The sequence below is a fragment of the Mytilus edulis genome, chromosome 1, assembly GCF_963676685.1.
Source record: "Mytilus edulis chromosome 1, xbMytEdul2.2, whole genome shotgun sequence".
Classification (NCBI taxonomy): Eukaryota; Metazoa; Mollusca; class Bivalvia; order Mytilida; family Mytilidae; genus Mytilus; species Mytilus edulis.
In genome coordinates this window covers 35392362-35514020 of record NC_092344.1, presented here as the reverse complement: position 1 = coordinate 35514020, position 121659 = coordinate 35392362, and the positions used below count along the sequence as shown (strand labels likewise).

General features: G+C 31.3%; 3 protein-coding genes and 1 long non-coding RNA gene across 6 annotated transcripts; 2 read left to right on the top strand and 2 right to left on the bottom strand.

The window, feature by feature from the left end:
* Positions 1–3528: 3528 nt before the first annotated feature.
* LOC139511791 (nucleoporin NDC1-like) lies at positions 3529–28324 on the bottom strand. Of its 2 annotated transcripts, none has more exons than XM_071298856.1 (16): positions 28189–28324; positions 25720–25840; positions 16938–17039; positions 16431–16599; positions 15389–15512; positions 14836–14944; positions 14343–14388; positions 13837–13969; positions 13292–13384; positions 11381–11462; positions 9585–9731; positions 8502–8599; positions 7973–8087; positions 7409–7509; positions 6599–6750; positions 3529–3779 (listed from the first exon to the last, which is right to left on the bottom strand). In XM_071298856.1, the coding sequence occupies exons 1-16, from the start codon at positions 28219–28221 to the stop codon at positions 3716–3718; spliced, it is 1689 nt and encodes a 562-aa protein (XP_071154957.1). In that variant the 5' UTR covers positions 28222–28324; the 3' UTR covers positions 3529–3715. The 2 variants fall into 2 exon arrangements, with proteins under 2 accessions (XP_071154957.1, XP_071154968.1); XM_071298867.1 differs by having other exon boundaries at positions 14836–14941; positions 28189–28303.
* A 186-nt stretch (positions 28325–28510) lies between these two features.
* LOC139481880 (tax1-binding protein 3 homolog) lies at positions 28511–50826 on the top strand. The gene is made up of 4 exons (XM_071265401.1): positions 28511–28604; positions 35527–35679; positions 43732–43809; positions 44493–50826. Exons 1-4 carry the CDS (start codon positions 28563–28565, stop codon positions 44670–44672), a joined length of 453 nt encoding a protein of 150 aa, XP_071121502.1. The 5' UTR covers positions 28511–28562; the 3' UTR covers positions 44673–50826.
* A 4332-nt stretch (positions 50827–55158) lies between these two features.
* LOC139511772 (zinc finger protein GLIS3-like) lies at positions 55159–99253 on the bottom strand. Of its 2 annotated transcripts, none has more exons than XM_071298827.1 (10): positions 99102–99253; positions 83500–83795; positions 77497–78986; positions 73318–73479; positions 68715–68825; positions 64640–64796; positions 61450–61558; positions 60208–60377; positions 59668–59757; positions 55159–59019 (listed from the first exon to the last, which is right to left on the bottom strand). In XM_071298827.1, exons 2-10 carry the CDS (start codon positions 83789–83791, stop codon positions 58865–58867), a joined length of 2736 nt encoding a protein of 911 aa, XP_071154928.1. In that variant the 5' UTR covers positions 83792–83795; positions 99102–99253; the 3' UTR covers positions 55159–58864. The 2 variants fall into 2 exon arrangements, with proteins under 2 accessions (XP_071154928.1, XP_071154937.1); XM_071298836.1 differs by lacking the exon at positions 99102–99253 and adding an exon at positions 98525–98835.
* LOC139511785 (uncharacterized) lies at positions 99236–102395 on the top strand. Its single transcript, XR_011662093.1, has 2 exons — positions 99236–99427; positions 100392–102395. It is a non-coding gene; the product is annotated as an uncharacterized lncRNA (long non-coding RNA).
* The last annotated feature ends 19264 nt before the right edge of the window (positions 102396–121659 follow it).

Below are 121659 nucleotides of genomic sequence, written 5' to 3'. Positions count from 1 at the left end.
TAAATTGACTTATTTGTTGCTAAGGCAGCAGTAACCATTTCTGATGAAGGGCATTGATTATTTCATGACGTGTTTGAACTGGGGTGTCCTTCCGTGCACTTTACGCCCAATAGTGTCCCATATATGCTCAATATGGTTCAAATCCTGGCTACGATCGGGCCAAGAAAGATGAACCGAATTCCATTGGAACAATTGATCTTCCTCCACGATGCTAATTTCCAATTTTGGCGAGCTCCGCACTACATTGGATACGGGCAACTGTATGTCTGTTTGTAAGCAATGGTCCCCGAAATGGTCTGATCGCACGATAACCAGTAGCGATGAGTCGATCTCTAACAGTTCTTGTTAAAAGGCTCATGTATGCCCACCAGTCTCTTTTTAGGATTGTATTGTGTGCAATGGGTTTCCTTCTGACCAACCTTCATAATGCTTGATTTTCCCAAGCAGATGGTATAGGAGGTCTTCTTGATCTAGGAAGGTCTTTAACATCGTTTATTGCCTGAATTTTATTCTCAAAACGACTTACAGTGGGATGGTGATGACCAACAATACGTGCCGTTGTCACAGCGACATTCCTGCTTCTCTCATACTGATTATCTGCCATATTGCTGCAGTTAAGACTTGTGGAGTACCCATTACAAGGTGTTAATCACATAACTTTATAAAGTTGGTTATTTAAAGTGTTGAAAACAATGAAGATAAAAACATCTGTTTTGCTGTTTACGGGTACAGTAGCTGCATGTGCAGATAAGAATATTTATTGATTAAACTAAGGTGATATTTAAATAATGTTTAAATAGTTTTATTTTAACAAATTATATCACAAAAAAATAAAGAGTGTTTTTTTAATTTCAATTTCAATTTGGTGTTGCAATACTTTTTTCCATGTGTATAGTTGACCCATTATTTATACATGTAGAATCTAAGATACAAACTTAACCATGAAAACTTAACATTGACCAAAAGAACCATGAAAATAAGGTAAAGGTCAGATGCTAACTGCTAGACAAACATATACACCTTACAATTCTTCCATACACAAATATAGTTTACCTATTGCTTATACTGTTGTTCAAGAAAAACAGACCAAAACACAAAAACTTAAAAGCGGAGCAATGAACTGTGAAAATGAGGTCAACAGGTTGGGAACAAACCCCCTGGATGGTGATTATACCTGTATAGAGGGATAAACCTTCTATAGAGGGATAAAATTATCCCTCTATAGAGGGGTATTTTTGTTTAGACTGGATTTAAATCAAAATAGGGCAGAATGGCATTCTCTACTTATTATGGCAGTAACCTGCAACAGTTGATGCACCAATTGATGTACTTAGATTAATATGCACATGCCTAGTTTGCTGCTTATCTGACTAAATATAAAATCTATTGTTCACCATGATTGAAAGCTGTGATGATCAGGTAAATTCTACTCACTTATGCCTCACTGAATAGAATTTCTATTGTTAGATTTAACATGAAATTTAAAGGTCAACTATTCCTTTTGATGTTGATTAGGTGTTCAGATAGGTATACAATAGATTTCAAGTTTTGTCACTTTAGCAGAAAACGGGTTATCCCAATTTATAGTAAAGTGCATATGTTGATGCACATACTGCTAGAGATTATAGCCAATATAATTAGAAAATGCCATTCTGTCCTAATTTGCTTTAAATCCAGTGCAAACACAAATACCCCTCTATAGAGGGATAAAATTATCCCTCTAAAGAAGGTTTATCCCTCTATACAGGTATAATCACCATCCAGGGGGTTTGTTCCCAACCTGGTCAAGGTAGTGAATATGGTAGTGTCACTAACCATTATCAAGTAATGTCCCTTTATAAATTGAAAAAATGCTTACTTTTAGTTTTTGTTCTGTAACTTAAGTTTGCCCCAACCAAACATTATGAAACCTACACACATCTATGTCCATGGGGACACATTCTCTTTTTTTCTCACATGCAATGCATTACAATAACTCGCCTGTGTATTGCATTACATTACACATTACTTTTTTCAATATAAAAACTAAAAACATTTCAAAAACAGATTTTTATAAGAAATTGCCCGGGGTATATGTACATATAATATAAGCACGGTTAGTGACATAGTCTTCAAATACTGGTTAATTAACATGTCCATTGCACTTTATCATGAAATATTTTTTTTAAAAAGATTTTTCATGGACTATCAAACCCCAAAATATTCCCAATATCATTTTATACAAAAATCAGAAACCAAGATCAAGACTTGATAAGTTTTATATTTCTTACCTTAATGAGTGTTTTAAAGTTTGATGCAAATTTCAAAACTTTTGGATATCAAGGCTGGACAATGTCTTCATTTTGCCTTAAATGTTCTATCAGTGTCTGGTGGTAAATCAAATTGGTCCAAATTCCAATATATTATTTTCAATGTTGTCCTTGCACAATCTCATTCAACAATGACAAGACAATTCAAATTAAGAATTTAATTCTTACTAACAACTGCTCACTTTTTTTCATTTGCTGGATTAAAGTTTAGTTGGCCTAGGGGATTTAGTTTCATGGATCCTTGAAGAAAAGTTTTAAGGGCAAAGTATCTATAATAATTCAATACAGCAATTAACTGTGACAATATTGAATAATTTTATTCAATACTTTCTTTTGTTTATATTTTATCTTTATTTTACTAAATTCTTCAATTTTATGTATTTTACCAATTTGTAATGAAAAGTAATGTACAGTAATGGAGGCATTACATTGATTTTTAACTAAAGTAATCATTACATTACATGTAATTGTAAAGCAGAAAATGTGCATTACAAATTACTTTGCATTACATACAAAAACAAGAATGTGTCCCCAGTACACGAATGCCCCACTCGCACTATCATTTTCCATGTTCAGTGGACCGTGACATTGGGGTAAAAACTCTAATTTGGCATTAAAATTAGAAAGATCATATCATAGGGAACATGTGTATCAACTTCATCAAAAACTACCTTGACCAAAAACTTTAACCTGAAGCGGAACAGACGGACGGACGGACGAACAGACGAACGGACACACAGACCAGAAAACATAATGCCCCCCTACTATCGTAGGTGGGGCATAAAAATGTAATATCACAATACATAACAATTACAAATTACAACTACCTCAGGCCTAGGTAAAAGTAGTTTACCTACTGTATCACTAGCCTGTCAACACTAAGGTTGTGAGTTGTTACCTTGAACATGGCAGGTGTGTTAGATTCTAATCTTAATTTACTAAGATTGCCAGTTTTACTATGAAAGGTTGTGGTTCTAATCCAGCTTCCTCCAGCAATAAAAACTGAGCACCACAAAATAGACAGTTGTGATGAAAGTGGCATTAAACACAAATAATCAAACAATCAATCATCAAGGGTAGGCAAACTTATCTATCCATATTTTATGATAGGGTTTAGAAATAATGTGGATACCAAGGTGCTAACCATGCTTATTTTCTACCAGAAGTATGCAGTAAGTCAACTCAAACTTTTTGGTAATTGTTTTGAAATGACTACAAGTCAATTGCAATTCCATTTAATTCATTTAAACAACATTGTAAAAAACTAGCACTTTTCAGTCATTCATTAGCATTTATTCCTTTGAAAACCTGATTTATACAGAAACATTTGCCCCTCATACTTCTTCAATCTCATAGTCTTTAATTAATTTTATCTGTCTTTTTTAGCCTAAGCAATTCCAGTGAAACTATTCCTTATATTCTATAAACTGCTTCAACTTTCTAGTTGCATCTGGCTGCAATTTTAAACTCCTGAAAAAATAATTGTAAAAATAATTGTAATAAATAGTTAAATATGAAATAGTAAATTGCATTTAAAAGACAAAACTACAAAATGATCAATACATATGTGAGAGTTAATGAAACAACTCTGTGTGATGATTTTAATCAGAATTCCCTCCCATAACTGGCTATGTTGTTAAACAGGGCTGTCAAATTAGTGAAAAACTTACTATATCAGGCAATAACAACAACATGAAAAGCTCCAATGAAATCAACTCATTATTGGCAGTTGTAAAGATGTCCCTGAAACCATATCTTTCATTTATGTGGGGATATACATGTATAGGTATTAATTGAGCTCTGTTGTTTGTGTGAAGGATATTTCAAACTTCAAAAATTTATAACAAAATAGTCTCAATAATGATTATAAAGCATTATCTAAAATGTATACTTGTCTCTCTCCAAAGGGATACAAAAAGCAACCAAATACAAACTGTCAGCCTACTTAATTTTTAGAAAAGTGTCACAAAAATGGTTCCTTTTTTGTGTCATTCTGATTTTTGTAACAAGAGTGCACACACTGAAATGTCTCGCCTTCTTTACTAATCATTGATATTATGTTTATACTTCTAAATATAAAGCTTTATTACGACTGTCACATAAACTTAACATTAACCATGAAAATGAGGTCAAGGTCAGTTGAACCATATGCCAGGCAGACATGTACAGCTAACAATGCTTCCATACAACAAATATAGTTGACCTATTGCTTATAATTTAAGAAAATAGACCAAAACACAAAAACTTAATACTGAGCAATGAACTGTGAAAACCAGGTCAAGGTCAAATAAAACCTGCACAACTGACATATAGATCATAAAATATTTCCATACACCAAATATAGTTGACCTATGACATATAGTATTAGATAAAAAGACCAAAACTCAAAAACTTAACTTTGACCACTGAACTATGAAAATGAGGTCAAGGTCAGATGACATCTGCCCGCTAGACATATACACCTTACAATAATTCCGTACAAAAAATATAGTAAACCTATTGCATAAAGTATGAGAAAAACAGACCAAAACACAAAAACTTAACTACCGTAGCTACTCGCTTATAAGTCGATCCGACTATAAGTCGGATGCCCTTTTCAGCTCCAAATTCTGAGGATTTAGTCTTGACCCTCGTATAAGTCGGACAAAATTTGGACATTTTTGTTTGCAGCTGACAGTTACTGAACGCCGGTAAAACCAATGCAAATCCAGGAATTATATTCATTTTCTGCATGAATGTTTGTTTGGTTTGAATTTAGTTGATGTTGATTATGATAATTTATATAGCTGTTTAATAATAAAGATGTATTTATTCCTGTTGTTGATTACAGATTAGCCATGTGTTGTTTACGTAATGCATCAATGATTTTGTAGGGTATGACTAACAACCTATTGTTTGAGAAAAGCGAACATAAACCAATATGAACCTGAAAAAATTTAAAGTCAATCAATATTTTCACAGCACACATAACTCAGTGTTAAAGGAGCATGTACACTTCATAATTCTCATTATATTGTGATGATTTATAAAGGATTAAAAAAATTAAGTGAAGCTAATCAACTTTATATTAAAATAACTCCCAACTCATTAGTGTCATCTGTTCACCTATCACTGATGTTTTTCACACCTTTAGTGAATACAACTCTTTGTCTCTTAATTAGGGGTTATCAATGGATTATATTGGCTTGCCAATCAATTTTGTAATCTTTGTGTTTACCTGAGACATTTTAATGAATAATATTTTGATCTTGGGAATGAATCTTAAAATTATTTTTGATTATTGTATGATTTATAAGTATTGAATTGATATCATGATATCACAATAATGACACAATAACTCCGCTGAATACATCCTTTTACATAGTTGGTACATTGTTATCTCGTTTTCATTTTTGGTTCTTGGCTTTTTCTTTTGGGTTTATGCACAAACCATTTGACCATGAAAATCAATACACAGACCGGAAGCAGTCGGAAATTCAAAACAAATTGACAGAAAAATGTTAACAGAGAACAAATAAAACACAAAGACAGTATTGTAGTCATTTATTTTCAACAAAAACTTTTAATTTAGGGATTTATGTAGGTTTGGCAATCACCGACGTAGTTTTGACCAGGAAATTCACTCTTGACCACTTCTCTCAGCTTGGATTTTTCCTCTGGTCGCTTGATCTCGCTTATAAGTCGGTACCCCTCTCTGGATTCTGAATTTTACTCCCAAACTTCCGACTTATAAGCGAGTATCTACGGTATAACCACTGAACCATGAAAATGAGGTTAAGGTCAGATGACATCTGCCCGCTAGACATGTACACCTTACAGTCCTTCCATACACCGAATATACTAGACCTATTGCTTATAGTATCTGAGATATGGACTTGACCACCAAAACTTAACCTTGTTCACTGATCCATGAAATAAGGTCGAGGTCAAGTGAAAACTGTCTGACGGGCATGAGGACCTTGCAAGGTACGCACATACTAAATATAGTTATCCTATTACTTACAGTAAGAGAGAATATAACATTACAAAAAATCTGAACTTTTTTTTCAAGTGGTCACTGAACCATGAAAATGAGGTCAAGGACAATGGTCATGTGACTGACGGAAACTTCGTAACATGAGGCATCTATATACAAAATATGAAGCATCCAGGTCTTCCACCTTCTAAAATATATAGCTTTTAAGAAGTGAGCTTACACCGCCGCCGGATCACTATCCCTATGTCGAGCTTTCTGCAACAAAAGTTGCAGGCTCGACAAAAATTAGATTCAAACAATAAATTAGTCTTACATTAAATGTTTTCCAAATGTGTTAACAATTTTATACAGTGAACTTTTCAATGTTGTCTGTAGTAAATATTTCAATCCAGCATCCTTTGTGATAGAATCTTTGGTTTGACGTCTGCTTGAAGTTACTGCTAGTTTGAAATACTTCTCAACATTCTGGAAATATATATGAAACAAACTTTAAACTAAATAATCTAGACTATGGATTCATTATATTCATGGGTTATCAATTTTCGTTGTTTTAATGTGTATGGGTGAATCACAAATTAATGTGTCAAAAAAGGAAAAAATTCTTTTATGTGTACATGAAGACCAAGGCAAAAACACCGAATCCAGTATCCATGAAAAAAATAATTTCTTTAATCTAAGAAAACTTGTACACACAATAGATAATTTCTTTTTGCTATTAGTCAACATTATTGCTATATTTATGGAGGGCATGGTTTTTATTATGGTCCCAGTAATAAATCATGAAAAAATCAATATCATACAAAAGATTGATTGGTATTTAACGCCACCTTCAGCATCACAGGATATTTCATAGAAGTCAGTATTTATTGGTGGAGAAAGCTGGAGTACCCAAAAGAGAACTAAAAAAGCTTTACAGGGTAATTTTATAAGATCAAGCACTAAGCACAAGTGATGAAATTTGAGTACTATTGATTCATTTATGTGATAGATTTTTTTGAGTGAAGCATATCTTTAAAATCCAAAATATTGCCAACATCTATTTCAAAATAATCAAAGTTTTACAAAATAATGTATTTTTCAAATAAGCACTAAGCTTGAGTGGTGAAATGTGACCCATACATACCTCCTGTAAATTAAGCAGGGATGTCAAAGTAGATGGAAGTGACCGCTGTACTACTCCAAACTTATCTTCTGTATAAGAGGCTGTTGCAAAGTTAGATAATGCTGTAACAGAAAGTAAGACATGAAAAAGGTTCTGTAAGACACATACTGTTAAATAAAGGGAGAATGCGTCAGAGGCACACAGACAATGATCCAGCTTGCATATTATGTTACAAAGGAGCATAACGCGAGAACGGTAAAAGTGCACCAACTTGATCTGTGTTTTGTAGTAACAAGCATTGTGTTTAAGTTTCATAACATTTGGTTGAGGCAAATTAATAAATATACCATTTTTAAAGAGCCACTCTCAAATTAACATATTTAATTATCAAATGTAAACGTAAAATCAAAATTAAATGGATAGGATCAATGAAAAAAATATTTGAAAGTTTGTGAAGATTTGGTTTATAACAATTTTTTTTTCTTCAACACGGTTACTGGGATAAAACATATGGTGTCCTTGTTCAAATTAACAAATAAGGGCTCTTGTGGATCATACAAAAACTTAGTATGTAACTTATATTACCTTCTATTGCCCATATTTGTAATTGTGCTCCTTGAAAGAGTTGTCTACTCTTTGCATCAGGTGAATCCATTAAGAAATAACTGAACAATGGTTTCTTCTTTAAATATGACAGAATCTGTAAATAAAATGTGATTTAAAGTAAAAACTTTGTTTCAAATTTGTCTGTGAAGAAAATGACACATATTTGTTATAAAACACTTCCTGTTATTCAAGTGACTTGTTTCTATACTTCATGGCAATGATCCTAAAATGTCTTAGTTTTAGAATTTTTAGAATTTCCAATTTCAAAACATGACTAATAATCAAATGAATATGTGCTACCTTACCGGCAAAATTTTATTAAGTATGTGATATGTTTTGCAATCAACTTTTTATTTCAAACACTCACACAAACTATTTTTTTAATTGATATGGTTAGATTATTCATTAGATTCTGATGTATGAAATTCTTGTTTGATTCCATATTTCAAATTTGTGATTTTTTTCAATTTTAGAGAAATTACAGATTAATAAGTTCTATGATAATTACCCCTTCTTTAGGTGTAGTTGCTGGGTTAGCCTGAGAATCTCCTGTACCATTAACTGTATTCTCTGATGTAGTTCTATGGGACAATGTAGTAGTATCACCTAAAATTTAACATCTTAAAATTTAAAATGCTTTCTTGTTATTTAAGGTAATCAAACAAAATATTCAACACGCCAGAAATTGTTTTACTACAAGTTATGTGGTCTTACATCATAAAATTTAGAGATCATTTCCTATATAGACAGTCAGGGGCAATACTTAAAACACCATCTGATTCTTGGCAATGGTTTGATTTCCTTTATAAATTTTTTTTTTCTTTTCTTTTATTTATGGAATGCATATGCATTGCAATCCGATACATATCATATAAATGAACATATGAACTGTGCTAATTTTTTACATTAATAACAAAACATCTTCTTATTCCATGTCAGCATCATGTGTTTAATGTTTGATCAATCTAGTTGAAGCTTCTCAGCCCCAAACAAGAATGTGTCCAAAGTACACGGATGCCCCACTCGCATTATCATTTTCCATGTTCAATGGACCGTGAAATTGGGTAAAAAATCTAATTTGGCCTTAAAAGTAAAAAGATCAACCAAAAGGGAACATGTGTACTAAGTTTCAAGTTGATTGGACTTCAGCTTCATCAAAAACTACCTTGACCAAAAACTTTAACCTGAAACTCGCAATTTTAATTTCTATGTTCAGTGGACCATGAAAATGGGGTCAAAAGTTTAATTTTGTTTTAAAATAAGAAAGATAATATTATAAGGAACATGCGTACTAAGTTTCAAATTGATTGGACTTCAGCTTCATCAAAAACTACCTTGACCAAAAACTTTAACCTGAAGTGGGACGAACGAATGGATGGACACACAGACGGACGCACAGACGAACAGAGGCACAGACCAGAAAACATAATGCCCCTCTACTATCGTAGGTGGGGCATAAAAACTAAGAACTAATAATCTGGGTTAAATAAAGTTTTGTTCATCTTGTCTTCACGGTTAATCTAAAATAAATTTTGCCAATTGTAAATAGTGAAGTTTTACCGTCAGTCAGACAGGAACTTCAAAAACTTACCAACAGTAACTGGTGTAGGTTTTTCTGTCTGTCGGACAGGAACATTTACAAATACTTTCCAGTTTTCTTCCTGTACTTTCTGATTGAGAGCATCTATTTCAGTCAAACAGGCTGTACTTAGTTTATTCCAATTGTGAGGATGTCCTCCTATTAAAGCAAAAAATATATGTTACAAGAACTATTTATAACTGACAATACTGTAGGTCAAAGGAAGCATTTTTCCTAAACATCATGTCTTGAACGCATAAATATATCTCAATTAATTATAATTATAAATCATAATAAAGCAAGAGAACATTACAATCAAACATACCTCCACATCGCAGGGAAAAGCTAAGTGACCTGAAGACACAATTTTTTTCATATATATCTAAGCAAGGTTGCAATACATAATGAAGTTTTTCATTTGGCCCCTAGAAACCATTTTCTGCACAAAATCTAGTATAATTTTGGTAACTATGATGTGAACCCTGGACATAGTGACCACAAAATCAAAATCTTTCTATAATTATATGTGAAAATATTAACAATTTAGGTTGCAATCTCATAGTGTTTGGTGTATAGAAATCCCTTCTCCTCCCCTTAACAAGAGTGCACATGCTGAAATGTCTCGCCTTCTTTACTAATCATTGATATTATGTTGATAGTCCTAAGTATAAAGCTTAATTAAAAACTGTCACATAAACTTAACATTAACCAAGATAACTAAACAAAGACCAATGAACCATGAAAATGAGGTCAAGGTCAGATGAACCATGCCAGGCAGACATGTACAGCTAACAATGCTTCCGTATAACAAATATAGTTGACCTACTACTTATAGTTTAAGAAAAATAGACCAAAACACAAAAACTTTACACTGAGCAATGAACCGTGAAAATGAGGTCGAGGTCAAATAAAACCTGTGCGACTGAAATGTAGATCATAAAATATTTCCATACACTAAATATAGTTGACCTATGGCATATAGTATTAGATAAAAAGACCAAAACTCAAAAACTTAACTTTGACCACTCAACCATGAAAATAAGGTCAAGGTCAGATGACATCTGCCCGCTAGACATGTACACCTTTCAATCATTCCATACAACAAATATAGTAGACCTATTGCATAAAGTATGAGAAAAACAGACCAAAACATAAAAACTTAACTATAACCACTGAACCATGAAAATGAGGTCAAGGTCAGATGACACCTGCCAGTTGGACTTGACCACCAAAACTTAACCTTGTTCACATGAAATGAGGTCGAGGTCAAGTGAAAACTGTCTGACAGGCATGAGGACCTTGCAAGGTACACACATACCCAATAAAATTATCCTATTACTTATAATAAGAGAGAATTCAACATTACAAAAAATATGAACTTTTTTTTCAAGTGGTCACTGAACCATGAAAATGAGGTCAAGGACATTTGACATGTGACTGACGGAAACTTCGTAACATGAGGCATCTATATACAAAGTATGAAGCATCCAGGTCTTCCAACTTCTAAAATATAAAGCTTTAAAAAAGTTAGCTAACGCAGCCGCTGCCGGATCACTATCCCTATGTCGAGCTTTCTGCAACAAAAGTTGCAGGCTCGACAATAAAATAGACACACTTAGCCTTTACGTACTATTAACATACTCCTAATATTTCACTGGAATAAAATAACTTATTTTAAAGAAGTTCAAAGTATATACATTGTGGTGAGTTTTAAATTTGGGCATTGCAAATGGCAACTGCAATGTTCTTTCCACAGCACCTAGAAAACTTCAATAAACTTCTGTAATCATTCAACATTTTATAATTACCTGGCTGACTGAGACTGAATACTTGAGCTCTTCTTTCTATTGAATTTTTTGAAAGCCAACTCAGATCTAAGAATCCAAGATACTACAAAAGATATAACCTCTATTATTAAATATTACAAATGGTCTCTATACAGTTAGAACTTTGCAGTTTACAAGATAACATATAGTAGGATTCATTTTCTTGTGGGTGTCAACTATATGATTTGGGAAAGCATTCTTGTTTGTTGGTGAGAATTTTGATTTCATGGTTTTAAGATTAACATTTTTTGACTCAATGGAGATATACATTTTGTAAGGAACTTAGTTTTAAGGTCAGAGGGACTTTGAAATCTGAGTTAATTGGTACCCCAATATCAATAATACTTTCAAAGTAATCAAGCTTGCAATGGATTTCAAGTAAAATTTACATTTCCTGGAATCTCTTTGATGTCAGAGCAATATTTTTCTTCCATCATATATCAAGTTTTCACATAGTTAATAGAGTACATCAAACCATTTCTAGCTATCTGTACATGGTAATTAACTTCTGTCCAAATTTCGATGTAATCCTTGAAGTATGTCCAATGCACGATGTTTTGTCGATATTGTTAACATGTCAACTTTCTTGTGTCATTATTGTGTTTACATCGTATCATATCTATATGTTCTATACCTTCGTGTTTACACTGTTTACATCGTACATAACATGATGTTGACAATATCGTTTCAACATCTTGTTTATGTTGTATATATAGTCTATACCTTTCTGTTTACATCGTAATGTTGACTATGTCGTGTCAACAACGTGTTTATATTGTATACAGTCTACAACTTTCTGTTTACAACGTTCACCTTGTATACATCGCAATGTTAACAATATAGTGCCAACATCGTTGTTTATGTTGTATATCCACTCTCTACCTTTCTGTTTACATCGTTAACATGGTATACATCAGGATGTTGACAATATAGTGTCTACATCGTTAACATCGTGAACACCGTATAAATGTTGTGAACCAAGTCTTTACATTTGTGTTTACATCGTTCACATCGTATACATCGTAATGTTGACAACATCGTAATGTTGACAACATCGTAATGTTGACAACATCGTTTAAATCGAGCCCACCATAAAAATGTTGTAAACCAAGGATTTACCTTTACTTTCGTGTCATTATTTTAGATACCAATTTTCCATCTTCACAAACAAATTTTTTGTTCATTAATATTATTCGATAAAGTCAGTTGATTACATGTATACAGTTTGCATTTTTTTTGTTGACAAAAATCTGTGAAAAAAATGTGATGTTATAACTCTAACATTGTTAATATGTCAATGCAATCAATGTAAACACGATATCTTTTCAACATTGTTTACATCACGATGTTAATGATGTCAACGATGTTAACAATATATAAGAATTCAAACAATGTAAACGATAATGACACAACATCGTTTTAACATTGTGAACATCGCGATGTAAACGATGCAACCACGATATCTTTTCAACATGGTATACATTGCGATGATAAGGATGTCAACGATGATAACAATATATAAGGCTTCAAACAATGTAAACAATGATGACACGATATCATGGTTAACATTGTAGATATGGCGATGTCGACAATATTGAATAAACATTGTGCACTGGACATGAATGTTATCCTTGTGAGCCTTTCTTTGTGTTTATTTTCTCTTGAATTATTCACCAGCTATAGTTAATATTTTGACCTCATTTGGTGGACTAAGAGATTAGAACCATATAACTTCCTTGTATTGCATTACAGTTAAAACTTTTGTTTGTTTCAAAAACCCAAAACTTTTTAAATTTTCTTTTAAAATTGTTAATAAATTGGAGTAAACCTGACATTGACAAGGTTATTTTTAAACAGATTTTAAATAAGACTAAGAAATTTTGTGTGTCTGACCTTGACAAGGTCATCTTTTTGGCAGGTCATAGCATCTATCAAACATCTGTTTGCAGTATTGTCAAAAGCACTTTCTATAGGAAATGTAAGATGCTGAAAATAATCAAATAAAAATCTATTAGTTCATTATAATACGAGAACATTTTCCAAAGAAGAAATGGTAATAATTTACATGCACATGGTGATACACAGACACCAAAAATTCTTGTAAATTAATGAAAACATAAACACTTCAACAACAAATTATCAAAAGCTTTTACATAGAGGCTCTTATCATGTAACCAACATGTAGCCAAAAGACTCAACAGTTTGGTAGCTGTAAATCCCCTCACCTAGACTTCATAGGTTGTTCAAAAACTTTAATCAACAAATTCTCAACAGACAAGAAAATTAAGTTTATACTTAAAATGTACCATACAGCAATCAGTAGTTGTTAACAGTTTGGTCTTTTGCAGTCATGCCATCTCTTTTTATTGTTATAGCACTAGGAAAAATATACATGAATATTGCTCATAATGATATCTGATATAAATTATTTATTATACCTCTGTGGAATACACCCTATACAACAATGCACTGTAACTCCACATAAAATGTAAGAATATTCCTAGTAATACTGTCTGATAACACAGTCCTATATCAAGTAATCCATAAACTGTGTCTACCGATTGTTCAGACCTGTAAAATAGAAAAACAAACATTTCATTTTTACCATCTTTTCTTCAAAATACTAAATCTATACACAATTTCATTATTAATTTCTTCAACTATGAATTAAAATGCAAACATTTGTACATTTATATTTATGTTACAAAAGTATTAAGTAAAAAAACAATTGAAAATCTATGTCCACAATAACACGTTGGATTTTTGAGTCATCCCCATGCAATTATATTTCTTCAAAAAACTTCAATCTTACATGTTTAAAATGCTCTGAAAGCCTTGGGTTTCAATCTTGAAAATTTAACTGTATCAAGTGGATGCAATGGCAGAAGTTCTATTTCATCAGCTGATGTACAAATTAACTGACACGAAAACCTTTTATCATTACCTTAGAAGTGACAAATTGTGGACTATCCAATCCTTTGGAACCTGTCCTGAAAAAGAAAAAAAAACATTTATTTTCAAATAAACAAGTAACAAGCATTATGAGGGTATATGCACAACAATCTCATGTTTTAGCAGGAACACTGGATGAATCCATAAGAATATGGATTGCTGTCTTCAAGACAAAATGTGGAAGGCTATACAAAAATGCAAAAGTCTTTAGGAAAAGTAAAAGTACAATTATCATAAAGCAAAAACTAAGATGTTAGTTGGAATAAAAAGTGTCATATATCAAAAAGATAATAGAAAACTAACCAGAATACATGTTAATTGAATTAAATTAGCAATTGTTCTGCCTCCATAAGTATTCATGTTTCATTGCATTTTCCTTCTAGTAAAATTAGGATATCTTCCTTATTCCTTATTATAATACATGTGTATATATACCATGTTTGTCTAAAGTTAGATAATGCATTAAAATAATCTCTGATCCTTACCCAGTAACCAGAATCCTGGATAAAAATAAACTGTTTGCCATAATGTACATTGTATTGATGTCAAAAGTACATCCACTACTTGTCCTCTGACCTGGAAAAATTTACTCTGCTGAAAAACAAGATCAATAAATAGAATAGGATTTATAATTCCTATAAAAGTAACAAACATATATATATGTACTAACAAGTTTTGGAGATTCTGTGTTACTTGCTTGTACACTATGTTAAAATTTGAAGGTAGAAAAGTCCCTGACAATTTATTCTGACTCAAATCCAATCAGTCTTTGCTATTATTTGTAAGCGCTGCATAGTAAGCAAAGAAGCAGCAGATACCAGTATTATTAAATAAGATTTAATCTATATTAAAAGACCACTTTTATGCTCTCACTTAGTTGGTCTCTAAAAACATGTTTCACTATATATAAATTTATTACAGAGGGACCTAAGTTTATAGGTCTTTTATCACAGGTTTTTTCTCATGCAGGTAGTCTCTTAAGCAAGTTGACTGTACCATGAAAGTATTACAGTTTTTGAAGTGATAAATTTACCATACCTGTAAAATACTAAACTGTAGGTAGTTGTTAAAATGTACATAATGAAAAATCAGGTACATAAAACCACTGTAGATTCCATACAAAACCAGGAATAAATGGTACTCATTCAACATGTAACTCTTACTGTAAATGCAGAAAACAAATAATATATATGTTTTAAAACATAGTCTATGGTGTTTGCAATCAGTTTCAATTACATTAAATATGGTAGCTTTTCCTTTCTCAACACTTTTAACAAACCAAAAAATGTCACTATTCATTTTTTAACATATGTTTTAAAAACAAAAATAAACTAGTTTCTTTTCCACAACATCTCAAAGCCTGAGAGATGAGAACCTTTTAAATAAAGAAATAATAATAGTTTAGAAGTTTAAGTGTACAATTTCTATGCTCATTTACATATCAATTTATGGTACAATGTCATTTGTTCTGATTGAAAATTAAGGTATTAGGTAATATAGTCATATCCTCATAAGGTATATATTCGGCTCTAAAATTGAGGCCGATATTGAGACAGATAAAGCTTGCAAGTGTAAGTACAATTTAATGTTTAGGCATTTAGATGAGTTACTTAGGTGAGTGACTATTTTTGTATGTTTTTTTCATACTGATCATTGAGTTAAGCCATTTGCACCTTATTTTGACAGTTGTTCTTAATTGTGCTGTAACACTGTTTCCCAGGTAAGAGGGAAGTTTGAGAGCTCAAATCATGTTAACCCACCCCAATTCTTTATGTGGATGTTCCCAAGTCAGAAGCCTTTAATTCATTAGTGTCATTAGTTAATGTCTATCATACTTCTTTTCGGTAAATTGTATTGTCTAAATTATGATGCTAGTTTTCCCGAATGAACTGTTACAGATTTTTATATCAGGGCCTTTTGAAGCTGGATATATGGTTTGGGTTTTTCTCATTGTTGAAAATCATAATATGGTAAATTACCTTGCTTTTAATTTTGTCATTTTAACTCTGTCATGGATACCACATCTCCTTATTTTTCTATTTATAAGGTTAATTTTACTTTTAACTATTGAAAAATTTACCTGCTGGCAATTTGGACAGAAAGGTGTGAATATCTTCCCCCTAAAACATTGCAACAAATCCAAGTACAGATGGCACCACTGATCACATATACAATACCATGTACAGGTCGTGGTGGGGTCAATAGCTGGACTAAACTATGAAGACGTGTCTCAGGAACTTCTGGAATCACTAAAAGACAGTATGCTACTCATTAACTATAATAATACATGTACTTTATTCCCAAAACAAATATAGCTTATAGGATACAGACATACACAGACACAATACAAGTAGATCTAAAAATAGACCACACATTACAGCTCATCATTGGTGAGCTGTTGACAAAATATAACACATTCTATTTAATAGAGCTTAAGATAACTGTGAATAAAATTTGAAGTTCATTCATTTAATAACTCATACAGACCAGGTGAGTAATTTTTTTTACTGACAGTGAAAAATGACAACAAATAATGGAAACTATTTGTTTATTGTTCCTCAATTACCTAAGATTAGACCATTCTTACCTGTGTATGATGATATAGAAAAGACACACACCACTACTATCACCAGGATCAACAGCAACAATAACAAAACAAAGGAGGCGGAGAATACTGTACTAATGGATCCTGAAAAATAATTAATAACATATAAAAATAAATTGATTAAATAACTGATTGTTGTTTAACTAAACTTTCAACACTACTGTTCTATTTCATGGCAGTTAGTTTGTATTGGTGGAGAAAGCCAGAGTGCTAGAACAAAACCACCAACCTCTGGTTGGCAAACTGAAAATCCTATTCATTTAAGATTGGAGTCCCAAAACACCTGCCAGGATTAGAAATTCACAGCCTTAGAGTTGACAGGCTAGAGATACAGTAGTTTGACTATACAAATTAAAGAACCTTAGTGAGCACGCTCACATACCCCACGTCCCCACATTGTCATTGGAGAAATTAAATAAGTATAAGAAAAAAAAATTGTATAAGAAAAAATATTGAATAATAATTTCCTGTCAATATACATAGTATGTCCTTATTATCTATAAAATTTCATGAAATTCTGTTGTGTGTTTTCAGAGGAGTTGAGATGACAAACTGTTGCAGAAGTACATTGAAGCAAATAAGTTCAAAGGGGCATAACTCCTAGAAAAAAAATTGAACCGTAATTTCCTGTTGATATGCACATCTACATAGTATGTCCTTATTATCTACAAAGTTTCATGAAATTCTGTTGTGTGGTTTGAGAGGAGTTGCGATGACAAACTGTTGCAGTAGTACATTAAAGTAAATAAGTTCAAAGGGGCGTAACTCCTAGAAAAAAAATTGAATCGCAATTTCCCGTCGATATGCACAACTACATAGTATGTCCTTATTATCTGAAAAGGTTTCGTGAAATTCTGTTGTGTGGTTTGAGAGGAGTTGTGATGACAAACTGTTGCAGTAGTACATTAAAGTAAATAAGTTCAAAGGGGGGTAACTCCTAGAAAAAAAATTGAATCGCAATTTCCCGTCGATATGCACAACTACATAGTATGTCCTTATTATCTGAAAAGGTTTCGTGAAATTCTGTTGTGTGGTTTGAGAGGAGTTGCGATGACAAACTGTTGCAGTAGTACATTAAAGTAAATAAGTTCAAAGGGGCGTAACTCCTAGAAAAAAAATTGAATCGCAATTTCCCGTCGATATGCACAACTACATAGTATGTCCTTATTATCTGAAAAGGTTTCGTGAAATTCTGTTGTGTGGTTTGAGAGGAGTTGCGATGACAAACTGTTGCAGTAGTACATTAAAGTAAATAAGTTCAAAGGGGCGTAACTCCTAGAAAAAAAATTGAAACGCAATTTCCCATCGATATGCACAACTACATAGTATGTCCTTATTATCTGAAAAGGTTTCGTGAAATTCTGTTGTGTGGTTTGAGAGGAGTTGCGATGACAAACTGTTGCAGTAGTACATTAAAGTAAATAAGTTCAAAGGGGCGTAACTCCTAGAAAAAAAATTGAAACGCAATTTCCCGTCGATATGCACAACTACATAGTATGTCCTTATTATCTATAAAATTTCATGAAATTCTGTTGTGTGTTTTCAGAGGAGTTGAGATGACAAACTGTTGCAGAAGTACATTGAAGCAAATAAGTTCAAAGGGGCATAACTCCTAGAAAAAAAATTGAACCGTAATTTCCTGTTGATATGCACATCTACATAGTATGTCCTTATTATCTACAAAGTTTCATGAAATTCTGTTGTGTGGTTTGAGAGGAGTTGCGATGACAAACTGTTGCAGTAGTACATTAAAGTAAATAAGTTCAAAGGGGCGTAACTCCTAGAAAAAAAATTGAATCGCAATTTCCCGTCGATATGCACAACTACATAGTATGTCCTTATTATCTGAAAAGGTTTCGTGAAATTCTGTTGTGTGGTTTGAGAGGAGTTGTGATGACAAACTGTTGCAGTAGTACATTAAAGTAAATAAGTTCAAAGGGGGGTAACTCCTAGAAAAAAATTGAATCGCAATTTCCCGTCGATATGCACAACTACATAGTATGTCCTTATTATCTGAAAAGGTTTCGTGAAATTCTGTTGTGTGGTTTGAGAGGAGTTGCGATGACAAACTGTTGCAGTAGTACATTAAAGTAAATAAGTTCAAAGGGGCGTAACTCCTAGAAAAAAAATTGAATCGCAATTTCCCGTCGATATGCACAACTACATAGTATGTCCTTATTATCTGAAAAGGTTTCGTGAAATTCTGTTGTGTGGTTTGAGAGGAGTTGCGATGACAAACTGTTGCAGTAGTACATTAAAGTAAATAAGTTCAAAGGGGCGTAACTCCTAGAAAAAAAATTGAAACGCAATTTCCCATCGATATGCACAACTACATAGTATGTCCTTATTATCTGAAAAGGTTTCGTGAAATTCTGTTGTGTGGTTTGAGAGGAGTTGCGATGACAAACTGTTGCAGTAGTACATTAAAGTAAATAAGTTCAAAGGGGCGTAACTCCTAGAAAAAAAATTGAAACGCAATTTCCCGTCGATATGCACAACTACATAGTATGTCCTTATTATCTGAAAAGGTTTCGTGAAATTCTGTTGTGTGGTTTGAGAGGAGTTGCGATGACAAACTGTTGCAGTAGTACATTAAAGTAAATAAGTTCAAAGGGGCGTAACTCCTAGAAAAAAAATTGAAACGCAATTTCCCGTCGATATGCACAACTACATAGTATGTCCTTATTATCTGAAAAGGTTTCGTGAAATTCTGTTGTGTGGTTTGAGAGGAGTTGCGATGACAAACTGTTGCAGTAGTACATTAAAGTAAATAAGTTCAAAGGGGCGTAACTCCTAGAAAAAAAATTGAAACGCAATTTCCCGTCGATATGCACAACTACATAGTATGTCCTTATTATCTGAAAAGGTTTCGTGAAATTCTGTTGTGTGGTTTGAGAGGAGTTGCGATGACAAGAAACAGGACTGACGGACGGACGGACGGACGGACTGACGGACGGACGGACGGGTCAAAAACATTATACCCTCCGCAACTTCGTTGCGTGGGGTATAATAATAGATATCATCACCTTCAAGTATTCAGTTTCAATTCCATAACATTAAAGGGAAAATTCACGATTTTTTACTTATGGTTTAAATATGTTCATTATGACATAATATATATATTCACAAAGTTTTATCGCTATATGTGCAGTAATAAGGGAGAATTCAATAATTAATGAAAAAATATTAACAACTTCCTGTAGGTCGTGACGTTTTCTCCTGGTTTTTGCATGCCGGGATTTAAAATACAATCATTAAAAGTCTTGGTTTTTAATCATATTTTAACGTAATCGTAAGCGCGCCGATGACTTATGCTTTATCTAATAACCAGCCGATAATAAGAAGATAAAACGCACAGACGTGCAATTGTACACATTCATGAGATAAATTTTTTATGTTAAACGTATATATTCGAATAATTTTTTTAGACAACACAAAAGTTATAAATTCATTTTTAATTAATGCATTTTGGACTGATAAGGTGAACAAATTAAAGTACAATAATCTGTAAAGACAATATGTTGGTGTACTCTTATTGACCTTTTACTGTCTCTGCTATGACTAGGTTTATATGATGTGTGTATTCACGGTTTTGTGGCAATACTCGTAGATGGCTTGTTGAAAGGTAAATTGTTATTTGCACTTCGGTATTTAACCACGCCTCTAGGACACACCTTGACAGGTGTGACTGTCTATTCGGATCAGTGGATTATAAAACAAGGGAGCATTTAATACACACATTTAAAATACATATTCAAGTTGGTGACAAATGAAAATAGATCGCCGTGGAATTATTCAATTATATTTGGTGCTATTATTTATTTGAATTCAAATAAATTAATTTACTAAGAAATAAACAATTTTCGGTTAAAGACGGGAAACTTAATTCGTGTGTTAGAATGAAATGATATACACCTCTTGTCCTTGATTTATGTCTCATAAAAAAGGGAAACTTAGAAATTAGAAATAGATTTACCAAAGCATTTTGATTGTCTTTATTAAGCAAAACAAATGTACGAGAACACTTACATTTGAAACCCATGTATTAATTAATATCTGAAGATAACTCTACCGAAGCGGAATATAATATGTACGAATAAAGAAAAAATACTTTTGTTTTTAAATCTTTGCACATTTATGATTAATTATTGTTATCTATTGTTCATTTAATTACTTAATAAGAACCTAAAATATGTCTACCGCTTGGCATCAAATCTTGGTGTGATAGGAAACGATTATTACAAGACAAGACAAGACAAGACAAATACTTTATTAGAGTCTCACCTCAAAATTGACATACATTTATACATTAATAAAACTAGAGGCTCTAAAGAGCCTGTGTCGCTCACCTTGGTCTATGTGCATATTAAACAAAGGACACAAATGGATTCATGACAAAATTGTATTTTGGTGATGGTGATGTGTTTGAAGTTCTTACTTTACTGAACGATTTTGCTTCTTACAATTATATCTATAATGAACTTTGCCCATTAGTAACAGAGAACTATATTTGGTAAAAATTTACATAAATTTACCAAATTAATGAAAATTGTTAAAAATTGACTATAAAGGGCAATAACTCCTTAAGGGGTCAATTGACCATTTAGGTCATGTTGACTTATTTGTAGATCTTACTTTGCTGAACATTATTGCTGTTTACAGTTTATCGCTATCTATAATAGTATTCAAGATAACCAAAAACGGCAAAATTTCTTTAAAAATTACCAATTGGAGGGCAGCAACCCAACAACCAGTTGTCCAATTCATCTGAAAAATTCAGGGCAGATAGATATTGACTTGATTAACAATTTAACTTCTTGTCAGATTTGCTCTAGATGCTTTGGTTTCATAGTTATAAGCCAAAAACTGCATTTTACCCCTATGTTCTATTTTTAGCCGTGGCGGCCATCTTGGTTGAATGGCCAGGTCATCGGACACATTTTTCAAACTAGATACCCCAAAGATGATTGTGGCCTAGTAGTTTCAGTGGAGATTTTGTAAAAGATTACTTAGATTTATGAAAAATGGTTAAAGATTGACTATAAAGGGCAATAACTCCTAAAGGGGTCAACTGACCATTTTGGTCATGTTGACTTATTTGTAGATCTTACTTTGCTGAACATTATTGCTGTTTACAGTTTATCTCTATCTATAATAATATTCAAGATAATAACCAAAAACAGCAAAATTTCCTCAAAATTACCAATTCAGGGGCAGCAACCCAACAACCGATTGACCGATTCATCTGAAAATTTCAGGGCAGATAGATCTTGACCTGATAAACATTTTTATCCCATGTCAGATTTCCTCAAAATGCTTTGGTTTTTGAGTTATAAGCCAAAAACTGCATTTTACCCCTTTGTTCTATTTTTAGCCGTGGCGGCCATCTTGGTTGGTTGACCAGGTCACGCCACACATTTTTTAAACTAGATACCCTAAAGATGATTGTGGCCAAGTTTGGATTAATTTGGCCCAGTAGTTTCAGAGGAGAAGATTTTTGTAAAAGATTACTTTAATTAACGAAAAATGGTTAAAAATTGACTATAAAGGGCAATAACTCCTAAACGGGTCAACTGACCATTTTGGTCATGTTGACTTATTTGTAGATCTTACTTTGCTGAACATTATTGCTGTTTACAATTTATCTCTATCTATAATAATATTCAAGATAATAACCAAAAACAGCAAAATTTCCTCAAAATTACCAATTCAGGGGCAGCAACCCAACAACCGATTGACCGATTCATCTGAAAATTTCAGGGCAGATAGATCTTGACCTGATAAACATTTTTACTCCTGTCAGATTTGCTCTAAATGCTTTGGTTTTTGAGTTATAAGCCAAAAACTGCATTTTACCCCTATGTTCTATTTTTAGCCGTGGCGGCCATCTTGGTTGGTTGACCGGGTCACGCCACACATTTTTTAAACTAGATACCCCAATGATGATTGTGGCCAAGTTTGGTTTGATTTGGCCCAGTAGTTTCAGAGGAGAAGATTTTTGTAAAAGTTAACGACGACGGACGACGACGGACGACGACGGAGACGGACGCCGGACGCCAAGTGATGAGAAAAGCTCACTTGGCCCTTCGGGCCAGGTGAGCTAATAACAATAATATTTAAAACAACATGAGCCACTCTAAAAAAAGTTATGAGAGACTATAAAAAAAAACATTTCTACAAAACACATTATTATCTACAATTATATAAAATACCTTTTCTTTTTAATAATACATCATAGCAGATTTTGGCTAAAAAGTAACACACATTTTCATCAGTGAATAAAAATTTGAATTTATCATCATCAGACAAATTAACAAAATCACAATTAAAAGAGCTAGCATGTCTAAATAAAATAGCTCGTAAATCTGCATATACTGGGCAGTTAATTAACACATGTTTCTCATCTTCAATAATGTTATTTTTCTTACATTGCTCATTAAAACATAATCTATTGTCAACCACAATGCCTTCATATCGACCAGTTTCTATTCTCAGAGGTGCAACACCACATTATTACATATAGATTATATTATTTGGATGAGGATTTGAGCTAGCCTATAAAAACACATTAATTAGTTAACATACATTCGAGACCAAAGGATATTAACTTTGATAATTCAATTAACTTTTACTCACATATTTTTCTCTTATGATTTGTGCGAGCTTGTTTCTATAGGACAGTGTATATATGGTCCAAAAATTAATCATAAAATCATAACTAAAAATGTCTTGTTCGGAGAATGATAGTACAGTGGTTCCAGTCCGTCAAGAGAGGCAGATTTGACGAGTATGGTCAATTTGGGTACGCACTAGAGCCAGAGTATACAGAAGAAGAGCTCCATGAAATGTAAGCTGCAGAAAGTTCTTTGTTGCCACGAATTTACTCTCTGTGATGGTAATATTGAATTGGGTGAATGCATTAGTGACAATATCGATTTCACAGTTTGTCTGAACCCGGTTTGTTGGGTCAGAAAAGGGCAACCACTTGGCAAGAGAAACAGAGTGACTATTCCATCTTGTGTTGTTAACATTATTAGTGAAGCATTTCCGTCACAAGATAAACATGTTAAATGAATGAACAAATATTAAACATATCTTTTTATTGTTTTCCGCCCATGTCTGCTCATCGCCAGAAATAAAGTTTCTCGCACGCAAAAACGGTATTAATTCCAGAGTCAAAATTTAAAGAACTTATTTTCCATGTTTTCTGGTATTGTACGAAAGAGAATTGACCTAACAAAATAATTGCTATCTTAGGCTATTAGTAACACATGTAGAGCAGTGGGTCGTTGACGTTGTTGGACATATAAATCTAGAAAGTGTTATGTTCAATGTATACAATTTGTCCTTTACTATTGACAAAGAGTATATATTACATTTTCCCAAATTAACCCTTGGAAAAATATGTAAATAGATTTTTATTTCTAGAAATCTTTTTTTTTTGGGGGTATTATTTATATTTTTATAAATAATATTGTTTACACCAGAAATGTTATTTTTAAACAAGCGTATGAGTTAAGTAATGACTACTTTCAGACACGCAAGACAGAGATGTATATTATACACCTGATAGTTCAAAATGGAAAGTTATAAGTTATCGGCCGTGTACACTGATCAATACCTACAGAAGTGAAACGATGCATGAACTTGCATGCCCGACAGGAAATCGCTTGAATACCTGGACGTGTCACCTCACACCCCTCACAATACCTTTGGGAGTAATACCTTTAGCCATGCTGGTGATCAGATGAGGGAAGATCCGAATTTATATGAATAAAGTTTATTACTTTAAAGAATTATGAACGAATTAGATTTTTGAAAACAATTTTCACGGAACACTTATTTAAGATTTGAACTTTGACTTTTAAAAACTAATTCCAATATTAACAGTTTAAAAATAACAGACTATGATTATTTAAAAAAAAAATAAGAACATTTTCCGTATCAAGTTAGTTAGTCAGATAAAACAACCGTACGATTGACAAGATATCAACATGCAATTACGACTACATCGGTTACTGTAGTTTTGGTCCTTTGTGGTTTATAGACATATCATGATTTTTAATCGTAGAAGATGACAAAATGGCGGAACACAGAGAATTGATACTCAAAATTTAAAATCGATGGTGATCTCTTATCTAGCGGAATAAAACTTTAATATCTATAAATTTGAGAATTTTTATACAGAATGGACATAATATCAATTTTTGATTTTTTTGCGAAGTTTCCCTTTAAAGATAACAAACTGAATGCATGGACGGGGATTTCGAGCAAAACATGTTGCTCATAATTGGTAAATAAGATACATAAAAACGCAAAAAAAATCTGTTCATAATACTGATAATCAAAATAAAACGGACACAGGCACAGTTTATATCAAATATCACAGCTTCATTTTCAGGGATAGAGTTCATAATCATTTTAGTTGTGACAAAATATTACGGAATATAAACATTTTTGCAATTATTTATTTATACATACATTGAATACTTGGTATCTGTTCATGTGTGTTTCTCTCTTAAGATAATCAATAAAGAAAATTAGAATTTTTTTTATTAACATTCAAAATTCAACCTTCTTTCATATACAATGATATATGAAGAAACATTCTCTGCTATAATCTAAAATTTTAAAGATGTAGGTAATGAAAAATTCAAAATGGTGATTGACATTCAGGGCTGGTGCTAGACATTTCTAGTAAGGAGGACCACTACTCTTAAATAACCTGTTGTGATCCATAAGTATTATGTTAATATATGTTTACCTGAAATCCATGTGAAAGGATAGAAGATGTAGAAATGTGATAAAATAGTATAAACTGTAAACAAAACAGGAAGAGAAATCACTGTCCAACAAATACTAGCTCCAGTTCTCCAACTCTGCACCTGAAAATGGAATGAATAAATATTGTTAAAAAAAAAACCAACAACATGTATCATAGCTATAGCAACACAAAGCTGCCACCACAGAACTCAATTATTTCATAAAAAATATGTCATCAACAACAGGCATACACAAAATGAGTAAATGCATTGATTATTGCATTGTTAATCCTGGACTTCTGTCAAAAATGTTCTGTACAGTTCTGTTAAATTACGATTGAGTGATTGTTGGCTTAATAAGTGTAAGATTGGGTAAGCATATCTGTTTGGTACATGTATTTGGCAACAAGATTGTGTGTGATTTTGTAAAAACATTATGCATGTTCTTTATAGTATTCGCCTTTGCTCTCCAATTGTTCAGTTGAGTAAGTTTATGTACAAATGTAGCATTTCACTTACTGAGCTAGTTGAGTGTCATCAGTCTTCACTGTAACTTTTAAATCTTCACCACAGGACTAAAGCTCAATTTTAATATTTATTTTGTTAAATTCTGTTGGCATGTTCAGGATTTTTACATGACCGAAAGCAATTTTACAAGCCTGGGCTGCTGGGCCTGTGGCTAAGCATGAGGGTATTAATAGGGGTACTTTCAGGACGATTAAAGTTTAGAATTCTTCTCAAATGACGTTATTTTTTAACAGTAATTTTTGTGCATGATAATAAAATGTACTCTTTCTTTTAGACCATAAGAAAATCAACAGATTTTGACTCACTTCAATTTTTTTTCCAAAAATGACGCTAACGATAATTATTTGACAAGGACAGGTTGAAGAGGTCATCATGAATATTCCAATATTGTTCTAGGTCTACTTTTTAAATATTCAGGCCGAGAAAAAAAAGATCCGTGTTTCCGGTAACCAGACCGACCCTGTTTTTTTACCCCCGACCCTAACTTTTTTATTGGATCTTCCAGTAAAACATTTTATTAATGTCAAAAGGTATTCCAAATAGGTTAAAATCCAAGAAATTTGCACAGCAGGTGCTTCAAAAACATTGCAAATGGCACACTTCCGGTTTTTGAAACTAATTACAGATCCGGACTTGGAAAAAACATGATAATTTTCCGGATTTCATTTACGATGTCAAAAAAAAAAAAAAAAGAATTCCGACCTACCGACCCTATTTTTCAAAATGATGTTACCGGAAACACATATCTTTTTTTTTTAGGCCTCATGAGGAAAAGTGTATCAGGGTTGTGACTGTAGATGATGTAGAAATATAAAGTCAATGCATTTTGACTGCTCAAATAGAACGAGTGCAGTACAATAACAATACAAAAATACAAAATTAAAAACCAACCTAAGAATTTATATCACTGAGGGATGGTCAGAGGGGGTATCATGTCCATTCGCGCCCAATATACTTTCGCACCTTCCATGTTCGCCCCTGAAGTCCATTCGCACCCTACACTTTCGCTCCCAATTGATATTAGAAATTCAGATGAATTATTAGATTTTTTTATACATGTTATATGTATATACCAAATAATTTTATTTTCTTGAATAAAATTTGAGGAATTATCATATAATTTTTTTTTATTGATTTGATGATTAATTATTAAATGTTAATTATGTATGATTACTGCTAATTGGTTTCTATACACAGCCTAATTTGGTGTTATTCGAGTTTAAAAATCATGATTGTTGTTTTAAGTCTTTTAACTTGCTTTAATGTAAATAACTGCATTTATTTAGCTTGGTATAACTAAAACTTTGAAGATTTTAAATAAAAAACAGCTGGTCTCTTTGACCTCATGTGTGTTTTGACAAATATGATGGCTAAATATACTTTCCAAAACGTGTTTACAAATTATTAAACACATAACCAATACAATTTTGTGAAATAGGGCGAACGCAAAAGGGGGCAAACATGAATGGGGGCGAACGTGATTGGTATGACTGGAACCGGGATTCATCAAGTGGTCCTGAACCCGAAATCCAGGGCTTAAAAACATGAAATCCTGAGGTCTCCTATTTGAAGAAATTTAAATCCTGACATCCTGATAATTGAAAAAATTCCTGGATCCTGAAAGAATCAATCCAGAAATCCTGAGCTTAAAAACACTCAATCCCTGAGTCCTGATAAAGGTCCACCCCTCATCACTAGCAGTTGACAGTTATCTCATGATTAAAAACTGCTGGAGTTCTTTGATTAAGACAATGATTTATGGGGTGTTACAGCATTTTCTTTTATAAATAGGGATCTGCTTTGAAGCTGGATTTTTCATGTCAGATTTTGGGGTGCAACACCATGTTCACTGACAATTTTATAACATTTACAGGATCGATACAATTTGCAGATTCTATATAACTGTGACAAAGGTAAACTATAATGAGATTTTAATGTCAAACCTCTCGTTTGAACCATGATTCTATAGTTTCCATACTAAATTCTCATGTGTTCAAAATAGGCGCCATTCAGACATTTGGAACCTTTTGGACCTTTACCTCGAAATGATTAATAAAATATTCCACCCGAAAAATTTCTACGTATTTGCGAGACTTTCGCTACACTAAATGCTTGGAAATTAAAATTCTAGTAATTCACCAGTTAATTTTATCCTTTAAATAGTGATTTTTAGAACCAAATAAATTTTCTAACAAAGATTAAATTTCATTTTGAAACTGGTTGCATTTACTCTTGTTGCTAACGATACATATTGATTCCGAAAATGAAAGTTGAACCAGTTGAAGGGCACCTGTTCCTATTTTTAGAACTTGAAAACATGGCTGGTCATACTGCTGGTGATCCATTGGAATGTTACAGTGTAAGAGATATTTTATGATGAATTTATATTGACGATGCAGAAGTTGAATAAGTTGATATTAGCTTGGTCAATTCACACTTAGTGAGACACTTTTTTAAGGTCTCTTGACACCAACAATCTCTCTGACAACAGAAAAAATTTCAAAAATTTGATTTTGAATGATTGAAATCCCTATGGCTATGATTCAAGTTAACAATCCTATAAATTATAGCTAGATAGTACAGTATGATTTTTTTTTTGCATTAATAGTATGTAAAAATTAGTTTGGAAAGATTTTGATTCATCTTATTTTTCTATACTTGTTAAAGTGTCTGACATGTACAATATTGAACTATAGATTCCATATTTCAAACATGCAAAAATTATAACTTATTTGATGAATAAACTGAAATTATTTCTGATATTTCTACAGCAGTGTCTTTATCACTTAAATCAGATGTATTATTATAATAAGAATAAGAATTTTTTATTTCCAATTAAAGGACCCTATAAAGAGCTGTCATGACATTAAATACAAGTACATAAGATTAGACATAAATTAGAGACATATAAGAAAACAACATTGTTTAATACTATTAAAAATGCTATAAAAGGCCAGGACAGAACCAGATAATACAATTTACATCTTTAAAATATAACATTTAAAATCATATACCACTCAAAATATGTATATTTGTGGCTAATTTGCATTTATTATATATGATTTTCTCCTTATTTCTACATTTTCTAGATACTTAGATAAATACTTTCCTAAACATTTATACACATTTAAATTTTCTTGTGTAAATAGCCATAAAATCTTTGAAAAATTGTCTAAAGATTGAAAATTATTACAATTTGGAGAAATTTCAGTAAAAAACTCATTTCTGTAATCAATATATAGCTAGTGGACATTCAGTTACAAAGTGTATCTCATCTTCAACTTTATTTAAAGTACAGTATAAACATTTTCTCAGTGTCCTATTCACATAAAGTTTGGCATATCTATCAGTCTCAATCCTTAACGGATGAGCGCTTATTCTAATTTTACAGATGGATTGTCTTAATCTAAAATCTTTTAGTTCCAAATATTTTTCAAAACAAAATAGAGTTTTAAAGGAAAAATAGGTAGTAAGTTTACCTTGATCTGATTGTAAAACTTTAATTCTATTTTCTTCCAGAAATGGAGATAGTTTTTATATAGCTTATCTTTGATAAATTTCGTGAAAGAATAGATACTGGGTTTTAAATTACATGTTTGTATGCCATGTATGCCCAGCTTTTTTTAAAATACAGTCTATACTTGAAAACCATGTATTCACTTTATTATCTGATTATTGTGAAGTTCTTTACTACATAAATATGCATCATATAATAACATGTTCGTAGAATTATCGAGTCGATGATGATATTTCAATATTGCTAATATAATATAAAAATACAGTGGGTATCTCCCTAGTTCAGAAGTCACAGCAAGATTACTGGATTTCTTATTTACACTTAGAACATATTTCATAAATTTGATATGTGATTTTTCAGATGTATCATTTGAAAACACCTTTTCTAAAATATATTGATCATTTTTAGCTCACCTGGCCTGAAGGGCCAAGTGAGCTTTTCTCATCACTTGGCGTCCGTCGTCTGTCGTCCGTCGTCGTCGTCGTCGTCGTTAACTTTTTACATTTTGAACTTCTTCTAGAGAACCACTGAATGGAATGAAACCAAACATGGCATGAATGTTCCTTATGAGGTACTGACCAAGTGTTGTTACTTTGTAGCCGATCCATCATCCAAGATGGCCCCCAGCTGGGGACTTAGTTTAACATAGGACCCTATGGGAAATGCATACAAATGACTTCTTCTAGAGAACCACTGAATTGAATGAAACCAAACCTGGCATGAATGTTCCTTATGAGGTGCTGACCAAGTGTTGTTACTTTGTAGCCGATCCATCATCCAAGATGGCTGCCAGCGGGGGACTTAGTTTAACAAAGGACCCTATGGGAAATGCATACAAATGACTTCTTCTAGAGAACCACTGAATGGAATGAAACCAAACATGGCATGAATGCTCCTTATGAGGTGCTGACCAAGTGTTGTTACTTTGTAGCCGATCCATCATCCAAGATGGCCGCCAGCGGGGGACTTAGTTTTACATAGGACCCTATGGGAAATGCATACAAATGACCTCTTCTAGAGAACCACTGAATGGAATTAAACCAAACATGACATAAATGTTCCTTATGAGGTGCTGACCAAGTGTTGTTACTTTGTTGCCAATCCATCATCCAAGATGGCCACCAGGGGGGGACTTAGTTTTACATAGGACCCTATGGGAAATGCATACAAATGACTTCTTCTAGAGAACCACTGAATAGAATGAAACCAAACATAGCATGAATGTTCCTTTTGAGGTGCTGACCAAGTGTTGTTACTTTGTCTCCAATCCATCATCCAAGATGGCCGCCAGCGGGGGACCTAGTTTTACATAGGACCCTTTGGGAAATGCATACAAATGACTTCTTCTAAAGAACTACTGAATGGAATTAAACCAAACATGACATGAATGTTCCTTATGAGGTGCTGACCAAGTGTTGTTACTTTGTAGCTGATCCATCATCCAATATGGCTGCCAGCGGGGGACTTAGTTTAACATAGGACCCTATGGGAAATGCATGCAAATGACTTCTTCTAGAGAACCACTGAATGGAATGAAACCAAACCTGGCATGAATGTTCCTTATGAGGTGCTGACCAAGTGTTGTTACTTTGTAGCGGATCCATCATCCAAGATGGCCGCCAGCGGGGAACTTAGTTTAACATAGGACCCAACGGGAAATTAATACAAATGACTTCTTTTAGAGAACCACGGAATGGAATGAAACCAAACATGGCATGAATTTTCCTTATGAGGTGCTGACCAAATGTTGTTACTTTGTAGCTGATTCATCATCCAATATGGCCGCCAGCGGGGGGACTTAGTTTACCATAGGACCCTGTGGGAAATGCATACAAATGACATCTTTTAGAGAACCACTGAATGGAATGAAATCAAACATAGCTTGAATGTTCATTATGAGGTGCTGACCAAGTGTTGTTACTTTGTCTCCGATCCATCATCCAAGATGGCTGCCAGCGGGAGGCTTAGTTTAACATAGGACCCTATGGGAAATGCATACAAAAGTCTTCTTCTAGAGAACCAAGGAATTGAAGGAAATCAAACATAGCATGAATAGTCCTTTCTTTATGAGGTGCTGGCCAAGTGTTGTTACTTTGTAGCCAAATTTTATCTGTTTTTATATGATAAAAGCCCAAGTAGAGTCACGTGAGCGATACAGGCTTTTGAGAGCCTTTAGTTCTTACATGCAGCTGAGTTTACAGAAAACATACCCCAGACTTCACATCCATAGGTTAACATTGGTTTTACAGTATGGTCATATAAATGAAGTAAAGTTGAAACACTATGTTTTGACGATGACATACATTGTTGTAATTTAAAACATGCTTTCATAGACTTTTTGTACAGTTCATCTTTACATTGAAAAATTTTCCACTGGGTATAAAAGTGATTCCCAAATATTTATAATTATATGTACAACCAATAGCTTTTTCACCTAGGTAAAAAGGGTGATTAAAATGTCACCCTGTTTTATTAAAAATATAACTTTTGTCTTGTTCTCATTTACATTTAAACACCATTTAGAACAGTAATTGTTAAGCATGGTTAACCTCTCTTGCAATCCCTCTGGTGAATCTGAGAGAATAACAATGTCATCAGCATACATTAAACAATTAACCCTTTGGTTATTAACATTGACATGGTTAGCACAAGAAGAAAAGGCATCAGGAAGATCATTAATAAAAAGTTTACATAAATTGGGGCTTAAAACATCCCCTTGTCTCATTCCAATAAATGATCTAAATAAAGGAGTTGATTGGTTGTCAATTTTGACACATAGCTTACTTTTATTATACATATCTTTAACTATAGCATAAAACTGTCCTGCTATGTTGTGTATACATCTTGTGTTATCATTGCTGCCTTTAAACCTAATTTCAATATATGTTTTGTGCATGTATGAGTCATTTTAAGTATGGATTCACATGGTAAATGCATCTTTGCTAGCCAAGCAGTACAATCCTATTCCTGCCTCTTCTCTGATGGCAGATTGAGACAGATTTTGTTAAAGCAGACATTTTAATAATTTAGTGACAGATAGAGACCACACCTACTTTTGTAGTTTCCTAAATCTTAATTAACCAATGAGAGCACTCATTCTCAAGTTAGGGTAACTAAAGCATACGTTAAAGTCAGTTATAAAAAAAGGTTAAAGAATAACACTAAAACCTTTCGTACTTTGAAGCTGAATATACCTGTTAATCAAAACTGCAATTCATTTCTACTCACAAACTTGATTCAAAAAATACATAGCTCTTACTTTTAATTTAGTGTAATAATGTTTGACAAAATACATTTTGTATTTACATGATCGCACTCCACAAGATACCAACTGACAACAACAAGTAAGACTCATGCCGCATAGTCAGCTGCATGTAGATTGTCTATATGTCATGTATGTAAGCTATTCACACTTTGCATAGACTCAGTAGTGAAAAGGGCTGGTTCTAAAAATAAATGGATCTCACATGCAGATATTGAATATATTTTCTATACCATGTTACAAGTGAATTTGATTTTCTAGAATTTTATAACTAATTGGGTTAGCTTTCAAAAAGTAATTCCAATCCTGTATCATCCAATCATAAGCCATACCAGATTCTATTCTGACAACAAATAATTGTGCTCTTGTTACTATCTCAGTCTTTAGTTTTCTGTGTTGTTTCTTGTGTACATACTATTATTTGTCTGTTTGAAGTACACATGTTCTTATATATAAGACTTGAAGAGTTATGCACAGCAAATTGAAAAAAAACATGGTTAAAAATGGTATATATTCAGTTGCATCAGAAACAATTTACTTTCATAGCTATTAAGTTTTATAGTCAAGAAATTCTCTATCTTTGCTTTTACAGTTTATGTCACTATATGATCAAAATAATGGCATATATAGATATAGATATAGGAAGATATGCTATGTCAATTTTAACAAAGACTTTTAAAAGAAAAATTAAAAAGTAGCCTTCTTTAAGAAAATGACATGAATGGTTATCAAGGAAATGTCTTTGCAATTGATTTAATAATTGTATTGGCCTGGTAAAGTAGTACATGCACATGTATTACTGAATTTACAGTAATTATATATATAAATTTTAGTGAAAATATAAAAATTGTTTGAAATTAAAATCATTAAAGTGAATCAGTTGCTTTTATAATTTTTGTTGAAAATACATTCCATTAGGATATCATGTACTTGCATACAAAGGATTGTCTTCTTAAGTTCTGCTTAGTGCTTTTATTCCTTAAAAAAGTGTCAATTAGGCAGGTGCTTGGTTGTCTCTATTATTAGCTATTCACACTTTGAATAAACCCAGTTATTTAGAGCAGACATGTGATGTACACAATACATGTATGTAGGTGACTTTCATCACACACCTTCATGTATGTTGACCTTTGACGTCTAGCTTTTGTATCCTTGAGTTTTTGTATCATTTAATTTACATAAAACTAATTGTCTCCCTTTATCCATATATTTTAAAATAAAATGATTGGGTCAAGATAATATTTGTTTTAATTTGTTGGATAGAAAATCTTGGTTTTAGTCATGGTAAGACAGAATATTATGTATTACTCTGATGATAAAAGTGCATTTGACTCAAGACAATAAATGTTATTAGATGTACTCCCATAACCCATGTGAAGCATGGCCATTTCTTTACATAAAATGAAAAAGAAAAAAATTGTTAGGAAATATAAAAAAGAAGATGTGGTATGATTGCCAATGAGACAACTATCCACAAAAGACCAAAATGACACAGACATTAACAATTATAGGTCACTGTACGGCCTTCAACAATGAGCAAAGCCCATACCGCATAGTGAGCTATAAAAGGCCCCGATAAGACAATGTAAAACAATTCAAACGAGAAAACTGTTAAAGTTTTTTAAATTTTAAGAACTTTCTTAAGCTATCCTGAATTTGTACTAAACTTGGACAGAAACATGCTTATGATTAAAATATAGTATCCAGAGGTAAATTTTTGTAAAAAAAAAATTCCTGTTTTTCTGTATTTTACTTATAAATGGACTTAGTTTTTTCTGCCAGGAAATAGTACATTCACTCACTCTGTGGTTCAAGTTTTAAAATTTTAATAATTTTCTTATACTATCCTTGATTTGTACCAACTTAGACAGAAGCTTGTTTATGATCAAAAGCTAGTATGTCTAGTATCTGGAAGGAAATTTTGTTAAAATTTTGTACCTGTTTATCCGTATTTTACTTAGAAATGAACTTAGTTTTTCTATCAGTTAACATTACATACAGTCTGCAGTTAAGCATTTATAAGTTTTATAAACAGGGGATAGAAGTTTCTTACAACCAAAGATAGTATCGAGAGGAATATTTTTATTGATTTTTTCCTCTTTTTTGTTGAGCCTGCAATTAACAGCAAAAGTAGGCGAGACACTGGATTCTGTAGAACCCTTACAAATTTTTAAAAGAGGGTATTCCAACACATGAAAGTCTTGTATATAAAGATGGGGTTCCAACCATATGTCCCCATAACAAGCATAAGTTGTCAAACAAAAATAGGTGAATTCCAGCCTCTGCTACCTATCCTTGGCCTCTATTTAAATGAAAACAAAGATTTTACAAGAAAGAAATAAAAAGAATTCCCTTAAATGGATAAATATTAGTATAAGTTGTATTCCTTGCCTTTTGAGGAAAAGATACCTTCAAAATTCCATTCATCAGATTGTTTGAAAGAAGGTTTAATAACCATTAAAAATAGAAATCAGCCATTTTGATTCTGTTATATGATTTTAGATTCCATTGGTATTGAATAAAGATCCAGAACAAGATGAGTTAGGTAATCCTATAATGGGAGCTGATGGCAAACCTAAATATAAATGTGGATTTAGAATTGGTGGAGGAATAGACCAAGATAATTCAAAGAGCCCTCAAGGATACCCTGATAAGGTAACTTAAACATGATAAAAGATTTATTTGAATGTTAGGCTGCAATTTCTTTTATGTGTATCATAGTTTATTTTTAGATGTAAAGTGACTTTACATACATTCAGAAGCAATTATAATACCAATCTCCCATGCAGAGTTGTCGGTCCTTGCTCTCTCTCAATTGAGAGAGAGCAAGGACCGACAACTCTGCATGAGAGAGAGCAAGGACCGACAACTCTGCATGGGAGATTGTTATAATACTGCTACTCTTTTGAGTTATTTCCCTTGAGCTGTGATTTTAGAAAGTGTTTGAATAAATACTTAGGCATTTTATTGTCACTGTGAATTTCCACAAATCTGAGATACATGTCCTATTAGGCAAACCAGTATTTTGTACATTTCTTTAATCTAAACTGTGCTGAAAAAAAATTAATTGTTTATATCTATTGACGTGAGCCCCCTTTTGTTTTTTTATAAATTTTATAGATTTTATGTTTCAGAGTTCTGGGGTTTTATTCATTATTAAAAAGGTAGATTTTCTTGTTTCAGACAATAACTCAAGAATGCTTTCACTAACTTGCAAGAAATTGTGGTAGATGGTTTATATCTATTGAAATGAGCTCCCTTTCAAGCTTTTACGTTTCTGAGTTGCAGGTTTTTATCCATAAAAAAACAAACAAAAAACAGCAAGAAATCTTTAATTAAACATAAAGTTAATTCATATTACCAATTTCAAGTTCTTTGACTACATTTATTCTGAAACCGATAATACGTAAAATATTTAATTACAATCCAAATTCAGACGTGTATTGTGTCCATTTTTGCCCCAATTGTTCAGGGTTGGACCTCTGAGGCCATATCCAGCTGCGCTTAGCGAGCCGTTTATTTCTCAGGAACTACAAATCAGAGCTCCATGAAATTTGGTATCAAGCTTTAAGTGATGCATTTTCATATTCATCCACACTGAAAACTTATTGATTCTTAAACATGGTGGCCATGTACACATGGCCCGAGAACACAGTTATTTAGTAGTGCATTAATTTTAGACAATAAATTCAAATTAAACAAATTGCACCTGCTCTATCTCAAAAAGATTTTTACAGTGTAGTTTAATAATAGTGGGACAAATAATATCAAAATTATAGAAACTTCTACCAGCTCTAACTCAAAATACTGACAATTCTGTGTTAAGGGGGTCTATAATTCAGTTGGACAGTTTCAGACGTAATAAAATTGACCTGTTTAACCTGGACCAAATCACTACTTAACATAAAGATTCAGCACCAAAAAATTTTTAATATGTAATTTTACCCCCATACTTAATATTTCATGCATTAAATATCAAGAAATAAATTGGGAAAGTGTATCAAACAAAAAATGCAAGTTATACACTGTTCACTCTAGGGACTATATTCGTAGACAACGAAAAACAAAGGATGATAACTGTGTCCTTGGACCACATATAATAAATTTTGTTATCACATTTTCCCAGGAACTCCAAAAGTTGTTAATTTCTGTGTCTCTTGTGGAAATCCTTATCATACCAGATCTTTTATATATTTACTGAAATATGGAATCAAGCTTCATGTTGTTAGGCATTTTCAGATTGATTCCTCATCCACTTTCTATTTACAGAATACTTGAATTCTATTACACAATTAAATGCATAATGGCTATAGAATGTATGAAATTTCAGTCAATTTTTGTACACAACAACAAATCAAGGCACTTTGAAAATCTTAATCAGTTTTAAATAAGAGCATGATATACCATGTTATGGGTTTCACATTGATTGCTCATCAACATCCTGTTTAAAAATATTTAATACCTTGGGTTTAACTTGTGAGTACATGTACCTGGTAATAGCTAACAGTTCAAATTGTTTTAGTAAGAGTTACCAGATCCCACTATTTGTTTTTATATGAAGACTGCAAACATGAGTACCTTGGATTATTGCGATGAAGCATGTTGAGGGAAATATTAGTTTTTGGTTTAAAAGAGTGTGAAAAATGAAAAGAAAGATTGTTTTTGTTGTACTTTGACCAAAAGTTTTCTTTTAAACTTCAAGTCTTAAGTTTCACACATGTACTTAAGTCTACCTTGTTTACATAGACTTTTAATTTTTTCATTCATTCATTATCAATGGTGATTAACTGTGGTCTTGTGGTGAGCCATTTGCAAAGTGAGTGTAGGAGGTTATGTGTTTGATCCCTGACAAGGTCAACCCAAATACTATTAAATTTCTATTTACTCAGTTTCAAGCACCTGGAATTGAGCAGTAAAAATCAAGACAGAGTGTCAAAGACAGAGTGTCCAAGTAGGACAGAGTTTCCAAGTAGGACACTGTGTTGACCTATAGAATATTTCCTTATGAACTTAAGAGGTCCTGAAATATGCATGACTGCCTGACATTTCTAGCAAAATTTGGTTAGGTCAGACTACTATTGCCAACTGTCTGTCCTATGGTTAGAAAGATGTTGTCAATTTTCCTGTCTGGCCAGTAAATTATATTTTGGTCAGTCAGATCATTTTATGCCCCACCTACGATAGTAGAGGGGCATTATGTTTTCTGGTCTGTGCGTCCGTTCGTTCGTTCGTCCGTTCGTTCGTCCGTTCGTTCGTTCGTCCGTCCGTCTGTCCCGCTTCAGGTTAAAGTTTTTGGTCGAGGTAATTTTTGATGAAGTTGAAGTCCAATTGACTTCAAACTTGGTACACATGTTCCCTATGATATGATCTTTCTAATTTTAATACCAAATTAGAGATTTTACCCCAATTTCATGGTCCACTGAACATAGAAAATGATAGTGCGAGTGGGGCATTTGTGTACTGAGGACACATTCTTGTTATTTGCCTGACTAAATATCAGTCTCACATTTCAGACTATCAAGTAGACTGATAACTCTGTTGTACAGGTTATTCATATTTCATCAAAATTGTGGTGCATTGCATATATGTGTAATATTTGCCACTGAATTTTTGGCAACTATTAATCATTCATGAATGAAAATTCATGCGGCCTAACATTCTTTATGGTCTATTATTTTTCAATAATTGTGAAGATTATCATGTGCTAATGACCAGTTAGAACAAAATATTGATTAATTAATAATATAAGACAACAATCCTGGCGTGTCATGTCAGCATTTTTGCTATTTTTAGAGTTCACCCTATGATGTGCTCTTGTCTAACCTGGTAACCTTAGGCTCAATTTTGTGTTCGGTTCTGTGAAACATATAATTATATCCTGTTTGATGTACAAGTAAATAGTAGTGTTAAACCATATTAAAAGAATGAAGAATTTCAAGATATCAGACCAAAGTATAAAAACACACTATCACTTGTAGATCTGGTGAAAGAAATATTTGTTCTAAACTTTGATCGATTTGCCATGATTGTAAAAAAAACAGATTCTAATTTTGATATTAAACTGTTAATTATTTCAATCAAAGTGTTTGATCATAGTTTTTATTACTTTGTTTGAATAAGGTGTATTAAACCTTTGCATGTTTAGAAATACATGTTTAGAAATAAACATTGAAGTAACAAGGAATCTTTTGTTGCAGTGTAATGCTAGAACCTTCTTTCAGAACTGTGCCCCCTATGCAAGAGGATATTAGTCATTGTAATCATACTACCTCTTTTATGGTTTATTAATGGTCAATTCGTTTGTTGTTTTTTGGGCTTATGTAAGTTTCTCAATTGCAATAAGTAATTAGGTAATTATAATTAGCTTATATAGGATAGAAAGGTGTCATATGACTTTGACCTCATTGTAATGGTTCTATGATGTTTAATGCCTTAATCTTTATATAAAAAAGAAGATGTGGTTTGATTGCCAATGAGACAACTCTCCACAAGAGACCAGATTGACACAGAAATTAACAACTATAGGTCACTGTATGGCCTTCAACATTGAGCAAATCCCATACCGCATAGTTAGCTATGAACGGCCCCGAAATGACAATGTAAAACAATACAAATGAGAAAACTAACGGCCTTATGTATACAAAAAAATGAATGAAAAACAAATATGTAACACATAAACAAATGATCCCTATGATATGATCTTTCTAATTTTAATGCCAAATAATGTGGTTTTGACCTCAATTTCACAGTCACTGAACATAAAAAATTATAGTGTAAGTTGGCCATCCATGTTCAATGGATACATTATTATTCTATGTGATCTTCATATCTGCCCAGCAAACTATGTTTTGGTCAGGCATATGTCAATTATTATGAATTGAGGTCAATCATATTTAGCTCACAGAATCATTTTGTGGTATACATCAATTTGAAAGGATTAATAAATAAAGTTATTTTAACTACATTAATATGTATGGTGACCATGGGCTGTTTTCTACTCTTCGGTCGGGTTGTTGTGTGACTCTTTGACACATTCCCCTACTCTTTGGTCGGGTTGTTGTGTGACTCTTTGACGCATTCCCCTACTATTTGGTCAGGTTGTTGTGTGACTCTTTGACACATTCCCCTACTCTTTGGTCGGGTTGTTGTGTGACTCTTTGATGCATTCCCCTACTCTTTGGTCGGGTTGTTGTGTGACTCTTTGACGCATTCTCCTACTCTTTGGTCGGGTTGTTGTGTGACTCTTTGACACATTCCCCTACTCTTTGGTCAGGTTGTTATGTGACTCTTTGACACATTCCCCTACTCTTTGGTCGGGTTGTTGTGTGACTCTTTGACACATTCCCCTACTCTTTGGTCGGGTTGTTGTGTGACTCTTTGACACATTCCCCTACTCTTTGGTCGGGTTGTTGTGTGACTCTTTGACACATTCCCCTACTCTTTGGTCGGGTTGTTGTGTGACTCTTTGACACATTCCCCTACTCTTTGGTTGGGTTGTTGTGTGACTTTTTGACACATTCCCCTACTCTTTGGTCGGGTTGTTGTGTGACTCTTTGACACATTCCCCTACTCTTTGGTCGGGTTGTTGTTTGACTCTTTGACACAATCCCCACTGTCAGTCTCTATTCTATTGTAAAAGACTTCTTGTAGCAAAATGTCTTTTTGGGTTAGGCTTTTTCTCATATCTAAATGTGAATGTCAAGAACTCAACATGTTTGGAATTTTCAAAGATACTTGTTTATTGGTTGTAGAGATTTTGAGGCTTATGGAAAGTGATGGTTACTGTAATTTCAGAAATGATTGCGATGTTTTAATCAATGCAAAAATATGACAGAATAAGTTTTGCTAAAAACAAAATTTACATTCATATCTGCATGTTCAGTAGTGATTTCCCTTCACAAAATGTATGTAATTGTATTAATAAGGGCTGAATGGCAAGATTGAACATCAATGTAAAAAAAATTTGAGTTTCAGTTGACAAACCCATGTCCTATAATAAAGATACAATATTTTTACCAGCAAGGCCCACAGAGATGGCTCCCATCTGAATGATGTCTAGTTATATCTCAAATGTTTACCAGAAATTTGATAGGGATATAACAATAATAAATACATACATTAATTTCTAAATTTATAGTATTCTTCTTTATTGCTATACAGTATAAAGTAGAGAGATGTAAGTAAGATCGCCTTACAGAGCACATAGTTACCCAATGTAAATAAGTCATTTAATTTGTTTATGACACTGCTACAAAGTATTCAATATTTTCTGTGTTGTAGGGGGTAAGGAAAAATAATTTTTCCAAGTTTATCAGAGTTTTAAGTACAAAATTTTGTTGAACCTACTTATTGTTTTAATGGTTGAAAAATAAGAAATGCTATTGCTTTATTGTTTATTTTGCTTTCTGCTTAATTCAACACAACCAACATACTTTCACTTAAAGTACAATGTGCATAGATGCATATCATGAAGTACAGATAAGAGTTTCTATTTTGAAATTTATTTTCGCACTTTTAACCTTTTTTGTATGACATTGCAAAATTGTTTTTAATAAAGTTCATTTAAAATGTAATAAATCAGCAATCGATTACATCAGTCATCCATTTGACTTTTCTCTCGAGATGAAATAGATTTAGAATGTATTAAATTAGATTTACTTTACATACGTATGTAAATATTAGTGTGTACAGTTCTTATTTTCGTGGTCATACTTAAGTATAGGTACTTGGATGTATACGTCCCAATACCGATGAGAAACTTCAATTTTGCCAATTGCGGAGTTATATATATCTGATAAAACAAAGTACAAAGTTAAAGTTTGAAATTTACAGCACCACAAGTTCTCAACATAAAATATTATTATTTCTTTATCTTTATACTTAAGTTGAAATATTCCCCCTACTAAATCTTGACATTATGACGTCTCTCTTCAAATTACTTATATACAAGGTCTACATAGATATATTGTATTGAAAATGAAAGAGGTACATGTGAATGACCAACTATAAATATAATTTATTTCGATATTCTATGATCGTATAAACACACCACTTCCTTATTTGGTTAGAGAATAATAAGAAATATTGATATATTCTCTAAACAAATATTTAAAATGTAATTTCTATTTAAAATTGATTAGACATTGTACAATGGTATGTGCTATGGTCTCTTAATTGCATCCTACAACAAATATAAGGCCTTGACGTCGAAAAGAATTGTGTTCTGATGTTAAAAGACAGAAAACTTGTCAATCAATAGAGTTCTTAAAGTTTAATAGACAATATTTATGGTTTAGGGAGCTACCATTTGATTTTTATGGGGGGCTAGGATGAAATTTGAAAAAAATAGGCAGGACAGGAGTTTTGAGTAAAAAAAAGGCAGGATGTGACACTTGCAAAAAAAAAAAGTCAGGACGACAATTTAGGTAAAAAAAAGTCAGGATAAACTAAAAAAAAAAAAGGCAGGACCGATTAGAGTGAAAAATAAAAAGGCAGGACAGAGATTACAGCTAAAAAAAATGCAGGACAAAATTTTTCATCCTTGTAATTAAAAAGGGGTGGACAAAAATACATTGTAAAGTTATGTCAGTCACTCATCTTCTTGTGAATTTTGATTCCCTTTAGAGTATCTTCGACCTGTAGTTTTAGTTGCAGAATTATAAATAGTGAACTAAATGTGAATAAAACATGAAAGTTTAAAGAATGAATTATTTTTTCTATATTCATGGTACCGTATATATATTATTAACCGGATTTTTGTGACAAAAATGTCGGTTATTGATTTGGGGATGTACGGTGGGCGGGTTGGCAGGCGGCAATCAAATGTTGTCCGTGCATTAACTCATGAACCGTTCAACCAAAGCTTTTAAAATTTTAATATGTTGTTACTGACAACTAAATGAAGGTCAGGTTCAATAATGGCGATTTTGACTTTTACCGTTCAGGAGTTATGGTTCTTGAAAGATTGAAAAATGGAGTTTCCAGTCGTGTCCGTGCATTTACGCATGAACTGTTCTACCAAAGCTTCATAAATTTTAATATGTTGTTACCGATGACAAAATGGAGGTCAAGTTCAATAATGACAATTTTGACTTTTACAGTTCAGGAGTTATGGTTCTTGAAAGATTGAAAAATGGAGTTTTCAGTCGTGTCCGTGCATTTATGCATGAACTGTTCTACCAAAGCTTCCCAAATTTTAATATATTGTTACTGATGACAAAATGGATGTCAAGTTGAATAATGACGATTTTGACTTTTATCGTTAAGGAGTTATGGTTCTTGAAAGATTGAAAAATGGTGTTTCCAGTCGTGTCCGTGCATTTTCTCATAAACCATTCAACCAAAGCTTTTGAAATTTTTATATGTTGTTACTGATGACAAAATAGAGGTCAAATTCAATAATGACGATTTTGACTTTTACCGTTCAGGAGTTATGGTTCTAGAAAGATCGTAAAATGGCGTTTCCATTCACGTTGTTGCATTTACTAATGAACCATTCAATCTAAGCTTTCAAATTTTAATATGTTGATACTGACTACAAAATGGAGGTCAAATTTGATATTGACGATTTTCACTTTCAGCATTCATCAGTTATGGTTCTTGTGATATTGCCAGGACACAAATAAATGTTAATAAATCCTGTTTGCTGTCGTTGTGACAGCCTCTTGTTTTTATTATTAAAATATGGGAGAAACTTTCTATTTTCAGGGTATCTATGTCACTTACATACATGACGAAGGACCTGCTGCAAGATGTGGATTAACAGTTCATGACAAAATTTTACAGGTACTTTCAAACATCAAAATATATGGCCTTTTTCATTCTAAATGGCTGCTCTCTTGAGCAACTGATGTAATAAAAAATCATGATCTTTACTGGTAAGTGTATCTTGCAGGAATATCTGATGAAATGAGGTAGAGCATTCATAAAGCAGTTAGAGTGACCAATAGCCCATGTTCAACTTCTACAGAGTTGTCATAGTGATAGAGTTAACCAAAGGACACCAAATTTTATTATTGTAATCTTAAGATTTTATTTATTGACCCTGTCTTTCAATCCAAAATGGCTTACCTTCCCTTTGATAACTTTTTTTAGGAACATTTTAGAACTGTTTCCATGTATAAATCTTTTCTTTCAAAGATTTATTGGTTGTATTTCCTATTACATTTAGTAAGGTCTCATTAGTTTGAAACTTGGTACATAGAAAAAAATGTAAAAAATAAGAAGATGTGGTAATGATTGCCAATCAGACAACTTGCAATCAGAGACTTAATGACATGTTATCAACTATAGGTCACCCTACAAATGACTTTTTCCTCATAATTTGAGTGAAAAGTACTTCATTTTCAATGGGATAGAAAAAAAAGTACTGTAACTGTAAATGCATATAATATTAACTGAACCATTCAGCAAACTAGAAGTAATCGGCTTGTGAGCAGCAAGTTTGATTTAAATTATTTATATTTCAGGTAAATGGTCATGACATGACAGTAGTCACACATCGTAAGGCTGTGGAGTATATTCAGAGGAAACCAGTTTTAAATATGCTAGTTTATCGTAAAGGTGTGCCAAATTTACAGAAAAACCAACAGCAACCTCAGTTCCAGGCATATAATCAACAACCGGATTATCCAATGCAGTATCAGTAGTCTGGGTTAAAATAGGATCAAATTATTCGTTGTATTTTAATATTTTTAGATAATAATGTTTTCATAAGAGCCAGTATAGGACTTGCCTTCGTTGATTCATTTATATCAAACACATACAAAGATTCAAAATTTGTATGAATCACTTCATACTAAACATAAAAATTATGTGTTCAGCCACAAAAAATCCACCAAATTCAAATAACATTTTATATTTTTCAACCCAAAAATCATTTTAGTTTAGCGGGTAACAATCTTCATGGATTTTCTAGGGAACAGATGAAAAAAGAATTTTAGTGTTCAATAAAGTATACATATAGGCTTGTATGCAAACATTGGCCAGATAGAAAAAACAAGTATCCTTCTTCAAACCATTAAAATTGGTACCCACAAAAAATAAATTAATCTACAGTAGTAAATTTTGATATTTTATCAATGAATTTTGTTTTTAGATTATGGCTTCTGATAACTATTTGTAGCTTTTAAAACTGAAAGGTAAGACCTGTAGGCAAATACATTGTATTACAAGTTTTAGATTGAATTTCAAGTGGTTTACAAAATTTTCTTATTCAGGCAATTCAATGATTCTGCACAAAAAAAATTTCCTAAATTATGAATTGAAAATAAATATTGTAACATGAAACAAATATTTGAATCTCAGTAAATTTTCAGATGCATATGTTTTCATTTGTACATTAGTTATTTTATGTTAAAAATACTAAAGAGGTGCTCCTTGTTAACATTTTATTACAATGAATTGTCATTAGTGTTGAATTTATGTATTGTAAAAAGTAGATGTGAAAATAGAATCATGTTTTGTTATGTAAAATGTCTAATATATAGAAACTGTGGTCATAGAAGATCATAGAAAACATTTTAAAAGTCTTTTGGAGAAAAAAAATATTTGTATACTTGTACAATTGGCTCTTTTAACAAAATTTAATTACAATAAATAAGTAGCAATACAAAATCATACTGAATGTTGCACATAGCGAAAGTAGGGTACCTCTAGCCTATTTTAGTCTTGTGTGGTTTATTTTTCATTCTGGTTCATTTGTTTGTTTCAGAGTTAAGTGTGGCTCTATTTTGCTGAACTAGTATACATTATTGTTTTAATAGGGGCCAGTTGGAGCCTGTCTCGGGTAGCAGGATTTTCTTGATGTGTTGAAGACCCATTGGTGCAATTTGGTGGTCTTGGTCTGTCTTCTGCTCTTTGGTCGGGTTGTTGTCTCTTTGACTTATTCCCAATTTCCTTTCTCTATGCCACATGTTTTCCAAAATTATAGGCAAATATATTTTGCTTCAACATTATATTTTTCTTATAAACAAATCTTTACAAATTCATTGCTTTCAAATGGTTTTTAACAAATTTTGAAAAATTTCACTTACCAAAAGGGAAGCTCTTTCAATTACAAATGATGTATTTACTGAAAAAACATTACAAACAATAATCTTATTTATCTTTTGTCATAAACAGAACACTTATACCTTATTCTCTTGTTATTTTCAAGGCCTATTTTATACAGATGGTTTCCTCTTGGTATGAAATATATTTCATTGAGCACACTTATACCTTATTCTCTTGTTATTTTCAAGGCCTATTTTATACAAATCGTTTCCTCTTCGTATGAAATATATATCATTGATTTTATTGGTTGTTTTGTAAGATACTGTGGTTTCATTGTATTTCAAGGGATACCAATTTTCATTGATTTCATTGATATAGAGGAACCATGAATTTAAATGGTCAACAAAGTATGATTGTCTTCTGGTTTATGGATATAGAGGAACCATGAATTTAAAAATTCAACAAAGTATGATTGTCTCCATCCAAATGCACAAACTTTTGAGTAGCAACGAAATTAACTATCTACAAAAATAGCATTATCTCTAAGTCCATGAAAATTGGTACCTAAGAAAATATATGAATCTACAGTATTTGTTGTTTTTATTCTCATATGAATTGTTGATCATGCTGTATTAGTCAAGTGGTTGTATTTAAATTTTTATAGTCTTTTTTTATTCGGGCATCAAAGTCAATATTGTGCGTTTGCATTGAACACAATTTAGCATTTATTGAATATATGTAAGATTTCTTTTATAATGTGCTTAACCTCCCAAGAACTATTTTTTATAGCTTTTTTTTTTTACAATATATGGATCAAAGAGTTTTGAAGACAGCTTTATTTCACCTCTTGTTTATGATCTGAAAAAAACCCACATAATTTTCCAAATTTTTGTTTACTAAATGTGCTAAATGTTTATAATTTAATATGATAGTTTTAATCAATTATGTTGGTGCAATGAAACATACATTTGGTTGGTGATTATCATTTTATAGAGTATTAAAAAATTATATCAGTTTAATTAATAAGTTTGGAAAAGATTTTGGAATTAAAATTTTCTTGTTACACATGGTTATACAGATGAATATTTTCCCACACTTTCACCAACATTTTCATGCCCCACCTAGGATAGTAGAGGGGCATTATGTTTTCTGGTCTGTACGTCTGTCTGTTTGTTCGTTCATTCGTTCGTTCGTCTGTCCCGTTTCAGGTTAAAGTTATAGGTCGAGGTAGTTTTGGATGAAGTTGAAGTCTATCAACCTGAAACTTAGTATACATTGTTCCTTATGATATGATCTTTCTAATTTTAATGCCAAATTTAGAGTTGTGACCCCAATTTCACGGTCCACTGAACATAGGAAATGAAAGTGCGAGTGGGGTTTCCATGTACTGGGGACACATTCTTGTTTTATTAAGTGCTTTGAATAGACACCTTAGTTTGTAGATGCCATCATTAGTTTTCGTGACAAGGTTCGTCTCACACATACTATATTTATAAGGTCAACAATATTTAGTATATTGAATGACTGCCAGATGTAAATTTTTATGTCTAACAGGGTTCATCTGACATTAGCAACATTTTCATGGTATTGGTTTGCGTTAGAATTTTAAGATAAGGTTTGTATTTCAGATACTTTAAGTGAAAAGTTAGCTAGAAGAGTTGTCTAGATTAATTGGAAGTGTGCAAATCAATTGCAGGGTTCATCTAACCTTGACCTTTTTTCAAAGACATTTGATAATGTTAAGGTTGTTTTTTTCTTTATTTTAAATTTAGACCTTGATGTTAAAGACTTTCTACATAAAATTAAATCATAATCAGTTATGCAGGCAGTACTCTATTGTTATATCTAATGCTAGGAGGTATTAAACATATACTTTTTTGTATGCTTCACTGTTAAGTTTGGTGGCTATTTTGCTGAATAATATACATTATTATTAAAGGGCCAGCTGAAGCTTACCTCCAGGTGAAGGATTTTCTCCTGATTTGAAGGCGTAATTTGTGGCCTTAGGCTGTTTTCTGCTTTTTGCTCGGGTTGTTGTCTCATTGACACATTCCCTGTTTCCACACTCTGTTCTATTTAAAGGTCGAAAGATAGACTTGTCGTGGTTTGTATCACAAAGGATTTACTTACATGATAATTTACACATATCTCATATATAAACTTCATAACATATCATATAAGTATAATTTTGTCTGGCCTCCAATAAAAGTAGTGAACCCTTTATAATTATCACTTTTCAGCAACATCATTGCCAAAGTTAAATGTTAAGTTTTTTTAATCAATAGAATAAGTGCTAATAGAGTCTATCAGGACTTTGAAAGACAACTGTTTATGTGGGTATTGTTTGACAGTTTTCATAAAAACAAGCCTGTCTTTATGGATACAGTGTATTGAATTTTAAAAATATTCCTTGAAGCTTAGCTTGTTTGAAATTCCCTATTCTTAAAGCTATTATTACATGTACGAAGAAATTTCCAATTCTTGAAGCTATTATTACATAGACGAAGAAATTTAGAAATTTCATATTCTTAAAGTTATTACATGTACAAAGAAATTTCATATTCTAATACATGTAGCTATTATTACATAGTCAAAGAAATTCAGAAATTTCATATTCTTAAAGCTATTATTACATTTACAAAGAAATTTCATATTCTTAAGCTATTATTACATCGCCAAAGTATCAAAATATGTGTATGTTAAATGTCATCTGTTATTTTTAAATTTGTTTACTCAATATATACATATATAATTGACTTTTAAATTGCTTTTTGAAATTTTTATTTATATTTCTGTATGTAATAAATGTATGTGAATGTCTTTCGAATATTCTTTATATTTCTACAAGGTTGTATGATACATGGTATTTTTGCTTTTTCCAGATGACATCATCTTATTATGCTATTATTTCTATTATGTTATATTTTTTATTTGGGACCATATTTAGCAAATAATCATAATGGCATAGAACCACTAATTTGGGCCTGGTGATGAAGAACATATTAGAATCTAGTACATGTACTTACATGTATTTCAAACAAACAGTTCTTACACATAGCTTTCAATTCTAAAATATGTAGGAAATGTGGGTAATTTTGGTATGAGATCTGGAATCACAACTGAACCCTTGATGAATGTTTGTTTTGTATGAAATTAGAATACATGGCGTTCTTTGCCTGTTTATCAGAATAGAAGCAACTGTTTTTGCAACTTCTGAACTTCCAGGAACCATTGGCTCTTTATTAATATAACTGTATGTTGATTTAAACAGCATACACCAGGGGAAGGTATTGTTTAGGACTGTTACTTTATAAAGATTAAAAACACATAGCTATGAGAACTGGAAATTATAGAATTTAGAATAGAAAGTAATGGGGGCCATGAATTAATGGTTTTATTCCCATTAGGAATACACACTTAAATTATCTATGTAGTGGTATTTGTATGTTTGAAATTTATTCGTGCAACAAATTTTTATTTTTATTTTTGCTAAAGTTTGTTAAAAACTTGAGTATATGATAAATCATGGGTCATTTCAGACTATTTGTGAAACAAGTGCTGACAAAAAATCTTTTTTTGAAACAGGTTCTATATAGCCATTACTTATTTTGACGACTGAATGACATTACAATTTTGTGCAATTTTTAAGATAAAATTTGTGCCATTTCTCATGCTTCCATCATTAAAGGAATGATTTGTAGGAGGTAAATTTTAATCATTGAAAGCAAAAAAACTAAAGGGAAAATGTTAAGTTGATTCATATGTTTTCATACTAATGTAGCAGTCATTAGGTTTAAGTCAACTGCAGTTTCAGGATTCAAATTTAAATAATAATCATAAAACGTCTTTGGTTGATGCATTAAGTGCATGATAAAATTAACAAGAAGAAGTCATTATGATATAAAGAGTTGGTTTTAAATTTTTTAAATATTTATTACTTCCCTAGAGTTAAAAGTTAAAAAAATATCCTACACGGTAAAAGTTTACAAATTTTAAGTGTAAGTTTATATTTCAAATCTTCTTTTGTTTTTCAAATAAAATTACAATGACTCATTTGTTTTCATTACATTTAGGGCATATTTTAAATTAGCTGTGAAACTGCCATGTTGTACATTTATAGAGAGACTTTCTTCATCTTTATATATCTATCATAGATTGGACACATTATGGTTATATATGTACTATTGTTTTTTATTTGCCCATGCATCCAACAGAGTTCATATTTTTACAAAAGCTATAAAATGGTTTGATCAAATTACAGAAACATTGAATTGAATATTTGAATCCATGGAAGAAAGTATCCTTTTAATTTTGATTTTTTTTTCTTAAGCTTTTTATTCAAGTTATTGGACTTAATTTAAAACAGTCAGAAATGATTTTAAAATATACTACTCTCTTACACAAGTAGACTATGATAAATTTTACTCAAACTTTACTCTGTTGTTGCAGGGCTTGATGATCAATATTTAGAATCTCCAAATTTGCTTCCCAAGAGTTATGGGACTTTATTCAAAGATTCTGGACATTTTTTGAGGACTTGAAACAAGTGGTATTTTTTTCAAAATGTCAAACCTGTTTTTAGAACTGGCAGAAGTCATGGCATAAATGATCTTGTATTAACATGTTTATTTTTTTTTAAGTTGTTTATCATTGTTGTGAAATTGCTTATGTAGCGATTACTTTTAGTATATGGCATTTTATTCAAGAATTTTACAACAAATGATGAGTAAAAATTAGGTTAAAATTATATTAGAATTGTCTCTGTTGTTAGTATTTTTTTTCATTAAAATTTTATTTATGATATAAAAATATTTGTTTGTTTTATTTATAGAAATTGAATTCTAAAGATTTGGCAATCTCCTTGGATGTTGAGTGGTTTATCCATTTGTCTTGGATATTGAGTGATGTATAGAGGGATTTTACTTGATTTTTCAATCAGTTCAATTGAGGTCTGGAGCTCGCATGTCAGTAACTGGTAGAAGTCCTTTGGTTGTTTATTTATCATTGTCATTTTGCTTAGTTAATTTTGTTTTCTATTCTGATATCAGACTTAGACTTCTTTTAAACAGAGTTTTACTGTGTATATTGCTATATGTTTCTTTATTCTGCATTGGCTAGAGGTATAGGGGAAGGGTTGTGATATCACAAAATATGTTTAACCATTCCGCATTTTTGTAACTGTCCCAAGTCAGGAGCCTCTGGCATTTGTTAGTCTTGTAATTTTTAATTTTAGTTCATTTATATGTATTGGAGTTTATTGTGAGGTCCATTTTCACTGAACTAGTACACAATTTTATTTAGGGGCCCACTGAGGACCATCGCTTGGTGCTGGATTTTCTTGTTGCATTGAAGACCCATCAGTAGCCCTCTGCTGTAGTCTGCTCTTTGGTTGGGTTGATGATCTTTAACATGTTCCCCATTTTCATTCTCATGCATGTGACAACCATTAAAACACCAGAGGTCAGCCATTAGGGGATGACCATTTGATTTTCTTGCAAGAAAAACTTTGCAAATGAATATCCTAGCCTGGTAAATACTGGAAAAAAATATCGTGTTCAGGAACGGATGGACATACATATTATACCAGACAATATGCAGGAAGATGTTAATGTGTACAAAAGGAAATAAATCTGAAAAAAAGAATAACCTGCTAGCAATAGATGATGAATTGTTTATACAGTGAAACCTGTTTAAACCAAACCTCTTCAGGACTTAAGATTTTGTTCGGTTTCAGCCTATGATCGGTTTTATCAGGTTCGTAACGCACATAATTTGATATGACGGTACTTAAGAACATGTTTGGTTTAGACAGGTTTTTTGGTTTATGCAGGATTTGGTTTTGTCAGGTTTCACTGTAGCATGAAAAAAATGAAAAAATTCTCCAGTCTATCACTTTAGTTCAAATGTAAGGTATTGTTTGTGAACTTTTAATATAACTTATTAAATATTTTTATTCATTATTTCAAGAATGCAAATACCTTATCTCTTAAAGTATTAAAAGCAGGAGATTGAACAGAAACTGTGACTTTTCACACATAGGAACCATGACGCCATTGAGGTGATTATTTGAAAAATACTGCAATGACTTATAATTATATTAATTTCCATGGCATACTAGTTTTATGACTAAAAGGAGATTTCACAACATCATATCAAGTACAAATGTACCAAAATATGATAAAATGAAAGCATCCTGTAAAATAGTAATATGATAAATGTCAATCCTAAGTGTGAAATCAATAAGTTAATTCAAATATTAAGGAATAAGAAATGAAATTGAGAATGGAAATGGGGAATGTATCAGAGAGACAACGACCTGACCAAAGAGCCAAGGATCAGAAAACAGCTGAAAGCCACCAATGGGTCTTCAACACAGTGAGAAAATCCTACACCTAGAGGCAAGCTACAGCTGGTCCCTAAACAAAAATGTGTATGGTACTAGTTCAGTGAAAAATGGACATCCTCACATTAATTTCTAAAACATATAATTGAACTAAAATATAAAAACATACGAGACTAAAAATTAAGGCCAAGTTTTGTGAGGGATCAAAATCTAGTGACACAAAAAACTTAAGCATAAAAATGTAAGTGTAATGTTTTGGCATGTGACTTTCCAGAGCTATTTTTATCAAGGTCATTATACCCAAACCTATCATGTGTCATGTCATGCCCTCTTAAAATATGTTTTGTACATGTTGTGGACTTATAAAAGCATTACACAGTATTTGATCAGCTTTAGAAACAAGGAGTCAGCTGAATTCAGTATATAATAAATTTTGTATAAGAGCTAGATTGCACTTAAGCTACATAGATGATCAATGCTGGGGTGACTCTTTGTGGGGTAGTAAAAATGGTAGTGAAGCATTTTGTTACTTACCATTGTTTTACTATACAGGATTAATTAGGCATAAGAGTATATCTGATTTCAGCAAGTATCGTATGTCGTCTTTGACACACTTCTGACCCAATACTGCACTTCCCTATCATGCAGTAAAGCAGATTTTCATCATGAATGAAATTAAGACAAATATGTTAACTTTTGTATAGTTCCATTTTACATGGATATAAGCTCTGTTTTCAAATAAATCTGTTGTTTTGTTACTTGTAGTGGTGAGATTGTTGTTTTGATCCTTTTTTTGGACAAGTAAGGTCAATGATAAAATTTTTGTTTCGTAATAAATCAATCACTGGTCAATTAGTGTGATAGTTGTATTTGACAAGATATTTTATGGACTGATTTCATTGGATTTTTCAAGTACAAGAATTTTGAGGACATTCACTTACAAATAACATGCACAATTATATACTGTAAACAATGAAGGGGCTTATATTTATTGTTGTAATGGTCTGATCAGCATCCTTTGCATGACTCCTCAAAATTACATATCTGTTTTCTGTCCTTTGTTTGGTTTGTAGTATCTTTAATACATTCCCCATTTCCATTCTCAATTTTATTTATGAAATTTAACCCAGAGTTATATATCAACATTTAAAACTGGGTTAATTCTGTTTCACAATGAATTCTACAGATAATGCACCTTAGGAATTGTTGGAAAGAATTTTCATGTCAACAACACATTAAATTGGCTTACAAACAAAAGATAATGCAGGATTTTGTTTATTTTTCTCACATGTGAGTAGACAAAACTTTTAAATTAAGCATACAGTTCTTCTCTTCTGCCAAAGGTCATGACAGGCAACTTGTCTATTTTTTCTTTCTCTTTTGTATAAAAAGAAATAATCCTAGAATCTTAAGAAACCAAACATAAACAAAATCCATAAAGAGATAGAGCAGTTAAAAATTACACCCTCAAACATGTAATATAGCTTATTTTAGATTTATATACTTAAATATCCAAGTTTTGACAAATATTATTTATTTAATAAAAGAATGACATCATTCTTATAGATATATAGTTGCTCTGACCTAGAATTGAACTCCAATACTTTACTTAATATAGACCTATTTGCAACTTCTCCTAATGAGGCCAAATAAAAAAGTATGTGCGGTTCCAGTTACATCTGAAAAAAAGTTAGGGTAGGTAGATTTTTTTTTATTTTATGTTGTTTTTTTACATTAAGTCTATGGGAGTAACATTCTGACTTTAACAGTGCTTAATGAAAAATGACAATACAATCTTTAGGGTAGGTTATTTTTAAGCCAAAAAAGTAGGGACGGTAGGGTTACTGGAACCTCACATATATTTTTATTTGGCCTGAGATATATACAGTTGTGTATCTGGATTCTGGACTTATATGAAGAAATATACTTTTTTACATAAATAAGGCCGTTAGTTTTCTCGTTTGAATTGTTTTACATTGTCTTATCGGGGCCTTTTATAGCTGACTTTGCTGTATGGGCTTTGCTCATTGTTGAAGGCCGTACGGTGACCTATAGTTGTTAATGTTTGTGTCCTTTTGGTCTTTTGTGGATAGTTGTCGCATTGGCAATCATACCACATCTTCTTTTTATATTGAAGACAATGAATATAACCAACAAAATTGTTAACTTATCGTTATATTTTCTGTTGAACTGAAATATTTGGGGACAAGCATTTCAATAAAATGTGACCAAAAAACATATATCTTATAAAAGTTTGGCACCACATAGATGAAGATCTACCGATATATCATTTCATATTTCTGTGTCCATAATGTCAGGATGGCCAGTATTGTAGTTAGAGTACATGCAAAGCTCTATACAAACACACTGTTAAAACAGAGGTGGGTCTTACCAGTGTAAATTTGTTCCAAAATTTTTCTATTGTTGTCCAGGTCTATCCTGGTAACAGAACATCTATTTTTTTCTCTAATGTACAATGTAAAAATTTTCATTTGTCATCATTTATGTGGTGACAAGACAAAAATGGCTATTAAAACAAAACACAATATTTTTTCCAAGACCATTTATTGAACAACGATTAACAAATGTTGATACACAGCCTTTATACAGTAAGAAAGAAGTGTTGCACAAGAACAATATAAGGCACTTTGCTGAAGTTTTCTTTGCTGGATTCACAAAAAACTATGCTGTAGAATTTGACAAATATTCCAAATTACAATTATTTGCTGTGAAAGACATTAAACAAATTACTTATATATGATTTACCAGTTATTAAATTGCTAATTTTTTGTGTATAATTTTTGTCAGAAATCATAAAAGATTTGTTTTATTATTTATTCAAATTATTTAAATAAATCTAAAATTTTCTTTTCAAAAAATTATGTAAAATAATTTCGTAGTGGTTTGCTGAAACAATAAAATGTAAACTTTTTTTCTACTTAAAGTTTTTTTTGCTATCTCTAACTGAAAATATACGTATTAGCTCTATTTCATGCAAGCATACTAAAGAAATTGCTGGTGTATTAAATGTTCAAATGAGTGTAAAATGTGTATATACTTATGCTGAATTCAAGAACTGTTATCACAAATAAACAAAGAAGAAAAAAATACTTTTTTTACTTACAACTATAAGCTGTTAATATAGTTCCTTTCGATGCATGGATCATTCAGTGTCGTTAAAATTTCTAATCTATAATATCAATTAACTATTAAATCAGTTTTCTGTCTAAAACAATTCTAAAAACATCTCCCTGTTTATGGTGTTGTCAAACTGATTGTCAGATATTTCAATAACTTTTCTTTGCCGTTTTAAACCAGAGATTCTAATATATTTTAAACTGAAAAATGATCCATGCTATTCGAGTACAAATTTCAAACTTATTTACAAAACATCATAAATGGATGAATGCACTCTCTGAATAAGTCAAAATAGTGAAAAAAACATTGGTCAACAAAACCAATTTATTTCCAAGGGCATAGTAACTGATAATGGTGCTCAGTATCAAATTTTTAAAATATAAACTGCAAACACAGCATTTAAAATGTAAAACTATGGACTGCCAAAGAGACTTTCCTTTAAAACAAGATAAACAATTAAAAAATGAAACAGGTCAAACTATGATACTCAAAAGGAGATAGATTCATTAATTCAGTTGCCTTAAAAGGTACTTGGGTCTATTTTTTTTGTATGTGTAAAACAGATGATTTCAACAAATGTGTACATAGAATATGATAATGACAATAATAAAACATTCACTGACAAAGATGAAACTACTTGACAACTTGCAATGATGTTACTAAAAGCAATTAGATATATACTTGGCCCTAAGTTTTTAAATTCATGATGATATATAATGTGTGCAAAAACAGACTAAGTGGACGGATTTGTTATACCCAAAAGGGTATTTGTCAAAAATTTCTCCTAAACTGATTACATTTATGAAATGAAATTTTGATCTTTGAATGATGACTGAAGAACATGTAAGACAGAAATTATGAATTAAAAAAAAATCAAAGATCATGATCCAAAAATCATGGAAAATGAACTATATTGAGGTTGTTAGAAAAGTCTGCCAAATATATCTATGGATCTTTCGTCATGTCGAAATTGTATTTTTTGGTAAGAAAGAGTCCAACTTGGCATATAACCTTTACGGCTAAAAACTTCCTTCCGAAATAAGTTCTAACATAAAACTCATGATAAAAAACTTTAAAAAGAAACAAACAGTGCAGTTATATCAGAACCGACAAGACACTTTATACAGCTCAAGAAGTTTCATCTTTGTCAAAACAAATATTTATTTTAGAATTAAAAAAAATTAAAATATTGAAACAAAAGATAACTATAAACAAAAAACATCCAAAAGCAAAAGGAAAAAGATTCTGATAGAGACAGCTGGTACGATTATAAATATGTTTATATACAAATGTACAAACAATTGGACGGATATATATAAACAACACTTTAAGCATACAAAATTTAGGACGGGTTTTCAATACTGTTGGAAAATTTGGATTTCATTCTTTTTGTACTGCAGGTGCAATAAATTAAAAATACAATCATATAGCACTATTTTGTTATCCTTACATTTCGTATAATGTTTTTACAAAAAATAACAGAAAAGTAATTGATCCAATTTCAAATTCCATTTTGTTCAAGACTTTGGATAATTGGAATTCTACTTGGTTATATTATTCAAAAATAACTTAATGATATACAAAAATCTCTTAACTGATATAAAAATATATCAGTATTCAAAACTGCACACGATAAAAACATATGTACCTCAATGAAAATGTGACAATGTCAAAGAAACAATGCTTTACATATATCTAAAAATGTGTATCTCATTTTTTAAAACAATGATGATGTTAATATTTGATTGAATATTTCAAGGAACTCTATTTCATAACAAATTACTAAATACTGAAAATTCTTTAAGGTATTCCATTTCAATGAAGGTACCAGGGTTGTTTATTTTTCTTGAATGGATCAAAACAGAATTCCATATTTATATTTGAAGGGGGAAGCTTCTTACCATGGGGCCTTCATTAAAATGGAACAGCCCTTCAATCACAGGGACCATGAATAACAGATAACATTTCATGATTCTTAAACAAACAAAAAAACAACCTGGAATAGCATAAATATTAATTCACTGTTATCGGCACCAAACAAAAGTACAATATTATGTCAGGATATTCATCACAGAATGAAACATAAGCACTATTTGTACATTCTCTTTTAACAGGACATTTTCAGAAACTGACAAAAAACACATGAAAGAAAACATGTTAGTGAATGTCAGAAATTTTGTTAGTCTTTTCAAGACTAAAAAGTTCATTTATAGCATCTCAGTCCTTTTCATAATCATCAGTTAGACTTAAAATTTTAGTTAAAATGAAAACAGACATTTTTTGACTTATAAATCTCAAGTCTTGTTCTAAAGATGGAATGTAAGAAAAGAATGTAAGTGAAGACTTGAAAACTAACAAAAACAGATAGAGCTACGATTTTCAGTGATACATATACCAAAGTATGAACTTTCAGGGGATAAAAACTTATCATTTCAGTGTTCTTATTATGAAATTTTAGTACATATCTTTGATCTTAGCTGCTTTGAATCTTTCTTAAAACTTTATCAAAATCGTAGCTTATTATTACTTTAATCATGAGTTTTAAGAATAAGACATTTTCAGGATATGATGAGTGTTAGTCATTTCAAATAACAAGATCAATTAATATGTATAAGTAACATAAACTACTTTTAAAATCAACAAGTATTTGGCAATCATTACATTAAATGACAGTAGCACTTAAGGAAAGACATACACATAGAAAAGGGGAGCACATGTGTCAAATACAAGGTCAAAATCTAGTCCCTTCTTAAAAAGTCCACAAGCGACTTGCAAAAGCTTATAAAATTTTCAATTTCATTTCAAAATATGCATGAAACCTGAAATATGCTAAAATATATAATAATATGCTAAACTTAACATATTTTGATTATTTTTACATGGCACAATGATACACATTTTTTCACACAGCAAACCATGATTATAACAAAAATATATTTTAATGATAGAAATTATACATTAGGAATGTCAAACAGGGGCAGATAATCCATAATCACAACCATTATAAACCAAAAAAATAGCTTAACATTTATTAAATAATTAAATAATATAAAACAATTAAATCAAACAAACAATATAATATCTCAGATTATAAAATCAAAACATCAATCTGAGTCTATATACTTTTCACGACTGGCTTACGATTTTGCTCATTATACAATGTTTTTAAATGTGGTAATAAATACATGATAGTGTGTGTTCTACGTAGTGATAATTTTTGTTATGATTCTGTATATAATTTTTATATCACAGTTCAATATTGTACAATCATTACAAATCAAAATATTGTGTTTGTACAGCAACAACAGTTTTGGTGTTGTGTACAATTTCTATCTAAGCTAAAAAGTCTGATTATTTTTAGTTGTATCAAGTAGTACCGTCTGCGTAGATAGCAGCAGACATTCGACTGTTGCAGCGATCAATAGCCGTATGCTGAAGATATTGCTGAGTTATCTGTTGGTGTTGTGTTAATTCCTCAGCAAATTGCATGTTCTCAAAATCTTGATGGATGCCTTCTAAACCTGTAAAAGAAGTATATTTTTTTTAATTTAAAATTGAATGTTAATAAATTGTTGACAATAATGCATACTCATACATTGCATCAAGACAAAAACACCTGTTAAATACCGCAAATTTATTTTTTATTAAGGTCCATGCTTCAGGACCAATTCTAATTTAATTTCAAGAAGAAGTTCTACAGTTACTAAGATAAATTCAAGTGAATTATTCATTTTCAAAATATGTAATTTTTTCAGGTTTGTCAGAGTACTGAATAAGGGAAGCAAGGAGATGTGGTGTATGTTTGATGAGGCAGCAATCCGACTATAAAACATTCATACTTCATACTCTTTCTGGAATCTTAATTAAAGATATGAAAGAAAAGACAGGTTATAACACTGAATTTTCATCAAGATTTTCTGTTCAGAATAGCCATTGAAACAAGAAATCATTTTCAATGATATTTGTTCTATTATAAAATTTGTCAGACAGCATTTACTACCAGGTATGAAAAAATATATTCAAAGAATACAAGCTGACATCCACTGCTGACTGTCCAATGAAAAGTCAACACTTTAGCTATAAACATTAGTTGATAATCTTTCTTCTTCAAAAAGACTTTTATACCCTTTAATCTTCAGTAGAGAAATAAAATTGATCAAGTAAAATACCTGGATAATTTCTCTGCATAGCCTGCATGTCTGTCACCATAGTTGGATCAAAGGCATTATTGCGAAAATTAAACTGGCCATTTTCTCCATCTAAAAAAATATGTTTTCTATATTTAAAACACAGTTATCTACATTCAATTTGAAGTTTATATTTTATTAATCTATTACACATCTATTAAGGCACTACTTTTTTATTCATACAGTTGATTCATTTAAAATGAGGTTAAGAAAATGCTACAAAGGGTTTTTCTGCAAGACTTAATTTAGTGATTGTTGCATTTTTTTCTTTACTTTTTATCAAACAAAAATTTGTAGTGGTCTGTAGCTGTGTGTTCAAATTTCATGAAATTGGTGAATATAAACGAAAATTTCAATCATGAAAAAAGCTGTGAAACAAAGTGCTTCTGCCAAATATTCTTTTTTTTTTAAATTATTATCAAATTACTTCTTCCACTTAATGGCTATTCAATAAAATAATTTTCTTTGTACTTTGTATCCTTATAAATTTACTGGTTACCAAAATATATCTGTTACCCTTACCTGCAAATCCTGGCATCTGGTTCATGCTCTGTAGGTATGTCTCATACCCTTGCTGGTATGGTGCAGTCTGCATATTTGGACGCATTCCTGGTTGCATCCCAGTGCGCATGTTCATTGGGATATTACGTCTGTTGAAATTTTGTGGAAGTGTTGTGTTGAAAGTTCCAAACCTTGATAAAAAGAACAATATTCATTAATATTTCATTCAGTTTTCATTTCCGCTTACAAAAATGTAATGGAGGCAAATAAGAGGGGGTTCGTTTTGCTTTTTCTTTATTTTTCTATGATGTGTTTTGTGCACTATTGTTTGTCTGTTTGACTTTGTCTTTTTTAGCCATGATGTTGTCAGTTTATTTTCGATTTATGAATTTGAATGTCCCTGCGGTATCTTTCACTCCTCATTTAAAAAGTCTGTATAATAAGTCAAGTTCCCCATTCTAATTCTAAACATGCTTTTTGCTCATACATTGTTTTTTCTTACTTCCTACTATTTGTTAAAGATCAATGCATTTTACTAAAGAAAATAAATTATTGTTTTGAAAAATCAATTTCACTTTCTCAGGTATGGTAAGTGTAAATTAATGAAACATTTACTATTGATTTTTTAATTAGTTTAGTTTCTACCTGTTCTACCACTATTTTGTGCAAGTGTTGAATGTTATTAACAACGGAGAATGGTCTGATACTAGTTGTAGCTTTAATGACGTGATCAGCGCAATGTAAACCTCTTAAACTCCCTTTATGTCAATTGGTAAATTTTACTTAAATAACTAACTCATATAAATTTATTTCAAAACCATAATTGCTTCTTGACAACAAGATTTTTTTTAAACGACTTTGACAATCCAGAAAGGTCTTGCATGGTCAATATTATAATTAAAAACATGATTTTTTGGGGGGCATGCAATTCAATTTACAGGATATTAAGCAAGTACCAATCAATTACTGTGGACTTGTTTATTTTAGTGGCAACCAATTTTTCATGTGTGAGAATAATTTCAAAATATTTGTGAATATTTTATTTCATGGATTTGCCAGTCTGTAGACAAGTCATTTGAAAATGTGGTTTATAAATGAAGGCAACAGTAGTATACCGCTGTTTAAAAGTCAGAAATGGATTTAGGGAAAACAAATCAAGATCACAAACCAAAACCAAAGAAAAACCTATACCAACGATATTCACGAAATTTGGTATTCCATCTAAAAATAGTAAATGTCCAGTATTTATCAAACAATACATACTGTTCTTCCTCCATATTTATGTTTGTACTTGGCATTGGACTTCCCTGTTGCATGGTACTTGGTGCTGGGGAAGCTGCAGCGTGCTGATGGCTCTGATAATTTGCTCCAACTGTAAAAGATAAAATAACACTTTATAAATTTGGAGCGTCCTTTGAAAGTGCTCTTCTGGACTTGCCTTCACCAGGAATATTAAAACCAAAAATTTTAAAGCCAAGAATAGACAGATATATAAATACAATGTATTAGAATAATTGAGAAGCTTTATGACCAAAAAGGCCTCAATAGAATAGCCAAATCAACAAAGGTCTACTTTCCAAGAGTTGAAACCCTATTTTGAGGGTATCATTTGGGGTTTTTGAGCTTGGACCCACTTTAAGAACGTTTGATCAGAAATTCAGAATCCCATATCCCACTTATCATTGCTATTATAGCGCTTGTAATTTGATGCATTATGACTTCATTTCCAATTTTAAAGCAAAATAATTTGACTTTCACGTGTTGCACTTACAGGTATATCACTCTTCAAGGTTTATACTAGGTCTTTGATTTTCAAATATTTGGCCTCAAGAATCACTGAAGTATCAAACAGTTATTATAACTTTTGAAAAATGTATCTGGTTCAAAAAGTGGTTCCACTGACTTATGGTATTATTTCATAATAGAAATGAAAAAAACTACATTGTTTATTATAAACAATCATAAGGCTCAAGATTATTACCTGAATGAGAGAAAATGAACTTATGTCGCTATGATTCAGGTAAAAATCTTTAACCTCATGTTTGTTTATAATAAACATTCTGTTTTAACAATGTATGCTTGTTTATTTGTGTGATGGATAACAATAATGTTTTTATTTTGATGTACTTTTACATATAAAACCCATGTTTCATGCAAAAAATATGAAGTGGGCAAGTTCCCAGTACCAGGCCGAGAAAGGTGAATTATCGTTAATTAATTACTATGACATCACGGTCGATCAAATCAATTAGATCAGTGTTTCTTTGGCACACAACTACCAAAATCGCAATCTATATTTTCCCATTCAGGCGTCAAATTTTGCACAAAATAGTTATATTGTTTTGCTTGTTTAATGTTATCGTGGTTTTTCCTGAACTATTGAAGCAAGAAAATAACATATATCTATTAATTATGATCAGAATTTCATCACGTTATATTTTATGAGGGTATGGATGGAAATTTTTTATGTAAATTTTATGCAAGTTTTAAAAAAAAAAATCTACCAATTATAGCGCAGAACTTAGAATAAAAAGAGGGGTTCTAGAGTCAAGACTTTTTTTAAGAAACGCAAGAATGTATGTATTAAATACAACTTAAAACCATCTCCGAATTTCAAAATAAGAATGCAAATAAGGTACTCTCATGCTTCAAAATTACGCATTTTTAACCAGGAAATTCAATTAGAAATACCTACATAACATTAGAATATTCACAATCACCAAAAAAAGTTGGACAAGTTTGAAAATATTTGTCTACGTTAAAAACAATATCTTTAAGAAATTTAATAATTTTGCCATAATAGAAAGGAATAACTTTTCGATAAAAATACCCCTTATCCAAACCCTCATCTTATCGTTTACAAAACACAAAGATGTTTTTGTATTTTAAGGGTTGAGTCCGGACAGATAGGTACTAACGAAATCTTTTAATTACAGCACAAGTCTGTGTATAAGAATACTGTCAGATCAACTTGATAGTTTCAATCCATTGGTTAAATTTAATCATTTTAAAATTCTTGTATGAATACACAAGTCAGAAAAGTAAATTTCTTTTGTTTTTTATCATTTAAACTTCCGAATAACATCAAGGTTGATTGGTCAGTGACTAAAGGCTATATTGTCAAGTCGTCATATACGTCATTTATTCATGAATCATTTGATAGCTCCGTCTTTTAAAAACTTTGTCAAATGATACCATCATGGTTTTAAGACTTATAACAATGGTTATAATAATAGTTTCCATTTAAACTTGTTATTTTTCTAAAAATATGAACATTTTCTTTGTTACTTTACTTTCATTAAAGGCCATAAATTAAAAAGACAATTAGAAAAACAACACTTTCCTAATAAATTTTAAACAAAAACGAAAACATTTAAATTTAAAGTACTGTAACTGATAACTTAATTACAACGTTAATTTTTTAAATATTTAATCACTGTTTTGACTGACTACAGATTTTAAAAGTTTTCAAAAATCTTACTTATTTTCGACATGTTAGATACATTTTTAAGATATGTTTAGGAAGGAACAAAATGTGAGGAATAGGTCAATGAGACAGGGACCCAATATTACAATAGACATCAATGGGGGTTATCAAAGCTTCTTAATTAATTTGGCATGTATCATAACAAAATGTGAAGCTCAAAATAATCTAAAAACGTTTTGAAAAATTTAAACAGTAACTATCAAAAGTCTGCCATCAACACCAAATTCTGCCATTAACAAAAACATTTAGATGTGACATACAACACAATCTTCTCCCCCTTTTAATCCTGAACAAACAACAGACAAAACTTGCTTATAATATTTTCTTTTCTCTGTAGATATTAGATAATTGTTTATTGTAAAAGCCATATAAGCTCCCTATCTTAAACTGTCAAAGATTTTATCTGAAGATAAAAAATTATCAAATTTAACTTCCTATTATAAGGTAATATTAAATTTCTAAGGATAAAAAGCTACTCTGTTTTAAAGTTCAATGTACCGGTAAAAGGTTATTGATGATATCAAAAATAATCAAATCATCATTTTTATGAAATGAGCTTTGAACTTCTACGTTAGTTCATATATACTAGATCTTTTGAATTAATGGAATGGCATTTTTAAAAACACAAAAGGACTTTGAAAAAATATTTCCTTAAAAGAATTGAGAATTCAGTGAAAAAGTAGATGTGCACCAGAATAAAGACCAATAGAATTCACAGGGAATGACATTTTTACAAACACCATAGGCGGATCCAGGGAGGGGGGGGGGGGGTCCTTTTGTGGGAAAAATTTGGTTGGTTATATAGGGAAACACTGAAGAATGACTGGAGCGGGCGCCTCCCCCTCCCCCTCCTAGGTCAGTCAGCAGGCCCCCCTTACAAAAAAGTTCTGGATCCGCCACAGAACACGAACGGACTTTCAAAGAATATATCATTAATAAAGAATATGTGGAAAAAGAGATGTGTACCAGAATAAAGATCAGTAGTTGGTCCAGTAACTGGTCCTCGGATCATATTCTCTTGATTTTCATGGTTCTGTGGTGCAGACTCCATATGTAGCTGTTGTACTGATAGACAATTGTTCAATAAATCACCACCTCCTATACTTTCACCTTCCTTTTTCATCTGAAATACAAAATATTACATTAGGAATTCCATTGAAAGTTTAAGAATTTTTATTCTGTTTTTGTATACTATGTATTATATGTAATATCTGTATAAACAGCCATTCCTGCTTAAACTTAATTGTCTCAGATTAGCAAGTTGGCTAGTTTTAAAATGTACAAATCCTTGACCTGATTGATAGGACTAAAACTAATGATCTCCTTCAAATCAACTTTTTGACCTTAAAGTAAACAGATCAAGGTCACCATCCATACTACCCAATACTGTCCTAAGCGCCACACTAATGTGCCACATATCAAAAACCTATTTCAAAGACTGAAAAGGTTATTTCCCAGACATGATTTTTTAATCAAGTATTTTGACCTTGAGGTCAAATGTCAAGATCATATAAAGATCATGATGATATTTTCTCCATTCTTTCAAGAAGACATAATTCTAACAAATGAAAGAGGGTTTTGATTAGTTACCAATTTGACTATTAACAGTAAATATTTTTGTTAAAAATTTTTGCCTTATGATAATATTATCTCAAAAATATGATGCATGAATGAATGAGGGCAAAATTTAAAGTAAATTTTAAAATGCTACCTGCAACCAAAAAGATACATATGACATGTGATATGGATTATTCGGGACGATGCATACATAACATGCCCCTTAAGTAGAGTCAAGGCCGTTAAAAGAGCCGAAGTCTTGAGAAGTTTGTGATCAAGCTTGCTTTGGATCTAAATTAGTCCAAATCTGAAAAAATAGACCAAATAACTACTGAAGCTTAAAAATCTTATTAAATGTACGCTTTCAACTACAAAAATTGGAATCCTGTCTAGTCACGATTTTATTAGGTTAACAATAATTGAAGTATGGAAAGCAATTATAAACATTTATTAAGGATTGTTTACATTGCACAACTCTTTAAAGTTGTCATGTAAGTTCCTTTGTGTTAAATTGAAATTCGATCCATCATCTTTAATCTCGGCACCCTTGTAGTAAATACTTCTACTAAATGCTTCGCACTTTAAAAGAAATCTTTTAAAAATTAGCTTCATTCCTACTTCATCATTGACAAAATTTGTCCTGCATTAATTTTCATGGATTCATGTTACCGGTAATTTTTTTTAACAAAAACAACCCAATGAGCAACTTTTCATTAAGGACAAAAATATGTCAGCAGAAGAACACTGTCAGGAAAATATTGTGACTCAAAGTTTAATTGATATTATAATGATGGAATAAAATTAACCGACCGTCACATGAAACAAAGTCAGCAGAACAGATTACAACAGATGGAACAACAGATCATTTTATAATAAATGAAAACAGAATGTGTTTGAGACAGAGCATAAAATTTGGGTTCTAACCTTTTTCTGGTTTGGTGATGATGACTTTTTGTCAAATGATAGAGAATATGTTTTGTGACCTTGTTCTTGACCTTAGACCGCCTAGTTCAAAAAATTACTGTGGTCTTGCTCTTTATAGCAGCCTTCTCAGGCAAAATAGTAAATGTTAATCTGATGGATAAAAAATATATAGATAGGAACAAAAATCCTTAAATCAATAGAGTTCTATGCATTATCAAACCTTGTTTGGTTAAGATGTTGTTTATAAATCAAACAATTTTGTCTAAAAAATGAAATGTTGGAAATTACACAAAATATCAAGTAAAAACTCTTCTTTTCAATGCCCTAACTAGAACTTAAAATATTGAAGGTTAGATTGCATCAAAAACTATAAGATGTACAAGTAAAACTTTCAGTTTCATTTCATACTAAGTATAGGTCAAAATTTTCTAGTTTGGATTTCCCAATTACAACACATTTTTATGTGTGCATTCCTAATCACTGATGCACATTTTAACAAATGCCGAAGCCCTAAATAATCATCACTACACTTATTTTGATGGAACAAGTGTCATGTGACATTATACTGATTCTGAAAAAAATCTGGTACAAGGTTAACCAAAGGTCCTTGAAATTTTTATTTGACCTGAATAAGTCCCTTTCTTGTACCAAGATTTGTTTACTTATCTACATAATGACTCGAGTCACCAAATTTGAACAATAATCTTAAGCACTTATAAAAATATATTATTGTTAACATCAATTGTTGATTTATCAAATCTTTTCTTTATTCTAAACCTAACATACTCAATACAAAATAGAACCTATTTGCTAAAGCTCATTTGTCGAAAAATGTAATTGTGCAAACAATTTACGATCATTTTTCGCCAGAGTGGCTACATTCTGAAGTAATTTATTTATCTTTCAAATAATTTAATATTTTCATAGCTGTTCCATCAAATTTTTAAAATGGACGTTTTTAAACGGTAATTTCAGTATTAAATAACTTTTAAATTTAGGTATCGTATTTTGTCATTTCGTTCCTACTTATCGAAGATGACAAGTGTAAACCTGAAACTGTTTCTCCGTAAGGAAACAGGATATGTAACTGTTTCATTATATCCCTGTTCAGAAATGTAGACTGTTACCAATATTGGGTGACAGGCTGATTTAATAACATAACATACAGGTGGTGAAATTCAAACAATTACCTTAACTGTTGGATATTTATCTTTTATGCATTTGTAATGCACACCAATTTACATGTACATTATCACAAAGTTTAAATATCATATAATTTCCCAATGGAGAATACAGCATTGTAACACTTCATTATACTACAAATATATGACAAAATGTTTTACTTTAAACTGTAGTACATTTCATTTAAATTTGCAAATGTCTACATATAAAATTAGGTATGAAACTTACTTCTCTATAGGAAGTCATAAACATTTTATAATGGCACATTATTAGGCAGAAATATCATTTCAAAGTAAATTACAATAACATCCAAATTTGACACAATTATCAGAGAATGTGAGTCAAAACTTTTCAAAGTACCCGGTAAACAAGAAAGTGTCCCCAGTACACGAATGCCCCACTCGCACTATCATTTTCTATGTTCAGTGGACCGTGAAATTGGGGTAAACCCTCTAATTTTGCATTAAAATTAAAAAGATCATATCATAAGGAACATGTATACTAAGTTTGAAGTCGATTGGATTTCAACTTCATCAAAAACTACCTTGGCCAAAAACTTTAACCTGAAGCGGGACAGACGGACGAACGAACGGACGAACGAACAGACGGACGAACGCACAGACCAGAAAACATAATGCCCCTCTACTATCGTAGGTGGGGCATAAAAATATTTGTGAGGTACACTGATTTGAAAGAGTTCTTAGACTTGGAGGATATGAGGATCTTACAACAAAAACTCAAAAAAATCCCTGTATGTCAAAATACTAAAAAATTGATTGATTGGTGTTAAACACCCCTTACAGCACTTTTGTGCTATTTCATGGCAGTTTGTTTTTATTGATGGAAGAAGCCAAAGTTCTTGGAGAGAACCACTGACATTCGGTAGGAAAACTGAACATCCTAGTCAATTAAGTTTGGAGTCTAGCACACCTGCCACAAATCAATAAAACATGAATGGTATACACTTATGAGACAGCAACCCAATGAAAAAAATAACTAAAAGACATCAAGCAGTCATAAAAAGAAGACAGGTATCTTTACAACAGGTCAAGCTCTTCATTTTCCAGAGTCTAATGAAATTATGAACAAATGCAACAGAAACTATCTAACGTCTGCCATAAACACCAAATTCACTGTGACATACATTTAACTGGCGAGGAATGTTGAAAAAATGTTCTACAATTCAACCTGGGACCATTTGCTATTAAAACACATACCATTGTAAACTGATTATATAATAATAGGACTTGTCAAAAACTCAAGCTTCTAAAAATATCTTATTTTTCTGACACTTACCGAACTGTTTACAAACCTAATAAATATATAAGTTTTCAGCTGCCATAAATGGTATAAAATAAACACATTGATCAAGGTTTACCTTCTTTTTCTGTTGTGGGTCTTTCTGGTTGTGATTTTTGACATGTTTGCGTAGTGAACTAGGATCTGTGTAACGTTTGTTGCATCCTGGCACTGAACAAGCATAGGGTTTCTGTAACGATAAAAGTAAATACTTCAAAATTTTAAAACCTCATTTAAATAAACAATCATGTTTCAAGTTCATGTGAACTTGGTGTAGTTTTTCTGTAGAGATCCAAACACTAATTATAGTGTTATAGATTTCGAAAATTATTGAGAAAATTTTATTATTGTGAAAAATGTGATGGATTAGGTTTCACCAAAAAACAAAAATTTGCATTCCAGATTTTAATAGTTATTTAAATAGACCATTTACTGAAATTGCAATACATTTAATTAATCTCTGATTTCAACAAAATTATCTAAAGTATGAAAGCTTATAAGGTCATAAATTTGTTTTCATTTCTTTTTGTTTTTACAAATACTTAATGTCCTTGGACCATAATTTCAAAATAATTGAAGTTACATTTAATCACATTTAAAAATTGTACTTCTGACGCCAAAAACATCTTTTATGATGTGCATGTTAGATTATAAAACATAAACAGACCAATCTTCCAGTAGGATTCATTCTTAAACAGCCTTGTGGGTTAACCATTACAACATAGAATCACCTTAAATGAACTTGTATGCATACATTATATTGTATACTATATGAAATTATAGTTTTTTATAGAATGTTTGAAATTTGTTCAAGTTATGGTCATAACATCTGAAACAAAAAATATTTTTTTTAACTGGCTCTAAACCAGTTCCCCTTTTAAATTTTTTTATAGGAAAGACAGCTGTTTTCACTTCAAGTTTTGAAATCTTGCCAAGTGTTAAATGTTAAAGTTTCTCATTATACTCTATACTATGTAATTTTTCAAAAACAGTCAATATCTTAATACAAAGTATCAAAGAGAATAAGTTTTTCCGCTTTTTAATAACATTTATTGACTTAAGTTATGTTTTTGGAAATTGACAAATAAGATTTTTTTAACAATACAACACTTTTTCCTTAGATTAAGCTTTTGAGCTTTGTATGTAATACCTTTAACATGAAAAGTAAATATTATCGCCAAGCAACTAGATATCTAAATATAAATTAATGTTTGCTCATTGAAAAAATCAAATAGCACTAAATAAATGTTCGTTATGACCATGCATATATCTTGTAAACTAGGTGACGTAAGATCAAAATCATAATAGAAGTAAGATAAACCTAATACATGTCGGCTTTCATTAAAAGTCTTTTTTAATAAATTCTAACTTCATGCAATGTTAAAACCTAAGGACTTGTGTAAATTTACTTCCAATAGCTTGACAAACAATAAAATTAAACAAATATGTTAAGAAAAATAATTCTATATATACAAATTGAAATGAGAAATTTATATTTTGGTGTCAATAGAGGATTTATTTCATGAACATACTATCTAATTTGATCTGTTCAATATACATGTATGTCAGAATGAAAATTGATATGGGGTAAGGTCAATGAGACAGGGACAGCAATATGCAAATCATAACCTTGCACAAAATAGACCAGGTCAAACCAAGGTCAAACGAATACCTAGGTCATTTGTAAATGTTGTCAACAGTCAACATTGATGTTGACCAGATACTGAACTTTTCGACAAAAAGACCCCCTTTTGTGGAGGTGAAAATATATCTAATCAAAATTTTAAAATTGTCTCCCCTTTTTGCAAGAATATTTGCATTGCATTCTAATCTTCAAAATTGCTGATAACAGCATTACAGTAACTCCTTTATGTTACAAAATTCTTTTTCAGGTTCTGATTACTGAATGGACTCTTTTAAAGACATGTTTGGTAAAACTTAAGTTGAATGACATTATATGCAAAGATGGGGCTAAACAAAAATAACTTGATGAAATAAATCTGAAATTCCAGAGCAAATGAACTCCATGTATGACACAGATCGTTTTTCAATCAACACCATTTGATAATTTCACAATACACAATTCTATTCCAGTGACATATAATATTACACTATACATGAAATATTCTAACAGGTCAAATGCACAAATATTATACAAAGGGCACCCTTAAATATTTTACACCAAACTAATTAGATTTGTCATTTTTTATAGTATAAGGCGTGTTTAGAGTACGGTTTTTCCCTATTCATCTACAAGCGCAGCAATTAACCTTGGGGTACTTTTTTCTATTACGAATACTTGTTTCCTTTAAATAAAACACTTATTATCTCAAGTCTTTAAAGACTTAGCTACCCTCAATCCTTATTTGTTAGTATATTGTTAGTATTAATAAGTATTTAATAATCATCTCTTAAACAGACAATGATCCCACGTACGGACAAGACGGAACAGGTTTTTTAATTGTTTATTAAAAGAGGATCAAGGGTGAAACCTGTCAAGCTGATATGAAATAGCCAAAATATTGTCCCAGCTTGATCGGTATTGAGGAATACTTAAGATAAAGATTATTATTGAATTTTAATAAAGATATCAGATTCCATTTAGCACTACAATTTAAAAGGTCAAGGACAGAGAGGTTCCACGTGATTCTGTGAAGTTCATTTACCGTTTATATTTAGTACTGAAACTGATTACTTAAACAATTTTTACATGATAATGCATATATAAATTGAACTTTAATGAATAAACAAATTTTTCCTGTATCTTATTATTTTCTGTTTAGTTGCTAATGTTTTATTTCAAATCTTTTTCGTATTTTTAAAAATATTATTTTTCAGCATTATTCTAATTTTTTTTATTTTTTTCACAAAATTTAATGCTTAAATTTTAATTAAAAATTCTTTGCTTCATCAAGAAGCGTTTTCCATCCTTAGTGTTTATTATAATATTTTATTCACCATGTTCATATATGATGCATCAAAAACAAAAAATTTTCAACTTTCAAAAAAATTCTGCAATTTAGACTTTCAGCATTGACAGTGTCATAATGATTTAATGGATTCAATTCCAGCAACATTTGAATAATTGATAGACAAAATAAACAGCATTGCAGTTAAATTACTTGTCATAAAACATAAATTGGATTATTATACCTGTTAAATGTAAATAGAATTATATGCTTTAATTTCAAATGACATAATTAAAACTTGCTGTTCTCTAAACACTATCATTTACATGCAAGTTGTCATTTTCTAAAAATCAATCTAAAAATATTTTTATATTGAAGAATTATTGAAACCAGAAACTTTTAAGATTATATGTTTTCACTGAGATGTTTTTTGAAGGATTGCATTAGACATGTGATATTTTTGTACATGTTCAGTTCAGCAAAAATAAAAACATTTTTTAAAAGACAACAGAACTACCGGTACATGAAATTATAAATCTTATACTTGTTTATTTTTTGGACATTGAAGATGTAAATGCTTCAACTTCGCCTACTTATTAACAAAAAAGAGAGAATGTACGTCAAAGAAAAGGATGATAGGGTACTCATTGTTTACATTTTTCTTACTACCAAGAAATATTCAGGTGTCTGAGCGTGCATTATTGTAGAAGTGAGATTCAATCTCACAGAATACCGCGAGACATGAATCTTTATTAGTTTGATGTCCTTGAATGACATATATAAAATTTGTAAAACTGATCAAGAATTAGTAAAAGCCTAGGACACTTCCTTTACCAATTTATAACTATTAATAAAGAGTACATTTTAGTTCCCTTTTGATTTTGTAATGATAAAATAAGTAACAAGTCTATGCTTTTCTTGTTATCAAAGATTAAAAGACAGATAAAATTTGAAATAAAATGTTTTGAATTTTTTTTTTTCAAATTTCTAATGTTTAAATAAATGTTATTAAGAACATGCCATATCTTATCATGACTCTGCAAAGCAATACTCAATAGCCCCATATGTCAAGGATAAAAAAATTAATGTAAACATTTCTTGTTCTGAGAAAAGGTACTATTAAGGGAGTATTCAGTGTACCACACCGTTTAAAATTACAAAACATCCAATTTATGGAATTTTTCAATTTTTCAAATCAAATGAATTTAAATTGATCAAAAAAAGTTAAAATTCTCGTTATGATCATAATTATCAAGTTATGATGGAAATCATATATGGCCCATTACCACAAAATCACAAGGTGTCTGAATCATAACAGTGCAACATTTGGTATTGCAAAAAAGTTCCAACCACAAATATTTGATGACACAGGATTATACATCCTCACTTTTGTGTAAATAATGTTTAATGTTAAAGGCGACTTTAAAAAAAATAAAAAATTGTAACTCTTTTATCTATTTATACATGCAACTTTGATTCAGATCATTTACATAATATTTGTGCATAAAAATCATTATGTTTTTGCATGCAGCTTTTGATTACATTTGCATGCATTCATTTTAAGGTAAACACAGGTAAATAATACTTATTTATTTATTCAACTATTTACAAGTACTACTCCTGTAAGTCTTAATCCCCTACCCACCAACAAGAAATTGTAAAGAAATTATGTCATGTATCCTCAAAAATGGATGAATATTTTTATAAACTGAGTCTACTGTATTGCTTGTTTTTTTTAAAGAATTTTGTTTTTAGTAAAGGTCAATAACTTACCGTATCCAGATGAGTTCGTTGATGTTTGGCTCTGTCAGAAGAATTACTGAATGCTTTAGTACAGCCTGCATGTGTACATAAATATGGCCTCTCCCCAGTATGAGATCTCAAGTGAATCTTTAGGTTCTCAAGACGTGAAAATGCCTTATCACAACCTTCAAACTGAAAAATAAATTGTACCTATTTAATATAAATTGTACATCTATTGTAAAGTTTTGCTATTTCTGTTATAACATAACATAAAAGTCCATAATTTTTATCTGGCATACTTAACTTAATACACTTATGACTATGTAGATACCATTGGTTCTATATTGATAGCACTTGTGACTATGAAAATACCATGAATTGGTTCTATATTGATAACACTTATGACTATGTAGATACCATGAGTTGGTTCTATATTGTTGGTACTTATGACTATGTAGATACTATGAATTGGTTCTATATTGATAACACTTATGACTATGTAGATACCATGAATTGGTTCTATATTGATAACACTTATGACTATGTAGATACCATATTGATAACACTTATGACTATGTAGATACCATGAATTGGTTCTATATTGTTGGCATTTATGACTATGTAGATACCATGAATTGGTTCTATATTGTTGGCACTTATGACTATGTAGATACCATGAATTGGTTCTATATTGATAACACTTATGACTATGTAGATACCATGAATTGGTTCTATATTGATAGCACTTATGACTAAGTAGATAACATTGATTCTAAGCAAATAACACTTATGACTTAGTAGATACCATTAATTGATTCTAACTTGATGACACTTATGACTTATGACTAAGTAGATAACATTGATTCTAAGCAAATAACACTTATGACTTAGTAGATACCATTAATTGTTTCTAACTTGATGACACTTATGACTAAGTAGATAACATTGATTCTAAGAAAATAATACTCATGACTAAGAAGATACCAGTAATTGTTTCTAACTTGATGACACTTATGACTAAGTAGATAACATTGATTCTAAACAAATAACACTCATGACTAAGTAGATACCATTAATTATTTCTCACTTAATAGTACTTGTGACGACTTAAAATAAGTTATTAACGTTCATCATATTTTTATTAACAGCACTTATGACGGGGAACTAGGAAGGTAACTTTAATATCTGCCTGACGAACATGTACAGCACTAAACATGATTTTGTGTACATGTATTCTCATACAGCTTTAAGTGACTGCTTACCCCTCCGGAGCACCTGAGATCACCCCTAGTTTTTTGGTTTTTTCATTTTTAGCCATGGCGTTGTCAGTTTGTTTTCGATTTCTGAGTTTGACTGTCCCTTTGGTATCTTTTGTCACTCTTTTAAAACAGAGGTGGGTCTTACCAGTGTAAATTTGTCCCAAAATTTTTCTATTGTTGTCCAGGTCTATTCTGGTAACAGAACATCTATTTTTTTTCTCTTGTAGTAATACATGATATACTTTATTCACAAAACTTAAATCCTATTTGAAATGTTGATTCAATATATATGTAATAAATGGTTGGTGTTGTACTGTCCATTTTTTTTTCTAAATTTCTGTAATCCTTTTCCTAGATTATTAAGTTTTTAACTTAGCCTTGAATAAAAATTAGAAAAAAAAATACAAAGAATTTAAAAAAAAAATCAAAAGCCTTTTTTTGTTCATGTTACTTCCTACTGTGGAGTTTTTTCTCAACACGTTACCAAAATGTACTTTTGTAAATTTGTTTCATAACCATCCCGTACAATAACATATATTGACATTGATCATGACTTCATATAAATTCAAGGATTCGGTGAATTTGATATATTGTGTTTACCTCAGTACACTGCCATGATCTTGATTTGATTTAAGTCTTGATACTGGTGTCATTCAGGGCAATACCAAAGATTTTTTTACATCATTATCACAAAATACATGTTATTTAAATGATCAAATCATTTTGAACTAATTGTCGTTAGCGATTAAATTGACAGATTGAAAACTCTATTCATAACTCGTTCATTTTTTAAGATGGCTGATAGGGCTTATTGTTTAAAAATTATTTACGGATTCTCGATAAACAAACAACTATTTAATATCGAGATGACTGCATTTCAGATACCAATTGACAGCTTGCAATTAGTAGTTATTTTATGCCACTGTTTTCAAATTATGCTCTCTTTCATTAGGTTTAAAAACATCTATTATACTGAACCTTATAGAGTCATTTGAAAACGATTCAGGGGCGGATCTAGCCATATTAAAAAGGGGGTTTCCTAACCAACGACAAAGGGTGGGTTCCAACTCCATGTCCCCATTCAAATAGATATAGGAAGATGTGGTGTGAGTGCCAATGAGACAACTCTCCATCCAAATAACAATTTATAAAAGTAAACCATTATAGGTCAATGTACGGCCTTCAACACAGAGACTTGCATTGTTTGTCAAAAAAAAATGAGGGGTTCCAACCCCCAGAACCCCCCTTCCTGGATCCACAACTGTCATAAATAATATAAAGTGGGTATAATTACTCTATCAAAGAGTAAATTTACAAAAAATATTACATGTGTCTCCACAAAAGACAATAATATGGCAACAACTAATGACTTTCTTAAATCGGGCTTTCTCTAATTTTTGTGCTATTTTCACATTTCCTGACCGGTGTGAGAAAAATATTTCTCCTCACTAGTGAAAAATCTGTTCTCGGCAAATGATTAGTCGAAATTTGATTATGACATCTAAATGTTTTGTTTTCTTCTGAATTTTCCTATTGTGACGTCATGAAAAAAGTTAAATTTTAGTTATTTAAAGAGCTCGGCAAGCCTCGCGCTTTAAATAATAAAATTTAACTGTCTCGAGTGGAGAAATATCGTAATACACTTGTTGCAGTGTAGGAATCTATATTTCTTGACATTTTTTACTTGTATTGAACAATTATAAATTTTGGTAGATATCAATATACAAAATAATAACTAAACAAAAATGAATTTAGTAAAAATGATTTTTTAAAGATTATTCTACAATAAAACACAGAACTTATAATCTTCTTTTCTTTTCAAATATATATATGCCATGTTTCTAATTCTTATAATATCTCAATTATCATGTAATCAATAGAAAAAGAAATCACGCCCAAGTTATTATGACCAATTTTGAAAAAAATTATTTAACCGTTAACAAAAAATATCTATTTAAATCATTGTGCATACTATAGAAATTAACTGTAGCATGGATAAAGCATTTCTTTCATTGAATAAAAGATATATTTTTCCACAATTATGATTCTTTTGAATGTTTTTAATGTCAACATGCCTGTATGGTTGAAAAGTTTCAATTATCTATTTACTTGTTGATCTCTTATTTTTTGTTTAACTGCGTTGCATGATCAGATCTTTAAAATAAAACCAAAAGTAAAAAGTAAATTCTCTTAAAATTTTAATTCTGGATTTTTTTCAATACTATTTATAATTCTTCAAAAACTTAGTAAATTCCATATTCATAAAAAAAAAATTAAAAAAAAATTTAAGTCTTCTCTGATCCGGATCCATCGATTAATAAATATTACTACATGTATTCTTTGGTTTTCTTAATAATCAGATCTACATTAAACAATAGGACTAAGTTTTATCCAGTTAAAAAAAAGATGTAGAAACTGTCCTATAGAATAACTCCTTTGTTCATACAGTTTTCTGACCTTTCATTACCTTTTTTATTATGAAAAGCTCTGAACAGAAGATTTAACAAATTCTTCTTAAAACAACTTGATAAAGGCATAAAAAAGGTCAAATAAGACCACTTCTCAGAAATTCTAAAATGTCCATACATTATATATTTTAGGAAAGTGCTACTAGTTAGATGTACAAAACTTACCTTTCTCTTGCTTACATCTTATAAACAGAAACACAAAGTAATGGTACTTAAATAAAACTATTAAAGAAAAGTACTGAAGGAAGTATAAATTGCTGTTCATTGATTGTTTTGTATAACATCCAGTGGCAAATATTACAGACATATCAGGACAAAATCTTTGGTTTGACCCTGTTGTGGATTGAACCCACAATTTCCTGCACTTGAAGCAAGCATGCCATAATGAAATGAAAATGTAAGGCAGAATAGAAAACTGCATAACTTAATACAAAACAATATTAGTAAGTAGATACAATCTTTCAAACAAGAAAAATACTTACAGTACATTTATTTGGTTTTTCCCCTGAATGTACACGCATGTGTATAAGTAATTTGTATCTGGCATTAAAAGGTTTATATCGCCTTTGACAACCAGCCCAAAAACATGTGAAGTCTTCTCCTTTTCGCTGATCAATATGGGCTTTTTCTAAATGACGTACAAGTTCATCTTGTTCTTTGAAAATTTGATTACAGTCGATCCAGCGACATATATTTTGTTTCTCACCATTTTCATCAAGATCTCCATCGTCGACATTATTGTTCTGATAGTTTTGATCATTAATCATATTATTATTGTTTATAACATTGTTTGTATTATTACTATCAACATGAGGTTGAGGAATGTTCTGAGGGAAATTCTGTTGCTGTTGTAGAGGTAATGATGGCCTCTGATTTTGCGTCTGCATCATTTGCTGTTGTTGTGGCTGCATAGGGTTTTGACCTTGGATAATAGCCTGGTCATAAGATGGAGGGGGTCTCATTGACATATTTCCTCCCATACTTGTTGGAATGTTATGTTGCTGTTGTGGTCCCATGGACATGAAATTGTTGAATTGTGGGGCTCCATATGTTTGCATATCACTGAAAGCCTTCTGTTCAACCATTGGAATATCGCTCTGTTGTACAACTATCTGATTGCTGACAATATCGGAAAACATGTCAGACAAATTCTCATGTAATCCAAATTCTGGTTCTCTCTTGAAAGAACCACCACTATGTAGTGACATTCTCTGTCTAGAATTACCGGAATGACCGGAATGAGTTGTTGATGAGCCACATCTGTGCATCTTGCTTGCAATGGCATGTCCAAAGTTGCCATGGTGATTTATTGGCTGTGGGGAAGCACTGGTTGAAGAGCTACGTGAGCCATTAATATAGGCTACAAGTGATGTTGGTGACGTTCTAATCAAAGAATATAAGTCAACACCATCAGGCCCAATTGGTGAGATTGATAATGCTCTTTTCTGTCCATGTGTTCTCACAGCTGAGTGCCGTGGACTTGATGTGTATAATGAATTTGACGGAGACGAATCCATGTTTTGGAATGGGGACAGGGAACAAGTTGCACTTCCTGTAACACCGTGGGAAAATTCACTTCCAGATACAGATCCATTGGAATTGTTACTATGGCCATTAGTGTTGCCATGGTGATTATGTCCATTGTGAACCTGTGGTAGTGGTTTATATGGATTCCACTCTTGCTTGACTGGGAAGGGTTCCAGAAAAACATGTTCTTTTTCATTATTCAATGGTGTCTGTGCTCGATCTGTTTGTCTCGGAGTCTGTGGTCCATTGCGTGGTGTACAGCTAATACTAGAGATGTCGCTTGGTGTAGGCGTGGCATTTTCCATTCTACTTGTAGGGCGTAGAAGAGTGTTGTTTTGATTGTTTGTTGTGTTGAATGCGTTGACATTGTGGCTGAAATTTCCTCCATCTCTGTTTCGGGGATTCAAACTAAAGCACATAGGTCCAAGATTACTGCCATTCAAGTCTGTAAATAGATATAGATAGAATGATTAATTTCACTCAAACATTTAAAGAAGAAACATACGGATTAGTCAAAATGTTTTTTTTTTTCTTTTGCTGCATATCATCACAACAAAAGTATATTTTTGGACACCTAAACATAAATTATGGCAACTAAAATTTAAGCTTTAATGTTTGTACTTTGTTCTACCTTACCCGTAATTATAAACTTGTTTTATAAACTTGGTAATGAATTATGAGTCAGTATGTTATTACTGTAAATTCAGAAATTATTGCGTACATTTATTATTGCGATTATGTCATTATAGTTTAATATGCGATTTTAATTTTTGCGATATTGAGAAAAATCCTATTATTGTTATATTCTAAATTTCAAAGCGAGTTTAAGTTATTGCGATTTTAACCCTGTCGCAATTTTCACAATAATAAAAACATCGCAATAATTTTTGAATTTACAGTAAGTCAATATTGTAATAGGTGCATGGACAGGTAGTTCCAACTAAAAATATGCAAGTAAAGCTTGTTGTACACTTCTCTATGGGTGGGTAATATTTTTTTCAAAGCTGTTCCCCACCAAAGCCTTTTGTAGAGGGTCTTGTTTATTTTTTTAGACTCCATCTATTCTGAGACTGATAAAATATATATATTTTATTTATTTATAGAGAACGGTGTTAAAACCTTATCTCTACTGACCTGAGACTTCTAAGACCCAAGGTTAATTGTACAAATAAGTTAATTTTGAAACATTCCTATATAGACACTGTGGTAACTTTGATGTGAAGTTTTATCAGAAATCTCTATTCTATTTTTTACTATGTAAACATTAACCTTATACCATTGAAAATAATTGAATAAATAAGCTTGTTTCAGGAAATCTATATTGATCGGACACCTGATATTAACACATGCACTGATAAAGTGCAGTCATACCTGATACAAAAATTTATACATTTTTTTCTTTTTTTTTTCATCAGGTCTTTACATTGCTGTATGAACATCGTCAAAGAACAACTTTAAATGGTCTGTGAATAGTTTCACAAAGTTTATTTCAATATAACTTACAATCAATTTTTAGTTGTAAGATTTATAGTGAACAGAGCCACTGATGCAGAATATGAATTTTAAAATAATTCCTTACTAATTGATAACAATTTCAGCATTTCTCTTATCCATTTTGTTTTCGTTAAGCTTTTTTTTTCTTTATTTTTAATACACGGTATATTGTATCACCAACAAGGATGTCTATTCAGGGTCATAATGACATTGAGAAATATTGTTTTCTCTTCCCTTTAAGTACTATTACCATAATAAGCGGAAATACTGTAATTATGTCACTGAACCTTTTTTTTTATAAAGGAAAAGTGACTTGCCTGACAAACGTATAGGATCAATTCTGAGAAAGCTATGACAGGATCACTTTATTTCCAAATAATAGCTTATTGATTAGAAAATTAAGTCTCTTTATGATCTGACAGTCCATTAAAAAAATATGTTTAAGATGGATGGCAATTTTATAGAATACGACTTTTTATTTAGGTTGTGTTCAGTTTCCTGTTTGTTTATTTTTTTAAATTTGTTTCAAAAGTCCTGTTTTTTGTTTTATGTACCTTTTTGTTTCAAAAATTCCAATAGGGAACTTATATAACATTATTGTAGTAATTGACCATTATTTAAGACTGTTCAGCCACTAGCCTTCTTCAGTTACTTTATTTCCTTCTTAACTACATGGTAGAGTAAGACATTTTACTTTCACAATCATTAAGATGTTGTTTGGTTTGGTTGCTGTTGTTGCTGTTTTTATCATGAATCTTATGAATTTATTTAAATGAAAATGCATAGTTGATATTTCTAGTCACTGAATTGTGATATTGAGTAGTGCCCTAGAACTCAGAGTGTCTCCTTGGACAAGACAGTGACTTTGTTTTTATAATTGTCACTGTTGCTATTCATATTTTCCATTTTTTTATGACGCCATTGTTTAATAAACAATACAAAATAGATATTAATATTGTTTGATTTCCACAATATGGTACAGTTCTAAAGATGAAAGATATTTATTAAAATAATAAAAGTATCTATTACGTGTAAGTTTAATAAACTTTGACACTTTAGTATCTATCTGCTTAGTACCAAATAATACTGAATAAATAACTTTCAACAGGAGAGGCTAAATATGACAACTATTATGAGTATCATAAATTTATTTTTAATTTTCTGTTTCTAAATCTGTAATTTAATAAATTGTTCATTTCAACAATAGTTTAATTGAATTTGACAGTACATGTACTTTATAAAAATTCTTAACAAATCGGAAGAATGACTTGGTACCGATACCCCTTGTGTGATTTGAAACCTATATATATGCTCTTGAAATAGACCATGAGACCCATTAAATGCCATAACTAATATGTCAACTGGTCAATATTTTCTTTTAAGACATATTTTTGATGATACAAACTGGTTTGAACTTAAAACATGTCCCTCAAATATAATCCTAGCAAACAAAAATAGAATAAACATCAATTTGAACGGCACAGTTTGTTCACTTCTGTCAAAGAATTAAAAGAAGTAAACATTCAATTTTAAATTTGTACACAGAAAAATTCAAATTAATTAACAACAGATTTAAAATTGATAAAAACAACTTGACCTGGACAATGAAAGAAATTTCGCAGGAGTGTTTCTAGATAGAACTGGTACTTAAAACACTTATATGATCTAGTTTTAATGTTGACTCTGACTTTGGAATAAATACGTTGAAACAGAAAATTTGATTATTTAAAGGCTACCTTTTACAGTGGAATCAGAATCTGATTTGCTTTTAATTTATTATCTCCCTTTTAAAATGAGACGGATTTCATCTTTCATGCAAATTATCATGTACTTTTAAATTTACAAAAATAGGTATTGCACAATGGCTAAATACCATTATAAAATTCCTACTTAAAATGATAAATTGCTAAATTATCCATGATGTATATTTTTCTATTTTCCAATATTAATTCAGATTCATCTAGCAAGTCCTTTTGATAAAGTTTATATTACATAAGATCTTGAATCTTTTGATCTTTTTTTTATCCATTATGCTCGGAAATTAATTTAAAAAATGATCTAACTGATATGATACAAATGTATCAACACAAATGTGAAGTTTGTTAAAGTCTGAACGTGTTTTTCAAGGGAGATTTGTAGGAAAATTAAACTTCAACGAGAATCAGCTTATGTAAATCTTACCCAACAAACTTAAATTTAAATCAAATGTTCAAACAGTATATATATACATAAGCTTTCAGCACATATCCACGCCAAAGCGCTTAAAGTTTGAAGGAATGGTAGATGATTCCCGTAAGACATATATCATTTGTTTCAAAGTGAAAATAAGTTTTTCTATTTTTTTTAAAAACACCAAATAAAATGTTATTTGCATATATACTCATATTGTCAAAGATCAACTTTTATCAATTCTCGAAGCCAACAAAAGGTTGAATTGTGATTGATAGCATGATTGCTCTGAGCCAATAAGATATGCTACAAATCTATTCATGACACCTCTAAGTCTGTTAGGAATTTTCATCTCTACAAAAAGGTGTTCATTATCTTCAATTATTGAAAGAAGGAAGAAAATAATCTGACCAAGGACAAGAAGTACAGAGCAATATTATAACACTAGGACAACTTGTCATACACGTACTCAGAAAATCGATATAAAAAAGATTTACGATGGCAGTCTGCTAAAATCAATATAACAAATCAGATTGTTCAAAGCAGAGCCTTTTAACAGGTAATTCACCTTACAAGGCAATTAAACAATGTTCGTCAGAATAATTACAGCTTCCTTAGTTGGTAACTGTTTTAAAATGCAATCCACAACTTCTATTCTAAATGAGAACATTTTATATTCTGTTAGTCTTCTCTGATTAAAGGGTCTCTAGTAAAAACAATGAATATTACACTTAACCTTAACTGGCTATAAAGCCCTCGCACTGAAGGTACTAGGCAAGAAATTTCTCCTTTCATCTGTCATGATCACCTGGTTGTTGTTAATGAAGTAAGGGGCTAGCTAAAGCCAGCCCTAGGGTGCAGGATTTTTTCACTGTGTTGAAGACCCTTTGGTGGCTTTTGGGGCTGTTTTAACCCCTTGTGTTGGGTTGTTGTCTCTTTTTCATATTCCCTATTTCCATTCTCAATTCTATTGACTAGTCCAATAATCCATATTTCAGTTGTATTATCATTTGTCTTTATACTTTGAATGATTTTTGTTTAATAAATATTCAAGGGACATAACTGAACTACTATCAAAAGAAGAAGTTACTCATATTCACTTTCAAATATGCCATTAATCATTTCAAAATTCAACAAGTTTTGTAAATACAAATGTAGTTTTACTCTTCTATACGGCTTTGAACCTATGACAACCATTTACAGTTTTAACTTCATTTCACAGATGTTCTTGCACTCTGAATTTCATATTTTACCTTCTAAATTCATAACTATGATATATTTAGACTAAGAATTACCTGATTTAAGCTGTCTCTGATTATTAAAGAAGCTGCCTGTTGGACATGATTTGCGAGAGGTGGAAAACATGTGCGTAGTGCCATTTTGAGTAGGTTTTCCAGAGTTGATGACATTTCTGTTGGAAGATAGTGCTGGTAATGCTATACTAGTTTTGTCTTGCTGTAGATTTAAAGCTGGAACAGGAGTATTACTGTTAGAAGAAGGAACAGGTGTGTCGGCTTGGATAGTTAGTCTAGGTATATTCGTCCCTTTAGGAGGGCCCATCTGACCACTGTTATTCAAACCATTCATTGTTCTGAAAATATACAATTAGTCTATTAATATATATAAATTTGGTTTTTTGCCTTTTTTCATATTGTTTGGGGAAGAGTACTGTTCAAAACTGTAGCTGGATTGGTGCATTGTAGAAGTCATTGCTATTAAAAGTGCTTTGGACTGGTACCTATTCAGCAATCAGGAAGTACTATCAGCTGAGTACTATTAAATTTTATGTCTTGAAATTATTTCTTTGTAGTATTTTGGAAAATTTCAAAAGTCAGATTAACTATTTAACCCTGTTTCATTCATCTGTGTATTAAGTCTTGACAGTCATTAAAATGATACTAAGATACAGAAAAAGGCTTTAGACCCATTTAAACCAATGGGCCTAAAAAATCAATATGGAACCTGAAGACAAATTGACTCCTCAAGTCTGTCTGAGTATGAGCATTAAATCACTGTAAACCAACTCCTTTGAGATATTTGTTTTCGTGAGATTCAAAGTAGAAAAATAACATGATTATAAATCTTGGGGAACATGTCAAACTAGCAGAAAACTGGTTCCTTAACAAATCATCAACATAAACTTCAGCATAGTTGGCTAGAAACGGATAAACGTAAAATAAATAGTATAAGTGAAAACATGTTGAAAACAATAGTGAATGAACATGAAAATTTGCACATGCAATCAAATTTTCAATCTATAAACAACAGATTCATACTACTATAAATCCAAAATAACTTAACTTTATATATAGTTTGTAACAACATATATAAGACATAAAACTAGCTTGGGTTTGTCTACACTTATCATCACTATTAATCATTGACGAAGACATCTCTAGGCAGGTTTAATAATAAATTAAATAAATATTTAAAGCGATTTAAGTTTAAAATCAATTTATAACAAAACGTTTCTAATGTGATCTATTTTCACATGAGTTCTTACGTCATAGCGCAAATCTTTGTTTACAGCTTTCAAAAATACTTTCATGGAAGAGAAGGCATTTGATATTGTATGTACATTATGAACAGAAATATAAATTAACACCATAATGCACAATGCACCCACATAGATATATTACATTCACTTCATTTGAAGGCTTGTAGATAGTTGTCTCTTTGGCACATCTATTAATTTTGATATCAGCCTGTTTTTCCTTTTATACCAAGTCTTGCATATATCCAATACAGTTTAACATATGAGGTCCTTCTCGCTTAATAATAACACACAATTCATCAAACCTGTTTAAAGCCAGGAATTTGTCAAAGTTTTTGCCTTTTTTTACAAATATGGCATTTTTATTTATGTTATCTAGCTTGCACTAAAATGAAAATTTCTCCATTAAAACTTTATTTGTTACAGTTAAACTTTTCAGGTTCAAATAGTTCACTTTTATATAAGACATTGTTTCCAATTTCAGATTTGTTTGCAATAGGAAGCAACTGCAAGGAAAGACAACTGTATCCCAGTCTTTCCAAAGCAAGTGTAAAATAGCATGGTGAATTGTGTGGGATTTGAGACTGAGATTGATTTTGACTTCATAAGTACATTACACATTTATGGTGGGGTCCCAAGGGTGGAATCACCCTTGTTTTATGACGCTCATTTCATTTGAATGGGAACACTCGGTTGGAACTCCTTCTTTTTCCTGGGTTGGAACCCCCCCCATTTAAAAATGTCTGATCAGCTTAATCAAGGACTATTTGTCAACATGTGTCTTCACTTATATTTGGTTTTATATATATGTAAAAGTGCAAAAAGGAGAAGTTTTAGTCTGAGGAAATTCAAGTAAATAAAATATCAACTATTAACAGATACACTACAAAGACCTACAGTGGCAGATCCAGAAAATTGAACAAAGTAGGGCCCACTCACTGCCTAAGAGGAGCCCCTCTCCAAAAATGCTTCAGTAATTCCCTAATTAATCACCAAATTTTTTTAACAAAAAAGGGGGGCTCTGGGCCCCCTGGAAAACCCTCTAAATCCACCTCTGACATACATAATCATTCAAATAATTATATACAATGAATTGTTGGGTTATAAGACAGTTTCATAAAAATATATATGCTTAAACTTGATCGATCTCTGTGTGGGTAGTAGACGTTTCAAGGAATGTGAACTCTTTTGCATATGAGCTCAGTATAAATATCAAGATATTAACTGAGAAAGATTTGTTGTTTGGGGGATTTTTTCTTTTTTGTTTAGTCATGAGATCCATGTATGAAGCAATCATTCATACTTTTATTTACACTGTAGAAAGGCTAAGATAACATCCTATAATCGCAGTACATAGATAGGAAACTAAGGAAAAATCATCGATTTTTGTAAGAAACGCTTAATCATTGAAAACTTTTAAAGACAATTTACTACAGTTTATTGAAAAAATATCAGCTGACATGTAATTGACATTTATAAACATGAAACTGACACTTGACAGGCCACAGTTTATATATGGTAACATTCACAGTTATTTCCCTTTGTTGTGGGTCAAATCTACAAAAAGATTCCAAGGTTACTGAGTTTTTTTATACAATTCAAGGTATCACTTTAATTGATGTTGCTTCATTCTATTTTTTAGTCAAAATAAACAATCTAATTATTAAATAAATGGTCTGGTCATAAAAATTGAATTAATTTTGATACTGTCAGACAATGAAGCTCAGGCCTAATGCAGTCATAAAACTTTGGAATCAGTTTTTTGTACTCATACTCCAAAATCAACCAATCAAATCGTTGGATTTCATGTTTCAAGCATGATTTTTGTGCTCTGAGCACTGAGCCAAGTTTTATGACTTCAACCCCAGGTCTAAAGCAAATTTTAATAGTCTTAAAGCAACTATGCAGAACATTCAGAATAGCCTTCAATTTGTTGTCAATTTTGAACCAATATTTATGATGTCGATTTTTTCAAAAATAAAATGTGACAGTTTTATGAACAGCTAAGTAGGGCAAACATTGACTTCTGGGCGTCATTAAACATCCTTTATAACAAAGTGAAAACCTGGTATATAAAGAAAACACCTACATTTACAATACATTTTATTGTCAAGAAAATCCTACGATTTAAATATAGTATCACTAATACATATTTAGGTATTTAGTAAGTACTTATTTCTCGGGATTAGACACTATAAAAGTTTAATCCTTGTATAAATCCGAACTCAGACAATACACAACAGTTGATTTTTTCTCTTGTCTTGACATATATTTTGCACTTTATATTTTAACAATGTAACAATGAAGATTTGCCAAAATTTATACTTATTGTAGACTTCGTTATCTATTAAATAGCGCTGATTTAAAGCGTGTGAATCATATGATTTGACACTAAAATTTGCACCATGTTTTAATATTATGCCAATTTAATAAAGTTTCAAAATTTCATGTCATCAACTATGATTAGATTTTTCATATAAAAACTAATTGTAAGCCATGATATAAAGTTATTAAAATATAAAATGTTTGGATGGCTAGCTATGAATTAAATACTGTCAGTAGGGTATTGTTCTTGTGTGAATGAGACTGCTTCTATACTCCTACATGCAATATAATATTATATAATTCTGCTTAAACAGTTCACATTGGTACCAAAAAAGTTACATACAAGTACATATTATATGAGGGTAGGAATGCCCTTTACCGTAAGGCATCAAACAGTCATTTTCGTCTACCCTTAATGTCATACTGGTTAAATTTTTAGTGATTAGTGAAAATTTCTTATCATGATTCCTCGGAGGACTCAAAAAATTATCCTTACAGTTATTTTTGAAAAAAATTTAACATGATTCCTCAAAATCAGTTGATTTTTTTATCAGCTAAAAGAAAAAGTACATTTTATGGTCATGCATCAAAAATTACTGTTTATATGTCATTGGTAAGAATTTTTACCGTTATTCGTCATGAAGGTTCCCACATTACGACCCTTATATATTCCAATCTGATTAAATACTATTCCATGGTGAAATCTTTGCTAACAAGAAACTGTTACAAAACAGAAAGTAGAACAAGTCATGTTAGATCCTTGTAATTGATGCGAGGAAACAGGATAAATATTTTAATTGCTTACTTCCCAATATAATTCCAGGTATGCATAACAAATCTCAAGAAATTGAAGTTTTTTTACTAAAGACCCTTAAACAATGACAGCAATTAACTCATTATTTTTAACTGATGAAAATTTAGTGAAAGGTATGTCGAGAACAGTGGTTTACTTTCAAGGTAGTTTTGGGATATATACCAGTACCAGTGAACGAAAAATGAAAGGGACTTTTTTGTTACCAAAATGTACTTTAAATCACGCTTTTTTTTTAACAAATATAATAGTAAGTATAGGTCACAGAGTTTGTTTTCAAGCTACAGGGGGTCCAAAGTTGACACATTTTGTAAGGATTATATACATGTAAAGAAAAATATTATGTGAATAGAAAGAAAACTAAATCAGAGAATTTTGTAAATGTGACAAGATTGCTCTTAAAAAATGTTTCAGAAAAGCAATAGAATAAATCTTGTTTCCGTTTCTTGCTACATAACAAAAGAGATATATCAGGGTTTCCGCTGGCGGTCGCCATTTTCGCAATTTGCGAAAAAATAATAATTGTGGCGATAAAAATTCGTCATTTGCGAAAGAATTTGGCGAAAGAAATATATAGAACGATTTATTTTCCTCCATCTTGTTTATTTACTTTTTTCGAATTTCATGTGATAAAAGCTTTTGTTTTGTAGTAAAAACCACTTCTTAGTACAAAAGGGAACATCAGTATTTTTCTTTTAAGAAACTTTCCCTACGAACTATACTGGTATTATATAATCAAAACATGTCCATTAATTTTGTTATATTCCAGGACTTATATCTTCTTTATTATTAAAAGTATAGTGGCCAAATCATTTAGAAAAGTTGTTTAAAATACAAAGAATATTTTTCCCTTTTAAGTTAAAAAAAAATCTGTCGTTTTAAAGTAAATGTTTAGTGTTTATTCATTAAAATGTTAACTCTAAAATAAGTTTGAGAGCATAATCATAGACACAATGGGGCAAAATCATCTTATTTAAGGGAGCGGGGGGGGGGGTTAGAAAAAAAGGTAAATTTTAAACGAAAAATATAGTTATGTTACTTGGCGAAAAAAATAATAAAGTGGCGAAAATATATTGTTTTGGCGAAAGAGGTGGCGAAAAAAATAATTGACCCAGGGGAAACCCTGGATATATTTTCTGAACATTCCTTAATAAAACCAAATATCCAAGTTATCTCCCATTTTCAAGCAAAAATTTTCAAACATTTAGTCTTTTTCAAAACTGTTCTGACTTATAAATTTTTTTTATTATCACGAGATTAAATTGCATAGATTTTTTCATTTAAATGAATAGTTTCTCCAAAGACTTGAATATCTGTACAAAATTTATTTCCTGTTTTACAAATCTGGAACATTCATTTACTGTCATTAGCCATCCAAGATAGCAAAAGATTCCCAAAATACCATAATGCCATTTATAGAAAGTCAAATGAGGACATTGATTACTGTGCATTAGCTAGCAATAATGAATTTGAAGGTCATTAACTAATATTTATTAATAAATGTTTTCAAAAGCACATTTTACACGCATTCTGCATAAAAAAAACAATGGCAGGGGCATGAAAACAACACACAACTCGTCTTAATTGTCTTCAAGAATTTTAAAAGCAATCCAGCTCTTCAAGAGCATCCTAAATCTGCCACAGACTTTGTAATGGGTTGTTTAATAAATTTTTAGTTTTCTATGTTTTGCGGACTTGTTGGTCTTTTGGGTTGTACTTTCCATGACTTATCATTTTCTCTTAGACTTATGAGTTTTAATTGTCCCCCTGGAATATTCTGCTTTTTATTCCATCATATTATACGATTTTATTATATTTCACAATCCTTTAAAGTTTAAACCAAGTGTCTATAAAAGGGGAGAGCATTTCACAATTTTGCAGAGTATAAAAATCTACATATCAACCACATTTTCTATGTTAAATCAAGTATGTGTAAATATTGACTTTTAGGAGACAATTTATATGACGAACACTTGAAGATGTAAAGATTTCCTCCCCTATCTGATAGTTACATATGTACCGTATCTTACGACAATCCAGGAGGTTTGTTTACATTTACGAAGTCACACCAGTAATACACTGGGTCAGACCTTGATCTTTTTTCTTAGAAAATTCTTTGTGTTTTTTTCTTTAATTTCATGCTTTGAAGCCAGAAATGATGTCATTCCAAAAGCTTTGCCTCAAAAATTGGATTTGCATGAAATTTTTCGATTTTATTCCAAAAAAAATGTATGAGAAGGAAGTGAAAAACTCTATGTATGTCAAGGTGACCTTAGACTGGTACCCAGCTGTTATTGAAATTCTTTAAAATATCGTCCGGTTAGGCTAATTTTTGTATATTCTGAAGGCGTACTGGATATTTTACGGAGGGAACTAACCTAAGGTGACCTTCAGTGGCACACCTATAGAATATACATTGTACATACAGGAACCTCAAAAATTATTATTATCGGGTATACACTACACTAGAAATTTTGGCATTAGTAAGATAACCTTCTGCAAGTTTGAACAATGATAGTCAGATACCTCACAGCAACTTGTTTACTGTGGAACATAAAAGGTCATGCGTGGTCCAAGGACATCAGACGGGGTATGACAAGAGACAACTATTAAATACAACATACTTCCACAAACTATTATGCAAAATTGTACATAGACAACTTGGAAGATATAAATTTCACTGATCGGTCTTGCATATTAGACTAAGGGAGTTACCATTTGATTTTTATGGGGGGGGGCTAGGTTGAAAAATTTTGTCCTGCATTTTTTTTAGTTGTAATCTCTGTCCTGCCTTTTTATTTTTCACTCTATTCGGTCCTGCGTTTTTTTTTATTAGTTTATCATGACTTTTTTTTACCTAAATTGTCATCCTGCCTTTTTTTTTTTGCAAAGTGTCTCATCCTGCCTTTTTTTTTTACTCAAAACTCCTGTCCTGCCTATTTTTTTCAAATTTCATCCTAGCCCCCCCATAAAAATCAAATGGTAGCTGCCTAATTCAAACATCTTTTTTTAAATTTAAAGTAGCCCTAAACACTGATCTATAATGTGATAAATTCTTTATTTTAACTATACACATGTATAAACTTTAAACAATAACAAATCTAGAAAAAATTAACATGACTACACAGCATGTTTTATTATTTACATATCATGACTTTATATCCTATAACACACGAAAGCTTTTATCCCAACTCCTTATACATGCATGTAAATCGGAATAAAAATATATCTCATAATATTCAAATCATGACAAATTATGAGTGGCAACCATCAAAAGGCACTTCAGGAAAGAATTTACCCAAGAAAATGATGATATTCAGAGTCTGATAAGGGCTTTAAATTAAGAAGACAAATAGGGCTAAGTACCAAGTAACTATAAAATGGGGTTATTGAAACAATTTAAATTATGAAAAGGAATTTCACAAAAAACAAATTATGGCGAAGTTTTTTTGTGAAAATTTAAAAGTAAAGAAAACACTGCAAATATCTTATCAAATGGGTGCATGTACACTCCTTAAAATTGTTATTGCACTACAGCGTGGCAACATATTATGGGTTGACGTTCCTTTTTAGTAATTCCTAAATCTGCTTGGGAGTGCTTAAGTATTAGAATAATATCTGACTCTTGTGGAACTACATGTATAAATTAATGCAAACAGTATCCTAAGTAAACATCATCTTAACCTGTACTTTTTAAGAAGCTCATATGACCCTACTTTTTAGTAACCTGCATATTTAACCCTCATAAACCATTTTCCAGAAAAAGTTCGACAAACAAGATGAATATATCAGTGCAGGAGATATCGATCTAAAGGCCTATTTTCTGCATTAGTACGAACCATCCAATCATGACTAAATGATACTTACTATTTTATTTATTCAAAAATTAAACTGAAGAATGACGTCAAAGCCCTTCTCCCAAAGAGGATGTGATCTTTCAATAACAAATTTTTCATGTATACACTTCAAATTTAATAAATAAAATGATTGATATTCTATTAATTGATTTTTACCAAAGATCAACTTTTCATCCATTTTAAAATTTCTCATTAGGTTGAAACTTTATTCTTATTACAACAACTTAAATACTGGTAGTCTTGTTCCCCAATTTGGACACCAAGGGAGTTAAAAAGTTATAATGAACATCATATGACCATATTAACCATACAACAGAAATACTGGTAGAAAATTTATAACTGGCTATTAATTGATCAATAACATTGACAGTACTACAAGAAAAAATAGTTTGTCAAATTAATTGCAAACTTGATATTCTTAATTTTGGATGTAATCATTGATGAGCTCAAGAAAGCAGCTAGTAAAAGTGAAATTGATTTCTTTTAATACCCTTTCATGCATGTTTGCCACTTTCGGGCTATTTTGTGGCATCTTTTAATGCCCTTTCATGCATGTTTGCCACTTTCGGGCTATTTTGTGGCATCTTTTAATACCCTTTCATGCATGTTTGCCACTTTCGGGCTATTTTGTGGCAGTCAGTTGGGTGGAGGCAGAGGGTGAGCGCCTGGAGAAAACCACCTACCATTGATAGGATACCTGACTATCCGGGTCAATTATGATTTGAGTCAATGTGCACCCGCATGCACAGGCTTTAAGGATGTATATTGCATTTGGAAAGAACATTATTTTTGTGACTTTTCCCTTATATTCCTTTCTACCTAGAACTGACATCCCTTAAACTATTCAAGATAAATTAAGAGATCAAATCAAATTAACAGTAAGCCTGGCTTAAGTTTTATAATATTTTAGCATGCAAAAAAAATACCATTTAACTTCTGAAATGGACTCTGTAGGCATTGATTTAATAAGGTTAATTAGTTTGGCAATTTGTAGGCTAACTATTAAATCTATCACCTGAATAAACCTGTCAAGATGTTCCTTAGATGTTTAATACCTGATTCGATAAATACAATTCTTAATCATTTATCATTAAATCAAAATAAAATGGTGCATGCTCGAGAAAATGTTATTCCTGAATGAGTGGCAATTTTAAGGAATGAAAAAACACTTCTATTGAGAATCAATAAATAATTGCAGCTGATATGTTATTGTTTATATTGACTGAGGTCAATATCAACTGATGTCAACATCACCATTAATAGTACCAAAAATTTCACGTACTTCCAACAGACAATGTTATGGGACTTCTATATGTAAAATGTCCAGATTAACACCAATAACATTCAGAATTCATGAATGAAACATTTACTAAAATAAAATAAGTATTATGGTTTCATCAATATCATTATTTACTAGTTATTGACAAATAACATTAAAGATTGGTCAATTGTGTGTACAAAATATCCAAAAATAATTAAAACCCATTAGACCAATCCTTTTTAAAATTCCATGTGTTCACATGTGATATTTAGGAGGAGTCAATACAGTCTGTTTCAGGGGAGATAACTGTCAAGTATGATGTTAAATATTCAATGTCTTGTTATCAGCATTGTTTATGATGATGCAGCAATACAGAGAATCAGAATCTACATTCTTACTCAGTGGCGGATCCAGCCATTTTAAAAAGGGGGGGGGGGGGGTTCCCAACCCAGAATAAAAGGGGGGTTCCAACTATATGCTCCCATTCAAATGCATTGATCGGCCAAAAAAAGGGGGGTTCCAACCCCCCGAACCCCCCCCCCCTGGATCCGCCACTGTTACTAGCAGTGAGAAAAGTTTGAGGAATAGAACATTGTATTAGATTCTCTGTTTAAGGTTGAGAAACAGTAAATGGGCTTTATGTCACAGATTGCTTTTTTTTTCCTTTTTTCAACACAAATTGTGGTAAAATTTGGCATACAATTTTGGCTGGTTGAATGAATGAAATGTGCATTGACCAATCTGGTATCTAATTGGTTGAAAAAACACATACAAATTGATCTTTTAGTCTAAAACATGCTGATGTAATAATACATAATAAAAACAGAAATTTATGCTTCAACCACGTCTGATTTTAAGAAGGAAGGCCCACAAGGATAATAGAGATTTTGATCAGGATTACAAATTACCTACATTTGTAATTTATGAGGATTTTTGAAGGAGACATTATTTACCTTTTTTCTACTTTCATGTACATTGATTTCCAGCACCATAATTTGAGAGGGGAGCAAATTTTATACAAAATAATACCCAACTGTTGGAGTTTTTATCTAAATCACCATTAAGTAACACCTTCCTTCAATCTATATGGTCAATTTGCACAATAAGAGCCAACTCATTTTAAACATTAAAAAAATATAAATTCAATACTTTAATATTCATTGTCCTTCAACGTCATAAATATGTTAATCCCTATGGAACATTGCAGACTCCCCCTTAACTCAGTCCATATATTTTGTATATGTACTCATCAAATATGAAGAATTAACAGAAGGTAAAATAAATGTTTAAAATTGTTTTTCTTAAAAAAAAAAACAGTACAACTTAACTTGATTTTTTCGAAAAAGTTTAAGATTACGAGAACTGAAAACCCCAGATCTTTTATTATCTACTTCAACTTGTAAATCCTCACAAAAACTTCAATAATTGACAATTCAAATTCAAATATGATTAATTCTACAAACATAATTTTATTTTCCCCTTCAAACAAAGGTGAAATTCAAGAGATGCTTAGCACTAAATTGATGTTTGATATGTACAAAACAGAAACCATATAACAAGTTAAGTATACAAGAAAGTATACTTAGTCCTACACTCTTAAGAATCTCTAAACAACCATTTACTATTACTTATCCCATAAAACTTTTAAATTATCTGATTTTTAATATACTTTAAGGTCAAAAAGCTCCAGGGTTCAAATTAAACTTGGTCCATATTTTTCCTGTAGAATTAAATACCTTCCTGTTTTTCCTATACAACATATTTATTATTAAATATTTGTCATTTCCAAAATATACATGTATTTACAGGATATTTTATATTTTTTTCTTCCAACCAACAAAAAAAAAAAATTTCAAACTTGATTTGTGTTTTGTAGTTATAAGCATTGTGTATAAGTTACATAACAATTTATTGAGGCAAACTAAACTTAAAGAACAGAAACCAACATCCAGGGACGTTTATTAATCTCTGTTTCAAACCGCATATTTTTCAAATTGACTTTGTTTCAAACCACAAATTTAATCTACTCTGTTTCAAACTTCAAATTTATTAATCTCTGTTTCAAACCACATATTTTTTCAATCTACAAAAAAATTTACTTTGTTTCAAACCATCAATTTGTACCAAAAGAACTATTCTGAACAGTAACCTTCATGGATGTATAGGTATTTTACTGAAACTATGCCCAATTCTTATAAGTGAACAATTATTACTTTAAAATAACTAAATTGAGGTTAAGAAACGTTTAAACCAGGATATGGAGAGGCAATTTAATCAAAATTTCCTTGCCAAATCAAACACAAAATCTTATCCACCTTAGAAACCGTTATGTTATCGTCCATACTTATATAGTGTCAATAATGAAAAAGATAAGTACGAATCGGCTACATTTAATACATATTTATTCTTACTAAAATCTTCATTAAATTCAAAATAGTATTTTGAGTCTATTCAAACATTAAAACTTTGTATATGAAATATTCACAGCTGGGTGAAAACATTAGAGTGTCTTAATGATGAAGCAATTTGTTTAAATGGGAGATGATTTTAATACTTTGTTAAAAGTATTTTTACCTTAAGATGTGCTTATGCAAATAATTTTAAGTACAATATTTACTAAGGTGAAAAAGTACTGAAAAGTATAAAGTATAGTTTTAAATATATATAGGATAGAAAGTACAAATGTTCTTACCATCATTAGCCTTTAGTCGTAGCTAATAATATGAAAAATATTTCCTTTCAAAAGTTTAAAAGATATCAAATTGCAATAATCATTGACAGAAATACATTTGTTTGATATTATCCTTTAATTGAGCATTTTATAAATTGACCCTCAAGGCTAAATAATTTTACGCAGCTCTTAATAGTTTAACCTTCAATATATGTCTTGTTAGTTCCTTATAATTCTAATTCCAAAACTCAAAGATACATTATGTATTACCGGTACAATTCTAAATGAATAACATGCTATCTAAAATTAAAAAATCTTCATTTTTATTCACCATATTTATAGGTAAAAATAAAATAAAAGAAATGAATATGAATTCAATCATACAATCTTAAAACTTTTATGTAATTTATCATAATTCAAAAAGAAAAGATCATATACAGCTTTTACTTGATCTATTCATTCAAAATGGTCACCTTTGGAATTCAAAATATCGGCCAAGGAAAAACTATCTAAATTGGAATACTTTGTCTGATAATGTCAATAAATAATATTTTTGATTTAGGAGAAGGGTAAATTCATGAAGTTAAATCATTAAAGTGTGTTCAAATACAGGTGTGTTTTATGACCAGGATAAAAGTGAATACCTGGCACTATGACAATGTAAATATTGAATCATTCAGATCCTTTATCTAGGGCAGATTGTTGGAATCAGTATTATTATCTCCCCTTTGCTGCATAATGAAAGGAAATGTCCTTTTTATATTTGTAGGTCAAATGATTTCGAACATATAAAAAGTGTATGATTTTATACCTGTTGTATATCATGCAACCTAAATTAGACAAAAAGTATGCAAATAAATAAATTCCAAAAGTTTTGTTTCCCAATGCTAGTAAAATGTATCTGGCTATTTGACCAATCCTACGAACTTTTATTTTCTTGAAATGTAAAAGTTTGTTTTCCCATTTTCACTAAAAAAAAGGGTAAAAATATCAAACTGTCATTTAATTGTTATGAATATTTCAATGGAGACCCCTCTGAAATACCCCAATAATATATCATTACTTAATATGATCTTAAATTGAATGTATATTGAATTGTTTAATGAACGCAAGAGTTTTTGTCTTTTATGGTGATGTCACCAGGGTACTAGAGATTATTTTGTAGCGTTTTACTATAATGTTTATTTACATATAAAAGGGCAGATTTATCTGTCCAAAAACACAGTATTCTTCACTTGTAGTTCTGTTTTGCAGTTAATAATAAAATGTTTTAAAAATCCTTTAACATAAATACACTATTCATCTTCAAAAATAAGGTTACAAGGGTAAATTATGTACAAATTTATCATAAACTGATAATATTTTGACCTTTATTGAAGTAAAATACATGTAGTTAATACATGCAAATATCCAATTAAGTTTACCTACACCACACACAAGGATTGAAAATGGTGAAATTACTAATACCACAAAAATGTTATCATCATGAAAAATTCCTATATGATCCATTTTTGCTATTTACATTTTTGCACCTCTACATATATATGAAGTTATAAATGCATGATTTAACATTCCTGTTGACAAACACATTATGAAAACAACCATCAGCGTTTTAATAGGTGTACTCTAAACTCTACCTACTGGTTGATTCATGTTCGGGTTTCTGGAAAACCAAAACATTCAGAAGAGAAGTTCAAAAAAAAAGAAGTAAAAATAAGAGTGGAGCATATACACTGAAGCATTGGAACTTAAAACTTAAAAAAATAAAATAAAAAATAATATCCAAAATAAAAATCAAACCCTTAAGAAATATCAAATTAAAAAGTTTAGTTTCTCAATTTCTGAATAGGTCGTTACCATTTCACATTTCATAACCAAAAACAAAACACAGAAAAACAGCCAGAGTATGTTAAGGATTCAAAATCTAAACTGACAACCATATGACAGTGATTATTGTTAATCAGGTATAGAAAATTGAAAAAAAACAAAACCATTGTCAAAACAGGTGTTTTGGGATATTTTGAAGCTTAATTTTGACACAATAAAAAATTCCTTTGACCACCTTGTCACAATATGTTTACCTCTTATATACTGCAATGAAAATAGATATTACCCTTTTAATAAACTGTATTGAATAAAACAAAAGTCATTGTTCATGTGTATTTGGTTTTTGATTATATTTGGGAATGCATCCACTGGAACAGAGCATGGCGCCCCGTCTCGAATTATTTTTTATTTTTCTTTAGAAAATCTTAAAAAGAAACAAATAAAGACCCATGTTGAAATGTAATTCATGTACATGGTTATGATAATTTCAGATGAAGCGGTCTTCAGCTCTATGGAAACAGAGATGTAGCAAGACTTTTTTTATCTTGATTTGTCAGTTAAATTCTTTTTCTTTTTTTTCATGTGTGTGTTTTTGGTTTTTTTTTGCCAAAAGGAATGCTGTTTTCTCTATGATTTCCTAATTGTACTTTAAATTGATTTTATGATTTTGGTCATGCCAGCATTAAAACTAAGACTGACTTTTACAAATGTACCACAATGTGGAATATTTTAATGAGTGAAAGCTCGTATCAAACATTTTCCCCATGAAAAACATTGCCAATAGTAGGACAAGAGTGTGATCTTGGCAATGAAAATGAAAAATGTGTTTGGAAACTCATAAAATAGAATAATTTTATCAAGTATCTAATTTCCCTTAATGCATGGATTTCCACATCAATTTCAAAGTTTTTACACACAGAAAATAGTATCACAGCTCCAACTAAAAGTCCCCAAAATGTAATGAAAATTCAAGTCAATAAAGTCCATTTACAATTTAGTAACTAAAAAAATTGTCAATATTTATTATATTTAATTTTTAATAAGTATATTACATCACTTTATAAAAATACCCACCTCTGATCCTATATTTCCCAAAAGATTTGGTTAGAATTTTCACTTTTTTCACATTTAGCGTCATTTTCATTGTATTCCAAATTAAAAATCACATTTTGAAGTTTTGATATAAAAATTACATCCTTTCTTATTATATGGAAACACGTTTAAAAATGTAATAGGGTTTAATACAGTTTTAATTAATCCCGAGGAATAAATTTTCACTACACCTTATCAAACTACCGTTAAAATTTTAACCAGACTTAGAGCGGTAATCATGCATAAAAATTTTACCGTTATAACTCCGCCCACTTTCCATTACGTAGACGGCTGACGAATAACAAATGAATATAAGTAAAATTAAAAAAAAATAAAATATATAAACAAGATGTAGAATTTGAATTGTATAGACAAAAAAAAATGTAAAATCGGCTTAAGTTCTTTTCTTGTCAGTATTCAGGCCTTTTTTTTTCTCTGATTTTATATATATGCATCCACACGTAAGCCAATACACAAAATGACCCAATCTAGCATTAGAGAAAAATCAACTTTCGAGTTTATATTTTAAGGTGTATGACTCTGTGACGTGTTTACTTACCGTCACAATGTATATTATTGTAAGTCACATATCAAAAATACTCAGAAATCCAGTATAAAAAGTTGAATTTTGTATATTTTTCTCTCAGGACGGAAGTTTGTTAGTTTGTTATCGTTTTTTAGTTGCGCATGTCATTTGGGAATCAAACAGGTAAAATACAGGTTGTCGCCCTCTAGTAATGTATTTCAGGTAAACTGCTTTTAAATGTACCCTTTTCGATAAATAAGAATATATACGAATTAACCAAAACGCCGGGCAAGCAATTTCGATCAGCCATGCTTTCTAAGGAAGGAGAGGATGTATTTTGAAAAGCAAATTTCTTGCAGGTATGTTTTTACAGGTAATGTCTCTGTTTCTGTTATCATATACTTTCATATAGAATGAAAGTATGCAGACAGCTAAAAAGAAATCAGAAAAAAAGTCCGTGTGAGGTAAGCATTGGTCGGGAATATCAAAAAAGCGCTCGAGACCCGGAACCAGTGACTTATTTTCATTGTTTGTTGTCACTGAGTCCAGCTCGCTATCCTTATGTATACACTATACGGAATTTCATCTTAACAGAAGTTTTTTTTTCAAATTTGATATAATTCCATCCAACCTATCATAATTTCAAATACTCATATTAGAGTATACCCGTTATAAATTAATTAATTATCAATCTGACGGTTAAAAAACTTATTTATAGAAATGAGAAAGGACATAATTAAGGCCTTTACTGTTTTAGAGACTTCTTCAAATATTTGTTACTAACATTTTTTATTTTAAAGAAAACAGTTAATTTTTAATGTCTAGACTTTTTAAAATATGAAAAAGTCAAAAAACAAAATAAAAATACATTGAAGGTTTCTTAGGACTATAAGAACCATTTTGCACGCAACACCCCCATGGGAATTTTTAAAAGTTGACAGGTATGCTTATGCTAGAGTGCGGAAACGAATATAAAACGGTCACTTACAAAAAATAAAATAACATTAATCATATCATCTGATGCAAAAAGTAAAATAACAAAAAGGAGGAAAATTCTAAACCGAAATTACCTGAGCAAATGGCAATTTGAATCAAAACCTCAAAAATGGATAACAACTGTCATATTTCTGACTTGGTACAGACGAGAGCACTGTTAACTTCCTTATCCAAAATTTACCAAGATAGATTCCACTTTCGTGAATAAAGCCATGTTGCATGCAATGCTAGATATGTCTGGAATGTCGACTAACTAAAGATGAATGTCGTGCTTACATTCGTAATTGATAGTCACTGTTCTGTTTTAATACTCTATTTACATTGTAGGAGACGCACACAATTTACGACCTTGCAAGTAACCGAAATACTATGTCGTAAATCGTTCTGTATGGCTGTTTAAGACTGCGTGTGCACAATGTGTTCCCATGATCATTGCAACAGCTTCATGACGAAGATCCTGGTTTATCCAACAAATATTCCTAATTACATCAGTGACAAAATAGGAGAATTTAGTACAAATACGTACATCATTCGGATGGCATAAACTATGCACATCTCCCGTTTTTACATACTAGATACCTTAACTTCACAAAATCATTATAAATTAAAGAACGATATATAGCCTGGTAGCCTAGATATTTGACTAAACATCTCATTCTTTACAGTAAAAAGATGGCTTCTAGAAATATTGCGACGAAGTGGTGTCAATCACTGCAGACGTGGATTCAAAAATTAGAAAGCCGAACTAGATCGCAATATTTTCAACTAAGTAGTAATCTACATAAACACAGACTTTTTAACGCTCTACACTTCTATTCCCCATGATCAATTGACAGAAAGACAACACAGCTTTTTCTACAAAAAATGGGAATCACAGATACCTTTTTAGGTCATGAAAAATCTTGCTTTTTGACAATCTAATTAAAATATATATCTCCGATTTCGTTATACTACGTTACTACATATGAGTAACGTAGTATAAAGAAATCGGAGATCTATATTATAATTAGATTGTCTTTTTGAAGAACTACAACGAATATAATATCTTGAAAAAAGTAAAATCACAGAAATACTGAACTCAGAGGAAAATCCAATCGGAAAGTCCACAATCACATGGCAAAATCAAATGACAAAACACATCAAAAACGAATGGACAAGAACTGTCATATTCCTGACTTGGTATAGGCATTTTACTGTGGGTTTTTTTTGGACAACATATTGGTTGAGTTTTGTGGATTGCTATTTTAAACAGACTGTTTATATTCCTATGGATACTAGTTGTGTATCTTACTGGCTTATGACTTGTTTTATACTCGAATGAATCAACACTCATACACTATTTTCTCGAAGACCTTACGACAAACATTCTGCACGTTTCATCGTGTATGTTAACACGACTTCATTACTGAGAGGGTGCTGGACGAACACACACAAATATATATATATGCTCCAACAGAGTTTGAAGAAAAACGACTAAAATCACATCTTTTAATCATCACGAATTGGTTGATTACTACAACTAGATTATATTAGCAAGACCATTTTATAAACTCTATAATAGATAAGCGGAAGATCCTAATCAAGGAATGGATGGTTAACAATAGGAGAAAAACGTCATTGCGTTATCATTATAATTTAGGTATATGAAAATTTCCATGGGGAATTTTACCTTCAAGATCCAGGAAGGGAAACCAGTAACTATTATTGATCGAATTTATCAAATACATTATGCATACTTTTGAAATAAAGAGACTCGTAAATAAGTGAAATGCATCAAAGATCTCCGTTTAGACAAACAAATTTATTAACTAGTAGACCCATAAGTGTCTGTATAACGCACCTTGATCATGTATTATAGCATAATTTAAGCTATTGATATTATACTTTTTGCAACAACATAACTTTATTTCGGTCTAAAACCGGAAGATTATTTAATCATGCATGCACTTAAACAATTGACTCTTTCTTCGAGAATATAAACGTATATATAAACCCACACTGGGTTCAGTTGGCTTAATTAGAATCAATGTGTGTAATCCTACCAGAACAACTTCTTAAAGGTCTTTCTATCATATATGCATACCTGATAACCATTTGCTATCATTATTATGAATGATTACCAAACATGGTTGTCATGATAAACTTTCCCTGAAGGAGTGTCATTAATTTAGGGGGTAGATTTTTTCCAAAAAACTCCCAATGTGAGCATATGTGGTAAAATGTGGTCATTCAAACGCAAAGAAATATACACATTTCAGAATTATTGTTAATTTGTCATATATATACATGGTATTTACATTCCTAAACATTTGGAAATAAACTCATCATAGATACCAGGATTACATTTTGTTTTTACGCCAGACGCGCGTTTCGTCTACAAAAGATTCATCAGTGACGCTCGAATCCAAAAAAGTTAAAAAGGTTAAATAAAGTACGAAGTTGAAGAGCATTGGTGACCAAAATATCTAGTAAATATCTCGCACAAGACGTTAATATTAGTTTCTAGAAGAGAAGATGGAATATGGCTTACTGCTTTTGCTTATTTTTGTAACACACGTATGTGTACTAATAATATAGAATCTGAATACTCATATTAAAAAATCTGGATATACAAAATTTCAGATGTAAAGTTTAACGATTTTGTCAGTCGTTTAAGCAAAACCTATGAGATAACGAGAAGGTCATATGTGAAATGAGAACGATATAAGATTTCATATACCGGCAGCTCTTAGAGTATAGAGAAGAAATGAATATTAAGCTGGATGAAGATGAATAACATTTAATTATTAGATGTCAAACATACAATTAAGATAGGGATGTTATATTGAAATAAGTAAACCAAATATGTCATTATTGTTTCAGACTGTACTGAAATTTTTATGTAATTATGAATGTATCAGTAGTCGACACTTAAACATATCGTAGAGCCAGTTTCAGTACAGAAAGCCCCGAAAAAAGGGGAAAAAGTGAATCAATTCAAAATAGCACGCCAACGACCCGAATCGAATCACGATGATCTAACAATTAATGGGGAAAAAAGACAACAAAACGAAAGACATCGCATAGTTACATGCTCAGGATTTGGATCAGACACATAAAACGTAGAAAGTTTTAGCTCAACACAATCACATGTACATGTAGGACCAGGTACAGTTACTTAGGAACATTTTTACTTACTGCGTTTTCAAATCATGTCCCAATGTCTGTAAATGACAATGTCGTGATGCCATTTACGAACGCTTTTGTCAATACATATTTCTGTATAGATATTAACAGGTCGCCATTTTAGAAAGGCCATATATAACTTTAACCTTGCTAATTACATTTCAATTCACTTATCACCCTTTCTTTAAATATAATACATAATAATAATAATAATACATAAGAAAATGCCTGTACCAAGTCAGGAATATGACAGTTGTTATCCATTCGTTTGGTGTGTTTGAGCTATTGATTTTGCCAATTAATTACGGACTTTCCGTTTTGAATTTTGCTCGGAGTTCGGTATTTTTTGTTATTTTATTTTTTACTTTCGAAAATGCTGGTGATAAAGAAGAAGAAAGTAAGAGAAGGATTTTGATCTAATAAATTCAATATATATAACATTTATTTCAAATGTATTCCATTTAATTTCTTATAAATCGAAGGGATCTTTATCCTTGATTTTATTTATCGATTACCATGACACTTCATCACTAATTACATACATCTTGATATAGATTAAACCGTTGGTTTTCCCTTTTGAAAGGTTTTACACTGGAGCCCTTTATAACTTTTCTGTTCGGTGTTAACCAAGACTCCATTTTAAAAATCGTATTTTGACCTATAATGGTTCTAGTTTTATAAATTGTGACTCGGATGGAGAGTTGTTTCATTGTCACGTATGACATCTTTTTATATCTCAGTATCTTTGGCTCAAACCGAAAACGAACGGGATTAAAAAAAAACACATACTACTTTTCTAATACAATGGGCTTAATAAGAGTGTTGTCAAATTTTGCCCAACCGGTTACTCGGATAGTCGTTCGACCGATTAAACGATTAACCGGTAGTTTTAGTTCATGTTTGAGACCCTTACTTATAGTACACTACAAATGCTCGTTTTCATAATACGATGAATTTTAAAAAAGATAGAGAATGGAAATGGGGAATATGTCAACGAGACAACAACACAACCAAAGAGCAAAGGCCAGCCACACATGAGTCTTCAATGACGTTTGTCCTTTACAGGATTGTCTGTGAGGAATACTGGCGAAGTTTGACTTTTAATAATCCAATACCACCATATATGCTATGACGTTTGTAATATCTTCATATTGAAAAAAAATAAAAAAAACTTTCTTGATCTTGTCGAATTAAATGATTATTTTTCTTTCTCTTGATGTCTTAGAATATAATGTGGGGTGTTTCAATTTGAAGTTATTAAGCCAGTTGCATCTAGTATACATTAATTACATTCACCTAGATTTTAGTACATTTTTTTAGTTGACACTTTGTTTAAAGTATGACAAAGCCTTGTACATTCAAATGTAGGTCTACGCAATATTAGATAAAAAAATAATCTAATGAAGTAAATCCTTAAAAAAGTGCACGTAAACTCCGCCATATCAATCTTTAGTTGAAAAAAAATATAAAAAAGATGTCTTTTATATTGTTGTTAAAATCAATGAAAAACGTAATTTTAAGAATACAATATGACATTTTGAGAAGCGTTTTTGTTACAAGTTTGAATAGCTATATATTTATGAAGAATGAATGGTGAGTTTGTATTTCAATTTGAAATATTATCAATAAAATACTAAAGTCATCAACTAAGTTTTTTTCATTTTTTGCAAGTCCATTTATCACATAATCTACAATAAAAAATACTCGCATCTTTGAAAATTCTACATCAGAAATGATTGCACTAATAGTGATAATTCATCACATCTATAGTTAAAATAGATCGCTTTTAATCAATATGCTATATTATGTTGCTTTTATAACACTTATTTGGACTTTAATGCTACCAAAAAGACATATCACATTGAAAATATGTTGAAACTTAACTTCAAATAAATTATTTTGGTATTTTCAAAAACGTAAACAAATACAGTTTTCCCATGATCCTTTATTCTACAATAGACATGCTCGCATATGATAGTGAAAATGAACTAACTGGATTCGCACTTTATATACACTGATTTTAGAAAGGCCATAACTTGAACCTTGCTAATTACATTTCCATTCACTTATCACCCTTTCTTTAAATATCCAAAAGATGTTTATAAACTTATTCCCTAAAATATAACAAACAACATTACCTATTGTGTCGGTTTGTTTTGTTCACACATTGTTGTCAATATATTATAATTTTATAAAAATGTCTTATAAATGAGAGGTTAATATAGTGATAAAAAAGGTTTAATACATAGAAAATGCCTGTATCAAGTCTGGAATATGAAAGTAGTTTATATCTATTCCTGAGGTATGATAGTCATTCGTATGACGTGTTTGAGCTTTTGATTTTGTCATTTGATAAACGAACTTTCCGTTATGAAGTAACTCGGAGTTCGGTATTTTTTTGTTATTTCATTTTTTACTTTCGAAAATGCTAGTGATAAAAAGATAGATAGCTCAACCATGAACCGGAATTTGATTAATCACAATTCCTTTGCATAATAAAATATTTTCTGCTACTCCTAAATTTTGTTTAAGTGTTCACCACTTTACCAGTCTGTAAATTTTAACCACACCAATGAGATATATTTTAAACTCCGTTTCTGAAAATATTATCTAAACTATTACGACTCAGAAATTGACTGTAACGGTCACATATCTAGTTCGTTCGACGAGATCAAAATATAGACATTGATATGCTTTACTGTTGTCCATTTATTTTCAGGCTGACCAGTAGTTGAGTGACAGGATGTGTAACTGTGAGTGACAACGCATGCCAAGTGATGGCCATTAGCTCATACAAGCCTTTTTTGGCAGAAAGATAGCGGAAGCAGGAAATCAATGTTCATAGTTTGTTCATTGCTGTAGTCTTCTGTTATATAGAATGCTGACTCTAATTAGCTAGTACCGCTAATGTAAATATGTCACCCTTTAACTCAAATATGCCTAGGAGGATTTGTGTCAAGTTTTGGCAGGAGATCAAAACAGTTTTTGAAGGACTTTAGTTTTTTTTTTATTATTCTGGGGTTAAGAGAGATGTTTGTTCGGTCATGATAGTATTTAGAATGACTTCTATATTACCTCCAACTATTTATAGTATTTCCATACGAACAGAATTTATTATTGTCCCAGGATAGAAATTTTGTATTTGACCCAGACACGCGTTTGTCTACAAAAGAATCACCAGAGACGCTCGTATCCAAAAAGGAAGTTAAAAAGGCCAAATAAAGAATGAAGTTGAGGAGCATTAATTGAGGACAAAACTTCGTAAAAGTTTTGCCAAATACTGCTAAGATAATCTATTCCTGAGGTATGAAAGCCTTAGTATTTCAAAATATTTAAAGTTTTATAAACACTTGATATATGTTGTTTATTCTTTAGTTTTCTATGTTGTGTCGTGTGTACTATTGTTTTTCTGTTTGTCTTTTTCATTTTTAGCCATGGCGTTGTCAGTTTGTTTTAGATTTATGAGTTTGACTGTCCCTTTGGTATCTTTCGTCCCTCTTTTAATGATAATTCATGTCAGACGTGCTGACTACTGAGTTGTTGATACCATCGGGAAATAAAAAATCATTCAGTATTGACATCGACACAGTGGTTGTAAATAAACGCAGCATAGATACCATGATTGAAAATTTGTATTTGCGCCAGACACACGTTTCGTTTACAAAAGACACATCGGAGATGCTGGAATCCAAAAAAGTTAAAAGATCAAAGAAGTAACGAAGTTGAAGAGCATTGAGGACCAGAAATTCCTTAAAATTTTACCAAATACATCTCAGGTAATCTATTCCCGAGGTAGAAAAGCATTCCAAAAATTTGAAGTTTTGTGAACAATTAATTTATAATTAAGACCGTATCAATGATAATTCATGTCAGCATAGAAGTGCTGACTACTGGGCTGGTGATACCCTCGGGGAATAAAAATTCAATTAACCAGCTTTGGTATCGATTCAGTAGTTGTAAATAAACTCATCTAATCCTGAGGTATGAAAGCCTTAGTATTTCAAAATATTTCTGAACAGTTGACATATAATTATGACCATATTAATGATAATTCTTGTCAGACGTGCTGACTACTGGGTTGTTGATACCATCGGCAAATAAAAAAATTATCCAGTATTGACATCGATACAGTGGTTGTAAATAAACGCAGCATAGATACCAGGATTGAAATTTTGTATTTGCGCTACACGTGTGTTTCGTTATCAAAAGACTCACATATACCCTCGTTTCCTAAAAAAAATCAAAAATGTCAAATAAAAGGCGAAATTGAAAAGTATTTAGGACCAACAATTCATAAAATTTTTTGCCAAATATAGCTAAGGTAATCTATTCTTGAAATAGACAAAGCCTTAGTATCTCAAAATGTTTAAGTTTTGTAAACAGTTAATTTTATATAAGTAACTATGACCATATCAATGATAATTTATGTCCTCATAAAAGTGCTGACTACTAGGCCGGTAATACATTCGGGGAATAAAAACTCCACCAGAAGTTGAATCGACCCAGTTGATGTAAATTAACTCATCATAGATACCAGGATTGAAATTGATGTGAACCAGACGCGCTTTCGTCTACAAAAGATTCATCAGAGACGCTCGAATAAAAAAAAGATAAAAAGGCCAAATAAAGTATGAAGTTGAAGAGCCTTGATGACCAGAAACTCCTATAAGCTTTGCCAAAAAAACAGCTTAAAAAAGAAAGATAAAAATATATCGAAAATAAACTGACAACGCCATGGTTAAAAAATAAAAAGACAAACAGACCAATAATAGAACATTAAGCAACACGAACCCCCACCAAAAACTTTGGGTGATCCCAGGTGCTCCGGAAGAGTATTTACCGTAAGCAGATCCTGCTTCACATGTGTCACCCGTGATATTGCTCATGTTATTACAAACCCCGTTAGTAGTCTAATTCGGTAGGTCACATTAATGTTGAAAAGGGAAGTGGATTGTAGTACGACATATGGAACAAATTTGATATCATCTGTGAAACGGTTATTCCATAACGGTCAACCAACGCGTGATGGCGTCCGTAAAATTTATGAAGGGATGATTTCAACTTCACCATTTGGAACCCTTGGTTCAATAGCTTTCTTGTGAGCATAAAGTTATCTATTCCCGAGGTAGAAAAGCCTTAGTATTTCAAAAAATATTTCAAAGTTTTGTAAAAAGTGTATTTATAGTCATAACCATATCAATGATAACTCATGTCAGCACAGAAGTGCTGACTACTGGGCTGGTGATACCCATCGGTGAATAAAAACTTAACCAGCAGTGGTATCAACCCAGTGGTTGTAAATAAACTCATCATAAAATACCAGGAATACAATTTTGTATTTGCGCGAGACGCGTTTCGTCTTCAAAAGACTCATCAGAGGCGCTGAAATCCAACAAAGTTAAAATGAACAAATAAAGTACGAAGTTGAAGAGCATTGAAGACAAAAAAATTCTTAAACGTTTTTGCTAAATACAGCTAAGGTAATCTATTCCTGAGATAGAAAAGCCTTGGTATTTCAAAATGTTTAAGGTTTGTAAACAGTTAATTTATAATTATGACCATATCAATGATATCACAGAAGTGCTGACTACTAAGCTTGTGATACCCTAGAGGTATAAAAACTCCACTGCTGTGGCATTCTCTTAAAAAAAAAAAAATGTCACATTTGAGAGAGTTTTTTTTTTAATTCAGATATCTCTAAATTATATCTATTGCCAAGTGTTAGCTGTCGATCGACCATTTTTTTTCTTAACAAATATAATACCACACGTAATAATAACTTGTAAGCCATATTATTTCGTGTTTGATTGACAGCTAGTTAAAAATTTCTTGAGACGTTTCCTAAAACGTCCAAGCTTTAACTATTTGTAACATCACACTTTTTACTTTTGACATACAATTCAGGCTATTTATGGACGGCCGTACGACGGACACAGCTTATTTTCCTTATTGACGAGATAAAGTATATAGACTTTAAAGGTTTAAGACCAACAAATAGATATGCCTATACCTTGACAATCCCAAAAACAACTCTAATAGGTGAAAGGGTACGATTGACACATATATAACATATTTACCTATTCAATCGTGTAAACACTTCATAAGTAAAACATGAAATATTTCCTTCAGTTCAGTAAATCTGAATACTAATTCTTAAACTGCAATTTTAAACACAAGGCCTCAGTATTTAAATAACGTAAATAATAATAGTAATTTTCCACAAAACAATTAGGTATTGACAATATACTATGATGTTGCAATTTCATGAAGATTTAAATTTTTACAAATCTTTTTGTCATTTACCATGAAGTGGTAGGAACCAATACCATTTATCATCAACCAGTCAATGCATGGTTATAATGGTCCCAACAAGTTCATCTGTCATTACGGAGGTATATTTTGTACAAAGGTTTAATGCAGAAAATTGCATTATAAATAAAATAAACAGTAGTATACCGTTGTTCAAAAGTTATAATTCGATTGAGACAAAAACAAATTCGGGTTTCAAACCAAAACCGAGGAAAACATATCAATTTTAAGAGTATCACAAAGGAACAACAGGAACACCGAAGTTCAACACACATAGAAACAAACTATTTGATAACAACTGCCATATTCATGACTTGGTACAGGACATTCTAAAAAAATTTAGAAACATTCAACAAGTTCGTATAATTCTATACTGAATATCGGAAACAAACAAAAACATGATCTTGGAACAGAACTTGGAACCGACATGACACTTGGAACAGAATTTTGAAAAGGGTGGCATAGTTATTTCTTCATTGTTATATACCGGTACGTCATGTATCATATCTAGCCTGACTCGATATTCATGTTCCTCATTAAAAGTATAATTTGAATCGGTCTAGCTAGCTTTGCAAAGTTTTCATTGAAGAGACAACAGAATGTGTTTTATATCCTCATGGATGGAATGTTTTCTTTTCAGCAAGGCAATTTGCAAGGCATAGGTAAACTTGGAAGAAGTGGATCTTTAAGTTTTTCTTTATCGAAAAAATGAATCTTCATCTCTGTCTGATGCTGTCATTTTTTCTCAAATATTTAAAGAACTTTGTTGCCATTGCAATGATCTATATCTGTTCATTTAGTATCACATTCGAAATGTCTTAATTGATTTACTAAGGTTTACCAACTGTTTGAGGTGATTTTGATTACCAATTCATCGCTTTCTTTCCCTTGAAATTTGGTTTGTAGCCTGTTCGATTCTATAAGTTGTTTCAGGCATCTGTGATTTTTTAGTTCATCAAATGCTTTTTGTTTATAGTGTCCTATTTTGACTTCTTACGAGTTACTGTAGTAACCTTTGTCGAAATTTGTCTTTTGTATTGGATAGAGGTCAGCATACACAGAATAACGGCATGATGTGTTTTGTTCTTCTTTTCATGTTTTCGCCTTTATAAGATTTCCTTTGCTTTTATGCATTGTTAACCCATATGTAGCCAATCTGTCATTTGGAAGTCTCATTGAGGATAAGTGTGATCAGTCAGTAATTAGGTGGTAATTCTTTTGATGTTCATTACATATTTCAATAGTTCATCTCGAGTGTCATTATATATTGTCTAAGAAAGGAGGCGTTGAAGTCATTTAATTGTGTGGGTTCATTGATATTTTAGCGTCATTTCTTTTAATGTTTCCAAAGCGAACTCTATAAGAATCATGTCTTTTATCAGAACCCTCTCTGGTGAATATAAACATTTATGAGGCAGATTGGAGTTTTGTTATTGAGATCTCAACTGTATATAGATATAGGAAGATGTGGTGTGAGTGCCAATGAGACAACTCTCCATCCAAATAACAATTTAAAAAAAGTAAACCATTATAGGTCAATGAACGGCCATCAAAACGGAGCCTTGGCTCAAACCGAACAACAAGCTATAAAGGGCCCAAAAATTACTAGTGTAAAATCATTCAAACGGGAAAACCAACGGTCTAATCTATATAAAATTTTAAAAAAACGAGAAACGAGAAACACGTATAAATTACATAAAAAAAACGACAACTACTGTACATCAGATTTCTGACTTAGGACGGGTGCAAACATTTGCAGCAACATTTAACGTTTTAATGGATCCAAACCTTCTCACTTTTTCTGAAACAATAGCATAACATCACAACATAGAAAAACGCACGATAAATATCAATTGGCAGGCTTAACTCAATCAAAAAACGTACATTCATACACTATAAACGAATAAATTTGATCTGCGATATCTGAATGCAAATGCACAGTTAATAAAATATTAGGGACAAACATTCAAGGCCAAAAAGCAAACAAACAAGTCCAAACAAAGCCATGTCAAGACACCACTGCGAAATATTTAACCCTTCGAAAATATTCACTTTAGAAAAAAAAACGGTTTTAAAAAAATACAGGTAGATCTTGAAGTTTATACAAATGTAGTAAGAAGAAGTGATATTCCAAATAATCAAAGCTGGAATATAGACAAGATCCATATAAATATAAAACAACAAAAAAGCATTATAAACATTATCAACAGGTCGAATTAACAAGAAAATACGATTTGAGAGTACTCGTAGTTACTGACAGCTAGTTAAAAGCCAAAAACAATTAATAATAAAAAAAAAATCATGCATCAGAGACTAAAATCAACTAAATAAAGGCAACAGTAGTATACCGCTGTTCAAAACTCATAAATCCATGGACAAAAAACAAAATCGGGATAACAAACTAAAACCGAGGGAAACGCATTAAATATAAGAGGAGAACAACGACATAACACTAAAATGTAACACATATAGACAAAATCCCACGAGAATAACAAATATAACATATATATATAACATCAAAACCAAATACATGAATTTGGGATAGACAAGTACCGTGACACGTCTTATCGCAATGTGAATTTACACTCAAAAATAAGAGAAAACAAACGACACAACGTTATAATGTAATACACACAAAAACGAACTATAATATAACAATGACCATATTCCTGACTTGGTACAGGGCATTTTTAAAGGAAAAAATGGTGGGTTGAACCTGGTTTTGTGGCATGCCAAACCTCGCACTTTTATGGCCATGTGAAATATAACATCAAAATGACAACACAGGACTACAATATAAATAAATTGTATTTAAAACACATCCCAGGGATTTAGTATTTTAACGTCATGAACAGTCAGAGAAGACATGACTTGTACAATGCCAAAAATAAATGTATGTACGATTCTGTTAACTTCATCTTGAAGTTTGAGAGCTTTTCTGTATAAACTGCAATTCCATCATGTCTTCCTTGACTTTCAAACGGAGACCGTTAAATTATTCGTCATCGTCAACTTGTCTCGTAAAAGCTATACAGTTCAAATGATATTGTTTCAGTAAATCGTAATAAAAAGTAAAATCACAAAAATACTGAACTCCGAGGAAAATTCAAAACGGAAAGTCCCTAATCGAATGGCAAAATCAAATGATAAAACACATCAAACGAATGGACAACAATAGTCAATGTTTGTGTGTAAATAAGATATCTTGTATTTAAATTACTTCATTCATTTTTTTTATTAGAGTTGAAACCGTTTATGCTATAAGAGATTGTTCGCAGCGGACTAGACTTTTCCAAGATTATACCATTCTTGTCAGTGGCGGTGCTGTATCTGGGTGAAGTAACACGGTTTGTCGTCCTTGTTCTTAAAAAAAGTATTACCATATTTCTGTGTACATTGTGTTTGTTGGTTTGGTCGTGGCGATGAATGAAATGGTTTTGAGTTGGTGAGATGAAGTACGAAATACATGTTCAGGTTTTACAATTTGGTCTCTTCTTCTTCTTCTTCTTCTTCTTCTTCTTCTTCTTCTTCTTCTTCTGATTCTGATATACAGTTACAGCTTCATCTCTATTGAAGATTACGAACTGTTAGTAGAGTAAGTGGAGTAAAGTTGTTCTTATTTGAAGTTGAAGAGACCAAATATAATTCTCAAGTTGCTGTAGTCTACAGCAACACTAATAACAATTTTGTAGTTATCGTACTAGTTTACATTGTTAACTGGTGAACAGTGACAAATGAAGAATTGATATAAGTGTTTAGTACATTTGACTATGAGCAACAACTGCTAGTTCTATTTGGGTGTAGCCATTAAAACTTAGTTGAGTTAGTTATTATTTCTACTGAATTCTGTCGCTGGTATTCAATATTGTGGTTTTTTTTTAAAACAGGAATAGTGCGTTCTAGTTACAGTTAGTTGATACTTGTTATCTTCTTGATTTGTGTTCTTGTTTTTTCTCTGGTCTAGTTTACTTAGATAATGTCGTTTGAATATTTTGGGTTCGAGAGTTTGGAGCTACATAGTATGCTTGTAGACTGTTGGATAGTCGGTGATATTGATCGTGTACGATCTTTTTTGGTTGGAATCAGATACTCAATCGTGTGTGTCAGATTTTTGTAAACATCTTTTAGGTTCTTGTTCAACTGTTATTATTTGTATAATAGAGTTTGGAGATTCCAGGAAACCTGGAATAAGTATATCGTTCAATGCTTAGAATGCATGGTTTTATTTTATAAGTGGGTAGACACTGTATACATTGAAATTTATCTAAATTGTCACTACTACGATAGCTATTAGCTAATGTAACCAGGATGTAACATTTTGACATTGAAAGTGTAATTTTTCCAACAAATAACACAGATGATAAATCTAATCTTGAGATGTTATTGCTGCTTCATCGTTTTTTTGCATGAATTTTTGCAGATTGAGTTCAAAATGGTTGAAAAGAAATTTAAAATTTGTTAGACATATCAATAAATATGGAGCTCAATCTGTTTTTTGTAGAGCGTTACTGGTAATTTGTGTAGTTTGAAATGAGTTACATGCTTCATGCATTACTGAATTCATTTTATTTGGAATGTTTACAAGTCCATGTATATCTTTGTCTCTATTATTTGACTCTACAGCAAAGATTGTAGATAATATTCCTTCAAACATACCGCTGTAAGTGATTGGATTCATAGTGAGTGATCCATCATAAATTGTGTTGTCTCTTTTGAAATGAAAATATAGCAATTTACTTTGTCGACTGTTCGTAAGATGTAAGGATTTGTGTATGAATGCAGCAGATATAAATTTTAGAACAAGGGTTCCTTTTATTAATTCAACTTGTGCATTCAACTGATAAGTAGAGACGATCATTTTTCTGGGCGGCTTTAACTGCATTTAGTCTATACATGTTGTACTAAGTATGTGTTGTCCATGATTTGTTCTACTTTGTGTGGATTCACAAAGATATATTGGTCTCTGATTTTCTAGCGTGCCTTGTTTTGCGACTGCTTTGCAGGATGTATATGTCAGTTGCGTTATCTTCTTGGGAAAGACGTTATTATTTCTTATATTAGAAGACAGCAAAGCAGGTTTTATTTTCTTGTTTTGTTTAATTTACCACAAGTAACGACAAACTGTAGACAACGACACTTGTGTTTTCCTATACAATGTAATGGTTGAACTATAAATATACACATGATCAAGCTGAAAATGTTTCTATGAAGGTGTTGTAATTGTTATGTAATACAGTTGACCGCAAAACTGTTTTAACTATCAAATGTATAGTCTGTAAATTTTAGTTATTCCGTGCAGTTAAATGTACCAATTTGCTGATAAAATGCCATCAGGTAAAGTACGAACTGAATTTGTTCCTTTGTTGTTGTTCTTGTCATTTAATATATAAGTCACCCACGTTACACACTGGACAACACAATTGTCTTTACTATCCAATGTATTGGTTAAAATAAAGTACAAGGTCAAACTGTTGAAGTACTTGTCATTAAATATGTTTATCACAAAGGTTACTCATTGGACAGCAACTTTGTTTAAATTATCCAATACAATAGAAGATACTTTATCTATGTATCTATGATGTTGTGTTTAGTTTTAGATATATTTAACAGCAAAACTGCTTTTCTATTCAATGTTTGGCTTGGATCGACAGTACATAGAATGAAATTCAAAACAGTGTGGCTGTGGCCATTGATTGACACATTAAATTCATCCATTGACTGGGACAATTTACGTGAACGTTTGTCTGTAACGACCACTGTTCACGACGTACCTACGATAGACATTTAAACTGTGGGGTCACCAAAGGTTTCTTAACGCCTTTAATTATAAAATAATTCGAAAAATCAATCAGGAATAACCTTTATGTTTTGATTTATATAATTGATATAAATCAAAACATCGTGTTATATCTGATTAACTTTTCGAATTACTTTATTAAGGTGTTGAGAACCTTTGGTGACCCCATAGTTTAAGTGTCTTTAAAAAGTACATAGTGAGCAGTGGTCTTTACATACAAACGTTCACCTAAATTGTCCCAGTCAATGAATGAATTTAATGTGTCAATCAATGGCCACAGCCACAATGTTTTGAATTTCATTCTAATTAAAGTATGAAAATGCCTGAGATACAAAAATTCGTCACTGTTTGTGGTTTGATGTGCTGTTGTTAAAGGAAGCTGTACGTTGTAATTCTGCAGTTTACATGCTGAAATATACTATTCTATTATATTTTATGAGTTTCTCTGTGCTGATTTTTCTTGTGTTGTTTGTAGTTAATTCATGTCACGTAGTGTTGTCATTTGAACGATACTTTTAAACACTGCAATATAAGCGGAAGCTTTGGCTAGCCATAAAAACCAGGTTTAACCCACCATGTTTTCTTAAAATGTCATGTATTAAGTCAGGAATATGGCAGTTGTTATCAAATAATTCGTTTCTATGTATGTTGGCGTTTGTTTTATGTTGCACTTCAGTGTTTCTGTTGTTCCGTTGTTTTCTTCTTATAGTTGATACGTTTATCTCGGTTTTAGTTTACAACCCGGATTTGTTTTCTAAATCGATTTATGAATTTTAAACAGCGGTATACTACTGTTGCCTTTCATTATAGCGCACACCGGGTCATATGTGATGTTTGAGGTCAAAATACTTGAAAATCCAGACTTTATTTTAAAAGCGCTCCCACACCTGATGACATATCACGACGTCTGATACATTTATATAAGTCTTCCTATTACGATTGCTGTCGCGAACAGATGATTGTGTTTTGTGTACCCGATTGCATAGATCTGCAGTACCTATCGCCGGTAATATGATGGAGTTCCAGTTAAAATGTTCATTTTTTAATTTTCGTTTTTTTTTGTCAGACTCACTAGTTTCTCCCTCATTCGTTCTCTTAATAATACAACAGATTATTGCACAGAAGTTGCTTTTTATTGAATTGCCCTCACGATCCATCACCAGAAACTTCACGAACCGAACGATACACTTGATGAAATCTTACTTCCATCTGGCCGTATTTTGGATTCTATACATCAATTCCATAAGAAAATGATAAAACAAATACTGTCATTAGCCAAAAATACAGCTGATCCTGCGGTATACATTTTAAGTGGATCTCTACCTATGGAGGCTGAACTACATCTCAAAGCATTATCTCTATACGGAAATATTACAAGAGCAGATAGATCTACCATTGAATGGAGACTAGCAGAAAGACAACTACATTTAAAGACAAACCAAAGTAATAGTTGGTTCATCCAAATCAAGAAAATATGTTTGAAATATGACATTTTGGACTGTCAGGATTTTTTAAATAACCCTTTAGGAAAATTGCAATGGAAAAGTTTAATCACCAAAAAAATACATACCTATTGGAATGACAAAATTAATAAAGAATCAGAGAAATACTCCAGCTTAAAATACATATCTGGTGAATATATGGCAAAAAGAATACATCCAATTCTTACAACAAATACATCAAATTGTAGAGACATAATCAAATTACCCATTAGGACCAGATTTGCAACTGGCAATTACATCTTACAGACAAATAGAGCAAAATTTAATCAAAATGATGTATCTGCCGTCTGCAGAGTTTGCGGTAAAGAGGATGAAACCATTTCACATTTTCTGATTTCATGTACACCTTTAGAAACTGAAAGAATGTCTCTTTTGAAATCTCTCCGAGAACAATATATCAAAGTGCTAGAACTACTAAACATTAATATGCATGATATAGATGTAGACTTCATCCATGTTATTATCAATCCATATCATCTAGTAAATTATTGTGGTACCTCTCTAACCAGTGAACTTTGTGCTTTTATTAACATCCATATAGAGCCTGCTTGTAGAACATTAATATATAAGCTTCATTTACACAGATACAAACTTTTAAATTTAGATCAGAAAAGATCTAGAAAAAATAATTTAAGATCATAGCTCTATTTAAGAAAAAAAAAGTTGTGTGTGGACTGCAAATCTCATATTTTCTATTAAGGACTCATTTTTAGATTTTATAGATGAGAACGTGTGTGATTTGTGTGTAAAGATATACCGACATTTGTAAATAGTGTACATCGTTATATATATTCTATTGGTGATTGGATATTGTAATTCACTACTGTATGACATTATATTGGTGAAGGGATATATTGACTTCATACTGAAGGTGTGCCTATATTGGCAGAAAATATACAGATACAGATACAGATACAGATGGCTGTTACATTTTTAGCCATGATCATTTGTCTTATAATTGATACCGAATGACAATGTCAATGAATGAACATCGGACTAACCTAAACAAGTGTATTGTTTTAATTTTATTAGTAACTATATTCAACAACCATGTAATTACTAGTACTTAGTAATTCAAAATTTATCTTTCGATATTTATCTTTAAAAAGAGTACAGTAAAACATCAAGATTGTTAAACATTTGGTCTACAACATTCCTTAGACAGGTCACTTTTTTCAATACCAAAATTGTATTCTCACAAACTGAAATATATACATACTACCAGAAGTCCATTACTAGGGTTCTTATACTACAAAGTTATGTTGACGTTGCAGAAATGTCATTGTACAGTTGATAAAACCAAACAAGCAACAACAACAAAAAAGCGTATGCAATATTTTCGTAAACATAACAATTTTTGACGAAGACATAAGTCACTATTGCCAAACAAATAAATCATGCGATTTGAAATTCTTATACGCCCCTTATCAAAATCAAAGGTTAGAAAACAACTCTCACAATGGGGAATAGGACGATTTACTACTTTAAAGAACTAGTTATCACTTGGAATTCCTGGTCTATTTCTTCTGTGTATTGCCAGTATACAAATATTGACAGAGGAATCGAGTACACTTCCACATTTTCGATATTTAACCAACACGTGTCATTATGCTGATAAAAGATACAAATATTTGGTATATAAAGATATGGGAAGGAATGTTTGTTCAATTTGTTCAAACTTTAGACCATTATTTTATATATAAATAGTATGGTTAAAACATGAATGACTTGAATTAATGCAAGTGAACATTTAAATTGTTTTTGTTTGTATTTCTTGTAACTTGTAGCGCATATTTTTATCTTTCATGACATAGTATGATGTTTTTGACTAGTAAAACATTTCAGTATGATAGAAACTGTTAACGTTTACTTCTAAAGCAAGAAGTCCAGTAGCGGATCCAATATGTTTACTAAAAAACCTGGTGGGATGGGGATGGGGAGTGGAGGGACTCGCCAGTAAAACAAATCATTAGGGATGGAGGCAGCAATAAAAAAAATCCGATTAATATAAACAAAAACATATAAATTTCGGTCTTTATGAGGGCGGGCAACAACCCCTTCGGATCCGTCCTTAGAAACGGTTGAATTCCGCAAAGTCGACATTTCGTGTGTACTTTTAATGAAAATATTCCAAGTGTCGACATGTTCAACGAAATACAAGAAAAACTTCTGTACATTTACTTTTTCTTTTCTCTGCAAGTATAAAAAGGTTCATTCACCCTACGCCCTAGAAGATAATAGTTCAGTTCAAAAAGGCGTCGCCTCAGAATTAGATAATTTATCGGGTAGGATTTATGCATTAAACCATTTGTCTTCTTGTCATTTAACCAATTTTCCCTCCTTGTCATTTGGAAACATTGTGCAATTATATTGTTTAAATCTGACGTCACAATAGTAACAAATAATCAAGAACATTTCTGAATATATCGAATTTCATTTCTTTACCATTCGAGCTGGCTGGTACGATTACAAGAAACTTTTAACAATAGAACGATTAAATATATCGAAAGACCTTAAAATACATAGAAATCAACACGAAAAAGATATAATTAGACATTATATTGGATAACTAATATCGTTTAGAGTGTTTGCTTTCCTCGTGTATTGTTCAAGCTTTGTTTTTCAAACTTATTTAGTATGTAAGTACCGAATGACACACGAAGACCTTTGCCTGCAACAACACGAATAATACTTGTGATATATATTAGAGTCAATAGACAAGGACGTATGTTGGTTATGGATGTTTGCAATAGATAATTTTGAAATTACTAGAGGACGTAGAAAACGGCAAGGGATATTAAACTTGGAATTGATAGTAAATAACAAGTACAAGTTATTTCTAGCACGATAATATTCGAAATTAATTTAAAACCAAAAAATAACGGACTTTTGGAAAAATGAAAAGTGGGAGGACAAACAAAAATTATCCTGTCCCCAAGTACTTATGAATAAACCAACACTGCTGTTACTATCCATATTCTTTTTCTTACATTTATATTTTAGATGACTCAAAACTTGTATACCGTACCAGACATTGTCAGGTGACTTTCGAGCTGAAATTATTTACAGCCCCTTTAAACAGCAGGTGCATTTGGAAGATATCTGTATATTCAAGTTTTCATAATGATTTCCTTGAAAGTTTTAATGTTCCAAAACGCAATCCTTCTAAAAATTGTGCATCTATAGTTGGTTTTCTTGTCATTACCAATATTTGATGATACAACTGTTAAAAATTAGTATTATTTTTAGTATTATTTTAAGTCAAGTACGTCACTGATTTCACAAAACGCTGGGAGATGTTTTTATAAGGTGATTTATCGCACCGCGGGTAAATTATCACATTGATATTGGTTTAACGCCGTCACGTGGTGACCCCCTATGAGACCGTAGGGGGTTAGTAAATTTCATAGGGGGTTCATGACGCGTTAATGGTGACGTCATCTATATATAAATGTTGTTGTGTTATATTGTTTATTTTTAACGAGTTCTGTGCCATAGGGCCAATTTATTGGCCTCGGTAATATCTGAAAAATGCCACAAGGCCAATATTTTGGCCCTTAATTGGTAAAAATATCTATCATTATTTTTAAACAAATACGACGTTATGTCTTTCAAAAATGTTAAAAATACGTTGATTTAATAATTACAGTTAAATTTAAATAATTTAACGGTTTTATTTCGTATACTGTGAACAGTAGTTTGACGTTGACGTTTATTACGTCACTTTCACAACAACAACAACAGGTACCCGCGCTGAAACAAACAAAACGTTAGAACTTAGAGTACTGTCACATCTTGACAATTGTAGTCATATGAAACTTCAAATTTAAAAGAAAAGTTGATAACAGACTTAAATACTATAGGTTTTATTGTAAAACAAGTGTAAGAAAAATTAATCCGTAATACTATCATAATCTTCGCACGTGTACTGCTATCAAATAATTATCTATATGTTATAAAATCATGAAACGAAAAGTAGGGATTATCGGGAAAAAATTGAAAAATGAAGAGTAACGAATTACTACTTGTTAGGACTGCGCACATTGCAAGTGCAAGGGAGAATCCGTGACGAACGAATGTAAACAAACGTATACATACTTCAATGTAAATAATAAAAAGATTTTGAAGGAACAAATTAAATACACCAAATCATTTAGCAATATGTTAAAAGGAAAAAAGTTTGATAGAAAATGTTTAAAAAAAATATGGCTTTATCAATTCATTTATTTTTCATATGCTCCACGTGCTATGTGTTGATTGTTTATCAATGCCATAAACCAGTAAACTTCGGCAACACACCCGAAAGTAACTTGCAATCAACAAGCAATGAATGAAATATTATTTGTCGACAATACGCTATAGATTTGTAGTAAATGTAAAAAACGTTCATACTTGAATTATTTCTTTATATACATGTAGCATTCATTAGTTCAATAATTTTAATAACCTGTTATTGCAATACACTCGTTTCATGTAAAATTCAATATCAAGTCTAAAAAATACACTGATACGATTTATAGCATTATTTTTTTTTTTCAATTGGAATGTTTATTGCATACTTAAAAAAATGTCTGACCAGCATTTACAATTGCAAGTAATTCTATTAGCATTTTCTGTGCATTTGCAAAATTGACATTTTCCCCAAATACCATTAACATTGTGAAATAGGAAAACTACGGAAAAATGCACGAATATGAAAGTCGACCAAGAATTTATGACGTCAAATGGAGAGTTGCGTAATACTGCAAATATGGCAAATATGGCAACTCATTGGTTCCGTTTTTTTTTCCGCCGGAAGAAATTCAAAGTGCTGAAGACCCCG

Excerpts from the sequence above, each read along its gene's own strand:
- LOC139511791 (XM_071298856.1), bottom strand. The coding sequence starts at position 28,221 with ATGGAAACTATAGAATCATGGTTCAAACGAGAG. Across the intron at positions 17,040-25,719 it reads TCCTTTCACATGGATTTCAG|GATCCATTAGTACAGTATTC; the intron begins GTAAACATATAT and ends ATTATTTTTCAG. Across the intron at positions 3,780-6,598 it reads ACATTTGGAAAACATTTAAT|GAGTTTAAAATTGCAGCCAG; the intron begins GTAAGACTAATT and ends TTATTTTTTCAG.
- LOC139511772 (XM_071298827.1), bottom strand. The coding sequence starts at position 83,791 with ATGAATGGTTTGAATAACAGTGGTCAGATGGGCCCTCCTAAAGGGACG. Across the intron at positions 78,987-83,499 it reads TCAGAGACAGCTTAAATCAG|ACTTGAATGGCAGTAATCTT; the intron begins GTAATTCTTAGT and ends ATCTATTTACAG. Across the intron at positions 60,378-61,449 it reads ATAAATATGGAGGAAGAACA|GTTTGGAACTTTCAACACAA; the intron begins GTATGTATTGTT and ends CTTTTTATCAAG.
- LOC139481880 (XM_071265401.1), top strand. The coding sequence starts at position 28,563 with ATGGCTGGTCATACTGCTGGTGATCCATTGGAATGTTACAGT. Across the intron at positions 35,680-43,731 it reads CTCAAGGATACCCTGATAAG|GGTATCTATGTCACTTACAT; the intron begins GTAACTTAAACA and ends TTCTATTTTCAG. Across the intron at positions 43,810-44,492 it reads TTCATGACAAAATTTTACAG|GTAAATGGTCATGACATGAC; the intron begins GTACTTTCAAAC and ends TTTATATTTCAG.